The sequence below is a fragment of the Lissotriton vulgaris genome, chromosome 12 (genome assembly GCF_964263255.1).
Source record: "Lissotriton vulgaris chromosome 12, aLisVul1.2, whole genome shotgun sequence".
In the NCBI taxonomy this organism is placed as follows: domain Eukaryota; kingdom Metazoa; phylum Chordata; class Amphibia; order Caudata; family Salamandridae; genus Lissotriton; species Lissotriton vulgaris.
Genome location: NC_141700.1, coordinates 135,362,716 through 135,506,894, shown reverse-complemented (window position 1 = coordinate 135,506,894; position 144,179 = coordinate 135,362,716). Strand labels below are relative to the sequence as shown.

The window sequence follows — 144,179 nt, the reverse complement described above, 5'->3', positions numbered from 1 at the left end:
GGTTTTAATAATTTTTATTGATTTCATATAGTGTGACATTAAAACATAAGCCACCAACAACCCTAGGCAGTGAGTAAATATTAAAGCACAAAATGTATTCGCTGATGGGCTCGTGTTCTTGGGGAGTGGGTGTAGCCTAGGCTGCCGTGGTATGTTCAATAGCTGTAAGTCGCAGGATCCACAGATACTGGAGGCAGGTCAACTCGCAGAACTCGTCTGCTAAGTACTGCATGCATGGACGCCACATCTTGTCAAACCAAGGTAATTGCTGCGCGGCAGCGGGCAACAGCTTCTCCAGTCCCACTTTTCTCACACTTTATGTAGCCAGTCCTGATATGTGGGTACCTTGTCTGTTCCCCATCTGACTAAAAAGAGTTGGCTCGCCACCCCCAAAGTAAGATTAATGGCTTTGCCTTTAGGTGAGTTCAATGGGTAAGTGAGCGGGTTAGGAAGACCTAGCAATATGTAGCGAAGGAATTTGGGTAAGTCTCTGTTAAACATTATGTTCATAGTTTCTAGGACTCCTGCCCAGTATGATTCTATCTTGGGGCACTGCCATAGGAGATGCGTGAGTGTGCCCTGCTGTCTGCATTGCCGCCAACACAGCCTGCCCTCCCTCTGGTCCCATTTAGCAACTCTGGGCGTTGTGAGTTACCAGTAGTGGGCTACTTTGAGGAGCATTTCTTTGCTAGTGGTGTTGAGGGCGGATGTTCATACCTGGGGTAAGATGTCGCTCCATTCTTTATCAGAAAAGGGGCGTTCGCATTCTCTTTCTCATGTGGTCCTGGCAGAGGAAGGTAGAGGGAGTACGCCAGAAACGCTTAGATGTGGGAGAACAGCTTCTTATCTGAGGCCCTGGTAATGAGCCACTTCTAAAAGGTCAGAAGGGGTCTGCTGGCATGTGGTCGAATCCATGGTCGGGTCACCCAGTGTGCCACTGCCAGGTACTGCTGTGAGAAGTTGGCCTGATATGTAGTGTTTCCAATTCTGGAACCACTTGGTATCAGTCCAAACAAACCCCAAAGATGTCTGGTTGTAAGTCAACCTTGTTAGACAAGCTATCCTAGTGGTAGCATGGACTAAGCAGCCTTAAAGGCTTAACTTAAGAGGTCGTGTTAAGCGAGCTGTTTTACCACATACAATACTGTAATCAAATGAAAGGACACCACACAAGTATATATTATAAAAATATATGTGTTTATTTCTAAATTAATCCCCAGTACTCTTTATGAGGAAAGGGGCACAAGCGTTAAATCAAAAGCACAGTATAACATACAAAGTTGCACAATTTTGGATGAGGGCCGGTGGCCACTCAAACCATATACTAAACAAAGTGGTATAAGAGATACCAATCGAACAGTGGTTAGGCCTAGGGCCTAGAGAATCGCTGGGAGCAGTCAGGACTAGCAATGCTGAAGTCGGGAGTAGCCCACGGAATTCGGGTGTAGCACGGAAAGTGCGGCTTGCACCAATGCAATGTCAATGGTGCGTAAAAGTTACACAAAGTTAGTTTAAGGATACTTCCGCTGAACCTAGAGGAACAAAACGTAAGACACAGACCCTAGAGGTGTGTACCAGTGTAGGAACACCGGCGTTGCAATGTTACCTCACCCACAGGAAGTGGGTGCACAGGGTCGAAGTGGCGTCGGGTTTTGACACGCAGGTTCTTGGCGCTTGGAGCTGAAGATGCTGCAGGCGATGGGAAGCAGAAGTGTCCGGTGGATCCAAGGGTGGATCTGAAGTGGTGAAGACCTGAAAGCAGAGGGGACAATGTTCAAAGTCACTGACCAGTGACCACCGTGGAACCAGATTGGAACCAGGCAAAGTCGGGTGCAAACAGGTGATCAGGGGTTGCTTCTCTCTGCAGCTGCGTGGACACGAAGAGGTCAAGGACGTCCAGGAGTCGATCACGAGCTGTCCCTCGAAGGCTCTAGCTGATGGCGGTGTCGGCAACGCAATTGAAGCAAACAAGCCTTGGCTAATGCAAGCCACGGGGAAAGTGAAAAAGGCTTATTACTCGGACCAGCAAGGTCAGAGCGGGTACTCCTTTCTACAGGAGCGAGGGCAGGTCTGGAGCAACTAGACCCACAGTGTAAATTGTAGCTTTCGTTGCCAAGATGGCCGCTGACCACGTGACAAGCGGCCGGGATGGCGAGTCGAGTGGCACAAAACAAAAGGGCCCCACGCAGATCGTGGAAATGCTGGAGGGCTGATCTTTGGTGCAAATGCTGCTCGGTTGTGGGGCTTCTTAAACCCCAAAGCACAGAGTCGAGGGTGCCTCGGGTGCTGCACAGTCAGCGTCTCGGGGGTCTTTCAAGATGTCCGCTCCCACGTCTCTCGGTGCCTCCACGGGTCCCTTCTTTGCAGGGACTGTGGATCGGGCTGGGAGAAGTCTGGGAAGCTGGGTCTTGTCAGGCTCTGCACTCGGGCTCCGGCGGGAGGCGGCGGCAAAGCAGACGTCGAGGTGCTGGGTGATGACTGTGTTCACAGGGTGGCCCCTCCTAGGCCACAAGGGAGATGCTCTTCAGTCTTCTGTTCATCAGAATGTCGAAGTCCAGTCGTCTTCTTAGTTTAAAGTTGATTTCAGGATGATCTGAGTTGCATTGGCACTGCTCCCACTCTTATTCCAATCTGAGGGGTGGATCTCCTGCTAGGTCCCTCCCCTATGGGTGGGACCAGGAAGGGGGGTGGTTACACCCTCTTTCCTTTGTCCAGGTCTCACTGGAGCTGGGGCTGGGCTGCCCCAGAACCGGTTTGACCGGATTATGCAAGGGGAAGCCTTGTGCTCCCCAGGCACTGTCTGGTTTCTTTCAAACCTCCCTGCTACAATCCACTATCTCCTGTCTGGGGTGGTGTGACACCTCCCTGTGACAGGAAATCCTTTGTCCAGGCCTCCTCTGCTGAGTTTCGGTCAGCAGCAGGAGGTCAGACATGTGTCTGTGGCAGAAGCATCCATTTTGTGGATCTGAGGCTCTTTTAAAAATCAACCGCGTTTTAGCAAAAGTAACATGTCGTCCCCTCTAGAGGGGTGGAATGCTACCCCCGTCGCCAGGACTGGCGAGGGGGTAGTATTCCAATTCGTATGACACCGTACACGACATGTTTTGATAAAGCCAAACCAAAGTTGACATATAACCGCAAGGATTATAATGCACTTAATAGTATATGGTTTGGCATTATCCCGGAACAGCTAAGGGAATTGGTCCCGACAGCTGCAGACAGGCTCAGCTCATGCTAGAGCACCATCTGACATTAAACCACGCACTCTGCCTTCAGGATTGTTAAGGCCTGCCATAGGAGTGGCTCACAGGTTTATATGTGTCCAAATAGGTTTAGATATAGGCATACTATATCTAAGCAAGGGGTGATTACACCACCTTGCCCCAGCTGAGTGATCAGCCAGTTGTGTCAATTTTAGATAGCCAGCCAGGGGTGGCAAAAGATATGCTGCAGCCCCTGGTAGGCCTTGGATGCACCTATGCCCTGGGCACCTATAGTGCTCTGTACATGGGCTGATAAGGTGACCCAAGCCAATCTAGTTATGCACCTAGGGTACATGGAATCCATTTTACAGAGAGAGCAGATAGCCTGGGGCCCTGATTAGCAGGGAACCAGGCCAACTAAGTCGAAAACCAGCTAAACACAAGGCAAAAAATCTGGGGTAACCATAGTCAGGTAGCCACCTTCCTACAACTGCCATCTCGCCGAATCCGTGATTGGGTAGGATGTCGGCAGTTTGGCGAAGTCCAATGCAATTCAGATCCTGCTATATGCAGTTGCTTTAAATGGTCATGGAGACTAAAACCTTGTGTCTCCCACTTTCCAGATATATGTAGCTATGAATGTGGTATGAGTGTAGTTGAAGAGGTGTGCATGTATGGGAGTTTGTTGGAATGTTTCTTGTTGTTCCTTTACCTGGTGGTTTATGATGTTGACCCATGAAAATGTCATTATATTGTAAAGTTATGCGTGTATGTCTACAATATTAATTTGATATGTAAAATTGGCAATAGATCGTATAAAAATAATTTTGATAAAACAAAGAAAAGAAATAAATAATGTTAAGATTTATAAATATGTTTATGTTTTTGGATTTTGTTATTGTCTAACTCTATGTTTAGCCCATGTTGAATCAGATAAAAGAAATATAGGTCATGAGGGAGTACTCTTAGATTGTATGGTTGTCTTTCCCCTCTTTCCCCCGACCTTAAAAGTTTTTTCCCCAGAGGGGGTCCCCTTATTTTGCATAGCATGAGCCCATCTGAGTCATATAGATCCCCCATCCATTTGCAGTTGGCATCCTGCCGTACCTTAAATCCCAAACCTTCCAAAGCAGGGGGGGGTGGGGGGGGGGAGTTTGGGGTGCCTATCAACGGGGTCTGTGGGGTTATCAGAGTAGAGAGGTTATGTCTCCGCTGTACTTTGTCCCAGACTCCCAAAGTCAACCGCGTAACCAGTGAGATGTACACATCCACTGGCCTGTGTGGCTTGGGTAACCACAGCACTTTCCAAATGTGTGTTCCCGCTATTGCCTGGTCTATAAAGCACTAGTAGTTTTCGATGAGTGTGCAAGACCACTTTACCATTTATCACAACTGGGCTGCCTGATAGTATTTGCCGATGTTCGGGACCCCCAGTCCTCCCTCTGCCATTGTAAGAAAGGCCCGTCCTTTGGACATTCTCGCCTGCTTACTCACCCAGATAAAATTCCAGATTAGAGCCCGTAGTTTATCTAATATCCGTGTTGGGGGCTGGAGTGGCAGGGTTTGCATTATGTAAAGTAGCTTGGGGAGTAGCATCATTTTGATGACTGCCAACCACCCCAGCCATGAGAGACCCTGCGATTTCCATTTAGTGAGAACTGATCACGTCATGGTGAGTAAATTCCCATACTTAAGGGCTGTAGTAGCCTGGAGAGTGAGGAGTATTTGTAGTCCAACGTATTTGGACCCCGTCTTCTGCCCACTGAAAGGAGAACTGTTCGCGGAGTTGAATCCCCACAGGTTCCTGTGTGTCAAATCCAGGACCAGAAACTTCTGTGGGTTGTTTTTGAATCCAGAGGCTCACCCAAACTCCGAGAGCTCTGCCAAAGTGGCCGTCAAGGAAGAAGACCGGTTCATGAGGGTCAGGAGCAAGTCATCAGCATATAGCATAATCTTATGTTCCCTGCCTCCCATCCGAATCCAGGTCACCCTAACATTGCCCCTTATCCATTCGGTCAGTGGCTACACATAGAGGGCGAAAAGGAGAGAGGGGGCAGCCCTGTCTAGTTCCTCGCCCTATTGGGAAAGTTGTTAACTGTACACCGTTTAAACAGTTGTTAGCATGGGAAGCTGTGTAGAAAGCTTGCACCCTGCCCCGGAATTGAGGGCCAAGGCCTATCAGATCCAGCAACCGGTATAGATACGACCAGTGCACATGATCAAACGCTTTCTCTGCGTCTATCGGCAACACGAGTGCTGGAGTCCCAGAGCGCTGCGTTTTGTCCAGTAGGTTGCATAGCCTCCTCATATTGTCACTACATCCGCACTCTGGGATGAACACAGCCTGGTACGGGTCAACCAGTCCCTGCAAGTAGGATGCCAATCTGAGGGCTACCACACTAGTAAAAATCTTCGTGTCGACATTCAGCAATGAGATCAGGTGGTAGGAAGTTTTTGGGTTCCTTACCTGGCTTTGGAATTACTGCGATAGTGTAATTGCGCATTGATTCTGGTAGCGCACCCTGTTAGTCAATGGAATTAAATAGTCGTGTGAGTATGAGTATCGAGGCCAGGTGAGAGGTGAAGGTTTTGTATAATTCCCCACCATAGCCATTGGGGCCAGGCGCTTTGTGGGGTTGTAGCCTGTGTATATCGGTGAGAAACTCTTGTATCGTGACGTCCTTCTCCAAGGCAGTGTGCTTGGGTACTTCCAGACCCGGCACAGGTATGTCTCCACATCTACGTCCTGTAAGGGTTTGGCAGTGTAAAGGGCCTTATAGAATGATCCAAAGAAGTTTGTGATGCCCTCATCCATGCGTGACCACGGAACCATGTACCCCCAGCATCTCGGATATCCACTGTTCAATGACCTGTGCCCCGGAGGCGATGTGCTAACACGCGCCCGCCTTATGGTCTCCAGCATAATATTTCTGGTGCAGTCCCAATATTGCGTACTCTGCCCACTCCATACCTCTGGCTCGTAGCTGTTACCGTGCAGCCGTCAGCTATCAACGAGTCATCACAGCTCCTGATTGGGCGTGTGCTGTCTCCAGCATCTTAATCTGGACTTCTAGCTGACAGCGTTTATTCCGCAGCTCCCTTTTGTAGCCCGTTACAATGCCAAAGAAGTGGCCCCGAAGGACCACCTTTAGTGTCTCCCATAGTGTGACAATATTTGTCTCTGTGCTGTTATGCTCCAGAAAGGAATTTAGCGCTACCAAGGTGTCTGTGCATACCTTATCGTATGTGAGGAGTTTTGTGCTAAGGCACCAGCAGTGGAAGTTGTTGCTTGTGGTTTGGGGCGGAAGTGTAGACTAATGAGGGGAGTGACCGGAAAGGGTAGCCGCTCCTATGTCTGCAGCAATTGTGTCCCTCATTATCCCTGGTTTTGTGAGGAAGTAATCGATCCATGTGTATGCTTGATGCACCGCTGAGAAGAATGTGCAGTCTACTTCCGTGGGGTGCGTATGACGCCAGATGTCAGTTAGGCTCACTTCGTCCAGCCAGCTCTTAGCGCTCGGGTGAGACTTCTATCCTGTCCCTCTTCTCATCCATTACAACATTAAAGTCACCCCCCACCACCATCTCTTTGTCAGGGGTGGAGATCAATCGTCCCAGGGCATCCCTGAGAAAGAGCTCCTGTTTGTCGTTGGGTGCATAAACTGTGGCCATCGTGTACCCGGTGTCCTGTATTTGTACCTGTAGTGCTAGCAAACGACCTGGATATCCATGAAAACCCCCTCCACCGTCCCCGCGAAGTGTCTCGAGCAAGATGGCTACCCCCGCTTTCTTGGCAGGTCCAGAGGGGAAATACTCACGATCAAACCAGCGAGAGCGCAGTTGTCGCCAGTCTTGTTGGAGTAGATGGGTTTCTTGCAACATACAAATGTCGCTCTTTGAGACTTTAAGGTATGATAATACTGCCAGTCGTTTCGCTGGAGAGTTAAGGCCTCTGACGTTGAGGCTAAGTATAGACACCATGATCAGTGCCGGCGCACTGCATTGACCGCACATTCAAGTACCCTGTTGCCCCGCAGCTCCCCCAGATTAAAGAATTGGGACAAGCAACGTGGGCGGGAAGGGAAAATAAAGATGAAAATTAGAACACAGAGAGTAACCCAACAGGAACAATAAATCTGGCAAGGTCTCCCACCTGGGAGTCATTACAATCATGGGTTTGGGGTCCGTGTCGCAGTCGGGTGTGCAAGTTGAAGTTAAAGTGATTGTCTCAGTGAAGCTCTGCCGCAGTATTCCTGTAGCCAGGGTCTTGGCATCCAGCTTAGACCAAGTCCAGCGGCACCCGTCTGGAAGGCCAACTCAAAATCCACAGGGCTGGTGAGGACCAGATAGCTCGGGCCCTCAATGATCATCGTCGACGGACCCGTAGGCATCCTCGTGTTGTAGGTGTTGGATAGCCGCGAGCGCTCCTCACGGCGGATGGCTTCTGTAGGTTTATTCAGCGGTTTCCGTCCCCGTCTAGCAGAGTGCCTGGTTCTCAGCCCCTCGTGACCCTAGGGGGGGGTATACTGCTGCAGCTCTGGTATCTCTGGCAGCTCATGAGTGTCAGCCAAAGTGCAGACTAGCCAGACCTCCTCCTTCCATACAAATTGTAGGTGGAAAAGAAGTCCCCATCTGTACCGAATCTCCTGGGCGCAGAGAAAATCAGTTAGTGGCTTCGGGACTCTGCAGCGCTGCAATGGGGTTGGGGATAAGTTCTGATAAAGCCAAACCTTGAGGCCCTCGAATGCAATGGATCTCAGGTCTCTTGTTGCAGACATTACAGCTTCCTTCTGTTCATAGTAATGCAGACACGGGAGTCTGTCCTGGGGTTGGCCAGGTGCACCTGCCGGTCTCCCGGCCCGATGTATGCAGTCCATAACAAACTCCTGGTCTTGTAACGAGGGCATCACATGCTTGAAGTGACGGATCACAAACCCATCCAGATGGTTAGGGATGGCCCGGGCAGTTATGCCCTTGATGCGTATGTTGGAATGGCAGGACCAGTTTTCCAGATCTTCAACATGGTAGCAAAGCTCTGAGTTCTGGCCCATAGCTCCAGAAGCTTCCAGCAGTGGTTCTCCAACTCTTCCTCCCGGGCTCCCTGGTTTTGTTCAACAGACTCCAATCGTTGGTCGATGGGGTGGCGATATCTTGTCCGATTCCCTTGATATCCGAGGTAATGTCACGTTTAAGCTCTGCAAAACCTTCATGGAGGGTGCCAAACAGACGCTCCATAAATATTTGTGTGAGTGGGGACTCTTCCTTGCTACCCTCCTCGCCACTAGCTTTATCCGAGGGCACCACGTGATCCTCAGCCTCCTAGGCCACGTTTGCCTTTTTCGTGTTCAACAGGGCAAACATGACCTTTACTGAGGAGTCCTTCTTCGATTGACGATGGGTAGACATTACTGCTAGAGGGTGGCTCCTCCGCCACGCAGGTACCTCCAATAGACCCCACCCAAGTCAGTGTACCTTACGAGGCTGCAGGCCCCGGCGATAGGAAGCAGAGGCGTGTTGCTGCGTTGGGTCAGAGCGAGGCTGCACAAGCCACCCACAGCAAGTCGCAATCCAGCACCCTCGCCTCCAACTCCAGCTCTGGGGTCCTGAAGAGGTTGTCGAGAGTTCCTCTGTCAGCTGGTATCAGCTGTATCAGCTGGTAAATAAGGGGGAGGCGGCTCTCAGCAATGGCTCAGGGACCCTCCGTGCCCAGAGTCCAGGTCTCAGTCGTGGGCTGGGGAGGAAGCGGGCTCCTGCCCTGTAACGGTCAACGGGCTGCTCCCCTGCGACCCTGGTGCCTCTACTCACCGTACTCCGTATCGTCCCGGGAGGATCGTCAGTCCAACATGGCACAGCCAGGGCCCGATCACTGGGTCAGAGGGGCCAGGCGCTACTAGCCCGCACCGGACAGCCTCCAGCCCGAGGTTGCCACCAGTCAGCCCGCTCCGGCTGCTGGAATCTCATCTGTCCTCACTCCTTTGCCGCCACCAAACCCACAAAAGTGTTCTCGCCTGATATCTGCGGACAGCCGGTCACTTCCGTCAGCTCTAGACACCCCTGTCCCTCGCTGTTTCGTAGCTGGGCATAGAGATCCGGTGGTGTACGCCTTACACCGCCGCCACCTTGGCCATGCCCCCCAGCAAATACATTTTCAAGTGGTTTTTCACCTCCCTTTTTGCCGTCCCTTTCATGCATTGACCAATTTTTCTTGTAATCTGATTATAATCACGGCCTATGGAGTTTTGGCTTTCTTCTTAACCACGGCCAGTCTTGTATTTTCTCAATACAATACAATTGATCACATAAAAGCTGTTTTGTTAACTCTCCAAACTCAGACAATACAGCAAATTATTTTAGTGCAGGTACAAATTAAGTAATGATTTAGCCTGTTCTTTGTAGTCTACTGTACAATTTATGATTAACACATTTCTTATTGTGTATTTATAATCTCTGTATGTCTCATTAAATACACCTTAAATCTATACCTCTTTTATCTCTTCCTTGCTCTTGAAATTGAAAATAGTTTTTTTTTCTCTTTGCCTAGTGCCCTGATTAACAAATCCCTTTACCATTTGGGTCGAAATATCAACTATCTAAACTGCTAAATAATTTAAGGCTATATTTTTCCATTGTTGGTATCCCATGGGACTTTAAAATTGTGGGGCTATAGCCACATTGGACAAATAATGTCTACACATTTGATAGGGGATATGTTTGGTTTGAAATAGAATATAACTTAATACGAGCCTGTTTCACAATGCCACACACTTTGGCAGATAGGTATTTTTTCTTCCCCTCTATCAGTTAATATTTTTTATAAAATTGAAATTTCCAGGCAGGTAGTGTTTTGTAGCTTTATATCTATTAATATGAATGGATTCCACTCCCAACACTGCTATTAAAACAGCTGCTCTTAAGTACCTTCCACTGTTATTTACCTTCTTAAAATCTAGTCTATTAAGTGTGTTTTTAAAGGCAACCATGGACATATTCAAGCCATTTTCTACTAATGTTGATGTAAAACGCCGGCGACTCCCTTCAGGACTCGTGATTTGCAGGACCGGAGACGAAGCAGGTCAGCGTCCCCGGGCAACGACTTCGTGGCAGGCTCGAGATTTAGTAGTCTGAGAAATGGAATCCGCTCTGAAGAAGAAGATATGGAGGAGTCGGAGGGCCGTGCCTCCGGAGGAGAGGAGGAAGATACAAGGAGTGACTCGTTACACCCTCTGGCCAAAGAAATCCAGCAACTGGAGCAAGACTCTACAGGACAAGAGGGACACGTGGACACACAAGACTCGCTGTCATGAACAATGGTGCACTGGGATCGGGAAAAGATGGCGGCTCGGCGATGCGGAGCAAGCAAGTTGACACACCCCCACTACTGTTCTTTGTGTTTTTAGCACTGGTTATTGTGTACTGAGGGTGGGATGTGTGGGAGGGCGACAGGCCTTCTCCCGTGGATAGTTGGGTCCCGGAATGGGATGCGACTGGAAGGGGAGGGAGGTGGGGAGGGGGGTGCGGGGTTGGGTTGGTTTCGGTGTTGCCTCATGTTGGGGTTGTTGAGAGTACAGGGGAGAGGGAGGGGGGGTTTCGTTAAACAACAGCAGAGCTATACCAGCCCACACCGGGGGTCTATCCCACTCCGAGCTCCCGCTCGGGGGAGACGCTGTGATGAAATATGGCAAGCCCACTAGATAATCCATGTAGGAATGATACAGGGGTCACTGTGCTCACTTGGAATGTGAACGGCCTGGGGTCCAAAATTAAGAGAGGTCTTGTTACCGTCTACCTCAAGAGACTGGCGCCTGATATTATCCTCCTCCAGGAAACTCACCTAAGAGGGAACCACTGCGCTTTCATAGCGAGAGGGCGATGCACTGTACTGGCACATGCAGGTTACACTACGGACTCCAGGGGGGTTGTGATTCTCATAAACAAAGCGCTGCCGTTCACGGTTACTCGCACCTGGCTGGATCCACAGGGCACGTATGTGGGAGTTCAGGGGATCTGGAAAAGACGTAGATACACAATAATGTCAGTATACGCCCCCCCCAAGCTACAACCACGCCCACTAAAGGCAGTTACTGCCATCCTGCTAGATACGGCGGACACAACACAGGTGGTGGGAGGGGATTTTAACGATGTGATGTGCACCAAGCAAGATAGGTCCGGGTCACTACGCGCAGGGGAACACACAACAGCCTTAGCACGCCTCATGACTACCATGGGCCTCACGGACATATGGAGATGGCTTCATCCTACACAAGAAACGTATTCATTTTACTCCGGGCAACATAAGGTCTTCTCCAGGTTAGATTATGTCTTTGTGTCCCGACAGGAGGTCTCGGTGGAAGACCTAGCGGAATACAAGGCGAGAGGAATCTCTGATCACTCCCCGTTATATGTACACCTGGGGCGGGCGACGGGAGTCAGGCGGGCGCAATGGAGAGTAACGGCGTGGGACATCCAAATGCCAGAAATACTCGGGGGCGTGCGGGCGGACATACGAGTATACATGGCCGAAAATGAGGGATCAGTGGACTCCAGAGTTACCCTCTGGGAGGCGATGAAACCGGTCCTCCATGACCGCATCCAGAGTAGGCTGGGAGAGGCCAGGCGGGCACAGCAGGGTAAGATAGCGAGCGCGGAGGCGAATGTCCTAACCTTGGAAGCAGAATACCTCCAATGGAAAGAGGAGGCGCGCCTTCGAAGACTGCTTGACACGCAGAGACACTATCGGGAACTGGCCACAGATGAGGCATGCACCCAGGCATTGACGACACTACACAGGCTATATGATGTAGGCGACAAGTCCGGTAAGCTTTTAGCTTGGCTGAGCAGGAAGGAACGTGCCTCACGATGGGTAGATAAGATCAGGTGTGAAGGGGACAGAAGGGCAAGCACGGATGGTGACATAGCGGAAGCTTTTGCGACCTACTATGAGGACTTCTACAGGGCCAGGGAACTGGGCGACAGTGAGGATGCCCAATACTACCTGGGCGACATGGAGGTACCTACCCTACCCACCGACGCTAGTGTAGCCTTAGAGGCGGACTTAACGCTGGAGGAGCTCTCGGAAGCCATAGCGGCGCTGAAACCAGGGAAAACGCCGGGACCCAATGGCTTCCCGGCGGAATTTTTTAAACGAACGGCTGACTTATTACAGCGACACATGAAGGCCCTATTTACTGAATCACACCGGGCGGGGACTCTACCTCCCGACCTGAACCTGGCCATCATTGTGCCAATATACAAAGAGGGGAAACCTAGAGATGACTGCTCCTCCTACCGCCCACTCTCCCTGCTAAATATAGAGACAAAAATTCTGGCCACAGTCCTGGCTCGGCGTCTGAGACAGGTCATCACAGACCTAGTACATATGGACCAATCCGGCTTCCTTCCTGATAGGGCGACCAAGCTAAATCTCTGTTGCACCCACAACTGGCTGCAAGAGGTCTCTGGGAAAAGTGAACCCCACTGGTTCCTCTCCCTGGATGCGGAGAAGGCATTCGACGCGGTCCACTGGCCCTTCCTGATGGAGACCCTCAGGCGGTTTGGATTTGGACCTAAATACTTGCAGTGGGTTCAACTCCTCTACTCGGACCCGAGAGCGAGAGTGCGGGTTAATGGGAGGCTGTCCCGCGAATTCACCATCGGGCGTGGCACGCGACAGGGCTGCCCACTGTCCCCCTTCCTATTCACCCTTACCATCGAGATTTTAGCGATAAGGATCAGGCGGAATCAGGCAATCAGAGGCTTTACTTGGGGTGACTCCGCCGCCACACAGGAAAAAATATCCCTATATGCCGACGACGTACTGCTGTACGTGACGGACCCAGACACTACTATCCCAGCATTATTTAGGGAACTCGGCGACTTTGGGGCGCGGGCAGGACACACGATAAATTGGCACAAATCGATCCTCTACGATCCACAGGGCAAGGAACGCCTGCCAGAGTTATTAATACACTCTACGGAAGGTTTCAAATACCTAGGAATCTTTATAACATTAGACAGAGCACGTTCTTTCGATACCAATTTAGCCCGCATAATGCTGGAAGCTACGACGGAGATGGATAGATGGAGACAGCTCCCGCTCACCATACTGGGCCGTGCTGCACTATATAAAATGGTCCTCCTCCCTAAGTTTCTTTATGCACTCCAGAACGAGTATTATCCTTTGCCGAATAAGACCCTGAATAAAATCCACGCAGACCTGCGCGCCTTCCTGTGGCTGGGGAAACAGCCGAGAGTGGCGCTTTCCACCCTACAGCGCCATCAGTACAGTGGGGGGATTTCACTCCCCAACCTAGAGGCGTACTACTGGGCGTAACATCTCGCCCCGATCAATGAATGGCTGCAAGCGGCAGCTGAGCACCCTACATACGCCTTGGAAAGGTCTAAATGGTCGAGCAAGACTATACTACACTATCTCTATGGGGAAACGATGGGACGACACTTCCTCCCGGCCACCAGGATTACGTTGACGGCTTGGCATAGAGCGTCCAAAAGAATGGGGTGGGACAAAAGGCCCACTAGACAGACGCCACTGTGGTGCTGCAAATGGCTGGGAGAGTTTCATAAGCTGAAAGGCTTCAAAAGGTGGGACGACATCGGAATCTCCACAGTGGGGGACATGATAGCAAGGGGAGACCTAAAAACCTTCCAGGCACTCCAAGACGAATTTGGCCTACTCAACACCCAACACTACAAATACGTTCAACTGAAACACGCATGGAGGGCACAACACATTACACTCTCAGACCTTCCAGAATATGCTCCACTAGAGGGTAGAGTGCTACAGGAACAGATAGGGAGGGGGGCGGTATCCCTCACATATAAAACCCTGACCAACAACATGCTAGGGGATTTGCAGAGCTTACGGGTCAAATGGGAGGCAGACGTGGGTAGCATGGAGGATCTGGACTGGGAGCTCGCCCTCTTGCACCCACGGGAGGTGGCCATCAAGTCGAGGCTGCGTCTTATTCAATTTAAGGTACTGCACAGATCGTATTTTGACAGGGTGAGACTATTTAGAATGGGCAGATCACCGGACACGACATGCCTCAGATGCCGCCACCAGATTGCAGATTTCTTCCATATAATTTGGGGTTGTGCAGTCATTCAGGAATACTGGGGGATGCGTTCCTGGAACTGGGGGAGGTACTGGGGGCGGACATACCGCGAGACCCTAGGTTGGCACTGCTGGGCACGACCACTGAAGTAGACCTACCCCGTCCCCTGTGTATCTTTCTGGTGTTAGCGCTAGTAGTGGCAAAACGAGATATCGCGCGGCGCTGGGGGGCGCCTGAAAAACCAGACTTGGAGGAATGGAGACGAGGACTAGACCTGTACATGGCGGCGGAGAGGGTGACCTACAAAGCCAGGGGATGTCCCCAAAAGTTTCGGAGGGTGTGGGCTAAGTGGAGGCATTACCACGGACTAGAATGAGACATTGTGAACTGGTGACATGAGGCCTGTGAGACCCAGTTCGAGATAGACTGAACGCAGGGATGCCATGCTTGATAATTATATACTCTACTCCCCGGTTCCCACTCAAGGAACCGAGGGGCCACTTGACCGGGGAAAGGGGAGACCAGGAGGTGGGTGATGGGAGGGAGGGGGTAGAGGCCTGCTGTTTAATAGACTTTTATGATTTTTGTTTCTTTTTATGTTGCTGGTTCAAAAGCAAGAGTTCTATTGAGGGGTATTATGTTTCATAACATCAGAAAAGTTGCGTGATTGACGGCCAGAGCGGAATGTTGACGCTCTACCGTATGCAGAGACTTTGCCTTTGTGATCCTTCTAAAGCAACAATAAAAAAAAAAAGTTAAAAAAAAAAAAGGAATGGCCCCTGATGATGTACAGTCTTGTCCCTTGCCCTGTGTGCTCAAACTGCATACCTGTGGTCCTGTTTTTTTATTTTTGCTCATGCCACACAATCCTGTGTGTGAGTAGACCTTGGCCCGGTCTGATGACAATGGTAGGGTTTGAACCTAGTCCTTAATCAGGAGAGGTGCACCAAGCACAAACTTATAATGATAGGGACTACAGTCCTGGTGGGTTTTTTTTGCATAGAGCGTGGTTGTGACAGCATATCATGTTGATGAACTATAGTGACAGGCTTTTTTTACCTGCGAGACATGAATGCGTGCCAACTGGCCCATTCATCAAAAACGTTTTGTTGCTCAATAACAAACCAGATTAGGAAATGGGACATCACATGGGCTCTATGTGTACCAGAGTTAGTAATAAGAAATACTCAAGTGATACAGAGAACAAGTTGGAGGAGAGGTTGCTTTCTCCAGATAGCATATATTGTTGACATCTCCTACAAGGAAAGAGAAGCACCAGACGATATGGTTAGGAAAGAGAAGACAGGCTTTCCTTAGATGTGCCAGGGCCCTTCCTTCTACGTGAGACTGTTAATGGGGAGAGGATGTAGCCTTACGGCTAGAGCGGTCAACCTCGAAGCTGGGGAACAGGGTTTGAGTCTCAGCAACAACGCTTAGCACCTTGTGATTCTGGGCAAATCACTTAATCTCCCCAAGCCTAAAAAAAATGAATGGGTTCGTCTGAAACGATACTGGTGCTCATGTAAAGCGCTCAGAAAGTGGATATGTGCAGGTCGAGTTTGCGCTATATAAAACTCAAAAAACAAATAAATAAACATACAATGACTGACTATAGTGGCCATTAGGTAGATGGTTGAGGTACAAGTTAGGCCTCTATTTTCCAGATATTGGGAAGGAGATGTCCTAAATAGCTTGGTGTAGCCAGCTCTCATCTCTTAGTACTTCTGTGGTGGGCATTCAACCAAAACTGTCCTACTTGAGAAAGCACCCTTGCAGACAAAGGCCAGACCAGGAAGGTGGGACTGGTCAGGACACATCCTGGAATGATGTGATTTACCCTGGCATAGGGTCTGTCTGACAGAGACTTGCTGAGTAAGTGCGCCAAAAGAATCGATGTACTGCTGAGTAGGGCAGTGTAACCTGCCTCGCAGAGCCCCATCAAAGCTTCGAAGCCCTTGGATTGGTGTGCCCATATGGTGGGCATGACTTAAGATCAGATAAGCACCGGCTGGTAAACGATATGCCACGTAAGTATACTGTGTGACCTTGGCACTGCCAATTGTGCTGCTATGTCAGGACAAGTGGAACAAGTTACCTTCGTTAATGATCTTTCTGGTGGATACTCTATCTAATCACAGATTCCTCACCTTGTGAACAATTCCCAGGCATGAGAATTGATTCAGAAGCTTTAGAGCAGTTCTCCTGCATCCTGCTAGGTGGTGTCGTGTGGCTTAATGCGGATGTCCTTCGCTCCAGAAATGACAAGCGGCGTATAAGCGTCATGCATGTGAGCTGACATAAGTTACTTTCTCTGCTGTCCACACCCTAAAACGCAGAACCCATTTGGCAAATTGGTATGACCAATGTGCAGATCTCTAGATTGGGACGTTTTTAGGTGGAAAAGGGATACCACTTCACAGAACAGGGAGGCAGAAAGGTCAGTGAGGAAACGGGTTAGAGTTTCCATCAGAGACATGGTTACTGAAGGAAAGTAACTTGTCCTGACAGATACTTTTAACTGCAGATTCATCACCTTGTGAATAGATACAATAGTGAGACCCTGAAACTCAGTGCCCTTTTAGGATCCAAACGATCAAGTCTCTCTTCCTCATTAGATGGAGGAGATGAAGCTAAAAATGCCGGAGGGGTGACAGCCTGGCCGACACGAAACAGATGAACTACTTAGGGCAGAAATAAAACACAGGTTCTTAGAACCAACAGAAAAGAAGATGTTGAAAGGTAATCTGACACAAAGTCCATGAAGTTCTCTCACACGTTTGGCTAATTTTATGGTAATAAGAAAGACTATTTTTAATGTCAAAAGTCACAAATGACAAGTGTGCAGCAGGTCAAACTGGGTAAGCATCAAGAAAGGGAGGACTACATTCAAGTCTCCTCGGAGCATCATAAAAGGCTTTGGTGGAAAGAAATGTAAACCGTTCAAAACAATTGGCACAACGGGTAACTTAAATAAGGCTGAGTTGATAGCCTCAGGAAGACCGCATTAGCTAATAAGTAGTTTTTAACAGTGATCAAACCAAATCCTTGCTGGGGGAGGGCCATAACTTAATACAGAACTTGAGTCAGTTTTGCAGATAATGGGCTAACTTGTCAGGTGCTGCACCAACCCACAATAGTTGCTGATTTCATGGAGTGATGCCTCACTGCCAAGATGACATTAGCATCCTCAAGGTCCATGTCGAAGGAGATCAGCTGTCGTGGCTCAAACTTCAATTGTGGAGAGGCAAATTGTGCTGGCCCCGGTACAACACCCCACCCTGCAGCTGCGACAGAGATGCTCCAGGAACAGCCTCTTGATGGGAGGACAGATGCCCATGTCCAGGAGTTCCAGGTAACACACTCTTCTAGCTCAACTTAGAGGCACTAGGAAGATTTGGCCCTGTCCTTCATGATCTTGAGAACTCAGGGAAGAAGAGGTCGTGACACGAATTCCTGAGTTCCACTGCAGACGATAGAGATATCAGAGTGAGTGCAGCTTTGGAAACTCCAGCGTGAAGTGCGGACATTGCGCAAAATCAGCGGCAGCGAGAAGAGTGAGCTAGGGTCTGCCCCATTGCTGGATAATAGCCTGTGCCACTCCGTGTGCATCCTCAGTCACGATCCGCTGTGCATCTGCACGTCAGTTCCTCTGCTCTGGCGTTTAAAGACCCTACCTGAACCCTTGGTGGTCCAGCCACTCGCTACAGGACCCAGATCCCCATTTCTCAGCGCTTGTTGCAATACCATGTGGCAGCGAGTACCTGCACCAGCCTTTCTTTGATAGTGAGCAGTGAAGTTTTCAACTCTAAGTGAATTGCCCTGAACAAAACTGATGGAGTCGAGTGTCTGCTGGAGACCAGAGGCCCCTGATCTTCACATCTCCCAGATGCCCTCCACAACCAAGCAGTGATGGATCCAGGACCTACGTCAGCTCTGTGCGAGAGAAAGAGCGGTTCCACCACTGACCCAATCACAGTTCAGTAGCCATTACTGCAGATCTTTTGCTGTCAGCTCCGAAATCTGGATATAGTTAGACGAATTTGTCTGACATTTTGCCCATTGGGATTTGAGGGCCCACCTCAGAGCCTGTATATGCGCCTAACATGTGTCACACGCAGGATTAAAGAGGCCAATAATCCCAGCAGCCTCAGAGTCACCGGCACTGAGATCCAGGGCAGAGGCTGAAACATCGGGATCACAGCTCCAGTGTCCTGGACTTTCCATTCCGGGGAAAAGGCACAAAACTGTACTATATCAAGAACAGCTCCGATAAAAGCCAGCATCTGCGAAGGACAAAAGCAGGACTTCGGCATGTTGATAATAAACCCCAATGATGTGAGGATGATTGTAGTCGTCTGGAGGTGGTTGACGAGTGCCTGGTGTGAAGACCAGACTCTGAATCACTCTTATGGAGATCAGGAGCGACACTAGGAGGCATGTTAACACCCTCGGGCCACTCTGGAGTTGGAGAGTGGCTTGAAAGGGGCAATTATTTGTGTTTATTCTTCTACTTTCCCGAAGCTTTTGACTGAGACGATCTGCCACTCGAATGACTTCAGGAGCTGGAATGGGATCTTCCTTTCAAATTTGAGCGGTCGCTGTGTAGATCCTTATTGAGTTTGGGATCATAGGGGTTTGTCTTTACGTTTTTATATGGCTTTCTGGTTCATCTGGGAACAGAAGCTATAAACCTTTGAATCGTGGTCCAACCCCAGACACCACAAACAGACTTCATGAGGGCCTGTCCGAGACATTTGTTTACAACAATCTCTGTCCAGTTTAAACCCTGTGGTTTCATGGTATGATGTTTACCTTGCCCACAGGATGTCATTTCTTTGCAAAATCTGATTAAAGACCAGGGAGAAGTTCCAGATCAGTGTCTGAAGGTGCAGAAAGGAACAGATGTCAGTGCACATTAGAGGTACTTGTGAAGAATCAAGGTTGTCGCCTTAAGGCACTGGGTGCCAAAGACAGCTCCTGGCATTTGCGACCCTGAGGAACCACCATCTGGGGGGGAAAAACGAAGTGTTAAATTTGCAGGTAAGTAAACGGTTTTGGAGTTGAAATTTTGAACGGCAGAACCAAGGTTCCTCAAGGTTCAGGTTCGCAAGTCAAGGGGCACCACCAGCAGCACTAGGGTGGCTGGGTGCACAGGGCAGGGTGTCAATGTTAGCTAATGGGGCTAGCGGGCATCTCGGTGGGGACTGCCAAGCTCGTAGGGTTAAGGTCAGGGCAAAGGGGGGCGGGGTGGGTCCCAGATTAGAACCAAGTCCACGCCACCAGTGGGGCAGGGGCTGCCGGGTGCAGGGTGCTCATTAGGTGTCGGAAGTCCAGTGCGTTTCAATGGAGGATGTCGGCCACGAAAAAGGACTGCAGGCTGGAACGAGAACACTGGAAGAAGGGAACCAATGACTGGAGGATGAAGTTGCAGAGTTGCTGGGCATCAAGACACCATTGATAGGGCACGTCATGACACAGGAGCTGTTGATGCAGGGGTGTCCTTTCTTGTCGGGTTCTTCTCACTAGTAAAGGTCGCCATTGGGGGAACCCTTCAGGTTGAGGCTGCAGGCGTTGAGGGGCCTCCCTGGGGTGTTGGGCCACTCGGGCCGTGGGGGTTGGGTGCAGAGAGGTGAGGACTCGCAGATCTGGAGTCCTGGCTTGGGCTGGTATTGGACAAATCTGGTGTCACTGGACATACGAGTTCTTTGTGAAGGCAGGGCAGGTCTCTGTTGTTCTTGGAGGGTGCTAGCTGCAGGACATGCTGGGTCAAGCTTGCAGGGGTTCAGAGCAGGAGACAGGCTGGTAGGGCTGGGGCCAAAGCAGTTGTTGTAGTCGTCCTCTTCTGCAGCACAGCTCTGCGGTCCTTCTTGTCACATCAAATCTGAAGAGGCAAGGTTCTGGGGTACCCAAAAATACTAGATTTAGGGGAGTTACAGGGGTGTGCACATTGGGACCAATGGGTCCTTTCCCTGGAGTGTCTACACCCCCTAGTATGCCACCCTACTGTGGGAGAAGAGCGAAGCCACTTCCTGATTAGAGGGGTCCCCCATCTACAAGATGGCAGGGACTGAGATGTGAGCTTCACTTTGCCTCCCTCACCTGAAGGGTGGAGTTGGCAAAGGTGGGCACAACTCTCTTCCTGGCTAGGTTTTCCTCCCGGTTCTCACACCCAAAATGGGGGTCCGAACTGGTGGGAGCCAGTTTCTGATAGCAACAAAAGGCTGGAGGTAGCTTACAAAGATGGCATGCCTTTGACGCTCCCTTTTCGAGGACTCTTCCCATTATGGGGAGGGGTCATGAAAGCTCTGTCCAGGATGTGCGTTAATCCTGGAGAGTGGGGGGCTCCCTACCAAGGGGTCCAGAATCCAGAAACCGGACGGTGGTGGCAGATGGCTGGGAGTCAGTCAGAAACCACACCAGAGTTGGTCATTTTTCAGGGGCATCTCTAAGATGCCCTCTGTGCTCATTTTTCATTAAATCCAACAATGACATTGGTGTGGGTTTAATGTGCTAGGAATTTTGATACCAAACTTCCCAGGCTTCAGTAAAGCCTTCATGGAGCTGTGCGCTTCGCGTTCACAAACTCCCAGCCCATATATTCAAAATGGCTACACTGCACTCAAAATGCCTGTGAATGGCACAGACACTGTACGGGCATATTGCTCTTACAGCTATGCCTTCACCTGGATATGGTGCGCCTTGCCTTTAGGGCTGTAAGCCATGCTAGAGCAGTGCGCAGTGTTGGCGGGCATGACACACAGGGACTCTGCTTCGGTCTGCAACAAAACACCCAGTTAGCATTGGCAGGATGGAGATGCTAAGGTGGGGGGTATCTGAGGGTGGCACAATACATGCTGCAGCTCTGGGAGGCCCTCTCTGGTCACAAAGCCTTTGGTACCAGAAGGGCCTTTTACAAGGAACTTGCAGGTGGGCGAGAGGTATACCAATTGTGTGTACAAAGATAACGTTTTTGGAAAGAACATAGGTGCTGGGGCCTAGTTAGCAGGATTCTAGCACAGACTCAGTCAAGTTTGCATCAGGTATCTAGCAAAAAGTTAGGGTGCAACCATGCAAAAAGGTGCACTTTCCTACACTTATGTTCAGTATGCTTATTTTAATGTTGCAAGGAACAGAAAATTGAGAAAGCTGCAAGCCTTATTTTCAGGCCTTTCCATTTATTATGCAAAATGCAACCATTTGCTGCACTGCATCACTGATAAAAAGTTAATTTTGACAAATTGCAGGTTCCTGGGTGATGAGTTAAGGCACCTAAAAATGTTTCTGTAGAGCATGTGGCATTAACACAAAACAATCCAACATTGATCTTTCCAATAATGCCATTCTCTGCAGCATCCAAAATATTTTTTTTTCTGGTGTGATAGTCATCCTCTTAATTGTTTATCCCAGCCACAGTTTCTGCTATGTATTTACCATACTACATTTGATGACACCTCTTGTTTCATCACTCGCTGCCTTGTAGAGCAATCATCTAGTTCCTTCTATGAATGTGCCTATCAAATTCTTCCCAAATGAACTTCCTGGTTTAACCCACAGGTTGGTCCTTCAAATTGTGGGCACTTGCCACAGTTTTCTCTGCTGACCCATTTAGAAGTTTCTCCACCACACTTAGAGACACTCTTCACCCAAATGTAGGGACAATGTTGCTTTGTTCCTGCCAAACAAGGAATGTCATTAGCTAGTGGTGGTGAGGAGTCAACTAAATAAATGCCTGTAGTGGACAACAGCTGTACCATCAATAGCCAAGATATCAAGCTCCCATTCTAACCTACACATCGCGGGGGCAATCCAGCTGAGGATATCACAGCAACAATCCAGGCCCAGAAAGATGCCTAGAAATCGGTAAGGACCAACAAGGAACTTGAAAACATAAGATGACCCAAAAAATGGAGACAGAAACAAACCCCATCTCACTAATGAGATTGGCCACGAAGTATCTATGAGCCAAACGTACAAAGGGATTTTGCGGTCAAACAGTCCAATATTTGCAAAAGAAACAGATTTGGGAATACAAAAAATCTTTAATACAATGTGCTTAGGCCATTTTGCAAATCCAACAAGGTTGACTCAGAAAAGGGTTTTTATGACCCTTTCAAACTGCAAATAGGAGAGGACATTTAAGAGATGTCTCCCTCCTGTTTCCGAGTCTGTGACCTGAACCCATCCCCTTGTGCATCTTCATCCACCTCTGCATTCTCTGTCTCCTCAGCTTCTTTGATCTCCCACCAAGATTTTACAGCCTTCTGTAGCTCATCCTTCTTAGAGCTACTCCTCATTGGACATCCCAAATCCTTGCAAAATTGCTTGAGTTGCTCTACTCTGTAGGAATACAAATCCTCAATGCCAAACTCCAATTCTGCCTTCTCACTTGCTGCTTTACCATTTTGAGACATGATGCTTGGATGACTCGGGGATCATATCAAAAATAGAACCAAAAACTAAAACACAGTATGTGGTTGCGTAGTGGTCTGCACTAGTCCAGTGACGTACACCAATCACTGTGGGTCAAGTACAAATACAAGTTCAAATCCCACCGCTGCCACCAATGTTAGAACTAGGTGTCTCTAGTTGGCAGAGGTAGGTACCTTTGTCCAAATAGGGACCCTTGCGTCTAGTCAGGATAAGGGGGATACACACTTTAGATAACCCCTGCTCATCCCCCTGGTAGCTTGGCACGAGCAGACAGGCTTATCCCTAAGGCAATGTGTAAAGAATGTGTACCAACACTTACAGTAACACAGTTAAAACACCACAAATAGACATCACATCAGTTTAGAAAAATAAAATATCTTTAGCTACACTATAAGAGACCAAAACAACAAAAATCCAACTTAGAGATACTCAGTAGAATGTCTTTATAAAGGGATGTTTAAAAAATAAACTTGTAGATGGTAAATGCAACACTTTTCTCTCAAAGTACCTTGATGCGTAACGCAGAACAAAAAAAAGGGTCGCAGAGGAGGCGATGCATTGACTCTTCCTGCGCTCCGGTTGCAATGCGACAAGATGTCGCCTCAATGCGTTGAGACGATCCGGTGCGATAAAATGGCGTCCCTTATGCGATGCGACAACGTGGATGCAGGCATGCACGCCCGACGGACGTGCAGCGAAATCGGCGAGTTCTTGAGCCGCGAAAGGCCCTGCGACACGCTTCTCCGGTGATGCGATGGCGATCAGCGGGAGCGGCGACAAGCTTCCTTGGCAATGCAATGGCGGCTGCATCACACTTCTCTCTCGTTGCGGCGCAATTCCAGCTCCCAGCAGCAACGGCCTCACACACAATTACAGGCACTTCAGGGCAGGTCAGAACTTCCAGCAAGGAAGTCTGGGAAGCTGGGGGGTGAAGTCCTTTTGTGCCTGGGACTTCAGAAGCAAATGTCCTGCTCTTTTCGGGCCCTTGGACACTTTTCTTCAGATGGACACAGCACACAGCAAAGTCCTTCTTCAAGCAGGGCAGACCGCAAAGTCAGTTGATCCTTTCCTCAGCAGAAACAGCAAGCTGCAGGCCAGCCCCAGACACACAGCAAGGGCAGTACTTTTTCTCAATCTCTTCAGCTGTCCTCTTTGGCAACAGGTTCCTCTTGATCACGAAGTAGTATAAAGTTAAGGGGTTTCAGCTCTCATATTTATACCCCAAAAGTCTTTGTTCTCTATGTGTGATGGGTCCTGGACCCAGTCCAAACCAGTTCTGGGTGCACTCTGCCAGTCCATAACTTCTTCCTTTGTCAGTGTGGACCAGGGTCATCAGACGCACCACAGGAGGTGGAGCCAGCACTGAGGAAAGCCGGCACATCCCTATTCAGGCCCAGGTGCTACTCCTTCCACCACTACAAATGCAGATAGGTCTATTCAGCCTAGTGCTAACTCACCCAGGCTCCTGGAGGCACCCCAGCCCCTCTCAAACCAGACAGTCAATCCACAAACAGGCGGAGGCACACAGAAAAGTGAAACAAGAAAATAGCCACTTTCTAAAAGTGCTATTTTCAAACACCAATTAAAAAAACTATCCTTCTTAAAAGATGTGTAATTAAATTCAGGGATACCAGACTCCAGTTTTCCATCTCACTCCTACGGGAAGGTAAACATGTTATACAGCATTCCCCATTCTGGCCAAGATAGCCTTTCAACAGTGAAAAACGAAAATGGCAGTATTTCACTATCAGGACATGTCACCCACACTAGTACATGTCCTACCTTTTACATACACTGCACCCTGCCCAGGGGGGGTACCTTGGGCCTACCATAGGAGTGTCCTAGGTGTAAGAAAAGGGAAGTGTAAGGTCTGGCAAGTGGTTTACACTGGCCAGGTCGACATGGCAGTTAACAAACCGCGCACAGGCACTGCAGGGCTACTTATGTGGGTGGCACAATCAGTGCTGAAAGCCCACTAGTAGCATTCGAATTACCAGCCCTGGCACACTTAGTGCACTTTACTAGGGACCTACTGGTAAGACAAATATGCCAATCATGGATAGCCAATCACAATAACAATTTACACAGGGAGCACTTGCATTTTGGCACTGATCAGCAGTGGCAAAGTGCCAAAAGCATCTAAACCAGCAAAAACGAACTCCAGAACAGTGTCAAAAATACAGGAGGTAGAGGCAAAAACTCTGAAGTAACCACGCCAAGGATGCCAGGCCTAACCATTTAGAAAAGGATTTTTACAACCCTTTCAAACTGCAAATAGGAGAGGACATTTAAGAGGCGTCTCCCTCCTGTTTCTGAGTCCGCTGGGGTACCTACTCTGAGTTAGAGTGATAACGGATTCGCAAAGGGCAAGTCATCCCCTTAGGATCCCAGCACCTCTAAGAACCATGACTTCTGGCCTTAGGGAGAGAGGCAATGGCCCAGCAGTAACAGGACTGCTTTAAAATTGTTTTCTGCTAGAAATGCAGATCTGCTGCAAAATGCAGGTTTTCATTCCAGCATTCGCAAGCAATCATCCAGGGCCACAAGTGCCTGTTGTCTAATACTTATAAAGTAGGAGGCTTTTCATCCTCTGGGAATCCATAAGATGAGGCTGTTTAGTGAGACGCATAGCAAAATGAAGGCTATGTTGCAGTTTAGTCAGTGCTCAGGGACACATACTCCATTGCGTCCTTACCTGTAATCCTTTAGGCCTTTAGTTCTGTGTAGATAATTTATTCTAATATCACATCATATAAGTAGACTTAGTACTTTCTAGTTTGTTTATTATTGTCATTTGAATATTTCTTTCAAATCTTTAAATCTGTTGCCTTATTTCATTATATCCAGCTGAGTTATACATTGCGCCTTGCAGAAACGGCTTCTTGACCTTAGGAGTGTCTCAGGTAATGATAGGTCTAGAGTTCTGTTGGGAATGACTCCTGTGAAGGACATAGGAGGCAGAGGAGGAGAAACTGGCACTAGAAATATATTTACAGTTACATTCTGGAATAATTGAGACGGCCAGATGCAGGCATCAGGCTAAGAGATTAGTGTTGTGCATTTTGCATAAATGACTTTGGCCTTGTCCGACAGCTCAGCGTGTAGGGAAGCGGGGCACGCACTAGACCGGTTGTGTAAGAGAAATCAGGACAGCGCTCATTGTCATTAAGTAAGATGTCCAGATTCTGCAGAAGGCTGGTGAAGAACATGAAGAGTTCCATCCTGGCGAGCTGCTCCCCTGGGCACACCCTCTGACCTACAACAAGAGACAAGGCATGAGAAGAATCACAGATACTAAATGTGCAACCTCCGACACAAGGACACCAGGAGCATGGCATGAGTAGGAAAATAGAACAAGGTGAGTATAAGGAATAACAATGAGCAAAAGGAAACTAGAAATTGCATATTCTTTGTTTTATTGTTTTTGCTTATACAGAGTTAGGTAGCTCTGGCCTGCACTCGAATGTTAAACACATGCATAATTAAAAAAAAAATTAACAACAACACAGTTGGAAACAAGATTATGAGCAATGCACTGACAGACAAAATGTGGGGGGTGCTGGTGTGGAAACACAGACCTATAAGACGACTCGAGCGTTTTTGAACAGAGAGACACTCAAGAGGGGGAATATATGCTTTTAACTACTCATAGGTAATCAAGACTAGGGTGAACACAAAGTAATTAGGCAAATGACTGTTTTTTTGCCCAAATTAATGAAGGATAAGCAGAGGTCCATTTATTTTTAAATGTGCATGTTTTTGGCGATAGTGCATAACATTCATAACATTCAGTATGTTCAGAGTACGTGTGGCTCTAGATTCATATGCTGTGCGTACTCCTGCCATCTAATGTTGGGCTCCGATGTTTGTAGGTAAAAAAAATTTCAAGGTGTGCCGTGACTCCTCCCTTCATGGGGAATACGCAGGGCAATGACTATTGCTCTGACTCCTCCCTTAAAGGAGAACGTGTATGTACAACAACTTCATGTTAGATTGTTGTTCTTCTCCATCAGAGGGCTCGGATTTGTTTTGTCGTGTCAGATTTTGATACCAACTAGTTGGGATAACCAGTTTGCATTTCAATGACCTTCCATTGCAACTTGGTCCCAGACACCTCCGAAGACAGAGACATTCGAGGGGGATCCTTCTTTTGTTCCTCTCTTCCTTAATCCGGCACCGATGGGGCACAGAGCCAGGAACATGAGCCTTATTCCTTGTGTTCTACATTCATCCTTGATTTCTCCCACCACCACACACATGCACACCACCTCCTCTGCCTCCACAAGAGTCACCTGAGGTGTCCCCTATACACCTTCCCCAACCTGGGGAGTCCATAAATTCTCCTTGAAACATAACGAGTCCCTAGATCCAGGTCCCACTGACAATCCCTGGGTTTACTATAACATCAATCCCCCAGGCAATCCTAATTTAGACAATCGGTCAAAGCATCCCCGCCAGATAACACCATGGCCTACCACAAGGCCATATAAAGTGCTACAGCCTTCCATAAGGTAGACATGCACTTCATCCAGGAGGAAGATAGCTTCCTCCGAGAGATGCTCTCTTAGTCTGTGGGTGCAGTGCAGTTTCTGCCCTTGATAAAGGCTATGCTCAAATTTGCCAGTCAAGACACAGGTGGTAACCCATAGAAATAAAAAAAAAGTATAAACCCTCAGCCGGTAACCCTGATTATATCTAAAACATGGATCCCCTTAACAACTTGGTGGTTCACAGTACCCACAACGGGTCTTTCCCAGGTTACAGGTGATTCTCTTCCACCCGATAAAGAGAGCAAAAACATCGACTTTGTGGGCAAGCGAATAACTTGAGAGTGGACTGACCTACACTGGCGTATACTCAAAATTTAACTTCTCTCCAGATAAAGTTTCCAATGGACGGTCATGCAGAACTTATGAAACATCTACCAGAGGAGTATAGGAAAATGGGGGAAGAAACAGCGCCCACGGCAAGGCCATCTCAAATACAAGTTTTTGCTGTGTACTAGATGCCACTGGCACAGCCTCTTGAGGCATTATAACCAGAGACGCCCTCAGGCGACACGCCTGGCTCCTGGATCTCTGGGTTAAAGCCTGGGACCCAGCAGCATCTCATTAATCTCCCATATGACAGCGAGCATTTCTTTGGCCCCCAGGTTGACGAGATGCTTGGGACGATAAAGAAGGACTAATATTTCAAAATCCATGGGTGCCCTGCAAATTCCATCACTTAAAGGCTCCTTTTGGAAGCAACAGCTCAGGGGCAGAGCCAAAATCACCTCACCCAACTAGCTTTTGTCCTATCAACGTCAAGAGCAGGCTTTCCACCAGCAGGTTGGTACTGTTTACCCAAGCGGTGTCTATAGGAGCAACATCAAAGGCAAGGGCAGAGGTGGCTCCAGTAAAATAGATTACACCTCGAAGCAGTGAGTTACCCTACTTCCTCCTCCTGATCACACATTTTTGGAAAGTGACCCTTTTTGTATGGTTGCCCCCATTTTCTGCGTATATTTTGAGGTACTTTGACTAAGTGTGTCCTGGGGTCCTGCCAACCAGGTACCCAGAGCCTATGTTCTTTCTCTAAACTGTGATGTTGCAAAACCCAATTGGTAACTCTCTGGCCACCTTTAAGTTCCTTGTAAGCAGTACCATAAATACCAAGGGCACTGTGATCGGGGAAGGCTCCTACATGAGCACTGTACCCCTACAGTGCCTAAGTCAATTCTAAGTCATTGTAAGTGCAGCACTGCCATAAAGATTATATGGTATGGGAGCTTGTCATTACGAACTCCAGAGCACCATAATGGCTTTACTGAAAACTGGGGAGTTTGGTACCAAAGTCACGCTGATGCCATTGTGAGATTTAATAAAAAATGCACTCAGAGGGTATCGTGAGAGGCCCCCTGAAAAACAAGCTACCTCTAGTGTCCTGGCTGAGTGGCTGCTCGCCAGCTGCCACCACCAAACATGTTTCTGAACCCCCGGGTCGAGAGCCTGCCGCTCTCGGGGTCCTGAAACAAAGCACATCCTAGGACCAGATGCCAAGCCTCCTCCCCCAGGATGGGCAAGGTCCACAAAGGGGAAATTTCTAAGGCTTGCCCCCTTTGTGAGCTACCCCCAGCCATTTGCGGCTCATAGCAACTGGCCCTCACTGGTTCTGACCCCCACTTTGGGTAGGATAATCAATGGGGAAACCAAGTTAGGTAGAGAGGTGTGCCCACCTTTGCCAACACCACCCCTCAGGTGGGGGAGGCGAGGTGAAGCACAACTCTTAGTCCCTGCCATCTTGAAGATGGGGGACCCAGAAAACCAGAGTGATTCTTATGCTCCCATCCCACTGGAGGGTGGCATAGGAGGAAGGGAACCATTGGTCCCGACCGGTACCAACCTGAAACGCCCCTACATTTAGAATTTAGGGGCACCCCCGAACCTTGCCTCCTCAGACCAGAGCTGACAAGAAGAAATAAGAAGGAGGACCAAACAGCCGCGCTGAGAGAGGAAGAGGAGGACACCAAGTGACTTGGCCCCAGCCCACCGGCCTGTCTCGACCTCGGACTCCTCCATCAGAACCTTGGTGTGTCCTGCAGACAAGCAGCCCTCAAAAACCCAGAGAACCTGCACTGCCTTCGGAGCCACAAAGACTTTGTCTCCCGTGAGCACCGGGCTTGCTCAAAACCAACCGATCCCGACTCCGGCCGACTCCGTGAGTCCCCACAACTCAGCTCCTGGTGCCCCAAGCCGGAGTTGCCCAATACCCTAAGGATGTCCACGTGGCAATCCTAACCTGGATTCCATTGACCCCTGAACATCCAAAGGCTTCTTACTCAAGCCTGTAGCCATTATCTGAGAGGGCCCCTCCAACCGTGACCGAAGCCGACTCTCTAACTGAAGCGGTCCAAAAAGACCAATCCGCCGACTCCGTCCAAAAACACTTGCAGTCAGGTCACCAGACGTCAACTCCCAAAGAACACACTTGCCTAATCAGACACTGACCAACTCCCAGGAATCCTCGACCACATCTGCAGCATCGAACAAGACTGACAGTCGCCACTGAGAAACCTTGGGAACCCCGACAACCGCAACATATACCCAGCTGTCTCTGTGCCGCTGGCAGTGTAGTTCTTGTGTCAGCCATTGGGCCCTACGGTGCTGACTTCGACCCCAGGAGCTTTTTGTTCGACTAACCTAGTGGCCTGCTTGTCCTCTGTCCCAAACCCACAACCTTACTTAGCCCGCGGGCGAATGTATGGTCCCTGCACTCTGCATCCGGTCACCTTTGTGCCGATGCTAGTGCGATTCGAGTGCCCATTTGACCGAGCCTTGATCCCGAACACGTAACCTTATTTCTGTTTGTAATACTGCAGAACTGTAAATATACCAGCAAACTGTAATTATACTTCAAAACGCATTAACTTATTTTGCTTCCTCAGCATGGTGTCTAGAGATACTTTGCTGTGTAAGAAAAGTAACAAAGTAATTTCGACTGTCTATTTGCCAAAGTTTACAAACTGGTAAAAAAAACAAGTTAATGACAAATGTGTATTGTCTAGGAAAGTACGATTCTGCCTATGATTTTAACATAGGATGAAAATAATATTTTTATACAAAACAAATTGGTCTGAGTTCAGTCTTCCGACCTTTGGGGTTCCACTGAACTCTGTGCACACAATACCTTCATTTGGTATAGTATATACAGAGCCAGTTTCCTGCACACCTCATCTGTTGGAGGCAGAATACAAGTTATCATACCCAGTTCGGAGGAACTCCGATCATGCAGTGGGTTTTAGCTACCACCTGAAAATTCTCACTGCCCCTACAAAAATCATAGCCCATACAGATGTCCTCAGCATGACCTCCTAGAGGAGGAGCTACAAGCACTGCAGAAACAGTGCCCCCGCCTTTACTTCCTTTTCCCAAAAAGGAGTGCCCCTTCTGGCCTATTCTGAACCTCAGGCCTCTAAACAAGTACATCTTTTCAAAACATTTTCATACAACAACTCTGCAGGATGTCACTCCAGTGCTCCAACAGGATGACTACATGACAGTGCTTGATAGCATGGTATTATACTTTCATATACCCACTCACCGCTCATCACCAATATCTTCACTTTGTGTTAAGTAGACATCACTACCAAATTCAAAGTACTACATTTTGGGGTCACTGCAGCGCCAAGGGTATTTTCGAAGTACCGGACAGTGGTGTCTGCAGATTTACGAAGGGGGGCTACTCACTTCCTCCCGTACTTCAATGACTGGCTGATCAAGAGCGGTGGTAGGCAGCACTGCCAAACCCACACACAGGCAGAGATTTCCCTGCTCCACAGCTTGGAGTTCATCATAAACGCCACCTACAACCTCAATCTATCCAACCAGTCTTGGGATATGTGAACCACAGTTACAGGGAAAGCTTACTGCCAAACAACAGATTCCAGGCATTCAATAGCAGCGGACTCTTTTCTAGCCCAATCATCAACAAATGGTCTGAACTCTGAGGCACCTCCTAGGGAGAATGGCCTTGTGTATCACCACTGTACCTCATACAAGGCTCTCCCTCAAAGTCTCCTACGAGAGTGCCTTGCAGCTCAGTGGTCCCAAGCAGAGGGTCACTGTGAAGATCTAGTGTTAGTAAAGGCCAACGTTATACAACAGCTTGTATCAGGGCAGGCCTTACTCATACCCCATTCGGCGGGTGACCAACACCACAGACACCTCTCTCACAACCTCAGTGCAGGACATGACTGTACAGGGGATGTTGCTTCCTCAACAATACAACCATATCAATTATCTCAAACTGCTAACCATACAAATACCCCTAAATGACTTTTTCCAGGTCATTTGAGGGAAGGTAGTCCTCATCAAGATGGACAACATGACAGACATGTCTACAAACAGAAGTAGGGTGGCACAGACTCTCCTGTTCTCTCAGCACTAGCAAAGGGGATTTGGCTTTGTGCAATCTGCCAAGACATACTCCTAAGAGAGAACAACAACTTTTGCAGACCTTCTCAGCACGATGTATCAACCAGTCCACTAATGGGAGTTCCACCTGCATGTCCTGCAGTTACGTCCAATGCCAAGGAACCTTGTAAATAGACACCCCCAATAACACAATATGCTCAAACGTCACCTCTAAGTACTCACACCCAGAGTCCATGTGCAATGAATATGAATTCATTGGTCAGAGATATTTGCCTGCAGTTTTTAGCCTCTCCCACTCCTCTCATATGTGGTGAGAAAGAGGATACAAACATCTCTGACACTCATCCTAGTGGCTCCAGCCGGGCCAGAGAACCCTAGTACTCCTTACTTCTGGAGAGGTCCATCATCCCCCACAAGACATTTATGCTCAGAATGGATGTCCTCACACATATCCTAGGCCACATGAGATACCCAGCTCACAGGGAGCTGAACCTAGCAATCTGGCACATGAGGTCTTAGAATATGGCTATTTGTGGATTTCAAAACCATATTCAGTTATGTATCTGAAGCAAAGCCAGCAAAGGTGGCATCTTTCATCAAGATGGGTGCATAAATCAGGCAAGGGTTTGTGGAGCAAAATATACTACATTTTTTGCCACTGAACATATTTCTGAGATCTTAAAAGCTACAAATCCAAGGGTGGGCTGCAGATCCCCTGAGAAACAGACCATGCAAAAAGGACAAAAAACATTATTAATTTCAGACATTACACAAGAGGAACCAAATACAGAGCCAATGGATGAGTATAACAATAAACTAGGCCTGGGCGGAACTCTGCGAAGTGATAAAAAAAACTCAGCGATGATATCCGGAGCTATGCAAGCGGCGGAGTGCATTAGACCGCACTGTTCCTGCTGATGTGCCGGGTGTTTCCTCCGTGCTGAAAAATCAACGCGAACTGCACCATGTGCAGCACAAGAGGGCACTGCTTCTTTCTGCTCAAGCAGCAGCTTCCTCAATGCAAACAGAAGGTTTCGCAACGCGACCATCCGCGACCGCCTGCGTTGAGAAATCTCACTGGGAGGTGGGCTAGTGTTGGATTTTCTTCACTCACGCTCGCCAACTTAACGTTTTGCTGAGTGGAGTTTTTTCTGCAACTCTGCGTGCATCTCGGTGCGCAGATAACGGCAAACTCAGTGGAGTTCACAGCCCAGGCCGACAATAAACACAGTCCAAGAAAAAAGTGCACAAGTGAAACATAGAAAACCTCAGATTCTCCAATGAGGAGAACTGCCAAAATCCCCAAGATGATCTGCTGTGAGCGCATAGCATTTGAAGCAGGTCAAGTTATCAATGTATTGTGATTCTTATAAGGATCCTCCTAACTCGTAAGCCATCTCCAAATTTGTGCAGCATGGCCCACATCTTAAATGTAGACTATCCATGAACAGCATCAACCGGATAGGTTTCCTGTCCACCTAAAGTACATGAGGTCTGAGACTGTAAGACCACTAAATAAAATCCCCACCCAAATATTTGCAGCGTTGACTCACCTGCAGAAAAAGGGATCATAGATTCTGGTTTCTCAAATTTTCCTTGCTCGTTTAGGAAGTTCTGGGGGTTGAAGTGATGGGGGTCTTTCCACACCGAGGGGTCAAATAAGAGGGAGGTCAAGTTAGAGATCACTGAGGTGCCCTGAAAGAAGATAGCATGTAAGACATTAAAATAAAGTCAGTTCGAGAGGATGAAACCTTAAGAAAACTGTGGGACAAACCTAGGGTAATGTACAAAAGAAGCAGGGGATTGTAGAGAAACAGTGCAACTGAAGAACATCCAAGAGATAATGTATAAACTGGTGAGATTTAATCATTATCTGTGTAGCATTTCGCAAAATACCTCCTCTTACGGCATCACACAGTTTTTTACTTAAAATGTTGACTCTAGTGACAATGTCACTTTCAACCTATTACACTTTCTCTATCACTTTGACTCAGATGATAAACCGATAGCAAGGATGCATTGTAAGCCCAAACATTAATTAATGCGCCAGTATTCACTCCATAGTTTAAGGCATGTCTACAGTTATAGATTTCCAGAGTACAAATGGGAAAACAGACTTGTTGTTTTTGATATGGGTATAAAGGCATGCAGGGCACAAAAACTTGCTTAAATGTAAATGATCTAGCTTGTAAATCTTCATATAGTTGCAAATATTTGAGAATCCAGTGTATCTTCTTAGGACACCAAATCTGTCACCTCCTCTTTAGCTTTACCTACTCAGTTTCCCCTAAACCGGAGTTTGGCTTCAGTTATTTTCTGGGTACTCACTTTGGTCAGGTGGTACCCTCGCAAGGTGGTGTCCTTGGTAACTTCTCTGAAAACTCCAGCGGGGCTGATGTTCCCAAAGCGCAGTATTTCATTGATAGTGGCCTCCACGTAGGGCATCTGGAGCCGGTCATCCCAGGCAGGCAAGCGGTCCCAGCCCACCACTTGCTCGATCTCTTGCTGGCACCGGACTGGCATCAGAGATGTGAGGTAGAGAAGACAAGGCAAGCTTAGTGATAGCAGTGTGATCATCAACACCCCTAGTTGCCACCCACATCTGTGAAGAATACACATATGGTGAGGAGACCTATGACTGAAGTTATTGAGGCATGCTATCAATGTTCCATACTGTAGCTTCAACACTGCATTGCTAATTCAGAAGGAACACAGCTCTGCCAATGAACCAGACTCCTTACATGTAAAACAATGGGCCAACAAAGATTCTTCAGGTATATCTCAGCCCCATGCCTCAGATCCTATATAACTACACCCAGCATTTTTGTTTAATATGTATGGATAACAAAAAACTTCACGTTATGGTTGGTTTGTTACAGAATGAAGGATACCACGGAAACACCCAAACCATAGAAAGCACTCAAAAAGGATCTTTCTTCCGATCATGACCTTTTGAGTCCAGTGACAGTTTCCTTTCATGTCCAGGAAAGAAGAGGAATGGTAAATAATAACCGCATGCCATGTAATTTGCTTGGAGCACTGCGTTTCTCTGTAATCTCCCAATAAATTCATCCTTATTCTCGATAAAATATATTTTCAATTGCCTTGTATGATCTTTGGTTGCCCATATCCCGACTGCTACTACCTTTTGATTTATCCTATATTCAATTGCCTTGTATGATCTTTGGTTGCCCATATCCCGACTGCTACTACCTTTTGATTTATCCTGTATTCAGAGTTTTAACACCATGGCTTGCGCTGGGTTTTGTACCTCCAGAAACCAGCCCTGTTTTATTCCCCAATATTCTTGCTAAGCAGCTCCCGAATTCTCCCCTGCTGTTCACCGTAGGAGCCAGATCATGAGAAGGTGGCAGTCACCCATATCTTTGCATAAAAGATATTGTGCCAACTTAACTCACAGATTGTTAGTGTGTATCTAGTACTTTAGGTATTAATGTGAATAGATTGGCCTTAGTTCATCATTTTGCATCTCTTACCTTGGATTTCTGGGTAAGTGATCATGTACAGAAGCCCCCACCTGAGAGTGGTGGAAGTTGTGTCTGTCCCTGCTACAAAGAGGTCAGCGATGCAAGCTTGTAGATTTTCAGGTGAGAATGTGGAGTCTGGATTAAAGTTTTGCTACAATAAAACATATAGGAAAAGAGAAGTATAAACAAGTAAAATGGTATGTGGAACACCACTCTAGACAGCATTTTCTATAAATTGTACATGGGGTCATGTAAAATTAAAAGACCAGTTATGCATACAGGAATGTACAATTTGTCTGCATCCATGTATGCACAATCCTAAAGAAAGCATCCAAATCACTTCCTATCCTAAACAAGTCTACTTCATAACACCTCCACCATCGCAGCACGTGCGAGGAGTGGGTCAAAGCCACTGAAAGGCATTCTCCTACCAGACTTACCCAATTTGCAAAGTACTAACACAATAACACCCCGTTCGCAGCCAGGATTTGAACTTAGTTAGCTCAAACCCTGTACAACTTACAAGTCCCCCAGCCACTGATCAGAAAATGAGCTGATACTGTAAGCACCCTTCCCCACCACGTAAACCCACCCACTTGGAGCCCTCAGCTGGGACCTCAGCCTCCAAAGTCTAAGCAACACTAACTCAGTTTTATCCCCACCAACTCTCTACTTTGGATAAACGCCAATTAAACCTACAGAATTATGGCATGCTTCCTGGAACTGCACCGCATCCTAAACACTCCACATCCAATGACCATCACTGGTTTCACAAAAAAGAATGAAAACCAAGTCAAAAACAATCCTTGCAAGAATCAGACGCATCATGAACACCATATTGCAGAGACGAACACACTGACATAAGTTGAAGAAGAACACAAAAACCTAACCCTTTCAAAACAACCATTCAAAACTCATAGAAAATTGCTGGGGTAGAGAAAGGCTATGTTAGAAATGGGGGTCTCTAGTTGGCAGAGGTAGGTACCTTTGTCCAAATAGGGACCCTTGCTTCTAGTCAGGGTAAGGGGGATACTCACTTTAGATAATCCCTGCTCACCCACTTGGTCGCTTGGCACGAGCAGAAAGGTTTATCCCAAAGGCAATGTGTGAAGTATTTGTACCAACATTCACAGTAACACAGTGAAAACATCACAAATGGATAGCACACCTGTTAAAAAAATAAAATATCTTTATCTAAACTAAACAAGACCAAAACGATAAAAATCCAACATACAGATACTCAGTAAAATATCTTTAAAAAGGATGTTGCAAAAATATGCGTGTAGAAATCAAATAGCACCACAGGGCTATAATGACATCAGGACAGCACAAAATCCAAAGTGCGGCACTGCCTGCGAGGATTGCGGCATCGGGCGTGGAGTCACACAGACCCCCAAACAGTACAGTTGAAAATGAAGTCGGTAACGAAGCAAGGTGTCGAAGATGGCTGATGTCGGCTCCGGTGATGATGCAACGTCGGCAAGTTTCAAGTCACCCTCGGCGGTTATCGGCGCTGCGATAACAAGATGCAGGAGCTGGCGAAGACAGAGTCGATGCGAGCGCTGGCGTCAGTCACGGCCGATCAATGCCGGTGTTGGCGGGCGTCGGAGCAGGCCGGGCGCTGCAACGTTCACTTCACGAGCGGCTCTCCGAGCTTCAGTGTAGGTCACGGTGCCACAGCGGTGGCATCGGAAACAGATTTTCGTTGCTTCTCTTGGGTTTCTTCCAGCTCCCAACAGCAGAAACAACCTCCAGGGGACCAACTGAGTTACAGGCACTTCCTGGCAGGTCAGAACTCCCAGCAAGGAAGTTCACGTGAGCTGGGGGTGAAGTCCTTTTGTTCATGGGACAAAACAGGAGGCCAGCTCTTTTTTCTGACCTTGGAGACTTTTCTTAAGCAGGGGACACAGCACACAGCAAAGTCTTTCTTCTTTCTTTGGCAGAAACAGCAACTGCAGGCCAACCCCAGACACACAGCAAAGGGAGTACTGATCCTCAGTTTCTTCAGTTCTTCTCCTCAGCAAAGGTTCCTGATGATTCCAGCAATAGTCTAAAGTTCATGGGTTTTAGGTCTAATACTTATACCCCAAAATGTCTTTGAACCCCTTTGTGCAAGGGGCTCTGAGCCTAATCCAAACCAGTTCTGGGGCACTCTGCCAGTGCACAACAAAATCGTTTGTCAGTGTGGGCCTTGGAGTTCTGGACTTTTTGGTACTGTCCAGAGGTGTCAGGGATAACACCCGAAGACCCCTGAGTTCTACCTGTCTCGGTGCACAAATAAACAGAAACACGGGCTTCTCGATGGTGGCGTCAAAGACCCAAGGTTTATTACTGCAGGGACACAGAAGTCACAGAAACTACACACGGGCAGATTCTAGGAGCCTGTTCGAATTGTACAAAGTGGGTTGCTCCTTAAATACGAATTATTCAGCTTGGGGCAACATTCTTCACATGCTAGTACATTTCTAAACCTTCACGTCCTAAACAATAAATATTTGGCGTTACGCAAGAATCGTCAACAATATCTGATGTCAAAACATTACGAACGAGGGGTTCCCACTGTTCCATCATAATCCCATGTCAACTTTTCATTCAAGAGCCGGACCGCCTCATCGTAAATTTCGTTACCTCCCCCTCATAAAGGCCCAGAAGGAAAGGAGCAGAGCCAGGTGCAGAAGATAGAAAGGCAGGATAAGAGATGTTTGTGGGTCGTAAATGGGCAAGGCTACCAGCTTCGGCCGCCTAATCATGATCAGGCCAACGAACACGAGAACCAGTATAGCAGGACTGGCCTCAGGCCGGGGAGGCAGCTTTTGCCGAGTCATGCGGCCACAGCGTTTCTGTCCTAAGGTGCACGTGTCACTAGCAAGGTGAATCGCCGGCTAAAGCTTACGTGTCCTTAAGTGAAGTGAATTGATCAGAGGTCACTGTGTGTCCATTGACTATGTGAGGGCAAGAATACAAAATGGCTGCCATAATCTAAGATGGATGCCATGGGTGAATAAGAAATGTGTTTATAACAAGAGTGCTCTTGCTTGTAGCATGGCGAAAACACCAGGATAGGCTAAATGGATCATTTGCGGTTCACTGGTACCAAAATTATGAGTTTACGACAATGTTGAAAACACGGGTTCAAATCGTCACGGAACCTCAGACCCTCCTTTTGCCCTTACATAGGCAATTACTCAGTCTATGTCAGAGTCTATCTCGATGTTCATTAGGTCAGTGATATGTTGTTGTATCATCATCCTTTCTCGTACCTTGTCTCTAAACACAAGTTGTTTTCTGAAACAGGTTGCAGCACATAGGCTACACAAAGCGGGACCACATTGGATAATAAGGCAGCACGAGAACAGGAATACTAGGATAATACCAACGACCATCAGAACCTTCCATCCCCACGCTGATAGTAGAATCCAAAGCCATTCCATTAAGGACCAATTTCCCTTGTCTACGTGAATAGAGTCGGAAATCTTGTGTAGCTTAGAGATTGCTTCGTATACTGTCGGAGCATTATTGGGTATAAACACACAGCAGCTCGATTGGATCATTCTTCATACCCCACCTCGATCTGCAAGTATTACGTCAAGAACCATACGATTCTGCAACGTCATGAGACGATCCGCCTGGAGCTCAGCTGTTAAGTTACTAAGGGCACCAGCAGTTTCTGTAATAGTAGATTCAACTACCCGTGTTAGCTGACGTAGATTTCTACTATTGGCCTTAGGCCCCCAGAACGGAAGGAAACCTTTGAAGAAGTCTACGGCTTCCTGACCAGCGGTATCTTCTTTACTGAAAACACCTCTTGCTACTCTGGTCTTGTGATAATCTGGGGAAGCAGTGTATGTCGGAGGCAGCAGTCGAGCAATATAACATGAACCTGAAAAGTCAGCAGGCAGCCATGTATACGCCCTATCCTGACAGATGAAGTAGGTACCCTTAGCAGTTAAGAAGGCAGGGGAGGAGTTTGACGGATACACGTAAGTCTCAACACAGTCACTCCTCCCTAGCCGAGCTCTTGGATTTCTCCCATTACCTTGCAAGCAGAATTGACCTCGGTGAGGTACGACCCAGACTGGAGTTGAGCTTTTACGCTTGCTTTCACCCAAACTAATACTATACTCCGTGGTATTCCAACTCAGATAAACCCGTAGTTCATCTCTAGGGACAGATGGGGAGTTATTGACGTCTATAATCATGTCAGTTATTCCCTTTATCAAGGCTTTATTCACGGATGTATACCTAGCGGAACGTGGAGGACGCGGGGGATAGGTTTCGAGAGCATAGACAAATACAGTTTGGAAGGCCCGACATGATCCATTATAGCTAAAAGGCAAGACCAGATAAGGAATGCCTTTATCCATGGTGTGTGGTATTAATCCACATACCCAGCAGTCTGTTGTGTTAACTACCAGTTGGTGTTGATGCAAGAGTTGTACAAAGGTGTTATTTATGAATTCTGAGCGTCGAGCTTGCTCATGTTCAGGGAACGGGTGAAAAGAATGATAAGAAGCAACAGTAGAAGAAACAAGATCAAGAGGAGGTACTGTAGTTGTTATCGGTGCAAAAATTAAATGTATACCAAAGACGATTCCACCCACCAACGTTATTAAAACAATCAAAAACGTAATTGCACATTGCATCAGAAAACATTTGTTATGAAGAATCTTGTAAAGTCTATTTCTGCGAACATAAATTACATTCTCTTGGTGCAGCCCAGGAAGCTCCATCTTCTACAACCGCTCGCGACCACTGATGATATGTACGTAGTTGAAAATGCCTCTATCAGCCCTGGGAGTTCCCAGAACTAACAGAAAGAGCGACCTTGTGTCTGGCCCCCGCAGATTTTACTAGGCACAAAGCCACGACCCTACGGCTACCCAGACGGCAAGGCAATTAAAACAACAAAATATACATAGAGAAATACAAAATATCAGCAAACTTCCTGGCTGGAGGCACTGTATCAGATCAAAATGTGTAAAATAGGCAGTTTCCTGCTTTATTTGTCCTTAGAATGAGAACGGAGGTTGTATCTCAATTTTCCTGGAGTTGTTTGATCCGGAAATCTTCAGCAGGGATTACAGTGTTCGAATTCGCAGATGGCAAATGTTCGTTTGATGCAGAGGACAAGTGTTCAGTGTTCAAAGGAGCAGTTTCAGAAGGGGAGTCCGAGTTCGGTGAGTCAGTAATCAGTTCTGCATCGCTGAAAGGAACGTATCTAGGAACTGGTTCGGTTACAGAGGCACCAATTCCTTTTCTCACCCAGTTATCATAAGGAAGTGGAAGGGGTACACGCTTTGCATGTGTCGCGTGGACCCAATTCTTTCTGCCAGCCACACGTATAGCAGTCCTTGTCGCCAAAAGAACTTGAAATGGTCCGACGAACTTGGGTTGGAGATTTCTGGTCCGTCCAAAGTTCCTAATGACGACTTGGTCGCCGGGCTTCAGCTGATGACCTGGACTTTCCGGTGGCTTTGGCAATGCATCGAAAACCTGTTGGTGAATGAGACTCAATTTAGCAGTCAAGTCAAAAAGGTATTCAATTAGCATTGGGTATTCCAGTTGCTTGAACTCCCTCGGTCTAGGTACCCCCCAAACATTTGCAGGCCGACCGAACACAATCTCATAGGGGCTAAGCCCTACTCGAGAATGTACAGTCGCTCTTGTGGATAACAGGGCCAAAGGTAGTGCATCTGGCCAGGACAAGCCCGTGGAGGCTTGTATCTTGGCCAGTTTCAGCTTGAGGGTGCCATTGTAGCCCTCAACTAAACCTGCAGACTGGGGGTGATTTGCACTGTGAAATTTCTGTTTAATATTTAAACCTGCACACACACTCTGCATAACTTTCCCTACAAATTCACTTCCGTTATCTGACCATACAATCCGTGGCATACCATACCTGGGGAAATTCACACTCTCCACTGTATCCTCACACATTCCTGAGTCAGTAATCCATCTTGCAGACGTCGCAACATACATTCTACTCATCGTATTCCTAGCTGTCTGTTTAGCGGTCTCATCAGCAAAAGCATTTCCACGACCAACATCATCCGTGATTGCTCGATGAGCACTGCACTTCACAATCGCAACTTCAGTCGGTAAGGTTAGAGATTCCAACAAGTCATTGACTAGCTGACCATGCTGGATCTTAGTCCCGTGGGACGTAATGAAACCTCTTTCCTTCCACAAACGGCCAAAACTATGCGCTACGCCGAACGCGTACTGACTATCTGTGAACACATTCACTCTCTTTCCCTTAGCTAAAACACATGCTCTCGTCAATGCAATTAATTCTGCAGCTTGGGCAGAATTCTGACTCACTCTTGCAGTCTCCAGAATCGTACTCAAAGTCGTTACTGCGTAAGCAGCTGTTACATCACCATTCTCCAATTTAAAACAAGACCCGTCAACATACAACGTGCCATCTGGATCTGATAATGGAGTGTCTTTAAGATCAATCCGTCCTTTTGTCTCTTCCTCGGTTCTGAAACAACAGTCATGTGGTTCGGAATCACTCGACTCCTGAGTAGTCGGCAACAATGTTGCTGGATTCAATACATTGCATCTTTTAATCTGAATATGACTTGCTAGCAGTGTCAGCTCATAGCCTGATAATCTAGCACTGGTAAGGTGCTGCGTCTTGGTTCGGTTCATGAGCGTGTCCACGGCGTGAGGAACCATGACCACTAGCATGTTGTTCATGACCAAACCAGCAGATTGTCGAATGGACGCTGCAGCTGCTGCTGTAGCTCTCAAGCAACTAGGCAACGCTCTGGCTACCGGATCTAATGTTGATGAAAAATACGCACAAGGGCGTTGTTTATCACCAAATCGTTGCGTCAGAACACTCAACGCGCAACCTTCTCTCTCATGAACATAGAGTGTAAATGGCTTACTGTAGTCGGGTGTACCCAATACAGGAGCTGAACACAATGCATTTCGTAACTCAGAAAAACTTTGCTGACATTCAGCAGACCATGGCACCGGACTCGGAACACCTTTTCCAGTCAAAGCCACCAATGGTTTTGCCAAAAGAGAAACATTTGGGATCCATTGCCTACAGTATGAGGTAATACCTAAAAACGCACGCACTTCTCTCTGTGTGCTAGGAACATTCATCTGCGTAATTGCTTTTATTCTCTCCGGGGTCAACCTTCTTCCCTCCTTTGACAAGAGATGACCTAGGTAGGTCACTTCTTGACAACAGTATTGCATTTTTGAAGGTGACACCTTGTGATTTAAATTAGACAAATGATGCAATAAGGAAATTGTAGCTGTTTTGCAAGTTTCCTTGTCATCGGCAGCCACTAGAAGATCCTCGACATATTGCACTAAAGCAGAACCAAGAGGAAGCACAAAGGAATCTAGCTGACTTTTTAATGCCTGGCTGTAGATGGATGGGCTCTCACAATAGCCTTGTGGAGCACGTTTAAACCTAAAGCTTCGGCCTCCTAGAGAGAAGCCGAAAATATCTCTGCTTTCCTCGGCTATCGGAATGCTGAAAAAGGCATTCTTTAAGTCGATAACTGAAAACCACGTGGCTGTAGCAGGAATCAACGTTAACAATGCAGTAATGTCTGGAACCACAGGAAACTGTGGAATCACAATTTTGTTAACCTCTCTAAGGTCGATTACAAATCTATAGACTGGAGGCTTTGAAGGATCAGTGCGTTTTAAAATAGGTAGTACAGGACTGTTACAGACATTTCCTCTAGTTTCCTCTATTACGTCTTTCTTGATCAGATCCTGCACGATCAATAAGAGCGCCCGTTCACCTTCACTAGAGATCTTGTATTGTGGGATTCGTGGAAATTTGACATTTGCTTTCAAAGTGACTACATATGGTGGAATTTCCAAAAGACCAACGTCGTTAGGACCAGTCGCCCAAAGAGTATCAGGGAGAGAACGCAGCTCCAGTGGGAGCGCATCCATTGATAAGTAAATCGGGGAGATGATTCTCTTACCCAACGTAAGCTGTACTCCTGACGGAGAACAGTACAAAGTCGCGTACAGGCGTTTTAACAAGTCTAAACCAAGCAGATTTTCATTACAACCAGTCGTCAAGATTAGGGGTGCTTTCAATTGACGAGGTCCAACAGAAATAGACAAAGGACCAGATACGGGGTTGTGAACAGGGGCGCCTGAAAAACCTACTGAAACATTTGTTAAGCCAGACAAAGGTGCGCCAGGGAGTTTCGCATGTATGATAGAACTTTTTGCTGCACCAGTATCCAACAGAAACGGTTCGACTACACCTGATGTTGCTACTGCGACATAAGGCCCACTCTGATCTACTGGAACTGATACTACTCCCTCTCTTTGTCCATGGCTGTCCTAGTACTCATTTTGCTGAAATTCCTCACTAGCTTCACAGTAGTCCTCAACGTGATACTGTCGAGATCTATTAGGCTGGGCAGACTGTCCGTTTCGCTGATCAAAATAATTAGAAGGGCGATCATTCATTTGTGGAGGCATAGCACCTCGTCCTCGACCGCGTAGAACCACCACGACCTCTCAGAGCTGCTGCAGCATTATTTTGTGCTAGTACTGGACACTCATTCTTGTAATGACCTTCCTTTTTGCAGTAAGCACACTGATTCCATTGATATTGCGGTCTCTGAGAACCACAGTCGGTCCTCTGATATGGCCCTTGTTGTGTATTTGTCTGATTCGTGCGAGGCGGATATGCCTGCTGCAAAAGGACTTTAGTTTTTAAATCTTTTGTTTTCTTTTCTGATTTTTCTTTCTCCTCTTATCTCTATTTTCATAATACTGAGCAGTTGCAAGTATTTGCGCAGTCGTAGAGACAGCCCACGCACTTTCAGAATCTTTTAATTTATTACTGAGCTCTGGTAACAGATTGTGCACAAATTTATCAACAAATAGTCTCTGTCCTCCTTCTGTGCTCATATCCTGACCACTGTGATCTACAAAAGTCTCTTCAAACCTTGTGAAAAAGTCGGAGACACTTTCGTCCTTCTTCTGCTTGCATGCAGACAATTTGTCCCAGTTAACGCGCAATGCTGGCATCAGAGTTTTCATTAAATCTATTATTCTACCAGGCAAATCAGCAATTAAAGGTTCGGGTTTAGAACCACCAGTTTGTTGACCATCTGCCGCTATTATAGCTGCCCAGTCACCACCTAGGGCAACCGGATGATTTTCTTTACGAATTTTAGCCCAAATTGGCTGTGGTACTACATTGCCAAATAACATATCAATGTCCGCTAAATTCATTACACAAGCTTCAACCGTTTGCGCCAACTCTTTGTAATATCCAGCTGGATTTTTACGCGGATCTGGCAAGGCCTGTTTCACTGCTAACACTTCTGCTCGTTTCCACGGAATGTGTATCCACACTCTCTGGAATTGGGCCGGAGCGGCTGCAATACCATGGGCCGCGTCAGCTTGTACAGCTTCGCGCCATATTGGAGGAACTTCTCTCATAGGATATTGACGACCTTGTTTCGTACTACGTTTGTCTAAATCTCTTGGGGAGCGGAGGGAAGGATCGAATCTAAAATCTAAAATTAATTCCATTGCTTCCTTTATTTCCTGACCAACTATCATACCTGCAGCAAATTTTTGTTGAACTTGGATTAATTCATCCGGTACTTGTTCAGATTCGCTCTCTTCCCATTCTTCACGTAAAAGAGAACACATGACATCAAACACATAGCGCTGTGTCGGTTCCTTCCATTGCATGAATGTATCTAATACATCTCGTACATTATACCTTCCAACTTTCGAAATCCACCTAAGGGCAGTAGAATCTAATATTCCACGTTCTTCACTACTAGGAAGCTGACTACGTCTCTGAACGGAGTCAGAGACAGGACTCCTAATCAAAGTTTTGTAAAAGGGAGATAGAATATTAGTGACAGAATCAGTGATTCTCCGACGAACAGAAAGCGGAGTCATATAGCTTGCAGAAGTTTGGAGGAGAGTAGTAGTCGGGACAGAAGAAACAGCAACAGTAGGGGTAGCAGGCAAAGTAGCTTGTGAAACAACAGGTATCAGTGGTACAGGCATAGGCAGAGGAGCTGGCAACCCTGGAAGAGGGGGTGCCGGAGGAACATTAATATTGACTACAGGAAGTACAGGAGCTTGATTCAGGGGAGCAGGAGCAGGTATACCAGGCTGTCCAGCAGCCGGTAATTGAACATTCGGTAAAGGTGGAGCCGTAGCACCCTGTGCATACGGTGGGGGTGATCTCAACAAGTAAGACAACAGGGGATCCTTTTCAGGGTCCTCTACTGTCTTAGTTGTACTCGATGGCAAGGCAGGATAGCACTTGTCCATCGCTAAATTACGCTCTCTATTGGCCACCTCCATCGCTTTCTCAGATTCATTGAGTTGCAGCTGCTTGGCAGACTGCTCTAAAGTCAATTCTTGCTCTTTTTGTTCTTTCTTTAACTTTTTAGTTTCTCTCTGTTTGGATTATTTTCGCCAACAACGGAAAGAATCAAACATTGCCGGCCGGGCTTTCTTCTTAAACAATTTCATTTCTAAATTATCAAGAATTTCGGGTTCAAAACTACCATGCAGTGGCCAACTAAGGACACCATCTTTCTCCGTGTATCGGATCCATACCTCATTATAAGATATAGGACCCACACCGTGCTTACAGTACAGATCATAAAGAGGAGTTCCAATCGGAGGAACCAGACATGAGTCCTCCAACCGGGAATCCCTGTTGCAACCAAAACACGACAACATACAATTTTTCCGACTTACCATTTTAAAAACCGGAAACACAGAACAAACAAACACAAACACAGGTGCGCACTCGAACCAAGAACTTAGGCCTACCAAAGTGAACAAATGTATCGATACCCAAACTAAACCAAAAGATTATCGTAACTAGAACAACCAGTGATAATCTTACGAAACCAAACCAAACCAAGAACTAAAAGGATTATCCAAACAGGAGTAAACCCTTACGAAGTAACCAAACAACTAGCAACCACTTAATACTTAACTGAGGTACTGAAGACGTCACCAAGGAGAAACCCGTCTCGTCTCGCCGTACTAAGGTCTGCACCTCGGGTCCAAGACAGGGCGACAGTGAAGGCAGCGGACCACTGCAGCCGTCCGAACGGGAACCCTCGTGGAAGAGAACGTCGGGCCACTTTTGCGATATGCCGGGATCGATGAAGTGGGGCGCCTCCCTCTGGAATCTTCACACGAAGCTTCTCGAACTCTTCAGGCTTTTGGACCGGTACCGAATGACGTCGCCCTACGTTGGGCGCCAATTGGAGTTCTGGACTTTTTGGTACTGTCCAGAGGTGTCAGGGATAACACCCGAAGACCCCTGAGTTCTACCTGTCTCGGTGCACAAATAAACAGAAACACGGGCTTCTCGATGGTGGCGTCAAAGACCAAAGGTTTAGTACTGCAGGGACACAGAAGTCACAGAAACTACACACGGGCAGATTCTAGGAGCCTGTTCGAATTGTACAAAGTGGGTTGCTCCTTAAATAGGAATTATTCAGCTTGGGGCAACATTCTTCACATGCTAGTACATTTCTAAACCTTCATGTCCTAAACAATAAATATTTGGCGTTACGCAAGAATCGTCAACAATATCTGATGTCAAAACATTACGAACGAGGGGTTCCCACTGTTCCATCATAATCCCATGTCAACTTTTCATTCAAGAGCCGGACCGCCTCATCGTAAATTTCGTTACCTCCCCCTCATAAAGGCCCAGAAGGAAAGGAGCAGAGCCAGGTGCAGAAGATAGAAAGGCAGGATAAGAGATGTTTTTGGGTCGTAAATGGGCAAGGCTACCAGCTTCGGCCGCCTAATCATGATCAGGCCAACGAACACGAGAACCAGTATAGCAGGACTGGCCTCAGGCCGGGGAGGCAGCTTTTGCCGAGTCATGCGGCCACAGCGTTTCTGTCCTAAGGTGCACGTGTCACTAGCAAGGTGAATCGCCGGCTAAAGCTTACGTGTCCTTAAGTGAAGTGAATTGATCAGAGGTCACTGTGTGTCCATTGACTATGTGAGGGCAAGAATACAAAATGGCTGCCATAATCTAAGATGGATGCCATGGGTGAATAAGAAATGTGTTTATAACAAGAGTGCTCTTGCTTGTAGCATGGCGAAAACACCAGGATAGGCTAAATGGATCATTTGCGGTTCACTGGTACCAAAATTATGAGTTTACGACAATGTTGAAAACACAGGTTCAAATCGTCATGGAACCTCAGCCTTGGCTTCAGACGCACCTCAGGGGGGCGAAGCCAGCATTGTGGCACGCAGGTACAGCCCTATTCAGGCACACATGCTACTCCTCCCACCACTCCAAATGCAGATCAGGCCTATTCAGCCTAGGGCTGACTCATCCAGACTCCTGTAGCCACTGCAACTCCCCAGCCCCTGTCACTCCAAAGCCAGATAGTCAATCCACCAACAGGCAGAGGCACACAGAAAGGTTAAACAAGAAAATAGTCACTTTCTAAAAGTGCTATTTTCAAACACAGAATTTAAAAACCATCCTAACTAAAACATGTGTTATTAAATTCTGAGTTCAGGGACACCAGACTTCAATTTTCTATCTTACTCCTATGAGAAGATCTGCTTGTTTAAAATGTTACAGAGCATTCCCCATTCTGTCCTATGGGCAAGATAGCCTTTCAATAGTGAAACACAAAATTGGCAGTATTACACTATCAGGACATGTTACACACACCAGTACATTACCTTCCTTTCACATACCCTGCACCCTGCCCGGGGGGGGTACCTTGGGCCTTCTGTAGGGGTGTATTATGTGCAAGGAAAGGGAAGGGCCTGGCAAGTGGGTGCACTTGCCAGGTCGATATGGCAGTTAAACTGCGCACAGGCACTGCGGCGGCAGGCCCGAGACCTCTTTTAGATCTACTCAAGTAGGTGGCACAATCAATGCTGCAAGCCCACTAGTAGCATTTGATTTACCAGCCCTAGCACACTCCGTGCACTTTACTAGGGACCTACTGGTAAAACAAAAATGCCAATCAGGGAGAACCAATCACAATATCAATTTACACAGGGAGCACTTGCACTCTGCGTTAGTGCTAAGTAAATCAGTTTTGACAGTGTGTGTAGTGAAGCTAAGTAGAGCAAATTTTATGCTAGCTATTTAAGGCTTTGTCCTGGATATAATCGTCAAGATATTTGAGTAGAATAAGTGAAAAATACTTCGTTTTGGTATGCAAATTATGACTGTTCAGAATTTATACTGCAGGGGCAGAAACAATTGTTGCAAGCCTACAAACTGTCTGTTTGTTCCTCTTTGGCCCTTCAGCTTTTTAAAAGCTATTCAATTTCCTAAACGTTGGTGGAAGTGGAGTGCGTGATTTATGTTCATGCCCCATTTCTCTGCATTCTGCATTTTTTTTTCTATTTTGGGTTTCCAGAATTCTTTTTCACATCGAATTCTAGTTTTTCCTTTGCTTTGTAATCCGATGTGGTGACTTACAAGTTATTACAGCTGCATATTGCTCTCTTATCTCCAACACTTGATAGTGTCAACTGCCACCCCCCTCAACTAGATGGAACTTGCATCAGTATCCTGTTATATGCCAACAACCTGGTGCTCATAAGTCATACAAAAGTATGCCTACAGAGGCTACTTGTCGAGCTGCTTCCCTATACCACAAGAAATTCTTTGGAGTTGAACTTGTCAAAAACAATTTCCTTTGGGAAGCAAAAGAGGTCACGTGGAGGGTGGTATTTCAATAATGTAAAGCTTGAATCAACAGCCCACTACAAATATTTGGGAATCTTCCTCGACACTAGATGTTCATTCCTTAAGCAGAAAGTACTAAGTACTAAGGTCTAAAGCTTCGTCACTCGAGACCGCTGCTGCAAACCTGTCTAAACAATTACTTGGTACAAGCCTAACCACTATGCTGAAGGTGATGAAGGCGAAGATAACCAATTCCCTGTCAAATGGGCATGAGATCATGAAGGCTACAACAAGCATTTCACTAAATAATCTAACTATCAAAATGTTTTAAGAGTGTGTTCCGCTTGCCAAGATCAGCTTCAACAGCCCAAGTTCAACTCCCAACTTGGCCTACAAGACCACCACAGCGTAGAGGCTGGTGCGTTCATAAAGCTTTGCAGCAGATTGCGCCATGCCCGGTTGGGCTCACTGGGGGCTAGACTTTGGCAGGAACTATTGAAAAGCCACACCAGCCATAAATATGGGCATCACCTGGATTACAGCCTACAACTACAGGGAGTCAAAGAATTCTGGGGAACAAATCCCTCACAGCCGGCGCTAAAGGCAGTCATCAAGAAGAGCGTTCAGCTGTGGTCCTTTCACTCAGACAGGGCAACACTGTCAAAAAGGAAACATGCTTGGCAGTGATTTCTGATTTTAAACCAGGCGCTGAGTCACCCTATTTATCAAGAACATTTGCACTTTATGGGAAACAAAGGTTTATTGCTCTGAGGATGGATGAATGGCCTTTTTTAAAGAACCGCCCTGAATGGCGCCGACCCAGCATTGTTAATAAATGTAGGATGTGCGGCTATCATTCTGAAGCAATGGAGCACATAGTCTGTGTATGCCCCGCAATGCTAACAGCTAGATGGTATTTATTGCAGGTAGAATGGAACAGGTTAGGAGTACCATCATGCCGCCAAGCCATAATAGCCGCCTTAAACCCAGACAACACAAAGCTGAATATTGTCAATATAGCATCAAAACTGTTGGGAGACACTAGCACCACAAATCTCGCCCAACCCCAGCAGTGCAGCAAACTGTTCATAGGCTCAACCACAGAATCCCTGCTTGCTAACAACTGCTGATTAGAGCCTGGCTTTCTAGCTGAACATCAACAGTATTCAGGGGTGAAGAGAGATTAAAGAAAACAAATCTGTTTTGCAGGTCTTTTAAATAATTGCTTTTTTTATATGAATGAATTGAATGTGTTTTACATTGTAATGGTTTTAAGTAATCCAACAATAAAGTCTTATTATTATTATTAGTATGGGAGACTATATTCATGTGTGCTCGCTGCAGACAATATTTGTGCTAATAACAGGGAAATAGACAGTAAAAGACTGCCCACCAGGCCATAAAAGAGACCCACAAGACACCAAAAAAGCAGCCTACACTTGAACCTTTACGACCAGCCTTTCTGATATTGCCAGATTGCCCTATAAGCCAGTCCAACCCTGGATGTGTATTTTTACAATGCATGCATTTTTCCTGCCAGCATAACCGAGAGCTTTAACATACAAGCTTCTCAGTGAACTGCCCAGCATTACAAAAAATATACTTACAATTCAAAGATCATTTCTTGAATTAATCTTAGTAAGGCACATGGCCAAGGAGAGTTGTTCCTGTGGCTGCCTCGAAACGTCGGAAGTAGGAGGCACGGTAAGTTCACTGCCACTCCTTGCTTGCTTGATTCCTGGGTGAGAGTCAGGCATATAATGCATATTCAAAAAACCAGCACAGCAAATGAAACAAACTCTGCTTCTGACATGTACGCCTGATTTTCAAACTCTTTGTCCTTACTTGGGGGATATGGTGCTCCACACGTCTCTCTGATAGGTCATATCTCAGCTGTGCCTCATTTTCCAGGCTTGCTATGAGCAGTGTTTTTCATTTAGAAGAACGTTCCTTACCAGGCTGAATATATGTATCTTATAAAACAGAAAGCGGCTGACCGGAGTAATTACAGATATTAAAGAGTTCATCAGCATTCGGTTTGCCTTGTGTTCTAGCCTTATCAACCTGCCTGCTGTCACACGAGGCAAGTCAAGGGTTGGAACTGTGACCCCCCACACTCACCACCCCCACCGGCGACCCCTTAATGAAGTCCATGGTTTCAAGGTAAAATGGCATCAAAGTAACTAAAACTTTTCACCAATCTCTATCATATCTGTTTTTTTTCAGAGAATTTCTGTCGTTTTTTATATCCCATTTCTGAACTAGAACGTCCTTGTAACCTTTGGTTTTTACAGTGAATACGTTATAGTTAGGAAATAATATTTAAAGAAATGTAGAAATTCAATTTAAAAAACAAAGGTTACAGAGACGTTATAGTTAGGAAATGAAATACAAAACCCTTAGAAATTCACTGAAAAAAAATCAAAGGTCACAGAGGTTATAGTTAGGCTCAGGTTTCACTCGTACAAAACCAGTGAAATTCATCAGTTATAGTCGGCTGAGCTTACTATAACTTGCGAACACCGCAATGCACTGCTTATGGCCTCACAAATTAAATCACACATGACATGGTCAGTGACATCACTGATGACATCACTCATGACATCTCAAATGACATCACTCATAACATCATCCAGTGACTTGGTGTTTTAAAAAGTTTTTGAGTGTTAAATATATATACTAACAATCAACAAAAGAGTGACAACTATTTCTTAAGGTAACCAAGAAAAAACAAGGAGTGGGGCAATTGCGTAGGAAAAACCTATTTTTTTAAAGAACCCTCACTCACCAACCTAGTTGGTGACATGCTTCATCATCGGGTTCCCACCAGGGAGACCGAGTGCCTCCCTGGTGGATGAATGAGTGGTCGACATGTTTCTGCTTATAATTGCTAATTTAGCTAAGCTTTCATCAGGACCAAAAACTCCCTGGCGGTATAAGTGCGCTAAGGCATACCCTAACCTGAGTGAGGAGTGGGTGTGTGTAGTAAAACTCACAGTTTGACCAACGATAGCTTCTGGGATTTCCAAAAGGCCCTATTCTGAAAGAAAAACAAACAAGAGACATAACATCAAAGCATACATCGCTATAAATATTTTATTTTCAACATTGTCCTCTTATCGTTAGTGAGGTGTGTTTTCTTCTATGATCCCGTGTTGAGGATCATCAAATGCCCCCACCAGTGCTCGTAATTCCCAGGCACTAGTGAAAAAACTTCTGTTAATTGGTCATGACAGAGGTAAGCCAACACCGTGATCTCGGTAAGAGTAATCAAATTTTGCACGTGTGAAGGCTAGACAATTGCGAGAGCAGAGACTATATTTGTGCTCCACTCTAGTAGTTGGTGCTCGTTTGTGGTAATACCTCTGATAAAAAAAGGCATAGCTGAGTAGCGTTGCCACATTTATACACACTCAAAACAAGGTGTGTGCCGAAGCATGGAAAATCTCGGAAAATCATAAGCTTACGTGAAGATTGAAATGGCTTCAAGTCATGGGTTCTGCGGCAGTTTTTTTTTGCCATATAAAATCTTTGAACAAGGAAAGTGACAGAGACTTAGATAATACGGCAAAACCCGTCAGCTCAAGTCACGGTATAAACTCCCTCACAACCACACACACACTCTCCTGACCTGCATTACGATCGTCTGCGTCCCGAATGTTACCGTGCTAACGCCGATCAGGTTAGAAATGCCGGCTGGGGGTCTCGTGGTTACTACGCGTAAGCGTGAGAACGTGACCCGTCATAGGGATGATTTTCAAACACTAGACTGCGTTAATAGAGTGGTGCGGCTCTGAAATAACCTTCTTGATACCTGATGAGCGAACAAAGTATGTGAAGGGTAGCGCAAAAAGCGTGTAGTCTGGAAGGGGTCCAACAATAACTTTACTGAGACCTTGCGTATGGACAAAGTACAGAACAGATAGTGCACAAAGTGTGGCCTATATTTAGGTCAAGTGCAATGGATAGTGATGGAAATCCAAATTTAAAACTCTGAGTGGGTAGAGGTGTGAACATACAAAGCGTCACAGTTCGTTGCCCAGACTATTTTGGACCCTCACTCAATAGTCATTACAGAGTGGATCATAAAGCGGTTATATGTTCAAAGGTCCATCTAATGCACTGTTCAGAAACAACGTTTTAATCAATAAGTACAGGCACGGGCCCTGACCAACAAACTGCAGAAACGAGGGTATCCCGAGCGAATACTTAACAAAAGTTGCAAGAAAGCCAGGACCCAGCACAGAGACACCCTTCTGGAAGATACCCACAAAACTGGTATGGAAAACGTACCACTTATAATACAGCATCCAATGCTGTAAGTCGATCTATCAAGAAACATTGGAGAATATTGGAAAGCAACAATCACAACTGGGAAAAACCATTGTTCTCTTACAAACGTGCAAAGAGTTTAAAGGACTCCTTAGTTCATACCCGCCCAAAAAAAACACGAGAGAGGAGGACCAAACTGTACTCAACGCCTGGGTGCTTCCCCAGTTACAGGCCACTTCCCTTGTGGCGGATGTAGCGTGTGCCATTTGACTACCCCTACCAAATTTCTGACATTAGAACCTGGAAAACAATGGCTGCAACTTACCCACACTAACTGTAATTCGACTAATGTTATAAACCTGATAAACTGCCCGTGCGGTCTCAGGTATGTGGGCATGACATCTCGCAAGATAAAACAGCGAATTTGCGAGCACCGCAGCAACATCAGGTGTCGCAAAGACACCACTAAACTGACAGAACATTTTTTGCAACTGAAGCACACCCCTAATGATCTAAGGTGGACAATCATTGAACAACTCCAACTTAGGCCTAGGGCACAACATGTGCTCTTTGAGAAAGAGCAACAATGGATTTATAGGTTATCCACTCACCACACCAGGCTAAATGATAACATACCATGGGGATCTGTGATGAGGCACTAACTTATTGATTAAAACTGTTTCTGAACGGTGCATTAGATAGACCTTTGAACAAATAACCGCTTTATGATCCACTCTGTAATGACTATTGAGTGAGAGTCCAAAATAGACTAGGCAACGAACTGCGATGCTTTGTATGTTCACATCTCTACCCACTCGGAGTTTTAAATTTGGATTTCCATCAGTATCCATTGCACTTGACCTAAATATAGTACACACTTTGTGCACTATCTGTTCTGTACTTTATCCATACACAAGGTCTCAGTAAAGTTATTGTTGGACCCCTTCCAGACTGTGCGCTTTATGCGCTACCCTTCACATACCTTGTTCGCCCATCAGGTCTCAAGAAAGTTATTTCAGAGCCGAAACCCACTCGGAATTTTAATTTTGGATTCCCATCAATATCCATTGCAAATATGGTACACACTTGGTGCACTGTTCCGTACACAGTCCATACACAAGGTCTCAGTAAAGTTATTGTTGGACCCCTTCCAGACTATACGCTTTTTGCGCTACCCTTCACATACTTTGTTCGCCCATCAGGTCTCAGGAAAGTTATTTCAGAGCTGTACCACTCTTAACACAGTCTAGTGTTTGAAAATCATCTGCATGACGCGCCAAGTTCTCACGCTTACGCGTAGTAACCACGTGACCCCCGGCCGGCATTTCTAGCATGATTGGCGTTAGCACGGCAACATTCGAGCTGTGGACGATCATAATGCAGGTCAGGAGAGGGAAAACTCCATAATACTAGTAAGTGTGTGTGTGGTTGTGAGGGCGTTTATACCGTGACTTGAACTGATGGTTTTTGCCTTATTAACCAAGTCTCTGTCACTTTCCTTGTTCAAGGATTTTATATGGCAAAAGAAAAACCCGCCGCGGAACCCATGACATGAAGCCATTTCAATCTTCAAGTAATCCTATGATTTTCCGAGATTTTCCATGCTTCGGCACAAACCTTGTTTTGAGTGTGTATAAATGTCGCAACGCTATTCAGCTATGCCTTTTTTATCAGAGGGATTACCACAAACGAGCACCAACTACTAGAGTGGAGCACAAATATAGTCTCTGCTCTCCCAATTGTCTAGCCTTCACACGTGCAAAATCGGATTACTCTTACCGAGATCACGGTGTTGGCTTACCTCTGGCATGACCAATTAACAGAGGTTTTTTCACTAGTGCCTGGGAATTACAAGCACTGGTGGGGGCATTTGATGATCCTCTACACGGGACCATAGAAGAAAACACACCTCACTAACGATAAGAGGACAATGTTGAAAATTAAAATATTTATAGCGATGTATGTTTTGATGTTAGGTCTCTTGTTTGTTTTTCTTTCAGAATAGGGCCTTTTGGAAATCCCAGAAGCTCTTGTTGGCAAAACCGTGAGTTTTACTACACACACCCACTCCTCAGGTTAGGGTATGCCTTACCTCGTGTATACCGCCGGGGAGTTTTTGGTCCTGATGAAAGCTTAGCTAAATTAGCCATTATAAGCAGAAACAGATCGACCACTCATTCACTTTAAATCGGATATAGCTGGCTCACTCTAATAGCCAGCACACGTCCATTTCCCCTGTTCTTAATGATTGTAGGCTTCCCTGTTATTAAAATTAATTTTGGGATAAGCCTGCCATCTTTTAAGTTTGCACTACTCCTTGCACTGAAACACTGTCCAACAAAATCCTGCTCCGCTGTAGTTCAGACGTCGTAGCACACCAGGGAGGCACTCTGTCTCCCTGGTGGGAACCCGATGATGAAGTATGTCACCAACTAGGTTTATTGAGAGACGGTTCTTTTAAAAACTAGAGGTTTTTCCTATGCACTTGTCCCACTCCTTGTTTTTTCTTGTTATTACTTGGTTACCTTAAGAAATAGTTGTCACTCTTTTGTTGATTGTTAGTATTCTTATCCAGGGGAAGAAGAGTGACCTTCTCTCCATTTCTCTCCTGTTTGTTACATGTTCAATATATATATACCAAGGTGTATTGGGGGAATCAGTGGATGTATGAGTGCCTGTATGGATGATTTAGTGAGAGTGTGACTGACTGTATTACTGAGTGATTAGGTGTCTCAATGAATGTATGGGTGAGTGACTGGTAGTGTGAATGTTTGTATCAGTCGGTCAGTTGGTCTCTAAGTGGCTGCATGGGTGATTGGTTGTCGGAGTACCTGTATGAGTGTCTGCCTGTATGGATGAGCGAGTGGGTGAGTCAGTGGCTGTATGGGTTAGTGACTGTGTGAGGAGCTGTATGGGTTAGTGTTTGCTTGTGTCAGTGACTTTATAGGAGAGTATATATTAGTGTCTGTATGAGTTAGTGAGTGTGTGTAACTGTGTGGGTAAGTGGCTGTGTGATTGACTGTATGAGTGAGTGGCTGTGTGAATGACTGCATGGGTGAGTGAGTAGGTGTGTGTGGGTGTAGCTCTATGGGTGACTCGCTCAGTGTGTGAGTGGCTGTATGAGTGGATATGTCAATGACCGTATTAGTGAATGGCAGTGCTTAATTTGAGCCAGTGGTTTCCGGTGCTCGGCACCGGCACCTAATTGCCAGCACCGGGGCTCTTGACAGTCTACCACATGGTGGTGCGGTCTGGCTAATTTATGCATGAGCACAACAACGGCTGTTTATTAGTTCAATTTATATTTACAGTAACTAATACCTGCCTTCCAAGCCATTCTTGTAGCTTTGGGGGCATGGAATAGTATGAATCGTCAAACTTGTAAGAGTGTGATGATGGTTAGTAGCTGTGTTTGTACTGTCATTGGCAGCTGGCAGGAGCAATGTGTTGTGTCAAGCTGCAGTGGACTCCCAACGAGAGCCCCAGCCCTTAATCTTTAATAAATTAAGCACTGGTGAGTGGGTGTATGAGTGGCTGTATGGGTGAGCGAGTGGATGGGTGTGTAGATCTATGAATCAGTCAGTAGCTGTGTAGGTACTGGTATGGGTCTGTGAATGGGTTTGAGAATGGTTGAGTGGGTGTCTGAAATGTTATATGGGGGTTTGAGTTGGTGTCAGTGATTCTGTGGATGATGTCATCAGAGATGTCATTTAGGATGTCAGTGATGTCACTAACCATGTCATGAGTGATGTAATATGTGAGGTCATAAGCAGGTTTTTTAAATGCTAATTCCTAATTACAGTGTCCTTGTAACCTTTTTTCAGTGAATTTCTATGTTTTTTTTTAAGTAGTAATGGTGTTTGCAGAGTGGTGGAGAAAGGGGGCGGGCCTCTGACCAGCTCTCAGCAATCCCGCTATGTAGGACTTACAGAAAGAACCAGGAGGGCTTCTTGGCCCTCAAGGTCCCTCAGCATCCAGACTTTATACCCCAACCAGTAATGCGCCAGGAGATGAATTTGCAGAGTGGTAGGGAAAGGGGGAGGGCCACGAAGACCTCTCAGCAAACCAGCAGTGTGGGACTTACTGAATGTAACAGGAGGGGTAGTTAGCCCACACAAACGTCCTTTGGGGCCAACAACTGCTCCTGTTACCTTCAGTAACTCTGCAAATGTGCCTCCTGGCTCACTGATGGTTGAGGGATGAAATCCCCTTGGCTCCAGAGTGTCCTTGGGGGCCAACTCTTTTCTCAGCCCCAGGTTGACGGATCACCCCGAAACCTTCAACACAGCAGCTGAACCAAAATGGGGATGTTTTGTAAAAATTTCGTGCTAACACAAAAATACTTTTCCATTGAAACTTTAATCCTAACTATAACTACCTACTGGTGACGTCCAGTAGGATATATATATATATATATATATATATATATATATATCATTCAGCAAGATTGTTTCAATATGAAAAGAAACACGCCGCACACTACTCCATAGGTTAGATTCTTTGGTTTATTTTCTGTAGGATCCCCACCTACGCGTTTCGGACAACAATCTGTCCCTGGTCACGGTACAAACATTAGTCCATCATTACTTTCCACATTATATATCTGAATCACCACTTGGCATTTAAGGTGCATTGTGGGAACAGTAGTTTTTATGGATTAATTTACTTCCATGTCATGCATTGTAAAAACCGGATCCCAGCATTTTCACGACACAATTTGTGCTCACTTAAGTGTTGGATGATGCATTGCCATGGCGCAAATTAGGGTCCTAAGACTAATATGATGTGGCATGTTTGCTCACATCTGTAAAGCGCCAATTGTATATGCATATCAGGATTAGATAGGGGACTGAGTGTCCTTATTCTTAGTAATGGCTGAGTGCCTTGGTGAGTGTTCATTGAGTCGCTACATGCTGAAGGATCAACAGTGATCACAATGCATGTATAATTAAAATCCAAATCTTTTACTTCTTGTCACAAAAACTGAATTTAAGTTACTAGGCTAGATATACACAGAAACTCATTATTGCTGTAATCTTGCTTTTCCTACTATCTCATGAGAATTTTGGACTGCAGAGCTTTGTCAAAAAAGGTTAATGATACATGCAAAACAACTTATAAATGTACATAAAGTTCCTCATCGGCGTTGAGACCCCAGGGGCTGCGTGTTTTGAATCTAATTATTAACTTAGACTCAAGCCTCCTTAAGTTGGTTAGTCTGTCACCACCTCTTTCATTCTCACAAACCAATGCTATTCCTGAATATTTCATGTCTTTCCAAGTTTTTCCAGGATGTGAGTTCAGATGTTTCGCTGTTGCATAGGTTTGGTCATTGTTCTGGATCGCTCTATTATGTTCTAGGATTCTCTTTTTTAAAGGGCAAATTGTCGAACCAATATATCTCTTACCACAAAAACATTGAATCAGATACACTACAAATTGTGAGTCACACGTGATTTTACTCCGAATATCGAAAGTTCTGCCCCTGGGATCTGTGAGTGATTTTAAGTTTCGCCCAATCTTGCAGGCCTTGCGTGTCATGCATTTGCTGAAACCCAATTGTCTCTTTTCCAACCAACTTTGAGTTCTAATTTGTTTAAAGTGGCTGTTGACTAGAGTGTCTCGAATTGATGGTGCTTTGCGATAAGTTACTAGTGGATTATCGCCGATTAGGCCGCCTATCTCATTGTCTTTCTTCAACACGTTCCAGTATTTTTGTAGGATTCGCTTGATGTTGTAGCTTTCTTTCGAGTATGTTAGTATTAGTCGTGGTAGATCATTTTCTTCATCGTGTTCCATTGGACTAGTCCACATATGAAGATACATTTTCACACAAACTTTTTAACAATTCTACATCCAATAATGCCGACGATATATTTTCTCCCAAAGATACATAAGACTTTAGTAAAACCACCTGCCCGCCCGATAATATCAAGTTGTGGCTCTCTGTGTGAAAATGTATCTTCATATGTGGACTACTTTCTGGCACCCCTTGTTCCCACTCTAAATTCCTACATCAAAGACACTGGGGATTTCCTGAGAATCATCATGGGAGTGAACTGGCAACCTGATTATTGGCTAGCAACAATAGATGTTGTCTCACTATACACATCTATCCAGCGGGACATTGGATTGACAGCAACTAAGTACTTTTTGGGCCAGAGACCAATATCAGAATTACGGCATACCAACATGGTAATTGATATGATGACCTTCTGCCTAGACAACAACGTTTTCACTTTTGATAAAAAAACATACAGACAAACCTGCGGTTGTGCCATGGGTGTTTCCTTCTCTCCGAGCTATGCCAATCTCACCATGGGATGGTGGGAGAAACACATAGCTTGGAGAGAAGAGAACGAGCCATATACCACGGATGTGGTTATATGGCTAAGATTCATAGATGATCTTTTCCTCCTCTGGAAGGGATCCAAACAGAAACTGGTGGAATACATTGCAATCCTGAATGAGAATGAAGTAGGACTGCAGTTCACGTCAAACATACAGAAAGAAGAAATAGATTTTCTTGATACTAAAGTCTATGTAAGAAATAACAGACTTGAAACGACTGTATTTAGAAAAGCAACCTCAACAAACAGCGTTTTACATGGAAGTAGTTTCCATCCCACCTCATTAAAAAAGAGCATCCCTTATGGGGAGTTTATCAGAATGAAAAGGAACTGCTCAGAAGAAACCGAAATGGAGAACAAATTCAAAGAGACAAAAAATCGATTCTCCCAGCGTGGATACAAACATGCAGACATAGCCAAAGGAGAACTAAAAGCAAGAGCCAAGACCAGAGCAGAAACACTGATCACTAAACAAAGTCCAATGGAACACGATGAAGAAAATGATCTACCACGACTAATACTAACATACTCGAAAGAAAGCTACAACATCAAGCGAATCCTACAAAAATACTGGAACGTGTTGAAGAAAGACAATGAGATAGGCGGCCTAATCGGCGATAATCCACTAGTAACTTATCGCAAAGCACCATCAATTCGAGACACTCTAGTCAACAGCCACTTTAAACAAATTAGAACTCAAAGTTGGTTGGAAAAGAGACAATTGGGTTTCAGCAAATGCATGACATGCAAGGCCTGCAAGATTGGGCGAAACTTAAAATCACTCACAGATCCCAGGGGCAGAACTTTCGATATTCGGAGTAAAATCACGTGTGACTCACAATTTGTAGTGTATCTGATTCAATGTTTTTGTGGTAAGAGATATATTGGTTCGACAATTTGCCCTTTAAAAAAGAGAATCCTAGAACATACTAGAGCGATCCAGAACAATGACCAAACCTATGCAACAGCGAAACATCTGAACTCACATCCTGGAAAAACTTGGAAAGACATGAAATATTCAGGAATAGCATTGGTTTGTGAGAATGAAAGAGGTGGTGACAGACTAACCAACTTAAGGAGGCTTGAGTCTAAGTTAATAATTAGATTCAAAACACGCAGCCCCTGGGGTCTCAACGCCGATGAGGAACTTTATGTACATTTATAAGTTGTTTTGCATGTATCATTAACCTTTTTTGACAAAGCTCTGCAGTCCAAAATTCTCATGAGATAGTAGGAAAAGCAAGATTACAGCAATAATGAGTTTCTGTGTATATCTAGCCTAGTAACTTAAATTCAGTTTTTGTGACAAGAAGTAAAAGATTTGGATTTTAATTATACATGCATTGTGATCACTGTTGATCCTTCAGCATGTAGCGACTCAATGAACACTCACCAAGGCACTCAGCCATTACTAAGAATAAGGACACTCAGTCCCCTATCTAATCCTGATATGTATATACAATTGGCGCTTTACAGATGTGAGCAAACATGCCACATCATATTAGTCTTAGGACCCTAATTTGCGCCATGGCAATGCATCATCCAACACTTAAGTGAGCACAAATTGTGTCGTGAAAATGCTGGGATCCGGTTTTTACAATGCATGACATGGAAGTAAATTAATCCATAAAAACTACTGTTCCCACAATGCACCTTAAATGCCAAGTGGTGATTCAGATATATAATGTGGAAAGTAATGATGGACTAATGTTTGTACCGTGACCAGGGACAGATTGTTGTCCGAAACGCGTAGGTGGGGATCCTACAGAAAATAAACCAAAGAATCTAACCTATGGAGTAGTGTGCGGCGTGTTTCTTTTCATATTGAAACAATCTTGCTGAATGGTATTTTGCGAGGGTGTCCTGAACCTCGCCGCCGGCACCAGCTACAGAGCTCCTCTCATCATTGGGACATTTGCTCATACATATATATATATATATATATATATATATATATATATATATATATATATATATATTCACTGAAAAAACCATAGGTTTCACACCAGTTATAGTTAGCTGGAAATTTTACTGACATAAAACCAATGAAATTCCCACGTTATAGTTAGTTGGACTCACTATAACTTGCGCGTGTAATGCACTCCTGATGACCTCACATATTACATCACTCATGACATGGCTGTAAAATGACGGTTATATCAAATCCACAATAACATTAATTTTAGCGATATTGTAGAACATCTGCGTAACTGAAATTCAACTTACGATCTAACCCTCCGGTGGGAAAGCTCTGAACTACATTTTGCTCTATTTCTAATAAATCAAGCCCTCCAGTGGGCAATACTCATATTACTTGTCTCAAATTATAACATTTTTTATATCAATTATAGATGCTATCCCAGATCCATACAATAATCCTCACACTGTGATCTAATCAAAATACTATTCTACATCGCATAGACCAAACAATTCATAAAACAAATTATAAATAAACTGAACAAATAAACTATCTTTTCAAAGATTCTCCTAAAAAAGCCTTGGGATGGGTATTTGGGACAGTTATTTATTTTGACACATTTAATTCACACCATATTTACAATCACTGAATTGTTAGCCCACAATTTCAAGATGTGGTGTCTACTATATATTGCGACAGTAAGTTTATCCAGACATTGGATACTTATATGATATTTATAAGTGAGAATGTAATTCTTCATCCTGATTTAGCCCCATCGGGGTCAGAGTTCTAAAATGTAAGATATGCTTTGATTCTTTCAGTCTCAGAGTTCTCTCGCGGTCTCAACCTCTCACATTTAGTGGTACTTGTTCCACTGCATAAAATTTCAAATCTTGCCATTTGCTAGAATGAAATTGTTCCATATGTTTTGCAATGGCATTGCTTCTATCATTGTTTGTGGTTGCTCGAACATGTTCTAGGATGCGCTTTTGTAATTCACAGATCGTGCTGCCCACGTACTTAAGCGCACATGGGCATTCCACGATATAGATCACAAATTGGCTCTTGCAATTAGTTGATTGCTGAAGTTTCCATATTTTCTTATTAGCCATCACTATCTCTGTGATGTTTTTTGCGATCGCGCAAACCTTGCATTTCGAACATTTCTTGAAGCCCACTGATTTCAGCCAATTCTTAGATTTTGTATTGGTGAAATGACTGCACCAATTGATCTTTTAAATTGGTTGCACGTCGATATGTGATTTTGGGTGCATCTCCAACGATTTCTGCCACTGTTGGGTCCAGGCATAGAATGTTCCACAATTTGTGGAGAAGTGTGGCTCAGGGGTTAGAGGCGGCAGACCCGGAAGCTGAGATCGGCCCTGGACCAGGGTTCAATTCCCCGCCTCGGCGGGTCTTGGGCTCAAAAATTCCACGGACTCGATAATTCTCACTCCGGTGCCTACTCGACTCACGGGTTCACACTCTGAGACTCTGGGCAATAGCTTGCTTAATCTCCACTACGGCCCCTGGCGGCCCCTGGCTTTCACCTTGTGGATACCCTGCCGGGGAATACCAGGACGGGTTCCCTAAGCAAGCGCTTAGATACCGGGTCGATGATTTGCGCTATATAAATGCATGTACCATTACATTTACATTTGTTCAGGATTGTTTTGATCTGTTTGTTTTCAGTTGAAAACATGGTTATTAGACAAATTTCCTTATCATCTGATGTGTTTTTAGTTTTTACCTCAAGTAAATCTGATCTCATTTTTTCAACTTTATGATGGCTTGAGGTTATCACTTTATTATCATATTGGCGTCTCTTGAATCTTGCACACATCGCTCTGCTATTTTTCTGCCATTCAGTTTCCTCTGAGCATATACGTCGTACTCTAAGTAATTCCCCATAGGGGATGCTCTTGATCGTACTCTGCTGAAGAAAACTGTTAGCATGCAAGACAGCATTTGTTGCAGTACATTTCCGATGTAAAGTTGAATTAACCTGATTTTGGTGCACATAAATCTCTGTGTCTAAAAAGATAATTCTTTCCTCACCGATTGTGTATGTAAATTGTAAATTTACTTCTGTATTATTTAGGATTTTGAAATACTCAGCGAAGTCCTCACTGCTTCCGTCCCAGATGATAAGTATTCGTCTATATAACGAAGCCACATAACAATCTTGCTAACATTTTGGTCGTTGTTTAAATTCCAGGCATAGTTGGTCTCCCACCATCCCATAGTTTAGCATGCATAATTGGGACTATGAGCAAAACCCACTGCAGTTCCGCTCACTTGTTTATATACTTGATCTCCAAATAAAAAGACATTCTCTCTTGTACAAATATTACTCATTTCCAATAGCAATTTATTGTGATTGGAGAATTGAATATTTCAGTATTTCAGGTAAACTTCACAAGCTTTCAATCCCATTTCATTGTTAATATTGGTGTACAAGTACACCACATCCATAGAGATCAATTTATATGAATTCGCCCACGGGAGATATACTATATGCCGCAATAAATCTCCTGCATAAATTATGCAAAAAAGAAGGAGAGAACTCTGGGAAGTTCCCAAGTTTAGGTGAAAGGCAGCTCCTGTATAGAGCACCCTCAACACCAGCGGCACTCTACATTTGCTCACCTCAAATGTCTGCTTTTCTATCAAAGTTTTTAAGCATAGGATTAGCACAGTGCTATACACGACGAGCTGTAACACGACAAAAGCCATTTATCACTCCCTTGTATACACTAGGACCAATTTCACCAAAACCACCCGGATATTACTAAGTGGTATGCAAATTAAGAATTTTTATTATGATACTTAAGATTTCTTTTAAAACCGGTCAATGTTGTAATAAATATGTGCAAAATAAAAATGTGAACAAAGTTATATTGCTCAAATCATAAATACTTCTATAAAAAAATGCATGTCCACAAAACAATTTTTTTCCTGTTACCAATTCATCAAGGTAAACTTTTACAACATAAAAACATTTACTACATTTATCAATGACCTAATCACAACAGGATGAAAACAATTTTGCTAGAAGGGAGAACACATTAGACATTCATACTTGTCATTAGAGATACATGAATCATAAACCAAATCTTTGATCAAGATGCACTATAGCATATTAGATTTTCTTATTTCCATCAATGTTAAAGTCGATTTAGTGTCACAAAGACTGCTTCAATGCGTTTCGGTGGGTTTTATTCCTAAACTACCAAGCAACTGAGTCAGACTAGCCCTCGTGTGGGAATTGGGAATCACGCCAGAACAGTGCCAGAAACAGCCTAAACCTTCAGCACCTCACACTTCAGATGTTGTGTTGGCACTCTTGAAAGCTCCACCCAAGTGCACCAAAGTTCACCATTCTATACCTCCCGTCTGGCTCCAGAAAGCCTCACTCGGTATCAAAATCACCTCCATGGAGGCAAGAAGCCACCAAAAACTTAAAGCCGAAGCTGATGTCTAAGACCTCCCCATAACCGGCAACAAACTTGGTGCCGAAGATACCTCGACACCAAGGTTAGATATATCAGAGGAGTCAGTCTACGAAATCCTGGCAGATGCCATGGACAAAACAGAAAAAAAGATCTTCATATACCCGGATACAGGCAGGATTGTTCCCAAATCACAGGCTCAAAAACTTATCCTTATACCAAATAAGCAACTGCTTATATTCGAGGAGGAAATGGAGCTTCTGCCTTCTACACCCTTAAGCCCCAAAAGGGTCTGAGACTCAGCGACCGATCCTATGCCATTCCCCCACTACCATCCACACTTCCTCCTCCACCACCCCTACTCCACCACACTATACTCACCTTAGTCATATAGTACTGGCTGAAAGGTAGGTAGTCCATTGACCCCAGGACCCCTACGATGAACCCTTTAGGCTATAGAAGGTGGTAACCCATGGAAGGATTATGCAGTAGACCCACAGGATTAAGCAAACCAAGAGTCATACACTGACAAGCTATCCCCACAGGATGACACTTCTACTTACCATGCAGTAATTCAGAAGGTCATGCAGCACCACCACATAAAGCTTCACATAGTGGATGACATTCTGATCAAAATCTTGTTCAAACCGAATGCAAGGAATCATTTTTTTTACCAGTGCTTAAGGGGATGCGGACGTCAGCCTGTGACAACTTGAAGGAGCCAGTAAAAGCCAGGTTTGCCACCCCACAAGTTGAAATGGTCTGGCTTCAACTGAGAGTCAAGTAGTTCCATTTTCCTTGTTAGTGCATTCTGCCTGTAAAAAGATCTCTGCACAGGTCACAGGAGAGACTCCTCTGCCTGACAAGAAGTCAAAGAAGAATCAACGCTGCCTGTAAACAGATAGCGCTTGAGGTAACCACTCACATTGGTGCAGTGCCAACTTAGGTGACCTCCTCTCCAGGTACGATTGCTATCACTGGGAGCAGATGGAGCAGCTAGTGAAGCACCTACCAAAGGATCACTGAAAACGGGGACAGAAGCTGGTCACGGAGGGAAAAAGTGTTATCAGCTTTAATATTAGGTGTGCCCATTATACCGCAGGCACAGAGGCTAGGGGAATCAACATTAGTATCCTCATACACAGGCACACTTGGCTTAAGTTGCCAGAGTTTAAGTCTAATGTGTAATAGCACCTCTTAAAAGGTACCTCTGTTATTGCGACCATCTTTTCAGGCCTCAGGCTGACCAGAAGCTTAAAAAAATTAAAATAAAGGATATAAACATAGCCAAGTCTAGGGGTGCCCTGAAGTCCCTCAGTCTCAACTCTGCTTTTTGCAAGTAACAAACTGAAGGTGGTCCTAAATCTGGATGTTCAAATGAGAGACCCTCTTAACAATACCAGCAGCAGTTTCAGGACCACCAAACAGCCCAAATTATTCCACAGAGGGACCTATTCATGCAATGGGCATGGAAAATGCAGAGGTTGTGCCACAAAGAGGTCCTCTGCTTCAAAGCAGTGAGTCCCATTGCTTCTCATCACAACAGCATGCCAATTTGAGGATCATCTCAGATCAATGGGTACTTTCCATTGTATGGAAAGGTTACTACCTCAAATGTTAGACCAACTCTCCCAATACCCCAGCCTACCACCCTGTTCAGATCACCTTTACTTTCTGGAGGAAAGTACTATTAAAGACAGACAACATGAAAGCCAGGTTCTACATCCAGAATCAGAGTGGCACCCAATCTCCCCAGCTTACTGCGCATGCCCAACAGATTCGGCACAGGGCAATTTGCTACAACATTCACCTGTTGGTGGAACATCTGTCTGAAGACGAGAATGTCTTTTGCAGGGTGTGCTTAGCAGGATGCATCAGCAAGTAATCAAGTGGGAATTCCACCCACAAGTCCTTCACAAGTACTTCCAACGGTGGAGAACTCCAACAATAGACCAGTTTGCTGCTCCCGGAAATGAAAGTTGCCAAAATGTTGCCTCCAGCTACCTGTCATCATTGGGCAATGCACTAATGATGAACTGGTCATGGATATTTGCCTATGCATTTCGGTCTCTCCCTCTTATCCTGTACATGGTGAGGAAGATGAGGCAGGTATCCATGACACACATCCAAAGGTGCAAGAACTTTGGTATTCCATGCACCTGGAGGGGTCACTCAACCTTCATGAGAAGCTCCTGCATACACCAGACCATATCAATCAGCATCAGGGTCAGCTCTGGTACCCAGAGCCCACACAGATGAACTTTGCAATTTGACTCCTGAGTTCCTAGAGTTTGGTAATCTCCATCTCCTAGAGGAATGCATGGTTATCCTGTGGGAAGCGCAAAAACCTTTTACTCAAGCTTGTTTTATGCTGCAAAGTGGAAAATATTCATGCATTACTGCATCTTAAAACAGTTAGATTCCTTTCAAGCTTCTGTGCAGGAGATTGTTTCTTGCCTCATACACTTAAACAAGACAGGCCTTGCCTACACTTCTATATGCTTACACTGAACTGCAGTTGCAGCGTACCTTCAAAATATACAACACTCTTCCCTGCTTAGAATAACAGACATTAAGCCCTTCATGCACGATCTAAAGAGGGGTGATACCTACAAAGACACCAACAGCACCCATTAGGAACCTCAATTTGCTTCCTACACAACTCAAAGGTCCTCTCTTGGAACCCCTAGAACCATGTCAACTTCAGTTCTTTTCTTGGAAGGTGGCTTTCTTAATTGCAATCACCTCCCTTGGATGCCTTTGGAAGATTCACGGTTTTGCAGCCTTAGAGCCATTTACTCAGGTTCACAAAGATAGGCAATTGTTGCACCAACCCCAAATTCCTACCCAAAGTTGTTTCTCGTTTCCACATGAAGCAGACCATTGAGCTGTCTGCCGGTCTAACTCTCAGAAGTTAGTCTAGTGGCTTAGTGAACTAATGCATTCACTGTAGGGGCCTGTGGTGAACCTCTTGGTCATAGGTACAAATCTCGGCGGGTCCACTTGGCCTTTCATCCTCCCAAGGTCGATAAAATGAGTACCACTGAGTTGGGTAACAATAAACATCTGTTATTCAGTACCAAGATATCTGTAGTGTTCAGTAGTTTCGTGCCTGGCTGTCCCAGCACCCGTAGATAGAACTTGCATGCCTTAATTGTTCTACGTTCCTTTTAGATTGTTAAGGTTCGGGAGTTGACAGTTGATTCCTGACTCCGTTACCCTCCTGTCTCCTGCCGTGTATCTCTTGAGAGCAAATAAATCTCAACTTTAAATCAACCATGTTTGAAGTACTTACTACATTTATGATGGCGACGATGCTCAAGAGATACTGAAGAACCCATGGAGCACCTCGTGTAGAAGGAGAAAGGAGCTGATACGGAAAAAGGAAAAGCGGCAGAAGTCAGAACTCAAGGGTGAAGGATCGCTTGTAATTATCACGTCGAAAATCACTTCCAAAGAGATAAGTGATTGCAGAGCGAAAAGAGCGGAGTTGTTAACAGAGTCTGTATGCGCTGAACTTGTGCTGAAGAAGCGTCAGTTACGCGATCGTCACAGCGTGGTTGGCAGGGCGAGCTAGAGCGTTCAGACACTATGTTTAAAGCGTGTCAGCCATTTTAAGATGGTTGGCAGAATCCTAAGCAACGTAAAAAAGTATTTTGAGATGATTGGCACATCTTTCATTTACTAACGAAGCAAGCAACAAAGCGACACGTTATTACGCAATATATTGTAACAGGAATATTTGCGTGGTTGGCAAGTCAGGATCGAGGTAACAAGCTGCGAGATACCTGCAATTTTAAAGCTGGTTGGCGAATATTGTGGGCAAGTTGGATTAAGACAGTGTTATTCAAACAGAGCCATTTCATGTTGGTTGGCAAATCGGCAATCATGGTTGGCAAAATGGCAATCGTGGTTGGCAAAACGGCAATCGTGGTTGGCAAAACGGCAATCGTGGTTGGCAAATCGGCAATCGTGGTTGGCAAATCGGCAATCGTGGTTGGCAAATCGGCAATCATGGTTGGTAAATCAGCCACGATTGTGGATGAAGAAAATTCTGATGTAGTTGGGGTGAAACTTAAGCATGAGCGAATTTTGCGGATCTCGCGTTCGCGAATTTTGCGGATTTGCGGATTCGCAATCCGCAAAATCCGCGAATTCCCGCGAATTTTTTTTTTTTTGTGTTCGCCCGTGTTTCTGCCAGTTCGCGAGGGTTTTGTACACTTTCGCAAATTGCGAACTTACCTGTCGGGTCGCAAGTTTCGGGAACTTGTTGTTTCTACGTGTCCAGCCTGTTTGGGACACTCTTCTTCATCACTGCCACTCTCTGTCACCACTGCCACTCTCTGACTACTCATGCCACCCTCTGGCCCACCCATGCCACCCTCTGTTTCATCACCACACCCTCTGGTTGTCCAGTGTACATTATTTTCGGCAAAGCAAAGCACACCTTCCCTGCCTCAAGTGACCTGAATTAATTTGGGGCTGATTAATGTGTCACAGAATATTTTTTTAGCTGGCACCTGCTTCCTTAGTGCGCCCTGATTAGTGATCTTTTGCACTTGCTAAGTGCTTTCATTGTTGCAAAATTAGTTACAACACCTGCCCTGCCCCAACTGACAATAATGAATTAGGGGCTGATTAATGGATTTTAACTTCCAGCCTGGCTCCTGCTTGTCTCCCTTAGCTGTAATTCAGGACCTTTGTGGCATATGTGTAACTATTCTGAGGTTCAGAGCAGGGTCACATAATAGTTTCAACTGGCAACTGAACTCTGGAGGGGCCCCTCAGGAAGCACTACAGGAAATGGCTACTAATGATGAGCCTGAACTTTTGAACCTGGTAAGTAGTTACTTTCAGTTTTGCTAAAATCGTATTCCTGCAATTTTGCACTTATTCGCGGGGCGCGAACTCACGCGAACTCACGCGAACAGTGCGAGCAGTGCGAGCAAAATCCGCTGCTCGCGGATTTGCGGATTTTGCGGGAGATTCGCAAATCTCGCGGATTGCGGATTTCCCGAAAATCCGCAAAATCCGCGAGCGGAACGGATTTTCCGCCCATGCCTAGTGAAACTGTTATGTTTTGACTGTACTGGCAATCAGTTAATATTGTGACTATTAATAACTAGTTACAGATGTGCAAAAAGATATACTTTTAGAATACAGTTTTCATTTTAAAAGTTATAATAACAGTTTCTCACAGGTTTAAAGTATGCAGTCTGTTTCTGCACCACCACCGTTTTTAGAAACACCTGGAAATCCGCTGATACAATGGAAAAAATGGTTTGACCCTTTTGAGACTTATCTGGGAGCGATAGGTGCATCTAGATACCACTCAGAAAGGAAGAAATACTTACTTTTACACTCTTTAGGGTTTGAGGGTAGGTCCATCTACAAACATTTACCTCCCTTGGTCAGAGACAATGCAGAAGAAGACATTGATGAGTATATGGAGACTGTAAGGAAACTGGAGTTGCGTTTCGATGTACAACCAAGTCTGGTTGTAATTCGACATACATTTTTCAAAAGAGAACAGTTGCCGGGAGTAGATGTTGAAACTTATGTATCTGCACTCAGACAATTTAGTGCAGAATGTCAATTTGAAGCGTTCAGGGAACAGCTGATCAGAGACCAGTACATTTGTAAATGCACAGATAAGTCTATCCAACAAAAGTTACTCTCAATGGGTAATCCTACTTTGGATGAAACTATTCGCACAGCTAAAAGTATCGAACTGTCTAAAATTTCAGTAAAGGAACTTGAAAAGAAATCTGAGGAGGCCGTTGCGGCAGTCAGGGCTAAAGAGAATAAAACCACACCAATGCAATGCACAGAAAGGAATGCACAGAAAGGAATATTTTCTTAAAACCAAATATTTGTTATAGATGTGGGAATATGTCTCACAATAAAGGGAACAAGTTCTGCCCTGCAAGGAATTCTACGTGCAGAATTTGCGGAAAATATGGACACTTTGCTAAAATTTGTCAAAGTTCAAAACAATCGTATTCTGGAATGCAAAATAAAAGTATTCAAGATGATCTAAAGGAAATGATTATGGTTGTACATGACGACAAAATTATTACTGGAGATTCATCAGAATGCATTGATCCTTATGTCGAATTAGGTGTGGGTAGTACAAGGCTTATGTTGCTAGTTGGTTCAGGTGCAAGGATAACTATGATTACACAAGAGTTATTTGAGGAAACCTGACCTGAAAGATTATTAGATCCCCCTGACAGGGCACCTGTTTCTTATGAGGGGCGGAAAATAGATTTAGCTGGGTATTTTGAGGACGTTTTACAGTTCAAAGGAAGAAGAATACTAGGGAAAATGTATGTTGCAATAAAAGGTCTAAACATTTTGGGGTGGTTCCACCAGGGTTTGTTTCAAATGGTTCTCAGGCCAGGTACAAAAGTGTAGTTGATTCTTCAGACTACACAGAGAAATTGAGTCATGCATTCCCTAAAGTTTTCGGAAAGGGCCTTGGAATGATCAAGGGTTTTATGCATGAAATAAGAGTAAAAGATGGGGCAATTCCTGTAAAACACAAGGTCAGGAGTGTACCTTTTAGTATTAGGGATAAATTGGAAAAAGAGCTAAATGAATTATGCACAAAGGGCATCATTGAGCCTATAGAGTCATCTCTGTGGCTATCTCCGCTTGTAGTGGCACGTAAAAGGAATGGTGACCTGCGTGTTTGTGTGGATTTGCGTAGTTTAAACAGAAACATCTGGATTGACTCATCCCTTACCTAAGATCACTGAACTGTTAGCACTTACCAAAGGGGCAAAGTGGTTTACTAAATTGGATTTGGCATCGGCATACCATCAGGTGGTGTTAGATCCCTCTTCAAGACATCTGACTGCATTTGTCTCCCCTTTTGGTACCTATCAATATTGCAGAATGCCGTTGGGCTTGCGTCGGCGGCTTTTCAGAGGTTGATGAGTCAAATGTTTAAACACATTCCTGGCATGGTCGTTTTCCAGGACGATGTTTTAATATTTGGTGAAACAAGAGAAAATCATGACAGTTCACTCAATCAGGGGTTTGAGATTATGCAGGACAAAGGGGTTGTACTCAAAAGTGAGAAATGTGTGGTCCTCAAGGAAAAAGTGGAATTTCTTCGTCATGTTGTTTCGCATGATGGTGTTGAACCCCGTCTGGGGTCGGTGAAGGATATCGTTGACGCAAATCCACCTTGTGATACAGCAGGATTGAAGTCTTTCATTGGACTTACTGAATTCTACTCTAGATTCACTAAAGACTATGCTTCAATGGTTCAGCCTTTGACTAACATGTTGAAGAAAAGCGTCCCTTTCAATTGGGACAAGAATTGTCAGGAAGTTTTTGATTGGATAAAATTGCAGTTGGTTAGTGACAGGATATTGAAACCGTTTGATCCGAACAAGAAATGCACTAGAACTGTGGATGCAAGTGGATTTGGACTGGGTGCGGTCCTCACTCAGGATAATGGGCACACAGACGATACTATAGGTTACGCTTCAAGAGTTCTGAGAGGAGCAGTGTAATTTCTCAGTCATCAAGAAAGAATTGTTGGCCTGTTGGTGGGCTATCAGTAAGTTTAATCCTTTTATTTGGGGGAAGTCATTTTGTTTTGAGGACAGATCATAGTCCATTAGTCTCTATATTGTCCGGAGAAAAAAATCAAAGAGCACACACCCAGAAGTGCCAGATTGTCTTCAAAATTGCTGCAATACAATTTTGAAGTTGCTTACTTACCTGGTCCAAGGAATGTACGAGCTGATTACCTTTCCCGTTTTCCGGTTTCAGTGAATGATTCTGTTCTTGATAAAGAAGATGATCAAGATGACTGTTTTGTGGCTGCACTTGATGTAGAAGGGATGTGTGCCGTGAGTGAATCTGAGTGGAGAAGAGAGGTGATGAAGGATGAGGTTCTCGTTCAAGTAATGAACTATGTCAAGAAAGGATGGCCAAAGGAAAAAAATGTGTCTTTTCAATTTCAAATTAAACGTGCACGTTACAACCAGAGGCTCTAGCAGAAAGGTCCCTTAACACTCTGGATATCAGGAGAATGCTTATTTACTACCATGATAGAACTAAGCCTTTAGAAAGCCTACTCAACTTTTTTGTACACTTCGCCAAACCACTTGTGCCATCTCTAGAGTTGCCATTGCCATGTGGATAGTTAAGTGCCTCCAAATTTGCTATGCTAGGACTATTTACACACTTCCCATGCCACCTAAAGCCCACTCTACATGCAAAAGGATACATGACCTTTTTTGCGTAACATCCCTTTATTGGATACCCACAGGGCTGCTACTTGGTCAAAGCTCTATACTTCATCAAGCATTATGGAGTTGATGTTCTTGCAATTCAAGAGACTTTGGTTGACCAAGCAACCTTAAGTACACATTTTCAAACATCTGCATCACCTGCTCGCTAGTCCCTTATTTGGCAAGGGACTGCTCTGTATTCTATAAAGAGCATGTGTATATACACACAGCACAACGTGCTACAAACTTAAAATGTTACTGGTCATGTCATGCTGTAGATTCACATCCCCCTTTCCTCTCCAAAAGCAAGCTATAATTACAGATATTTTCCAAGTCCTATAACTCCATTTACTATGCACACCACACTGTCTCTTTGACACTGCACTCCACTTACGCTACTCACTCACTGAGAGGAAAATAATGTAAGATGGAATCAGTATGGTGGTGGACAAAAGATGGAGTCACAGATCCAAAACTAAGAAGGAAGGGTCTGCCCTATATGTTTCAATTTAGAGGCTCATCAGGAGTCCTTCAATAATAACATGCACAACTTAGAGCTCACAGATCACAGACTGCACATTCAATTTTTCCACAACGCTTTAGAATAAATATATATTTTTTTTATTTTCATTTTTCAAACTATACATCCGATGAAAACAGTGTGCAAAAATCTCATCATTTAAAAATATATACACAATACAGTAACAAAATCACAATCTAAGAAGATATATAACCCCTAGGCACCCTCTCATCATTCATTCAAATAGACAGACTCATTCCACTCCACACAGACCTCATATTTGGTCCATTCATTCACATTTATACAATCCAATCAACTTTAACATCCTTCAAATACAGATACACTGATGTTGTTCTGCGATGTCCTCTCAGCAACTTGCTGGGGGAGATATGGTGTTATTCGCAGAACAGATGTTCACTATGCCAACGCGTGTTTCGGTGCCACGCCTGATCTACGGCGGCCCCTTCATCAGGGCATGTACACGAGGGGGGGGCACAACGGGGGCAACACAATTTTGCAGCCGTGGACACTATTCAGGCGGCGCAGGCTGAGTGCCCTTCACACTTCTTGTGATACCTTCGTGAATTTCGCCAAACGAAAAAAATATAGGCTCGGGGGAGACAATCTAAGGGTCCTTCTTGAGGAACCTTCCGTCTGCATGTATCTATTTTCTTACATGACCGATGACTAGTACCACATCAAGGTAAAAACTGTTCAATGCTGTTTCAAACTCCGACGTTTTAATTCTTTCCTGCGCTAATCGTCGCGCATACAGTCCAAAAAGACAGGCCAGACAGGAACGGCCTCCTCGTTCCGACTCGATACTCTTTAAACAGTCCTTTTCATATCAGATATTCCGTCTCCAGCTGTGGCGGACCGGGCGTTCGCAGCTGTCCCGTCAAGATGGAGTCACAACAGGTCTTGTCATGAAGAAAAACAAGTTGCGAACATCCGACCCTAGCACTAGATGGCGAAGTATGCAGAGATTATTATGAACACACACACACACACACACTTTACATTTCCTCTCATTTGACAATGGGCTTTGTGTATTCTGTGCTTTTAATGACATTGTTATGGACTCTTATCCTGATGACTCATTCCACAGAGTTAAAATAAGTCATCTGTGCCTACCAGTGTTAACATAAGGTCTAACTCCTAGTCCTAGATAACTATTTTAAATATTATACTTCCACAATTAATGTATTTGAAAATTAAGGTCGATTAACCCGTCTAACATCTATTTTGTTGCACTCCTCACGACTAAAGTAAAACAAGTCTTTTGCCAAAAATGTTTTTTCGATCATACCTCCAAAGGACATCTTGCATTGGTCACATTACCAGCAGTCTTTTTTACTGCAATCATTTCATATGAAACACTAAGGATGATGTGTGCCAGAATATCCAAAATATCACCATTATGCTCAACTGAAGTTGTTTGTATGAATGCATTAAGTTGGGGAAAGACCATGGGTACCACAGGTCAGACAACAGCCGGAAAACAGCTGTCGGAATGTCTAGAAGGGAAATGCAGGCTGCAAGATTCGTAGGTCGAGAGTGAAATACTATGCTCAGTTTGGAATTAGGAGGCACACAACCCAAATTGACTTTCCGACTTGCACCCTTTTCACCAACCTATAGGAACCCCGACCTTTCTCCTTTGGTGTGTGGAAAGACATTTCCCAATTTGAGATAATGCGAGTGTAGGAGGATAAGGTAATTGTATGACAAGGTCAAAATAAAGTCATCCAAAATGTATAAAATTGACTTTAGGCTCCAGGAGAGCAAGAAATGACAATGTTCAGGGTTTATGTCCTGGGTGATATATGTTGAAGCGAAGCAAGCAGCAATATGGTCACAAACAGAATCAGACTTCTACTTCAAATTAGAACATTGGATTGTTGAGAGCTCCATTGAAGGCAGTGGAGTGGCTCTGGGCTATAATGGCTGGTATAAGCCTTCTGCTCCAACATTCTAATGTTTGTTTTTCTCTTTCTCCCTTTTTAATTTCAAACATGTTACCATCAGAGGGTGGAATGTTCTAATAGCCTTATAGCCTTCTGCCTCAGGGTATACCTGTTGGTATGGGCTCACCCTCATTATAGGCCCGAACTGCACTCCGGCTCAGGGCCTTTGACAACCAGTATAGGCCTAGGCAGCAAGCTTTAGGACTATAGTATTAAGCATCACAGACGTCTGAACGACAGAATGTGTGAAAAATTATAATAGAAATGGGGGAGAGGGGGAGCGGGTTGGAGACGAAATCTACACCAGAATTCACACCTCAACAATAGGTCTATTCACTGAAGGATATGCATGTGTGTTATACAGTTTGATAAAAATTTAATTATACTCACCTGATAAACTAGTCGTACATTGGAAGATTTACAAGACACAATGTTACAGATATGTTGGGAATGTTTCTGGATAAAAATTAAAAATAATTGATATAGGTTTTAGTGGAGGGATTTGGATGGTCTCAGCTCAACTGTCCACCGATATCCGCTAGTAGTTAATAGGCACAACATAACTCCCAACTGCTATGCTAATGGTTGCAGCCCTCTGGGGCTCAGACAGGGAGGCCACAGTAGAAAAGGATATTCACCCTTACAAAGCCTTTGCTGCAAAAAGAAAAAAGCTTTGAGAGCGCGAAAAAACAAATCACAGTAATTTTGCAGCTCACTATGTTACTACTGTGGTCCCCGGTTTCCTGCAATGTGCGAAAAAAGAATTGCACAGAGGCATTCTTCAAATCCATACAGATTGCAAGAATATTTCTTAATGCGCTGTCACTCGTAGTTGCTAAGCATTAAAAAGGTTACCATGTAACCTTTACTTTCAGTAACCACTGGCACAGTATAAGCACCCCATGAGAGACAGCTTACACTTTGAAAATGACAGATCTGTACTTTACAGGGGGCGGAAATTAGTGCTATGGCTTGCAAGATGTATGCCCTGATGTCCTTTTTGCAAACTGCCTAATTTTTAGGATCGAGTCTTGCTTGCGAGACACTACTGTTTACTGAAAGGGCTCGGAGCATTGCTCACCATTCTTTGGCTTCAGTGTGACATATCCTTTGCTGGCTCCTAATTGAACAGGGCAGGCCAGGTGTCGCTTCATGTTTCTTCTCTGTCCCATGGAACAAGCAGAGATTGATTCCTCTTGATTAGTGTCCTTCTAATGCTCGCACTTTGATTGAGGTTCTCTTTTTATTATTATTACTTTTTCTTCCCATAAGAAAAAAGCGCTATGTTGAGGCAAGAGTTGGCTGCGTAAAAGAGCTTTTTCCTACTGCATCTTATTGCTTAAAGTTGTATGCGTAGTGCCAAGGTTATGGCTGTTCTTGAACTGGTGCACCAGCGGGACCCGATCAGCTGCCTAGGTCATACCGACCATATCGCCCTCGACAAACAGTCGGCAGGGTAGTAGCAGAGTATGATCGGATCCATGAGGCATAACTAGCTGAGAGTCAAAGTACTCCAAACAGAGGATTTGTAAGTAAACAATCCACTACACTCACAGCACATTTTAGGGTGTGTGCTGATACTATCACCACTGTGAACCCAGTTTTTGGGTCACACACACCTTTTTGGTCCTGAAGAAAGCCTTATGATCCAACCTAAAGCCTTATGATCCAACCTAAAGGCTGAAACTAGTAGACCTATATTTTAACTAGGATACTGAGGTACAATAAAAAACCTCAAGAGGATCCCAGGAATGTTTTTAAACCTTGTCCTAGGGCCCGGTCATTAAAACTTTTAGAGGGTTATACCTAGAGACAATTTTTAACACATCACTTCTCTTCCCTCAGCACTTCACTTTCCTTACACAAACAACCTGCTCCGCTGTAACTCCGGCGTTAAAGCACAGCTAGATTGCGCTAGGTAATCCAGCTGGGCCCCGATGATGAAGCATGCCAGCTACTAGGTAGGTGGGTGAGGGGTTTCCTAAAAACTACTTGGAGTTGTTTGCGCTCTTTTCTTTAAAGGTTTTTGTCAGAAACAGACTTGAAAACCAGAAGAAGGACTTGTCCAATTTTGTTTATGAATACATTTTCTAGGGAAGAGGACAAGTCATTTGTTTCCTTACTCTCTATTTCTTTCTATATGTTCTTGAATTCATAAAACATTTTTGTGACTACACTCTGAGGGGCAGTAACATGTGTCAGGGCATCCAGCACAGAGATAATATACACCGTTTGGATGCCACTGAATTTCGTTGGGCATAGAGACTGACGCCAGCAAAAGTTGACGTCAGTGCTTCCCAGCTTGGTGTGATCCTAGGCACCCCTCTCTAATAGAATACATTCCAATCCACGCCACTACAATATAATTCATTCCAATCCACGCCACTCAAATCTAATCCATTCCAATCCATGCCTCTCCAATCAAATTCACTCTAATCCAATTTAATCTACGCCAGTCCATTCTAACACAATCTAATGCAATTTAATATATGTTGTCCACTCTTATCCAATCTAATTCGCGCCACTCCACTCTAATCCTAACCTATCCAACCTAATTAAATCTAAATTCTGCCAATGGTATCCAATCTAGTCTATACCATTCCAATAAAATCTAATCTATGTCAATCTAGTCTACGGCAATCCAATCTAGTCTACGGCAATCCAATCCAAGCCAATCCAATCCAATCTACTCCACAACACTCCAGTCTACGCCACTAACTTTTAGCCATGTTAAACAGCACCGAAACTGCTATACAACATGGTTAAAACACAACAGCACTTGCACCTGTGAAACCCATTAGCTTTGCCAATGCTTGTTTGGCATTGCTATCCTTGTCCCAATATTTGTACTTTGTGAAAGCAGAGATAAAGGGCTGCTGTGTCATTCCAGAATATCTCTGTGTTCTGAAATCACAGGGATCCAAAAAATCAATCCTGACTCCCAAATGTGAAGGCCCAAACTTTGTATTCGAAGGACAATAGAAATAGAACCCACTCGATGCAAACACAGCACCAAAACTAAAAATTCCTCTTCCAGAAAAAATGAAAAAAATTAATTCTCACTAGTCCCTTCTCCTTCACTGATGGAGGGATAGGAGCGTTTTATATATGCAGAGTTGCACTCTACACCTGTCATCACCAAGCCCCAACTAACACCTAACCTAATGTGAAGCATTACAAGTAAATAGCATATGGATAGATTATACAAAGAACTGTATAATATGAGTCTAGGTTAAAAGGGCAGATGAAAGTTGCATGGTCAAGCCAGCCCTAAAAATCTATGGAGGTTATTGACTGCCCTCCTCTCATTTCTGCTATTGCAAGAGAACAAAAAACACATAAATGATCTAGTTATCTAAGACACTTTAATAGCAATCCAATGTCATGTGTGCAACCCTGTAAGTTCTGGCTTAGGCAGCTGGATAAATAACAAAATAATCACATCTGCGTGGATGGCAAGCACTATTTTTGTGGACACATGCAACGTCTGCTGGATCAAAACATGTACTGCTGGCTCCCAAATTATGGGCAGAGCCGAAGACAATTTCTAGCAATGTTCACATAATTGTCTGGTGACAGCTGTGCTCGCTAGCAAGACTATAAAAACTCCTTAATTAAATTAATTTGAATTCTTAACTCAAGCCTTAAAACTGCTCACCAGGAGGCTCTGTCCATTTGACTTTGTCTCACCCAGTCACTGCCAGCCACTGCATTCTCAGAAGAAACAAGAGGCATATTGAATACTAAACTAAAATCTCCACTTATATCATGATAATTAAATGTGCTGTGGATTTCTACTGTTTCATCATGACTAACAACCCTTATACACTTCAATCTCATCTGCAGTTTGTCTCCGTGAGACCACAGGCTCAGAATGAAGCCATACGGAGGAAAGATCGCAAGTCAGACTCAAACCACAATGCCCAAAAACCAAGTGGGTCACTCATGGAGTTAAGGCTCCTTACCTTATCCATTTCCAGCAAGTAGGCATCAATGTAGTCACGTGGATTCTCAGCATCAAGTGTTTGTCTGTGCTCCTGGGTGGCCTTGTCTATGAACTGGAAGATTTCACAAGAATTCTCCAAGATTTTCTGATGTGTCCCAGGAAAGTGTCTTAAAAAAGGGCATATATTTACCATCTGAAAGAACAAGACACAAGGCGAAAGGAGTACAATGATGTCCTAAACTTGCAGCTTTCTAAATCCTCATACACCCTCCTCAATATCTGTTGCCTGTCTGTGGGCTCTTCCAAACACAAGTCACTCTTAGGTGGCCTGTAGTAAAGAACCTTTCCTTATGGATAATCGACACTCTTCGATGCTGTATATTTTCACCCACTCTATCAAAGACTCCATTCTGGGGTAAAAAACCCCAGCTAACAGGCTGCAAAGGGGTACCTACTGTGCATATGATAGGAACAATTTCAACAGACATATTCCTTCATCTCTCTGACGTGGTGTTAGCCATCTTAGACCTACCTTTTTACAAACCTGTGTAATTTGGTGTATTAGTTTAAGTGGCTCACATAAAACAAAACAAGAATACAACTGGTGAAAGGGTGACATAATCCTGTGTCCCAGCTAAAATGGTGTTAAAGGGACACCTCAAGAGAACATCTCGCCTACTGCACATGACTGGAAATAGTTTGTTAAATTTTTATGTAATACTTGCTGTGAAATAAAGATACTTTGGTAGAAGCCTGTCTGTGGAAGAAACAAATCACTGTAGTTCTTGGCCATACCTGAGCAGCCAATCCACCAGCCAAGCGAACATTGTTGCTAACCAGATGAAGAAGGTATTGGAATTTGACATCGCTGTACTCAAACCGATTTCCAAAGACGAGTGAGCAAATTATGTTGGAGACAGCATTGGTTACTTTAAACTGAGGATCAAATGGCTGACCTGAGGACAAAGGATTGGAAAGCAGGGTTCAACTCTGTGAAGTTAAAGAGCCTCTATCCTACATAAAGGATTACTTTGAAGTTCACTCATACAGATAGTGCACCATGAAGAAGCACTTCAAGCCCAGGAATTGGTGTGTATGAGCCCCCCAACACCAGCACAAAGCACCTGATACCAGCAAAAAGACACTGAAACCAACAAGGAGACCACAGTAACCCTTAGAAACAGCAAATAACCCCAATATCACGGGCAAAAAGAGATATCACCATCAACAAAGAGAACCCACCACCATCTAAGAGCATCCAGCACCACTATATGACCCAGTACTACTACCGACAAAGAGACCCCACTACAGAAAATAGCTGTTGTTGTCAGCAATGAGCTCCTGTAATAAGTAATGTCCACCAACTACTTCACAAGCTAAGAGATTATGCTCCCAGTAGAGTGTCTAACCAAAACAATATACCTGCCCCTCAAAAAAACCTTCAGCAAAGCTTCCTCGACACCAGAAAAAACACATACCAAATCAGACAAGAACCCCTTTCACCACCGGTTGGCCCGATGGCCAGCAGAAAGACCCAGAAACTAGAAGTTAGGCCTAATCTCCTGCATATGTTGGGCCAATCACCATTTGATAGGCTGCAGAGGGCACTGGACACCAACAGAACGTTAAAGTCATTTACAGACGGCCCTTGGACCACTAAAACAGTACCTGAAAAAAGGCAAAATTCTCCAACCTTTTGGCTCTTGAAAGGCCCTGATCAGGAATGTTGATTCCTCAGCTATCCGTGCTTCTATGCTTTTCTTCCCCAAGCCGAAATTTCTTAGAGTCGTCAGAGCAAATCGCCGTTGTTGTTTCCAAGAAGGTCCATATGGGGCAGTCAGTATCCCTGAAATGAAAAAAACATAGTTTTCAGCATTCATAGGTTTTTAAATGAAATAATTTTGAATATTGTTCTTCTTCATTTTTTGTTTTAAAGTCGGTTTGTTTCATTGCCAGGGAAGGCTAGTACTTTAACAATATTTGTGTTGAATAGTAGTGCATTACATGGTGTGGTTGTGCAATCTCACAGTGTAATACACTTACCAACCTCTTTATATCTGAAGGTTTCGGTAGAAAACCTTCGGCTCAACCCTGGGTATCGGTTGCTCTGAGTAGCAAAGCTTACTCAAAGAACAGTGTAAACCATTTAAAAATCCCCAAAACAACTGAAGAAGAAACCAACAAGAAATCCAATACCAATTTATAAAAATAGACTGTATTTTTAGATATCACAATGAAAAAGACTCACCAGACGTTTCAGGAGATATAGAATTTACAAGGTACAGTAAATCAAAGCATTGCGCTCATCTTACACAAAGTAGGTTTCTCTTGTAAGCTTTAAAATAAAAAAAATTATTCCCAATATGTTGATCCCTAGTTTGAACATGTATATAAATATTTTCCAGTACAAAATGTTTGAGTACTGTTTTTAAGATTTATGGGCACCATAAGCAATATTGCAGGTGTCTTCAGCATCAGGCATTTTTATTTAAGTATATCTTGGCCATGTAAAAATTGTGTTTACTTGTACATCCAATTTCCTAAAAAGTAACCCTTTTTATCAACTGAAACTTAAGCTCATAATGATAGTCACAACATGGGTGTTTCATAGAGAGAAGCCCATATCTAAATAAAGAACAAAAGAATTGTGTTTGACGGATGCCTTTTTAAGAGATCAATTTGAGGGAGTTAGGTATTTATCCATGTGGCCACAGGCAGATTTTCCATGTTGCCTTGATGTCCTAATAAGATTTCATTTTGTTAATATGAATTTCAGATTGGTGAGGGTACAGAGGCATGTTTTTATGGTATTATAAACACAACAGTGAATAACAATGTAATTACTGTCAGATGTTTTATCTATTAAGTTCTCAAGAGACATAGTAAGTATTTTATATGACTGAGAAATGTCGATATGAAATGAACTTCATATCTAATGAAGACTGACATCTTCTGCTAGATAAAGAATTTCTGAAGTTGTCCCTGGTAATTGTAACCATTAATCACAGGCACCAGTTCGGACATAAAAAATGTGTTTTTAATGGTCAGAAACCATTAAGTATTTGTTTATAATAGTATGAACTGAATGAGCCATACTGTAAAAAAAGAAAGAAAATAGTTTATATGTTGGACTTCGATTACTTGGTTTTAAAAGCCAAATATTTTTAAAAAGATTACCAAAGTTAATATTTAGAAGTTGTGACTATATCAAAATCCTCTTATATTAGTGTGAAACATTACATGGTACTAGTAGTGTTGAGAGGTTCATTTAAGAGCGAACAGTAACATTTTGGAGACAATAATACTGTCCAGCCAGTTATAATCTCTGAATGGTTGGCCCATATTGTACTGGTGTATAAAACAAATGGCCAAATTGTGTGCTGATGTTCTCAATCTAAATTTAAACAAATGCTTGAAGAACATCCTCTGTCCTCTCTCTAAATTTACTAATTTGGAAAATCACATACTGGCGCAGTTGTCTGATAAGGATGAACATAATAGGTTTATTCCAAAACAAAATTCAGCATTGCTGTGGAGTATTTAGACCATCTGATATTAAAAAAAAGAGCATCAAGCCAGAAATGAAATTAGCAGAGCAACAGAAAAACTATCCAGACTGGGAAATATGGGACAGTTCCAGCAACTCGTGTGTGGGCTGGATCTTATGAATAATCGAACCACTTCCCAGAATCAACTAGAACATTAAAGGAATTTAGGATGAAAGGGCTGGAATTTGTTTAGATGGACAGCTGTGATAGCTTTTGAAAGAAGAGTTTACCTGGAGTTTTATTGTTGATGCTGTATCACACAAGGAGATAGGACTATATTCTTAACCAATGGGCAAGTCTATAGTTTAGGCAGGCAGCACTTTACCATAAAAAGATAGTGAAAAACTGGCTCCTTCTTAGTGACTGAATAACTTGCCTCCCTCGGTATACCAAAGGTAAAGGAAACCGCAAATTTTAAAACCAAACAACGATGACAGATACTTATTTAGATAGTGTATAAAGTGCAGTGATAATTCACATGCACTACATATTTATTTGCACAAACACATTTTGTAAGAAACATTAGAGAACCACGCACTACGCTAATAAGTGAGTGTACAAGGGATCCTTTCGGTCCTGAAGAAGAAGCCAGGGAAGGGCTTTGAAACATGTTGACTGACATAGGAGGCACAGCTCATTGAGGCAATATACCTCCTTCCCCATATTTTTGAAAATACCAGCTCAAATGTATATTAAAGTTTTTTTGACCAAAGAGCCAGAAGTTTTTTTAACTTCACCTTTCCATTCACTCCTGACCCTTCCACTCACACTCACACAACACATGTTTGTTGTCTCACAACTGTGCTCCTGCATAACCGTAGGTCATAGCACGCCCAGTCCCCTAGAGGGGTGGAAAGATCATGACACCAAGGGCCCTTTTGGTTTGTGAGGCGTATTTAAACAAACTGTATGTTTTCCCCACCATTGTACGAAGCATACTTAATCTGGGAGGACATGGCTTTTGAATCTATCTGAGGGTGGATCTTTTTGTTTAGTATCTATAGACTGAAGGAGGGCGTATCCACCTCCACTGCTCTTATCGAGAAGTACCTCTTTGCTCCCCCCTTAGTTTTTGTTGGTTCATTGTGGCATGTCATCAATGAAAAGGCTGACCAGGATTGATATTTAGTGGCCTGAGATAGACATAAAGACTGCATTTTATGTATGTTTCATGATAGTATAAAGGCTGACCAGGATTGATATTTAGTGGCCCGTGATGGACATAAAGACTGCATTTTATGTATGTTTCATGATAGAATACAAGTGCTTAAAGAATAGTTTTTGTTGCCTTCAGACTTCCCCCTTGGATTAAAACAAAAGGTGAAGTTGGAGAGTGCAGAATCATAGAGTTTGGGTAGAGAGGGGTATCCAAACAGATTTTGGTAGTGACTAAATCACAGAATAGCATCAAACGAAATTTGTAAGAGTGATACAAATTTCAGGTTTCATCACATTTGGATTACTATTTCTATGCAACAATATTGTCCAAAGTGGTGGTAGTGAGCAGCAATTCTCTGTTTTTATCAGTTGAAATGGGCACGTTTCGCAGTAAAGGGTGGAATCAAGTATCACAATGACCTTGTATCATACCATAGCCGATGAAGGAGTTAGATGATTTAACTGTGTTGTAAAATTATGTATAAAATATTCTTCTAGATTGTAAGGAAGAAGGTGATGTTGTGGAATTATTGCACAAAAGACCCGTTTATCTGTGGAAGAGACTGCTTTGTTATATAGCTTGGTAGGATAGTATGTTATAAAGTGTGCCCACCCTCCACCCTGGACAGAAAGATGTGGAACAAGACTGGTGCAAGTGATGACTTAGCAAGTAGACAGAATGTTGAACAAGCATTTACAATGCAATGGTTTCGCCTTTTGAAAAGTTTGAGCTATTGGCACTGTAAATGACAAAATTTGTATTTAGGTGTGGGTCTTCAAAACAGATAAATAAATGGCATTGTCATTTACAATGCCAATAGTTTAATCTCTGGCAAATGCCACACAAAAACACACATACAGACACACACAGACCCACACACACCAACAGAGCCCCCCCCCCACACACACACACACAGAGCCACACACAAACACACAGACCCACACACACAGACCCACACACAGAGAGAGCCACACACGGAGCCACACACAGAGAGAGCCACACACGGAGCCACACGCAGAGCCACACACAGAGCCACACACACACCCAGAGCCACACACGCACACACACACACACCCACCCAGAGCCACACACACACACCCAGAGCCACACACACCCACCCAGAGCCACACACACCCACCCAGAGCCACACACACCCACTCAGAGCCACACACACCCACCCAGAGCCACACACACCCACCCAGAGCCACACACACCCAGGAGAGCAAGCACAGCGAGGGGGCAGGGAAGCAAGCACAGCGAGGGGGCAGGTAAGCAAGCACAGCGAGGGGGCAGGTAAGCAAGCACAGCGAGGGGGCAGGTAAGCAAGCACAGCGAGGGGGCAGGGGAGCAAGCACAGCCAGGGGGCAGGGAAGCAAGCACAGCCCGGGGGCAGGGAAGCAAGCACAGCCAGGGGGGCAGGGAAGCAAGCACAGCCAGGGGGCAGGGAAGCAAGCACAGCCAGGGGGCAGGGAAGCAAGCACAGCCAGGGGGCAGGGAAGCAAGCACAGCCAGGGGGCAGGGAAGCAAGCACAGCAAGGGGAATGGGAAGCAAGCACGGGCAGGGAAACAAGCACAGCCAGGGGTCAGGGAAGCAAGCACAGCCAGGGGGCAGCGAAGCAAGCACAGCCAGGGGGCAGCGAAGCAAGCACAGCCAGGGGGCAGGGAAGCAATCACATCCAGGGGGCAGGGAAACAATCTTTTGGAGAGGCTAGATATTAAATTATAAATTACGCTATAGTTTGCTGTGTACAGTGCGCTCATTTATTCTTGGGAAGATACAACAGTGTTGTCAATATCCCCAATCCCCCTTTTAAGATGAGTGCTGTTAACCTGGTCCCTAAAAGGTGCCCACAACCTCTCCTTGTGGTGGACCCAAATGGCAGCTTTGCTTTCGGTTATCACCATCACCCACTGTAGAGAACCCTACATCTCCACTCGTGTTTGAGCCCCCCCCTGAGGGGGCACTGTGAAGGGAATCTAGCGAAGTGCGATGAGTCAATTGAGCGGGAAGAGCGGACCAGTCAGGTGCCGTGGTGCTCAGTGTCCAGGCTGCAGTATCTCTCTGCTCCGTTCCCGCGTGCACCCCCTCCCCCCTCCTTCACTTGTCTCCTCCAGCAGAGCTCGGGCTCTCACAGGCGCTGAGGCTGCAGTCTCTCACAGGTGCCTCTTCGTCCTATGGTGGCCGCTCCTCCCAGAGACTACCGGAAGCTGCCCCTCCTCTACCTGCAGCTAAGCGCCCCGGACCACGGGCCTCTCTGCTGAGAGCTCCTGCAGAAGGTGGCCGAGCCGGACTGCCTCTCAGAGGCACCTCCGAGACAGGTAACCCTGCCTTCATATTTGAGGCTCAGAAACTTGCTGGGTAGTTTATTTGACTTTATTCCCCCTCCCAAAACGCACTGTATACTATGCTGTGCTATTTCGGAATTGCCCTTGAAATAGGCATGTTGTATAAAGATCTTTATGGCAAGGGCACTAGACCATTGAGGGCTTTTATGTGCTTGGAACCTGTGACAGGAGGGTTAAATGCATATGTCAGGTGCAGGCACAATGACCGTTTCAGCTACCTTCCTGTGTCGGGAACCGTTAACCTGAGTGTTACACACACATACATTCATACATCTCAGTAGTAGGCACTCCGACCCTATGTGCTATTTTCTAGTGTTTGGAACTTGTGGCCCGAGGGTTGCACATACATCTGGTCAATACTTCAGCTGTGTTGCTGTTATTGAGCGCGTGACCGAGAGCTAGACACATACCTCAGCAGTAGGCACGTGCACCCCCTGAGCTATCGTGCTGGGGGAAGGCCAGGGGCCCATAATGGACGACATCGACAACCGAAGCCCTACAACTCAACAGTCTCTCATTTGGAGTGCCGAATCCTGGATCTCACTCGGATGTTCCCTGCTCATAAGTGACAACCTTTCAGTTTTGACTGTCGGGTGTTCTCAAGTAGAGGTCAGACTGGGTCAGCATCTTCTTTATGCCCAAGAATACGTCAGCATGGATCTGGGGTTCCACAACTCGAGAATAACGTGGACGCAGAGAGTGATAGGGGAGGTGATCTGGTCTAAGAGCGAAAGTTACCCGCTTTAGGTCTGCTCCAATCTCAGCTCCGCACTTGGGCTAAAACGACGCGATTTATTCGTGGCGAATCCCTTAAACTCCATATGTTTAAATCTTTAAAATGTGATGAATCTCCGCATATTAACAGTGCTTGTCTAATTCAAATGAGACGATGAACACGACCTGGTATGCCCTCAGAACGGCTCCTTAATATTACAGGCAGACATTGTGGCAGAGGCGTCACCATATGGCCATCTTCAGCTTGCAGTGTTTACGGCATCGGGACCGGCTGCGGCTCGGGAGGCGGGGATCTGCTGTGGGAGGGGAGAGGGAGGCGGGGAGAGTGGAGGAGCAGATACTGATCGGAAAACTCATTTAACACAAATATTTTTCTGTTTGCTAATTGCTTTGCTAATAATTGCTGCTTTGCTAATTGTAAATCCATTAAAAAAGATTAGCACAAGAGCAGCAGCCGGGAGCCCGGCCGGAGACGAGGGAGGCGGGGATCTGCTGTGGGAGGGGAGGCGGGGAGAGCGGAGGAGCGGAGGCCGTGTTAGATAAATAAAACGAGGCTTGAAACGCATGAGGGTAAGCTACCGATTAAGGCAGGGTAAAATATGGGGCGGGAACGGGCACAGGACGGGGGGGGGTGGTTGGCAACGGCGCACGGACAGCGGGGGTGGGGGGGGCGGAACGGCACAGACGACATGAGACGCAGCAAGCACTTACCAGAGGAAGACTTCTTCCGGCGGCGGTCGGCCTCGGAATGACAAAAGCAAACACGGACGACAAAAAAAAAGAAACCCCGCCCACCGCCCGATGACTACACAGAGGGATCGCCCATGGAACAAATCTCGGGAACGCCCCCGAATCTGGTCCGTGAATGACAGATCTCTGTTCCAATGGCTAGCCTCCATTTATGGAGCTAGCCAATGGAACAGAGGGCCGTATTCAAGTGTCCTTACTGAAATCTAGAGATTTCTCCTGGGGGCGGAGCTAACGCTCCGTGCCCCAGGCGAAACCTAAAAAGGGGCGATAACAAACCAGGTGTGAGGGATAGTATGTTTTTGTTGTGTGTGCGTGTAGGCATGTTAAAAGAAAGCCAAAAAGAATGAGCCTCGTTTTTTTTACCCAAACATTTATTCAGGCCCCCCTCACACATTTGCATTACTGTGTTAAGGTTTTATATAGAATACCTACAAAATAGAGAAGGAACGTTTTCCCTTATCCATACCTACAACACTCTTAAAGGTCAACATGAGGATTCATGTCACTCAAGGAAGAATGAATGATCCATTCAAACCAACCCCATCCAGGAATCAAGCTTTTGAGAGCAACAATGTTGAGTAGATGAAACACACTAGACGAACATCAGTTCCTCATCCCAGATCATCGAGCAAGTGAGACCACATGAGCAGCCAAACCATGAAGTCGTGCCTGCCTCCCCCATAAAAAGATGCTAAGGTACCAAAGGAAGTAAAAAAGCTGTTCATATGTAGGAAAGATGGAAAATACTGATGTAAGCAAAGAATTGACTGAGTCAAAGGCAAAAAAAGGGATGCCTAAAACCCAGAGAATGGATGAGAAGTTCCTTTACCAACCTTCAAGCTGTTGACTAGAATGCAGGAGAAATCTGGCTAAGACCGTCGGTTCTTGAGGAGTCGGAAAACGGAAGCAGGATGTGATGAACCAGACATCAAAAGGGGGGAGGGAATAGACAATGGCTGAACTCCAAATAGAAACCCTTCAGAGAAAACCCACTACAGGGGTCCATAAAGCATGGACATAAGAGTCTGAAAGGCCAAATGCATGGTGCCAGAAGCTGTGGGCCAAAGGCCACTCAACCACCTCCCGCTACTCCTTTAAAGAAACAATGGAAACCCGTCCCATCCTTAAGATTAGAAGCCCCGTCAGCCACGTAGGAATCACAAGGGCATTCCTGAACATAGAAGTATTCCTAAAAGGCCAAACAAATGCACAGAGTAAAACCACCAAAGCATGCAAATTGTAAAGTGCATTAACATCACTCAGGGATGTACAGAAACTCTATAGATTGTGGAGGTATATTATTATATACACAGGCATCTTTCACACTGACTTCAAAAGGTATTATATGAAACCTACTGACCAGAGAAATCAAAAAGGAGATGTCTGAAACCCATTATGATCAAATAGAGTCCAATGCCCCTCTTGCCTTTAACGAATATCTGGAACGCAGACAGTTGCAAGAAAGTAATAAATACTTAGAGATCATGATTCATTCTACCAAAATGGGTCATGGGGAACAATCATACTGCCCTTAGAAAGGAGGTTGACTGACCTATGTACATCCTGAGTGGAACTTGCAAATAACAGGGACCCCCTGGTAATGGATCAGATTCCTGGGTCAGGGTAAAACAAATTGTGCAGGTAACAAGCCCAGGCAAGGCGAAGAGAGCGGCAATGTGTGCAACCAAGAAAAGCAATTATGCACTTAAAATTGCAAAATAAGTCAGATTTATTAAATTTCATAAAATTATGATATAAAAATTCATGATGTATTTATTTATTGGATAAAAAAAATTGGGAAATGTCTCTATACATAGAAATAAAACAATATGATCAACATAATTCATAGAATACAAATCAATATAAAGAGGAGATGGTTTTCTTCGACGCGTTTCGACACAGGAGTGTCTTCATCAGGAAAGTACGATCTACGATAATGAATCTAGAAATTAAGTGAACAATATTTATAAAAACTGATACGATAAAATAAAAAGTGCATATAAAGCATACTGCTCATTGCAACAAACATTGTCTAATACATGGTAGCAGAGATAAAAACATGGTAGTAGAGATAAAAACATGAGAGGAACTAAATGGTTTCCATCCCAAAGGGTCATCTTCAGAGATGCGGACTCCTGCAGATTACCATATCTGTTATTACTCTTGTTACCACTCTAAGCTCCAAGATGGCTCAGGCAGGACACCATGGAAAATCGAGAATCTGGGTAGGAAAATGAACAAATCCTACTACTGCAGGGGCTCCCTCAAGATCCAGGAGTGCACTTCCAAGCTTGCAAATTCAGCAGTGGAGCTTAAAGAGGGTCCTGCTAGCAACTGATATCCGCGGATATAGGTTGAGAGAATATTGACCTGAACACGTGTTGGAGAGGAAAATCATGTTTACCATTAAGGACAAGAGAAACCGAACATGACACTTTGAGAGAAAAATGTATAAAAGTGCATCAAATACTCGTTCTAGAAAAGATGACGAAAACAAAAAATTGTAGTTTCTGCATTGCAAAAGTTTGCAGAAAAAGAGTTATATAAATGATATCATTCGTATAAGTAAAATAAGTTGTGATATACTAAAGAAAAATAACTATATTAATGTTAGAAAAACGTGCATATGATGAACTCCTACATTATAAATGCTTACCTCTAATTGTTTCTGAACATCATTTATATAAAAGAATACATTTATGAAATGTATAAAATAGTACGATTAATGCGGAATTTTACTAAAATCTACTTCTTTGAGTGTGTAAGCTTGTGCACCAAGAAATACAAAAGAAAAGTAGGTGCTACACATTTCTATTTGATGATGCTTCCGTGAAACTTATAGAGAATGTACTTCACCTATATAACAAACATATTTGTTTGAAACAACATTAAAAATGTATGATTTGAAATGTATTTACATGCTGGCACATACAAAAAGTTATAAGTACCCTATATTCACACATATTATTTCTAATTCTACTAAATGTTCCAAAGTGCATCAGAAGTTATACAAACACCCTGACATCTTTATGTTCTGTTATGAATGTTTGGTTATAATTCTGTATACTGCGTTATATTGGCCTAAATTAATATAGGACTGAATACATTCAAGGTTTTCTGCCTTGCTAAGCTTTGAGAAATTTCTTCAGTATAACAATTTATGTGCAACAGTGTATTTCCCTACTGAGTTCACATTTATTGAGCGAAAGATTGTGCTGCAATTATGTTACCATTCCAGGACATCTGCTTGGGAAACTGTCCTCTTGAACTTTCTCCTATGTTCTAGCTAAAGGAGCATTGTTCTAACATTTCTCATAATGGATGGCTTAAGGACTGTGTAATTGTCCCACTTATTTCTCTGCATTTTGTGTTTTCTTTATGTCGCCTGACACACACTCCATACGAACTAACCAATGGACTGAGTGGTCTGACCAGGTGAGGGGACTCCAGGAGGGGTCACCCCTGGAAACGCTAAAAATATAATATTGTATGAACCAACATATAGCTCTCTCTCATTTTTATTAACATGGTGATGGACGATTTGTTGTACTACCCTGCGTGCTGATTACGAACCAGTAAAGGAGATTTGCAGAATGTACCTGGCAAATTAACTTGCCTGATGTGGACTCATCTGGCTTCTTTCTCGAACTGACGCATATGTTATATGCGCTTGTGGTCCCTTCCTTCGGGGACTACTTGAACAATTGTTCCTTTCCTGAACTCGAGGTTGTGGTACTTATTTTTTACCTTTCTTTATCTTATTACCCGATGCAATCTATTGATGCACTTATTTTGATAAAATGTGATCAACTAAATTTACTACTTTGATTGAGCTGTCATGATTTACCCTTATACAAGTGAGTGTGCATTTCCAATTTGGGTTTACTAATGACTAGGGGAGAGCCTATTCGAGAGATCTGAGATAATCAAATTCTTATGTTGTTATTCTGCATAACTTTAGTTGAACTTTTGGTATGTATGATTTTGGCTCGCCTACATTTCTTCAGGAGATTTGGGCTTGCAGTGATAATTATTTACCTTTATAATATTGTCTTGAGAGTAAACGACATGATTTTGATAACAACTTTATAATTCAGTTGTCCAGTTCCTGGTCCTCATTGGATGACTGTTGGAAACATTTATATCCAACCCTTCTCGGCACCCAGCAAGGTCCATCGGAGGACCAAAAGAGTGGTAAATTCATCCTTGAAATTCCTGTCCGTTAAGTATTGGGGTCCAGTAAATATGACAGCACATGTGAAACAAGCATTTACAATGCAACAGTTTCGCCTTTGGAAAAGTTTGAGCTATGAGCATTGTGAATGACAAACTTTTTATTTATGTGTTGGTTTTGAAAACAGATAAATAAATGGCATTGTCATTTACAATGGCAATAGCTTAATCTCTCGCAAATGCGATTTGTATTGCAACTATTTCAGTTATCATTTTGCAATACGATGAAAACTGGCTTGTGCATTTACTCCTGCAGAAGAGTATCAAGAGGAGAGTCAGCAGGCGTCCCTGTAGGACTGTGCAATACAATACATGCTCCCTTCCCAACTCACTTGGTCTCGAACGCCCAGTCATACACTGCACCACCATACATTGGGACACAAATCTGGACATACATTAAAACGAAAAACCGCCTGTTTGTCTATAGTTGATTGTACTCGGTGGCCTTGAGAGAGGAGGCAGAACTGTGGTGAAACTGCTGGGTTTGTGTGTACGAGGTAGGAGAGGAGTCGTATTTGTGACAGAACTTCTGGGTGTGTTTCGACATGCTGCTGGCAGGGGTCACTCTAGGCAAAGCACACACCCCCAAATATTTCAGCCTATACTTTTATATTTTGAATTTGGACGAATTGCCTCTAGCTGTGACGTTTCTAGTGTGATACAAAACGGAATGATGACGTTGTGGCACAATGCACCGAGCCAGTAACAAGTACAGTATTTTCTAAAAAAAAATCCGAAAAATATTGTAAGGAGTTCGTAAAATGCTTTCAAGATAATATATGCAGCTTTTGCAAGTTGCTTACTGAGTGGCGTGTGCCTTATGCAAATCTAAAACGAAACGATTTCTCAAAATGCCAGTCGCATATTACTCTGCTTTCGTGGCATCAAGCCAATTACACCTGCGGATATTGCACTTAAGCACCAGTTCCGTGGAGATGGCTGTATAATTAGAAACAGAAATCACTTTGAAATTTCGGGCATTTCGAGAGAGTTTATTTAATCAATGGGAACATTATGGGCGAGATGGCCAGCCACCGGCACACATATTGTAATTTATGAAACGTACAAAACTGTTTCTCAGTAATATTACACAGGGTGTAAAACCTGGACATGGCTTCTACTTTCTTTTCAATAGGATTTAGAAATCCCTTACCAAAAAGCAGTACTTCATTAACATAATGTAGGCCGTTTCCAAAATGTAGTTCAATTTTCAACTTTGATGGAATGCATGGCCTTTGACAGGGCAGTGTGGCACAATGATTTGGAGATCTCCGCGAGAATTACATTTACAATTTTACTGCCAGGATTTTGTGGGAAGCAATTTAGAATTTTAATACAAATAATAAAAATGTATGAAGTGAGGATTATACTTGAACCGTGACTGGAATGAGACCAATCATTTAATGTTATTGCCTTTCTATTACAGGCCTTTTTTCTCGTGCATGTAATCCTTCCTACCTACATGGATTTATTTTCAGCTGTTTGCTTTTGGGTGCAATTGTTCTTTTGCTGTTGCTTGCGCCAACATCAGCAAAACAAGCAGCCATTTTGAGCATGGCTCAGTGGCAGGCTGCCACTCTCAGCTTAATTTATGTGTAAGGTCAGGCAACTTGCAGAGGACAGGTTCCCTGCAGTATGAATGAATAATACTATATTGACTCCAATGCGAAAATCTCACTGATGGAGTCCTCGTGCTATAGTTAACCGGAAGTAAACGATAGAGCACAAGTGTGTTCTACACGTGATTGATAAGCATCCGTGGTAACATAGCAATAATCCACTCTGGTACCAGGGTAAAAAAAAATTCATGGTCTCATTAACAGCCTCTCTATCCCTTTTCTCTCTGTACCTCACTCTCCAATCTCGTTGTTTCATTTATTTGTCTCCCAGTGTTTTCTCTCTTATTCCCTCTGTCTGTGACTGTTTCTCCATGAAATGGTCGTGGAACTGTCAAGTGACACTTCCATGGCCCTAATAGACGTCCGGCGGCACTGGCCAGTTTTGAAACCTTTCGGTTCCTCCAGAGACCACTCATTCGTTGTTTACATTGCGTGGCATCCACCACAGTTCTGCTCACTGAAGGACAATCTCACTCGCCTTCTCGTGCCCCTTCCTCTCCCTTCCTCTGCTCGCCGTTTCCTCCCCCACCCCCTTTTAGCACTGCACGCTTCCTGGTAAAAATCACCAAGGTCAATATTAACAAATTACTTCCAGCACATGTGAGAATCGTTATCGAACCAATGGTTTAGGTAGTGGTGAGTAGTACATTTTCTTTTTACGTATATAGGGTTTGAAGGGGGCAGCAGGGATGAAGATTATCAGCGACCTTTACGTGCCTGGTTTCCTCTCGATAAGGTTCTGTGCACCATTCCATCTCTGGAATGCGAGTCACCGGAGAGCCCAGACAGGGGGAGCGGACGCGGTCCCTACAGTGTAATAAAAAGCGTGCCTTTGTCTTGCGCCAGATTACATTCACGGGGCCTACGAACGTTATTAAAAGATCACAGATTGCGCCGAGGGAGTTAAAGGTCACCTCTCCTAGGCTCACTTGTCTAAACGCACATCTACCTCACAGACAGCCGACACTTTGTCCTTCTCTTATCTCGTAGTTTCACTCCTGAAATTCAGAAGATGGGGGATTTCGATGTTCAACAAGCCTCATAAATGAGTGCATTTACAACAAGCCCCTTCGTTGCCGGGGTGTTTTGAAAGCATCTACTACACGGGGTAACTCTCAGAGCTGGCGCCAATCCCAGCTCAGCTTGGTGCTGACGTCAACGGAGTCTGGGCCCGGTGAAGGCAAAACAAAGTGCTCTTGCGGCTCCCCGGCTGGCGGCGGTGATCGGGGGCACACAGCGCACGTTCAAAGTGATATGCGCGACTAAAGATCTGCATTTCAAAGCCACTCTATAACACGGCCCCGGAAGTCTCCCTCGCATGTCACTGCTGTACAAACCATAAGGAGCTCGCTTCTCCTTATTTTCATGATGACAAAAAAAAAAACAAGAAACAACGGCACAAACAGGGGGGCAGAGGCTTACCTCATGGCCTCGGTAGACGCTGCTCGGAAAGCACAGCGTCCTGTAGGGATTCGGGGGCGTGCTCTCCCCTTCCCATTGGCTGGAAGGTAAAATTCCAGCCAATGGGAAGAGGAGAGGGCGGGACTTAAAAAAAGACCCAGAAACGCCCCCGAATCGCGTCAAGGCGGGCCCTGAACTGAGTGACGCTCCTCTCCTCCAATGGCTGGCCAGCATTTACGAGGCCAGCCAATGAGGAAGAGGGGCGTTTTCAGGCCCCCATACTACACACATAAGATTTCGGCTCCGCCCACTGCTTACGCAGTGGGACTGTAGCCGAAACCTAAAAAGGAGTAAAAGTCTAAACTGTTAAAGTTAGGATCAACATTGTCTATCAACTTTGCAAGACAGAAAAAACAAAGCGTGGTGCTCCTGATCCTTTTGCATGGCAGACAAGAAGTGATGGAGCTATAACTACATATTAGGGGGATGTGCTTTTTTTCCCCAATTTTAAAAGGGCTAGACTTGGGAAATCCTGTCTATGGTAAGAAGGGATACCTGTTTGTAAGGACAGGGACGAGGAAGTTATACTAGGAGGTAATGCAAGCACAAAATTGAGGAGTCAAAATCACTTACATTTTGCATAAAATCATTGTAGATTAAATAAGATCAGTGGAACATTCTTATATGAAGAAACTATTAGGAGCTATTTTGGTTGAGGCGAAAATTTACATAGATTAGGAGTATGATATCCTACGTGAAACGAACCAGTGAACAATTCCATTCGGATGATCGAGGGGTATGTGGTAGTAATTATGCTATTTTCCCTCTTACCCAGATGACAACATACAAGAGAAAAGAAATGTGTTTCATCATAAATAATTTTAAAACACCGTTCAAAGCATATGGGAGGAAAATCTACAAATGAGTGCTCTGCAATGATACTTATAACATAGCCACAATAAAATGGGTTCCAGAGTAGTGTAAGATATAAAGTAGCCTGATTTATTTTGATACAAGGTGCAAATACAAAGTTACGTTTCTGATCCGAGTACTGGCCTGGAAGTTTGCACTTGATTGTCCTTAAAGCCAACATTATCACTAGTTCAATGTCTTCTCCAGCATGGGCTTTTTTTCTTATAAGGATGTCAAGATAAATGACAACTGTACATCTGGTTTAAGAATAATTATCCAAACAAAATGGGGTCCTCGTTGAAAAAAATCCTAATTATATTTTCTGAAGCAAACCAGATTTCAAAGTTAGGTGTCTGGAATCGGGAAATTAAGAAGAAACTGAAGTTGTTTTATTTCAAGGTGGACTTAAAATTGGACTTGCCATAATGTTGAGAGAAAAATGTATTCAGCTTGGATTACACGTGTCATTCTCGCGCCAAATTTTAGACAACAAGCTTACCATGTCTGAACACATAAAAAAAACTGTGGGAAGCAGTTATGGCCAGATGCGTAGCCTGAGGAAGATCTTTAAATGGATCCCACTCTCAGCACGCATGCCCCTAGTCCAGGGACTCATTGTTAACAGGATGGACTATGGGAATGCCCTTTTCTCAGCCATCAACCTAACACTACTGAACGGATTGCAGGTCCTCCAAAACACAGCTGCTAGGCTGGTACTAGATCTATCTCCTCGCACCCCCTCAGCAGCCTGCCTTAGATCACTACACTGGCTCCCCGTACAAAAGCGTATAAAGTTCAAGCTCTGCTGCCTAGTCCATAAGGCAGTAAATGGACATGGACCTGCTTATCTTGAACAGAAACTCAAAGCTCACGTCCCAAGCAGGACACTACGCTCCTCCAGTAAAGCCTTTCTCTCCGTTCCCAGAGTCCGAACAGTTAGAAACGGAGATAGAGCTTTCAGCAAAACCGCCCCAGAAGTATGGAACTCCCTCCCCATCCAACTGAGAGCAGAGCCAGATCATATGAAATCCCGAAAACAACTAAAAACCTGGCTCTTTTAATTTTTAGCTACTGAGCCCCCCGACCTCCTGAATCTGTTGGTTTAAGGATCCTTGTCAGCTGCCAGCGCTGTGAGACCTTCGGGTGATTTACGCGCTATACAAATGAAATAAAATGGAAATGGAAATTTAACCCAGGATTACTACGATACCAGATAGGCAACAAAACAACCAAGATAGTATATTAATAAAACTGCTAATCAATGATTCTTTTTACATTGAATGCTGAACACCAGTAGTGCTTGACAGCCCAAGTCACAAAATCACAGATTAAAACCCCAGAGCACTACCCAGGAATTTTAGATGATCAGTTATGTGATGGACTTTGACAGCACAATGAAGGACAAGGAAGCTTACGCTAATTTTCATCCATTAACATCTCATGCTAGTGATGTTTAAGCCGCAGAACAGTAGATTTAACTGTACATTTTCATATGCTGAGAGTTTTACAAAGCAATCATCCATTTTCTTTGTGCATTGAGAGGCCAAGTAGAACATTATCAAATATTATTCTTACAGGCTGTGATATGACTGCAGAGTGGTGCAATACTTCCACTGTATAATATAAATATATATATATATATATATATATATATATATATATATATATATATATATATATATATATAGAGAGAGAGAGAGAGAGAGAGAGAGAGAGAGAGAGAGAGAGAGCGAGAGAGAGAGAGAGCGAGAGAGAGAGAGAGAGAGAGAGATCATGTATTTTTTCTGTTCACCTAAGACATATTAAAAAGTGCTAAATATTGCTTTAGTAATGCTTGAAGGACATTGGGAAATGGAATATTATACAATCCGAAACCAAATTAGCATGTTCACACTACTCTAATTTCTTTAGCACATTTAACAAAAACTTCGGTCCCTACATCTAGCAAGTCAGTAGAAAGTTGCATTAGGTTTTTGGGTTTTTACCTTAGTGAATGGGACCAGTGGCGTAACAAACCATGAAGGGTCCCCGCTGCAAGATGTGCTGAAGGGCCCCATCACACATCAATAGGGGCTGAGGGGGCCCCCTCCAGTATGGGTAAGCCTGGGGGCTGCAGGGGCCTTTGTTACGTCCCTGAATGTGACTATTATTTGTGACCATAAGTGTCCTACTGGAAAAGTGCAATACTACAGCTGTGATACTTTCTGAGTTATTGCAGATTTCTGGCGTTTGCCACTAAATATGCTGTCTAAACTACAGATTTCAACAACCTAAAGGTTATTTCTAGCTCACATTCATTAAAGGGTATTAAAATCTTTATGCATAGATTACTGTGAACTTCTCAACACTTTACAAAACTTAACTGATACCTTTCCTACACTTGAATGCTTTATTCAGAAAAAGTGTGGAGAACTTTGACCATATTAATATTCAAAACTGATCGACTTGCGGAGGATTTTAATGGAAACAGGAAAAAAAACTTTGATTTTTAAATGTAACTGAAACATGATTGAAATAGTAAACCTTCTGTGTCATAGAAACTTCTATTTACATATTCATACAACTCCAAGTCGCCCTCTGACTTCAGAGGAAGCACAAAACACAAAGTCCCTGGGTCTACATGAAAAAATAAAGAAATGTGAGTGCTGGAGTGTCCCTTTTACAGGATGGTTTCGCACACCCACCCATAGCCCATAGGTGGCATGCGCCATCATAGGGAAACGTCCTCGCATTGCAAACCTGGTCGCAATGCGGGCTTCAATCCCCTCTTTAAGAGAGAGGATCTCAGGGATGTTTTCACTGTTGCGGAAAGAGGTCTCCTAAAATCAATAGATAAGCAGGGTGTGGTGAGGAAGAAAAAGGAGGATAGGTGTATATGCGACAGAACTAACTCTAGGGCACACAAACATTATTTATTGGTCTGTCCCTAACTGGGAGCTATGATAGGAGAGGATTCAACCTATCCTAGATAAGTGATGGTCAACATGTTTCTGCTCAGTAACCTCCAAAGAGATGCGGCGACTTTTATCAGTACCAGTGTGAAAGAAATAAAAATAAGGGTAGGTCGGTATGAGTGCGTCGCAACAAATCAACCAAATGGTGAAATACTAAACTAGTGGTTGGAGTGAGGTGTCACTCAAACAGCTGTCCACTGGTAGCTGTGTAAACCCGAAATGTCAGGTAAACAATACCACCTCAGCCTCAGCGCAAACTCAAGGGTGCATCAATATCCTTAAGGGGGGTGGTGCCATGGGCGCTCATTCGCTCATTGCACCTAGAGAGGACCAAAGAAGAAGCCCACCATTTTCATCTCTTCTTAAGGTATTATGCATAAAATCTTAAAGTGCCTTCTGGTGAGACAGCAACATAAACAGTATGAAATGGACGAAATAAATATGAATTGTGAAATACTGGTATATATTTGCTCTTGATTCCATTATTTAGTCCTTGGTTAGGTTAAGAACGACAAGGCACATTGTGTCAAACTATGCACAATTTGTGCAGTCTATGTAATGCACAGGGGGTGGAAATGGTTCTTAGTATCACACAGGTAGTAATGGATGCTAAACTAGTGACACTGGAGTAAATGGTTTTCAGAATTATTAATACAGCGCTATAGAGAATTCAGCAGGAACATGTGTTAGTTCATCATTCCTCTTTAACCCCTTTGCTGCGGCGGCTATTCCGCCGCAGCGCTAAGGGGGAGGCGGGGCCGCGCGGCGCGGCGCTCCTGTACTCGTGATGGAACCGCTCCCTCACGCCCGCAGGTGAGCTGTGCTTGTGACGGAACGCTTCCGTCACGGCCCCGCCCGCTCTTTAGAACGTCAGCGCAGGCACGGAATTTGCGCCGCGCAGGCACGGCGAGCGGGCTGTGACGGAACCGTTCCGTCACCAGCACAGCCCACCCGAGGCTCGTGACGGAACGGTTCCGTCACGAGCATGGGAGGGGTTAATATAAGAGCTAATAGAGGTTTAGAACGCACCTCGACCATGAAGAATCCAGTCCAGAATGGGCATAACTGGTCGGCCTGCGAACTCCACAGAAGATTGCACCAACGCCTCCTTGACCACCTGGTAACCGCTGAGTACCACAACTGGGGTGCGACCCAAAAAGATGGTGCACATGTCACCATATTTTCGATGAATCTGAAAAACACACATAACCAACAACAATCCAAGTTTAGTCAAAAGCATCTGTAATATTACCATCAATATTCACCATTTCCACAGAAAGATTTTCTACACATCATAAGATCTATTTTCTAAGTAAACTTCCTCTCCCAGAACTCCAGAAGTGTCATAGTTCTATGTGCTGCTATATCAGTATGAACCTGTGTGTTTATAATGGCTGTCAAGTTGTTTCTGTTTATTTATTTCTTCCAAAGTGCACGGTGTAGGAAGCTGGGTTTCTGTTGCAGTAACCCCCCCCCCCAAACACTTTTGCCAGACTACTGATGCACTTTGACTTGATGTGCCCTGGGTCCCTGCCAATCAGGTTCCCAGGGCCTGTGTTCTTTCCTAAAACTGTACCTTGTACCCCATATAGACACCTGTCTGGCCATGTCTGTCCCTTGTAAAAAGGTACCATGGGCACTGTGGCTAGGGAAGGCCTCTAAGAGCTGCAGCACTTCTTGTGCCACCCTTAGAGGCCCTGTACCTTTACACACACACCCATTTCAGGCTGCGTGTTTTGGTGCAGAACAAAGTGAAGAGCCAACATGCCTACAACCCACTGCCCTGGCATAGGTCAGCCACCCCTCTAGCTAGGTGCCCTATACCAGTGGTGAGGGTACAGGTGCATGAGCCCAGTACCCCTACAATGTCTAGACCAATTCTTAGACATTGTAAAGTACAGCAGTGCCATTAAGAATATATGGTGCTGGGAGTTTGTCATTACGAACTCCCAACACCATAATTGCTTTACTGAAAACTGGGAAGCTCGGTATCAAACTTCTCAGCACAATAACCCCACACTGATGCCAGTGTGGGTTTAATGAAAAATGCACTCAGAGGGAATCTTAGAGATGCCACCTGAAAAACGACCAGCCTCTGGTGGGTTCCCTGACTGGTACACACCAGCCTGCAACTGAGAAACATGTTTCTCGACCCCTGGGGTGGGAGCCTTCACTCCCTGAGCCCAGAAACAAAGCTTTTCCTGAGCAAAGGTGGTCACACATCCCCCAGGGGAGCTTCAAAGGCATTGCCACCTTTGTAATGCAACCCCCAGCCTCTCCCACTATCAGGAGCAGGCCCACTTCATGTCTCCCCTCCTTTTCAATGGGAAAAATTAGCACAGCCCAGAAGATGTGCCCAACTCTGCCAACCCCATCCCTCAAGTGGGGGAGGCAAGGTGAAGCCCACTTACTCTCCAGTGTCCACCATCTTGCAGATAGCAAAAGCAAAAAGAACAATTGATGGACAGAATGCAGAACAATGTCATACATTCACCGCAGTACAGAGATCTGGGCCTAAATCCATCGTTTTTTTTGCTCACCATGCCATTCCAGTTTGGACCCAGCCATATGCAAATCGGTCTTGACTATGCGCCCAATGGGAATAGTCCAGCCTGAACTGCCAGGCCAGGTCCTCCCTGGACTGGAAGCAAGCATCCTAGGACTGGTTTCGGGCATTTCAGCCCTCATCAGCCAGGATAGCTTGACTCCAGTGGCATGGACAGCACAGGATCCACGTCTGGGCATACCCGTCCCACTCAGGGTGATAAATGTAAAAAGAACAATTTGATGCATGCAAGCTACATAGCCTGAATCATTCATTCAGGGGGAAGATGGCGGCCGGGTAGGACGCCCGGTCGGAGAGCTCCGCGACTCCAGCTTGAGGACCACGAGAAAACTGCGCTAGACTACACCGCCACCATCAAGAAAATGAGTACAGTAGACTGTAGGAATGTAAACCTATCAGAGGTCCAGGCCGAATAAGAAACATGTATATCGGCATATTTTCCGACATATTTTCCGAGGAGTACGGTACAACGATATAAAAGAAGATGGTTGTTTACCTGGTCCCCGACAGACTCCCGCCACTGAGGGAGTTTGATATCCCCTATACGCGGAGTGTGAAGAGCGGCACGGCTGATTACACGGGAGTCTGGGCAGCAGCAGGTAGAGCTAGAGCGAGCTGCAGGAAAGCTTCCGGGAGGCTCGGCTTTCAGTTCCGGGGCATAAGCGGCAGAGACAAGCCGGAGTTGGTTTCGCTTTCGCGCGAGGAGCACAAGAAAGGGAGTGCAAGCTGGGAGGCTCCAGCTTCGAATTCAAACAGCGCAACTAGCACAAGTAAGCGTATTGCTGACCCCCTTGTCACCTACTTTGCAAAACTAGGTGCAGCGCTGACAAAAGACCAAAACAACGAGGAAGATTACATTTTGTCACAACACATGAGCGAGGTACTGGGAGTGAGAGAGGAGGGGGGTGAAGAAGGGGGGGCCAGAGAAAGCAGAGAAGCAGTGCAGGATAAGGATACAACTACTGGGCACAAGAGCTTGGGGGTTCCAATAACAGGAAATCAAAGAGGCGCAGAAGGAAAAAGGAGACCGCTGAACGTAGTATCCAGCTATACCCTCAGAAACAGAAGCTTTCTCAAACAGGAGCAGTATCCAAAGAACATTACTCCAAGGGAAGTTGATAAAAGAAAAACTAAAAAGACGCCCCAAGAAACCACCAAAAATAACATTGACAGTGGGAAACAAATTGCTGGAGATAAAATTGACTCAGCCTTGAAAAGTAAGCTCAAGATTACCCCCTCTCTGAGAACTTTTTTTAAAGTTAAAAAAGAACAGCAGTTACACACGGTGAGGGACAAGGCGAATCAGCTTGAACCATTATCAGAAAGCCCTGAGCTTGTACTAACACAGTTACAAAATAACCAATTCCCCACAATAGCAACTGTTCTTACATTTCAAAACGAGAGCCCTAAAATACTTCAGAAGGCGCCAAACACCAACAGAGCAGAGCCTAAGAAGACGGAGGATAAAAGTCATACTCATACGCAGCTCATAGAGAAATCAGTAACTATCCCTGTACCTCAAGACATGGCGGAGGCAGCCACAGCAAAAAGTACTCGGGACAAAAATAACGAAGAAATGGAGATGAACGAGGAAATCGGGACTGTGGTCGTGCAGAAGACACGAGAGGCTGAAAAAGCAAGTTCTAAAAATCAAACAGATGAGTTTCTGGAGAGAATATGGACTGAGATGAGGGACAAGTTTACCATATCAGAGGCCAAACAAGACAAAATTCAAGAAGTATGTGAGAAGTTGGACTGTAAACTAAATGCACTAGGAGTGAGAGTGACAGCTGTGGAAGGAGAAGTAAGCGTCTTGAACAAAAGGGTGGAAAGCAACCGGAAAGAGTTAAGCACATTAAAACAGGAGGGGAAATATATGAGTGAGAAGCTGGAATCGCTTGAAAATCAAGCCAGGAAAAACAACATACGAATCCTAAATGTGCCAGAGAATGAAGAAGGGACCGACATCAAGAAATTTATCGTAGAACTCCTGGTGGAACATTTTCCCTGGATTGATGCAGAGCAGTTAGAGGAAGATATGCAAAGAGTTCACAGAGACCCATTCGGAAAAAATAAAGAAAGGAAAACACCTAGGAAAATACTCATTAACTTTAAAACTTACACATTAAAAGAGAAGATTCTCTGTGAGGCCGTGAAAAAAGGTAACTTCAGTAAAGGTTCATGGTCCTTCAGGATCAGGTCCGATATGTCCAAAGCATCACAAGATAGGCAATGGGAGTTGGGGAAACTCATGCCAGAACTACAATCATTGGGTGCCACAGTACAAATGAAGTTTCCACCCTCGTTAAGAATCATGTGGCGCAATAAAATGAGGAACATTAGAGATCCTGAAGAGGTGAAAAGTCTTCTTGGGCTAATGCGAGATAATATTCGGATGGAAGATCCCACAAGCTAAAAATGATTTCAAGATGGAACTAAAAACTAAAAAAAAAAAAAAACGCATACAAGAATACATAGAATAAGTCGGTGTGGGGCGCGATAAGCAAAAACACCACACACAAGTCAAGTCAAGAGTCAAGAAGCTACAAAGGGGTTAAGATGAAAACCCCAAGAAAAGAAGAAGAGGCTTCCCCAGGGAGGGTAAGGACAAAGTACAAGAACGAAAAAACAAAAAAAAACTCAGAAAACAAAAAAATGGGTGGGGAGCAAAATGGGGGAAAAACTAAAAAAATAATCCTCAAATATTGGAAAAAATTGAAGGAACGGAAAGTCGAAGCCCCTGCCAAAATATCTGGAATCTGCAATAAAATGCACTAACAACAAACATGACAGTTGGGAGAAATTAGTAAAAGAATTAAAATACTCTGCTGGAACGTAAATGGCATGAGGACAAAAAACAGGAGGAATAAAATCCTAGAATACCTCAAGACAGCTGAAAGCGAGATCATTATTTTACAAGAGACGCATCTCCTAAAGGAGGAATGGGATCAGGCAGTGAAAACCCTAAGATGGGTCGATACGTACGTCTGTACAAACCAAGGGTGCAATATCAAAGGAGTAGCCATTATCATTAAAAAATCACTAAAAGCAACTATGGAATCCTCGGAAGTCGATAGTAAGGGTAGGTGGGCACTAGCTAGAATAAAAATGGGAAACACCTCATACACAATAACAGGCTACTACGGCCCCAATCTTGATGACCCCGAGCCCCTTCAAAATCTATACACACACCTGTTATTAGCCACTACCCCGGTAATCCTGGGAGGAGACTTCAACCTCATATTAGATCCTAGAATAGACAGGTCCCCCCCAGGAAGGCAACCAAATTTACCGAAAATGAGGGAGTGGATTGGAATATATAGAAGGGACTTAGATCTGATAGATGTGTGGAGGGAAAAAGGAGACAAGAGTCAGCCTTACACACTACATAACAAAAAGCTAGGACACAGGTCAAGAATAGACTACTTCTTGATAGATAGAAGCCTACTGGAAAGCGTAACAAATTTAATCCACATACCAGCCCACCTATCAGACCATTCCGCTGTACAGCTAACTGTTCAAATAAATGCAGTCCAAACGCAAAAGAGATTTACAGTAGAAAGGGCTATGTTATTAGACCAGCAAATCATACAGGAACTTAGAGCAGAAACAGAAAACTTTTTTGAAAACAATAAAATAGGTACAACAAAACAGGTTACCTGGGATACATACAAGGCCGTGATAAGGGGCAAGTTACTTAGCCTAGGAACATATAAATCTAAGATGAGGCAAGAGATAACAGATCTGGAAAAAAGTATAAACACCCTAGACACCCAAATATTAGCGAAAGAGAACTAGATAAGAAAGAAAACCTACAAAAGGACAGACAAAAACAGAAAGACTCCCTAAGCAATATTCTTGAGGATAGAGTACGAATAAAATGGGAAGCAAGCAAGATGGCAAATCACGAGTATGGAGAAGGCTGCGGAAAATGGCTTGCATGGAAATTAAAGACCGACATGGCAAGAAATAAAGTAAGGGGCCTAAAGCAACATAATCAACCAAGTTTGACCACAGAGGAAGAGGCAATCAGAAGAGAATTTGCGACTTTTTTCTCTGAACTATACACCGAGGACATCAGCCCATCTGAGGAACAGATAGAGGATTACTTAGGAGACATGTCGTTTTTAGCCTTATCTGAAGATGAGAAAGGTGAGTTAAATAAAGAAAACACAATCACCGAGGTAAAGGACGTAATAAGAACCCTGAAGAAAGGTAAAGCCGCAGGTCCAGGTGCTTTGCCAAATGAGCTTTACATGACTTTAATGGAAACTCTATCCCCATATATAACGGAGCTGGTAAATCTGTCTTTCAAACAACATGACAAGCTGCCTGATTCTTGGAACGACGCGGTAATACCTATCATTTTAAAACCAGGGAAAGACCCTTCAAAATGCGAATCCTACCGCCAGATATCTCTGCTCAACGCAGACTATAAAATATTTACAAAGATAATGGCAGCTAGACTGGGAAGACTCATGCCCCAGCTTATACACCCAGACCAGAAAGGCTTTACAAAAGGAAGACAACTACATGAACTTACACACGAACTTCTGAGTGCCATAGATATTGCCATACTAAAGAAGATCCCTCTTACGATACTGACTGTCGATGCCGCTAAGGCATTTGACAGAGTAAACTGGGCATTTCTGAATAAAATTATGACCAAAAATAATCTAGGTAACTCCTTTTTACATGCCGTAGGAGAAATTTATAAAACTCCAAGATCCAAAATTCTGGTTAATGGCAATCTTACAAATGACATCAGAATAGAAAGAGGCACCAGACAGGGATGCCCCCTTTCTCCCCTGCTTTTTAATCTATACATCGAGCCATTAGCAAACAAACTTAGAAACAGCAAGGAAATAACCCCCTTTAAACATCAGGGATGGGAAAAAAAGATTGCACTTTACGCAGATGACCTGATGCTATTCACAGATAACTATGCCAGCTCTAAGCTAGCCATAGAAAACATCTTAAGCAACTTTGGAGAGGTCTCAGGATATTTAGTTAACCACACCAAAACGGAAATCATGACATGGAACACACACTTCAACAGCCCAAACTTCAGGCAAGAGATAAAATACCTGGGTATTTTAGTGAGTCAGGACCTAGACAAAATTCCACAGAATAATCTAAATAGAGTGGCACGCGAGGTAAGGAAACTACTCAAAGTGTGGTCCAGCCTACCCTTAAGCTTTTTAGGGAGGTCTAACATCATAAAAATGACTGTGCTACCTAAATATACATACCTCTTTAACACCATTCCGCTAGAATTTAAAAAAGCCACACTAAAAAAATTGCAGGGGAAATCACTAGCTTCATATGGGCCTCTAAAGGAACAAGAATATCATGGAAAAAACTCAGGAGGAAAAAAGAGAACGGAGGGATAGCAGGCCCAGACCTGGCGGAATATCACAGGGCATTTCACTTTAAAAATATGCGAACCCTTTTAAAAATTCATCAATATTACCCGGAACACTTACAGGCAATGACAGAAGCTGAGGATAATTTTCTTTTCAAGTTTGGACACCAAAAGTACTTCAAAAAAATCAAACTAAAGATACTAAAGGAGGCAGCCAAATGATGGCTCCAAAATAGAACAATCCTAAATATTCCCTATTACAGTTCAATGGCACCGGTATGGGACTCACCAGGAACCCCGGATTGCCTAAAAGACGCTATGGCTAACCCTCTGAAACAAGCTTACATTAAACACTGGGGCCAACTTCTAAACGGATCAACACTAATCTCCTGGGAAGAACTGTACACGATTTCCAACGGGACAGTCTCCAAATTTGAGTTCTATCAACTAAACAGTTGGGCAAAAACAATTCCGGCATATGACAAAGACAGTAAAAATCTTGAAAAAGAAATGATAAAAATTTTACCCATAAATAAGGAAATTGCAAAGTGGTACTGGACCTTTATAATGGCAGGAGACGAAAGTATTCAGACTGAAGATCAAATCTGGGGGAGAGACCTGCCTATGGTAGACCTAGGCAGAATATGGGAAGAGTCTCTAAAGAAATGTTGGTCAACATTAAAATCAGCAGCCTTGAAAAGAAATCATCTTTACACACTACACAGGGCATACTGGACACCGAAAAGACTATCAGAATTTAAAAATGCAGGAGTGAAAAAGTGCCCTAAATGTGGAGAAGAGAGGGCAGACGATGTCCACATGTTCTGGAATTGCCCATCCCTGGAAAAGTTTTGGGAAGAAGTTGATAAGACTCTAAGCTCGATTTTCCAAAGACAACTAAACGTAAGTACAAGTCTTATTATCTTTGGGATCGCTAACACAGCAGAAGGGCATAAATTAACAGTAAGTGAGGCAAATCTACCCTTCGTATTAATGGTGATAGCAAGGAGGGAGATTTGTATTAAGTGGATCGGGCCATCGCCTCCAACACATGGAGAGTGGATGAATTCAGCCTTCAAGATAAACAGACTAGATAGAAGAGGGAAAGCTAGCAAGAGATATAAATACTGGGAAATCATGGAAAACCACCTGACCTCCAATGTAAGGGCAGAACACACGGTCCCATGATTAATGCGAAAGCATCATCTGGCTGATGAGTACAATACTCATAGAGTAGCCAAGGTGGCTAGCTCCCCTCCTCCCGACAGCAGAAATGTTAATATGTAAATGGCTTAAAGGGACTCCTCTGATACAGTGAAATAAGGGAAACTCCCCAACTAAGAGAGACCAAGGCTGTGAAAGGCAAGATGGCCGCCGGACAAGAGCTCTAGGGAAGAGCTCTGGGGTTAGGGATTTCCAAAAAACGGATTAAATCCCTGAATAACCCTGAATGCGACCCAGAAACTCCAAAGATTATATGGCAAGAACAGAGCAGTGGACAGCGAGTTTCAACAGAAAGATCGGAAAGTAAAATAACAGAAGACAACATACGTGGCCAGTAGACAACAAGGCTGACCCTGCTTACCGGACGCCACAGACGTCGGACCTCGGAGGACAAGTCTTGCAGATTGGGCATTCGGAGGGGGAGCGGCGGACATTGGAAGCCATCCGACGTCGGTCCGAGCCACTCGGCGCTGGTGGAGAGGGGGCTTCCGCGACCATGCCTCCAGCGCTGGACACCAGGCGGATATGAGACGGCACTTCGAGGACTGCGGGCACAATTCCGGCCACGGCGCCGAGAGGGAGCGGAACACGGCACCGAGAAGGAGCGGAGCAACATTCAGAAAACGACAGGCAAGATACCGCCCGATCGCGCGCCCCCCACCCTTTTTCAATACAATCATAGAAATAACCCGGGGGAACTAAGAGGAGAATGAGAAAGCGGAACGCCTGACTATAAAATGGCGGCCACTTAAGACAAGTCATTTTCTCACACGATCCGCGCGCTACTTCCTAGTATCACTGACTAGAGACACAGCCTGGATAGAACAGCGGAGGGGGCATGACATTAAAGCACATGTGTAGAGCAAAAACTGACCACGCGTAATTAGGAGAAAGAAATGATCCAACTTACTGATACATAGCCAGCTAAGAACAACAACACAGGGGCATAGACATTGAAAGGGGACTACGTACCCATCGCTCCCAACACAGGAGCACTGAAACTGAAAGTGGTCTGTGTACCCATCGCCAGCAAAACATCTACATGTGCTACCTGAGATAGATTATTTATAATTAGACCACGGGATAGATCAATACATCACTGAAAGGGGGCTGGATATATTACAAAATGAAAGTGGTCTTATTGCAGAAGTGAAAACTTAGATATTGCCCTCCCCCACAGAACAACAATAGATACTAACACGACGGACATCCTGTAAGGGCTAGTCCCACACAAGACTGCTCTTAACTCTTTAAGGGATAGTGAAACTAATTCCTTCGACATGGTAACGGAACTAGAAAGGTATAATTGAAGTTCAACAGAGGATCTGCACCCTCCACGAAATTTTGAAATTTGGTACGTGATCTATCTGCCAATACTGGGATTACCAATTGTTCACTGACAAGGGATCAACTCTGATCAACTCAGATCAAGTCTTCATAGTCTGACAACAGCAATTGTAATGGATGTAAGAAGCCGAATGACAATAGGCCCTAAAACACAGAGTATAAAATATCCTCCGACTCTATCCAAAAATGCTGCTAAAAAGTTCAAACATAACACACTGAGAAAAAACCCGGACATATTGTTCGCCGACCCATACTTTGATATGGTTAAAGGCACCTTAATGAATGACTTGATTTTTCACACAAATAAAACAGCGAAATGGCGCAATGCACTCACAGAAATGCTGGTCATAATAGATATGAAAAACATCCCTCATGGCACAAAAATCTTGACTTCCCCATCAAGAAGCTGCAATGCTGAACTATGCATCACGTTATATAAAACAGGAATAGTGTTGATACAAGCAGCCAATAGGGACCTTGAGGAATTTGAGAAGACTTTCCTAATAATAAAAGAATCTCTGGAGAGACCAAGATACCAACTACCCATGACCCAGCATGAAGTCACGCGGGACAACAGTGTCAATTCAACTAGGGACACCTTCCAACCAGGGGGCAACAACTCTCAAACTCCCAACCTTGGAGATATAGCGGAAATTGAGAAGGTAACCTTGGAGAATAGGACTGAAAGAACAGGGAGGTCTTCCAATCCGGCTAATGAAGAGCAGAGCCTGACCCACAAGGATGAAATGATGCAAGTAACCAACAGAGAACTCGAGAACTCTGAGCTAACCTTCCAAAACTTGAAGGACTACTCAGAAGGACCAAACTTTCAACAATACGTGACACAACCAGATATCACACTTGAAAACATCGACTCCAATACTAGAGACACCAATCCATCAGATGGCCAGAACAACCAAACCGCTAACACTGAAGATTTAACCGTAAATGCGATGATAACACCAGAGACTGAGAGAGAAAGGATAACGATGGCCACCAACCTTGGAAACAAAGTGAAGAATCCGGTCCCAAGGAAAGAACGGGTGCCGCTAATGCATGACACCACTGCGCTGGAAGGGTATACCCCAGCTCCAAGCGAATCCCTCTATGAAGCCAAGGAAATGAACAAAGTGGATGATACCGACCTTCCCGTTCCTCCCTCGGATTCGAAACCGGAACCCTACAGATCCCTATCCACAAAAACACCCCTTACCAAGGAAAGATTTGTGGGAATGAGATCATATCAGTTGCAGAGAAGAGCAAACTACAATACTCATCCAGCCAGATTTACCTCACACAAGAACTCATCCCGAACACAGAAAGAAATCAAGGAGTTACAGAAACTCGTAGATAACCTGGCGCATAACTCGATGAAAGTCTCACAGACAATTGGAAAAATTTGGGAGATGACGATAAGCACGCACACCAAGGTTTCACACATTCAGAATCTGGTATTTAGACACAACAGACCTAACAGGACAAAGCCCTTGTCGAATGAAGAAACTCGGGCCTTACTCAGGTCCTACGAACAACCTGCACGTAGTATGGAGGAAAATATCAAAACTGTACCTATTGACTCTAGTAGAACGGCCAGAAAGAATGATAGGAAAGCAATCCACCAAAATCTACAACATATTCAACTTATTGCATCCGAATCGGATAATGGAAAACTCGTTAAAGCACAGAAACCCCTGAACTGCCTCCTACTTAATTGTCGTTCGGCTAATAAACATGCAGCAGACATAGCCACCCTCATCATCAATAAGGAAATTGACCTGGCCATCCTCACGGAAACATGGCTCAATGAATCATCATCTCCTACCATGGATCTCTTAGTACCACCACAATATAACATCGTCAGGCTAGACAGACCAAGGAATGTGGGAGGAGGCATAGCTTGCATTCACCGGTCGGAGATCGAGGTCTGCCATTTCCAATCTGACCCCTTAGAATCCTGTGAATACCTTGGTCTTAATGTGAGAACACCTAAGAATCAAAGCTGCAAACTGCATACATTCTACCATCCACCAGGAGAGAACGCTAAGTTCACAGAACAACTGATGGAGATCATAACGACCAATTCTAACTCGGACGCCAATAACATATTCCTAGGTGACTTTAACCTCCATTGGAATGATGGCGGTGATAATCTGGTCAACTCACTTAAAGACTTCCTCAATGAGCTAAAGCTTGTACAAGCTTGCAACCAACCCACTCATTCACTAGGAGCGACATTAGACTGGATTATCTCAAGAAAGGATGAGACATCTATCCTTGCTATAGACCCGTGCGACTGGTCTGACCATCACATCACAACATTCACGATACCCACAATGACAAAGGGTAGGACCGTGCAACCACGCAAGCTCAAGAAGCTGATTCGTGACACAAAGGAGGCTAACACTGAACTACTGGTTAAAAGGTGTGAGAGAGACCTGAAGCCACCCAACAATAAGCAAAAGGTCAATGAGTTGACGGATCACTACATAACCTCAATCGGTAATATCGTCAACGACACCATGCCTCAAAAACTGAAAAAGGTATCAGAGAAACCAAAAAATCCTTGGTTTAATGAATCATTGAATGAGGACCGGCGCAACCTGAGAATGGCCGAAAGGAGGTCGAGACAACATCCCTCCTCCCCTGAGCTGAAAGCACTCAGAAAAACAAGAAAAGAATACAACAAAAAAATAATCAACTCCAAAAAAGAATTTATCAGGGATGAATTGGACAGTGCCAGAAACAGACCACGAAAACTCTTCGAGATTCTAAAACAACAGTCTAATAAACTAGCCAAAACGGTTTTAGAGAATACAATAACTCCCATAAGCTGCGAGGAATTCTCCTCATTTTTCACGGAAAAATCTAAATTGCTTGAAGATGACCTCACAATTGCAGCAACTAACCTTAAGGCATTGCCTCCATCCAGTAACGAGTCCAATTTCTCACCAGAGAGCCTCCAAACTAAAAATAAGGCAAAATGGGACACATTTGAACTATACGACCAGGAAAAGATCGCCAGAACGCTAGCGGAACTTAGACCGAACAACCACTTTCAAGACCCATTACCAGGAAAGTGTGTAAGAGAAATCAGCCACACTCTAGTTCCGATCTGGACCGAGATAATAAACGCCTCACTTACACAAGGAACCCTCCCTGACTGTCTCAAAACAGGGCAGGTGATGCCCATCCTCAAAAAACCGACAGCTGATGCTAAAGACCCGAACAACTATCGACCAGTGACCAACATCCCTCTACTGGCTAAACTCATTGAGAAATGCGTGCAGGGCCAACTAAGTCAACACATCGCTAAATTTTCGTTACTGGATGATTGCCAATCAGGATTCAGGACAGGGCACAGTACCGAAACTGCGATCCTGCACATTGTCGATGACGCCCTACAAGCCCTAGACCGAAATCAATCTTGCCTACTGATCCTCCTAGACCCATCATCAGCATTTGATACGGTGAAGCACGAAGTGCTTATGACTAGACTACAAGACAGGATGGGTTTGTCTGGAAACGTGCTGAAATGGTTCAATTCTTTCCTACAGAACAGGACTCAGCGATTCCTAGTCAACCAAGCAATCTCTTCCCCGAGCCCCAACGCAATAGGGGTTCCACAAGGCTCCACGCTATCCCCAGATCTATTCAATTTATATGTAGAACCTCTCACGGAGATCCTTCAAAAATCACAGGTATCCTATCATATGTATGCGGACGACACGCAATTATACATAAAGATCGCCTCCCTTGAGGATATTGACTTAATGAACAAGACACTAAAGAGTGCTTTGCGATGGTTAACAATGAACCATCTGAAACTAAATGCCCAGAAAACTGAATTCCTGCTAATCTCACCGACAAGGAGCCAATCTGAAGTCATAGAGTGGACTAAATTGGTGACAGCGCTTGACTGCACCCCGACTCTAGTTAACTCTGCCAAATCACTAGGAATTACACTAGATAAGAACCTCGACATGAAAAACCACATTAACTCAATGGCCAAGAGCGCCCGCTTCCACCTGAATTACTTAAGAAAACTGAAACCCTTTATCACCGAGACAGACCTAAAACTGGCTATACAATCACTAGTCATCTCGAGGATCGAATACGGCTGCACCACATTAGCGGGCCTGCCAAAAACATCAACAGCACCTCTAAAAGCCTGCCTCAACGCAGCGGCGAGACTCATTACGGGAACGAAGAAATTCGATCACATATCGCCTCACTTGAAAACACTAAACTGGCTACCTTACGAGGCCAGAATTCAAATGAAGATGGCCTGTATTACACACAAAGCAGTTCACTACAACACACCCAGATACCTAGCCAAGAAACTTATGATCTCAGGAGGTAACAGAACAACTAGAAGCGCAGGAGATTTGCTATTACGACCAGCCTTTTTCCACAAGAAAAAGACTTACAACCGAGCATTCTCCGGAGCCGCCCCCAGAATCTGGAACTCACTCCCCCCTAACATCAGGAAGATTCAAAATACAGTAACATTCAAACGAGAACTGAAGAGCCACTTGATGAGTAAATACCCTACTTAGAGAAACTTAAGGATCACTGGAATGGATCAACTACGATAACTGAGAGCCGCCCACTTCATGGAAAATGGGAAGATCTTCATCGGACAATGAACTATTGCCGTGCGCAAGCCGAGGCTTGACACATCACTGCTACCTCATATATGTGTGAACTTTAACTATATCTCACAGTCATACTATATAACGTCTATCTCACTTGATTTATTTATCCATATATGTGGAACCTTAACTATCTATCACAATTATTATATATAACTTCTACCACACTTGATTTATTTATACTTATTATCATGGATATGCACTGGAATGCCTTATAACCCTACCTCAACGGGCATGGTTAGTTACCATGACACAAACCAATCCGTGCCCGCCATATAATGTTAATTTGCACAGTCAATATGAATATATATATTTTTATTCTTGACCATACAGTATATTGCCTTCTACCTCACTATTCTCTTGTTGTTAGTACTGCTTTTATTATCTATATATGTAATTCTTTCCTTGTTAAGCGCTCTGATACCCACGGGTCTTGTCCGCGCTATATAAAACATTATAAATAAATAAATAAATAAACAAGGGGCAGTGACGGTACAAAAGTTCAGAGGCAGAGACCTGAAATTCCATACACATAGAATTTTCGCAATATGAGGACAAAAAAAATTTTTTAAAAGAACAATTTGATTTAACCCAGATCCTTGTGACTGGGGGTGAATGTTTACATTGTCCGGCATTCCGTCTAGATGGCAGGCACTCTCCAATCAGGATTAGGGATTGTGCCCACTCCCAAACGTGGAGTGAGCACACAAAGGGTGTAGCCACCCTAAGGTCAGTAGCTCATTGGCTACTGACCTCGAGGCCCCTAAAACCCCCCCTAAATACAGTATTTAGGGGGCAGCCCAGAACCAAGAAGGCAGATTCATGCAACCTAAGAAGAAGGACGAAAGAAGATGCCCAGCAGAGGAGACTACAGAGAAGAACTGAGTTGGCCCCAGCCCTACCGGCCCGTCTGCAGTTTCCAGAGATCCTGCACCGAAAGTCACCTTGTCCTGCAGCCAGCGAACTCTAGAACCCTGAGAGGACAGACTGCCTTCAACAATGACCGGATCTCCTGTGAACAGCAGCTCTGTTCAAAAGAAACTCCTAAGACAGACTCCGAGACTGTTGAGGACAAAGAAACACAGCACCTGGAAACACCACTGCACCCGTCGCCTACGGCCCGAGTTCGAGTGGCTCACCAGTCCCAGCGTGGTCCCCCAGCACCTCAGAGTCAGAGTCCACCATGTGTTTAACCCCTCCAGGACTCACAGATGTTGCCTGCAGCCTCTGCACGGAGACCCCCCAAACCCCAGTGGACTGGTAAGTTTAAATCCGACCACAAAGGAAACCCCTGCATCCAGCCGCCCTGTGCCCTGAAGAATATAAACCGAGGTGCTCCTACATCCCTGATCCCTCCAACTTACCTGCCCAGCTGTTGGTTCCTCCCAGAAGTCTTCCTGGGCCAACCCTGCAGCCAAAAAGCAAAACCGGCAACTACCATTGAAAATAACAGGGCATCCATGCCAAAACAGCACTCTGCACTCAGCTGCCCCTGCGCCACTGCAGGTGTACTTTGGATGCTAACTCGGGTAACCCTGAACCTAACTCCAGGAGTTTGGCTCACACAACCTGGGGCCAGCTCGTGAGCAGCCACCACCCGGAGGCCTCCTATCCCCCATTGGATCACATTTGGCCTCAGCACTCTGCACCCGGCCACCCTAGTGCCGCTGAGGGTGCTTTGAGAGTGCAACCTTGACCCTGGGGGAACCCTGGTTCTTACCCCAGAATACCATCTCCCATAAATAACTACTTCCTTGTAAACCAATAACTCAGTTTCCTTCCATAGGATTGCATTGACTGTTTTTCTTGAAATAAATTCGAAGTGTGGAGTTGGTTTTGTATGAGAACTTGAAAAACTACAAATGAATAAAAACTGCTTACTTACCTTTTCTCCAGGTATATCCCACTGAATAGAAAAAGTAACCCAGAAAAGTATTTGTATAGTAATCAAATAGTAATTTCCACTGTATTAAAAACATTTACAAATATGTAAAAGTCATATTCATTCAGCTTGCTTGTATTGTTCAACCTGCCTTGAAAATTATCATATACACTTACCTGTGCCAGGCTTGCTTGGTTCTAGGAAATAAATACAACTACATAATATTTTCATACAAATCAAATTGGTCTGAGTTCAGTCTTTGAGTGTGTGACATCATTTGCTGACTGAGTGTGTACAACAAATGCTTAACACTACCGTCTGATAAAGCCTTACTCCTCGTGCACACCACCACGAATAGAGAGTGAGGTGCTATCCTTTTAGCTCCGCATACCTTTGGGGTTCCACCGGACTCCGTGCACACTATGCCTCATTTTGGTACAGTATATACAGAGCCAGCTTCCAACACAAGGTCACAGTATGCATCATTGCACAAAACATAAATAAATAAAAGCTAAAGACAACCAACCTGTCACCAAGGACCCAACAAAAGCAGACAAACAAAAACAAAAGACACCAGAGTAAGTACAGTATATAAGCCCACAAAAAAACTTCAATGCTTTACAAAATACATCATGCTTCAATGTTACGTGCAAGTGATAGGGAAGAGCATTCTAGAGTTTGGCCCCAATACTGTGAAGGCTCTTCTGTGGCATTATACTTTCTTGAACTGAAGGATCTGCAGAGGAGAGTAAGATCCAGATGTTATTGTGCTGGACGGGACAAACTGGACCGCTAGAAGGAAAGACACTTTGGCCTAGTCAGAAACACTGCACTATGTGATGGACCCTTTGCATAATCAGTAGTAAATGTAGAGACAGGCGAGATTCTGAGACATGTCTATACTTTCATAGGTCCTGTGCTAAGTGGACGCTGTGATTTGAAGACACTGTCATTTACTTTGTTGTTTTCTGGAGAGTACAAGGTAAACGTTGTCCCCACAGTCCAAGTGGGATAGAATTAGCAGTCCTATGACCAAGGCTCATTTCACTTTGGGGGGGAAAAGGAAGGATTTTCCTTAACGTTTGCAAGAAGAGTCTTTTAATTGACTCTGAAAAGCCTGCTTCCCTGCCTTTTGTTGATCTTCTAGCAAGCCACTAGATGGCATAGTTAGTTTTTTTAATTAACCTCAGTAATGTGACAATCACATGTGTTCACTAGGGGGTCCCTCTGTTTACATGCTAGTAATCACAGAGCTTAGTGCGGAGGTTGAAGAGACGCGCAAAGTGCATCCCGCTTTTACAGTGTAGCTACTTCGCTGTCTACACAGGCTGTAGAAGAATGACAGTGGCAGCAGCATTAACCTATAGTCTGAGGTACTGCTAGCCCCAGATTCATCCTGTGCAGCCTCTCTTAGGGGTCTGTTGGCCTCTTACGTCTTGGATGTGTGTTGAGATTGATTGCCTTCACTGGGTGAGAATGGATTGGTGAGCCATTGCTATTAGGGTAAATTGAGCTGGTATCTCTTCAACTGGACATTCTAGTTCCATTGTGACCCCGCCCCCCCCCCCCTGGCCTTGTAGGAGCTCAGCAAGCTGGGGTGAAAATACACCTTTTCTGCCTTTAGCTCAGACTTCCTGATGACCCTCACCTGGATGCTGGTAATCTCCTGAGCCAGGGACCAGTTGTCTGAAGCTGATTAACATTCCATACAGGGTATAGTGGGTACAGGTACCATAGACATAGGAAGAGGACAGTACTCCCTCCCCTATACAGTGATCATGAAGTAGACATTCAGGAAAACATGCATCCAGGACTTGAGGTGAAGCAGAAATTCACAAGTGATTTGATCAGCTTGTTCCTCACAAAATGGTGAAAGACTGGCCTTGTTGGCTACTGGGTCTTTCAACATTTCACTTGTTTTCTAAGGTGTGCTACACAACAGGGAGATTAGGGAAGTAGACATCTTGGTGTGGAATCCTCTGTGGATTGACATGCACCATGCCACACTTGGGAACATGGACTGGGTTTGAGAAGGTGTTTGTGACGGATGTGCTTGTGGAAGTGAATTTGCCAGTGAGGAAAGGTGAAGGACTTCAGCTCACGATATGCAAAGGAATTTACAGAAGCCCAGCACAAAACAGCTCTCAGTGAGGACTTGTGAGAGTCGCCTGTGGAAAGACAACCACTCTGAAGCCAAGGAGACTCAGCTGCTGCTTGAGATAAAGAAAACTGTTGCGCATAAATATCGAGGGAAGCTCCTTACAGTCAATTAAGGTGAAACTGCTTCGTCTTTGACCCCTCCAATCTGTGCTCGGAACCTTTGAGGGCCTTCTAGTTACAGTCTGTGGCAGGATCGGAATGCCATATTGAAGAATATGCCATTTGAACCCCTGGTCACAGACCCAGGGCTTGCATAGGCTCCACCTTTGCCCTTTCTTGTCATGCATCAGTAGCACCTTCCCTTTAGGTGGCCTGCCACTAGAAACTCTGGACAGTGGGCTCTGAGGTCCAGGCTCCTACCCCCTTCCGAGACATATCAGAGTGAGCTGGCATCTTCACCAGCAACTACCCTCCTATCGCTACACCAGTGGCTTCTGGACTGGTGGGATTCCAGTTGTTGTGCCCAGACACTTGCCACCAATCATCGAACACCTTGAGAGCAGTGTCCTCTCTAAGGATCAGTGGGAAGACTCTTGCTTTTGGTGGTTGGAGTGAGTGCAGACAAGAATATATGGGTTCATATCAACTACTGAAGCCAAGCATCAGTGCTATTGCGTTACCTTTGAAGGGTAAACATGAGCAACACCACCTGTATAGTCCAATGTTAACTGGTCTTATAGTGCTTAATATCTTGGTGCTATAGTGCTGTTAAGCAATACTGGCCCAGAGGGTCGTAGCGACTTCTGGTCTTCACTGTGAAGTTTTATGTGTGGTATGTTTTTCGTGTGTTTATTAAAGTGCTTTCCTTAATAAAACTAAGCAGTGACGGACATTGATTTTAGTAGCTCATATTAGTGGGTAAGCTGTACTTTGAGGTGTGTGACCAACCTTGCCTCCTTGAGGAAGCTTCCAACTGCTGTCACGCTACCCTGAGAGAGTTGGGAGCTTGAGAGAAGTACTTGGTAATCTAGTTTGGGGTCCAGAAGTACTGTGGTCCCAGGACACCAGTTGTAAATGAGTACAAAAGATGCCTTCGGAACCCAGTAAGCTCTGAATGCCCTAGTGCTCCAAGAACCAGGTCGTCACAAGGAGGATGTAAGATGATCAGATTTTCTGAAATTGAATTGATGTCAAAATGTACATTTTTACGCAATCAAGCCCCTAGATATGGGACATGTAAGGTTGGGAGTTGCGGAAAGACCACAGTCTTTTGGAACAGAAGGACAGGTCTATAACAACAGGATTTCAGTCTTACTGCCCCTCACTTTGAGAGATTACCTGTCAAGGTCCTGGGAGGGAGGATTGGCAGCAGTTGGCTGTCATGGGCCTAGGACAGAATTTTAAACCTGAAGCTATGGATCAGTACCCCCAAGAGGTTGCACATAAATAATGAACAAGATGGAAGATAGTCAATGTTAGAACTGGCTATTTCTGGTAGGCTAAGGCTGACGCCAAAGCCAGGCAGAAACCACCATTCTAGTCAGGGCAAGGGAGTCACACGCCAAGATAACCCCTGCTCACCCCCTGGTAGCTTGGCACGAGCAGTAAGGCTAAACTCGGAGGCAATGTGTAAAGCATTTGCGCCAGCACCCAACAGCAACAACATCCTAGGCACACCACAAAAGGAACTCCACACAAGATTATTATAAAATAACTTTTGTATTGTAAAAACACATCAGATAGAAGTCACACATGTACATTGTGCCAACTGGCACGGGCAATATTCACAAGGGATTATTTACAGGACAGGGCCACATGGGCCACTGTCAGAATCAACACTTTTAGAAATAGAATAAGTATAGCACAAGATAACAGTTAGAAATCACATCCACTAACTACTGGGAACTGGTAAGTACCACCTACGCAACCCTAAACACCTTAGGAGAATGTCACGCAGGGAACCAGGATCTCACTAGGACCACCTGTATTAGAAAGAACAACCACCTAAGCATAAAATACATTTAGGGGTATAAACAAGAACACATTACCCATGATGCATGAAACACATTCAGAGGAGTAGTAAAGGAAAACACATGATGCCTAAAAACATTCAGAGGTGTACGTTCAACCACCTAAGTATCACACAGCGTTTAGGGGTCTAGGAAAGAACACATTACCCATGATGCATAAATATACATTCAGAGGAATAGTAAAGGGAAACACATGATGCAAAAACCTACATATTCAGCGGTGTTAAGAACAAGGCACATGATGCATCACAAACACATTCAGAGGTGCAGCGCTAGGAGACACGACGCCTAAAACATTAAGAGGTGCAGCGCAGGGAAAGAAAGACACATGATGCATAAAAACATTCAGAGGTGTAAAATCAAGGAAGACACATGATGCATAAAAACATTCAGAGGTGCCAGAACATAACTCAATAGCGCAAAAACACCTTAGCAATTACTATTAAAAACATAGAAATCACATTGCGAAGAAATAAAATCACATACTAGCCCCCATCCAATAAAGGGACTAAAGAGCCCTGTGTCCAGAATGTCAGGGCGCGCTGCCAATGCAGCGCCAGTCAGGGATGCACCACTGGCGCAAAACCTAAACGTTGCAGGTGCCCACTACTTGCTGGGCACCTGAGAACATCCCAAGACCTAAACGGTGCAGCTGCCCACTAATTGCTGGGCAGCTGAGAGTCCAAACTGCGACAGGGTCCTCACTGACCCTTAGGCGCAAACTGCGCCCACTGCTGGAGCCACACAGGCTCTGGGCCTATCACATGCCCCAAACGTTGGAGTCCCCCCTCCTGGGGACTCGGAATCTCACACATTCCCCCAGAGCCTTCTAGGCCCTAACAAGACATATATGCCGCCTCACGATGATGGAGCCCCTCACACAGGGACTCAGAAACAACTGGGAGCCTCTCGGGGCTCTTGACTACGAAGAACTGCCCCCTCGAGCCTCGGCCGGCTCTTAAATAATAATGCTCCATCGTTGGAGCGGCCCACTAAGCACATGGGGCTGCTCTGACTCTGAGCCTGCCCTGGCACAGCCACCACTTGGCCTCACGGAGCCCCTCCTGCCCTTTCTACTCACCGGGCTTTCTTCAGTGGGGCTCCTCTGCAGAGGCAGCAGGCGGGGCTTGGCGCTGGTCTCCCTCTCCTCACGGGAGACCAGCCAGGTGCGGCCCACAAAGGACGGCTTCTTCCCTTGGTGCGGGGCTCTCCCAACTTCACGGGAGACCCGCGCCATCTCTGCCGCACTTCTCCTTTTCCCGGGGCTCCCTCAGCACACGGGAGCCCCGCAACAGCCCGCACTTCCTCAACCGGGCAGTTTCTCCCTCGCGACTGGCTCACGAGCGCTGGACCAATCCCAGCGCGGGGCTAACAACGAGCCCCCGACCACGTGACTCTTCCCTTGGCCGAGCCCCAATCGGTGCGCGGCTCCTCTGTTGAGCCCTCTGTGATGCACCAATCACAGCGCGGCTCGCTGAGGGGGGCTCGTCTCTCTGAGCCAATCAGGGCTCAACTCCTTCGGTTTCTTCTCTCCGCGGCCATTAAACACAGCTCGGGCCGCGGCGGTGAACAAAGGGGTATAACGAGGGGTGGGCACCCTCGGTCACAAAAATAAACATAGAAACGGGGTGAGCACCCGTTAGGCACTTAAATAAATGGGGTGGCACCCATCAATAAAAATAATTAAAACACGGGCAATAGGCAACAACAGTGCCCGGCGCTGTAAGAGTTAAACAGTGCTCCCCAGCAAGGAAAATAAAGCGCTCTCAAGCGCTAAAGACAAAATAAAAGCACCACCATGCGCTAGGGGTAAAAGCAAAGCACTCCCAGTGCTAGGGACAAGTAAAGGTCCACAAGTCCAGCAAGGTCCTTAAGCAAAGTGAAGCAAAAGGGGACCCAGTAAAAGGTCCCCAGAGTCCAGGACATCAGCAGTCCATCAGGTGTCCAGGGGCTGGGCAGGGTCCAGGGATTCCCCTGGGCCCAAGCAGCAGCACGCCCCTGGTAGGATTCAAGTCAGAAACAAGAACATTTTTAGAGTGTCACAGCACCCTTTTTATACCCAAAATCCTTTGTCTAAAGGGTGCAGGCCGTGTGAGAACCAGCTAGAACTGGTTATAGGGAATTCCTTTCACTGGCCAGGCTAGGGACATCAGACGCACCCCAGGGGGTTGGGCCAGCATTGTGTGGGGAAAACCCAGACCCATTCAGGACCCTCAAACCAGACGGTCAATCCACAAACAGGCCCAGGCTCACTCCTCCCCTCACATCAGCATGCTAAACACTCCATTAACCACCGGGGCAGACCCTCCCAGACTCTTGGAGCCAGGCTCACCAGCCAGCCTCAGCCAATCGCACGCCAGACACAAATTACACAAATATGCCAACTTCTAAAAGTGGCACTTCTGCACTAGACACATTCATGCCGCATATATCATTACGCAGCATTCAATCTCACGAGTTCGCACATACCAAACTCGACCCTGCACTCCCCACACATCAGGAACTACCATGGGCATACATATTCCCCATTCATTCCTATGGGAGGGCAGGTCACTCACCACACATACACAGAAAGCTCAAGCACTTTACACTGTACCACAGTGAAAAAGTGCGCAGAGGCCTAAAATCACCAACACCAGGTCACAGAAACAGGCTAGGAAAAAGCAAAAAGTTTCGGGGTGAACCTGCCAAAAGGGCCGGGTCCAACAGTCAATATTAAATTCTGCTGAAAGGAAGAGAGACAGCAACACAACTTGCATCCAGCCCATCAATCAGCGGTGGTAGCGGCCAGTCGCACACCTTTCGGGCAATCCAACAAGATGGAATGATCAACTGTTTTGAAGGCAGTTGACAGATTGAAAAGCACCAGGAAAGCAGAGAGTTCTTGATCTTAAATGGATTGAATTTCATCAAGCACAGCGACCAACACTGACTTGTATTGTGTCTCAATGGGAAGCCCCCCTTGGATCAAATCGATGGTGTTAATACAATAAAAAATGCAAGATTACTATTCAGGCAGATTCTGTTCCATGGCTTCAGAGACAATTGGTGCATAATAGGCCTATACTTTTTGGGGTCACTGGGATCCAAATCGGATTTCTTTGGAAGAGGAATTACAACGCCCTTCTTGCATATGTTGGAAACCATCCTTTCACTAAAAGTGTAATTAATAACATGGCACAGTATCGGCAGGATGCCAGGCACTAATGACTAAATTATGGGAACTGGGTATGGGTCATCCAGTGAACTTGAGATTCATGAGGATTTTCCAAACATCCTCCGGCGACACCTCTTGCAAAACTGTTCCTGGACCTATTTATGAGTAGCAGGATAAGGGATCAGACGAGGTATTAAAAACGGAAAGTGCGGCTGACCAAGGTTAAGCACTTCAATTTCACAGTAACAACTGTAAGTCCATGGTTTGTGCAAGACACATCCGGAGCTCGCCGCACTAATGCTCCACTGCAACACAGATACAAGAGTTTATAGAGAAATGGATGGTGCACCAAAAGGTAAAGTACAAGAAGGCTTCGGATTTATCCACAATTCCTTTATTCTTTTCAATCTTTAAAATCTCAGCCAACGCGTTTCGTTCACTTGGAACTACGTCAGGGCTTATACGGAACTAATGAGTTCGGAAAGAAATTTTGGATGAAGAGATCTGGAATATGCCTCGTTCTTATCTTGTCAATCCTATTATGAAATTTGTGGAGAGCTAGAATTCACCAATTTGTTGATAGTAGTCATAGTCGATCAGGAAATGGCCAATAAGCCAAGAATCTGTTAGGTATAAGTCATTGGGCGCTGTCAATTCCTCACTTGTGCGTCCCGATAGGCAAACAGGGGTAGCTACGGTCTATCCTAATATATGTCTGAATAAATATATACTTTAGGGGACCAAGAAAGGTAATGCCAGGACCGCCGACCAGAGTAGCAGCTGCACGTCCTGTTTGTATCGCCAATTCATGCGTGTAAACGGTCCAAAAAAAAAAATGATCAGACCATCCTTTCGGGGAAAATGAGATAATTTCTTCATAACTAGGAGTGACTTAATCTTAGAAGGTAGCCAGCTTGTCACAAAGAGCTTGGGAGCAGACACTGTCTTGGGAACAACATTCCAGCAACATGAATGACTGCGCCACAGAAATAAGCTCACAAGAGGACAATACATTTTATTCCAAAAATAAACGAGGCTTAGTTGTACATGATAATGCTTTATATGGACTGGGTAATGCTTTAGGCATATTCCAGGACTGTTCAGAGTAGTCTTGTCTCCATTTACATATCAATTTCCTATTCAAAAGCTGTTTAGCTCCAAGTTTTGGGATATACCAGTTGTTTGATTATCTGTTGTAATAACACAGGCACAAGGTGAGGAACACAGTGTGTTTATTGTAATTCAAATTGCATCTTGCCACAGAATGCCAAAACCACTGTGTACCAACCAGCAGACCCTGTCAACATTCTAAAATAACGCAAGAGGCCCTCAGGCGCACAAACACATGAGAAAATTAGCATACTGGCAATGTACAATCCACTGTATGACTAGACTACCTTTACCATCTGACTATAAGTCAGCACTACATCTTCTCCCTTCCTTCGGAGGATATCAGTCCAAAAAAAAGTCACTTAATCGGAGAGGCGTTCCCACATTATGTGAAGGCATCATCATCCTCTACCCTCTTGAGATTGGCACAACTGCAATGTCTCTGCCAGTGGTGATAGAGTAATGGCACCAGAACCAGAAGATTGGCCAGTCTCCCTGAAAGTGTCCCTTGTAAGCATCAAGAGGATGGTCCCAGATTGTGTCAATGATGTCTGATGATCAGGTTCAACCTTCACGGCATGTGGCACAGTTCACAAACCCCCATTGCTGAGCATTGTTGCAGAAACTGAAGTTCTGATCACCTTCATCGATTTCTTAAACTTGTCACCATTTAATTTGCTGAAGGAGCATCTAATCCTTACAATATCCCCAAAATATATTTTACTGGGACTAGCAGATTTTCTTAGTTCATAATAGTACTTTATCTTAGTTTGGTGCCTTTCAACTCTTTCTCACAGTTACATCACACCAAACATGAGTGGTAACATCAATGGGTACATTTTGAATCTTTTTTTAACCAATGGGACTGGAGCTCGGTCGATGCAAGTCTGCCTTTCATTACCTGGTCTGGTAAGCTTAGCCCGGAGGTGGACAGTTAATCTACCCAATAGGGCCAATTGTATCTTCTCCTTGATAATGCGGTTGGTCCGCTCAACTTGGCCGTTACTTTGTTAATCATAAACGGATGCTTGTAGTGAGTTATTCCACATGAACACATTAATTTGGATATTTCTACAGAAATTAATTGGGAAACATTTATCACTTACTAGTTCTAAGGGAAACCCTTCCCTGAAAAGCCTTTTTTAGGAATTCAAGAACATTGCCAGTAGTGGAAGAGTCCAAAAATGTGATCTGCTGTAACAATCTACTAAAACAACAGCGTAACTAACGCACGGTTTCAGGTAACTCATACATGGGTCCGATTAAATTGACCCCTACCTTTTGCCAAGGTCCCACTTAGAGTGGAACAGGGGAAAAAGAAATGTATTCCAAGTTTTATCCTCTTCTCTGCACAACTGACATTCTTGAACAAACCATTCCACATCATAGTCCATAGGCAACCACCATTAACACATGCTTAGCTTTTCTTTTGTACCAGGAAAGTCAAGAAGTCATTCATAGGAAAAGCAACGAGACAGGGTCTTAATTGAATAAGGACCACCAAAATGAAATTTCTCAAAACAACTTTACCTTCAATTGACAACTAATCATGAACCTTCCTCTAAGGTCTGAGGTTTACATCTAACCTCTTTTCATTGGGCAGCCTTTCACAATGAGTGTACATACTTCAGAATACCATAAAACATATGATCACACTGTTTTGGATAAGGGGAATGAGAGGCAAATCAGAGCTGGGCTGGCCTCATCTGCTCCCTTTCTAATCACATTCGGTATCACCAATAGAACAGACGAGACTTATCTGTCAAGACCAATATTGGACTTTTTATCCCACTGTTTTGGGGAACCTAAGAGTCGTGTATGCTTACCGATATGTACATACAAAGGGATTCATACAAAAATGTATGGCAGGGCCTCACATACCACTGAGAGTCATGCTGAATCATTGGACTGCCACACTGGCAAGAGAATACGTAACTCAAGAATACACTAGTAGAGAGTGGACTTCCTGTATTACCACATATTGGGTTAGAGGAGTGTGTGATCCATTGCATAGGTATAAAAAATGTCTGACACCTTCCCAGTTAATTTAAAATAGGTCAAACTGACATAACAGGACATAAAACATGCATATTTTGGAATTGTGCCACTACACTCGTTACACGTCTGGGAAAACACTGCGAATCATATTGTGGGTGTGGTTCGTATCGTGTACAACAAGAACATGCTGTATCCATTCGTTTTGTCTTATCCTAAACTAATTAGAAGAGGTGCCCGATGAATGAGTTCAAGGGAAAGAGCCGCGCTGTTCAACTCTGATGAGAGAGGTACTCCGATTATAAAGAGTCATGTGTATGCCAAAGGTTAGATCCTCGTGTGGGGTAATGCATTCAAGAACGCCGGCACATACTACATCATCTACAGTCAGATCTGGAGTTTCCTTCATTGATTAAAAAACACTTGTAGGGCGCACAAGTGTTAGCATGAATCTAACCGAAAAACACTGCAGTTGACCCAATTGTGCATGCAAACATTTTAGTTAATTCCCACTGTCCATCCCCACAGGTTCCTGAAAAAATATGAATATACTAAGAAAGCTACTCTGGGGGTAAGTACAGTTTTGCAAACATATACCTTTTCGGGCAGACAGATACTTTTTGGGCAGCATATATGTTAACATATTTATTCTTGGAGCCTGTGTGGCACTGTCTTTACTTTCACATGCTACCGCATAAGTAACTTCCTTACAAGTGACTATGACCAATATGCAGATTGGTATCAGTTTATTTAACGGATATATTATGCCGAGCGGTCACTATGTCGACCAAGTTTCCACTTCATTCTAGTGCTTGAAGGCATTAAGTTATGGATTGGTCTAGTAAAACTACAAGTACCATAATGCAACGTGATGTGCGCTGACCAGTCATAGATGGCTAGCCACTAGCCGTACTATGCAATTTGAATTTGTACTAACTGGTTTTAATAGCTTTGAAGTGTCGCAGTAAAACACAATGCTGTTAACCACTACCGTGCTCGGCGGGTTTCTAAATAGTACTTGTACTATCAACATTGGACCGTAACTGTCCTTCCAGGATTAAAACGTGTTGCCTGTAGGTTGCATAAGTACAAGACCTCTGCAGCCAGTGCACTAGCCCACCGACCAGCCTTACGCAGTGTCTAAAGTAGTGCGTCTGTATTTACTTGCCTTTGCAAAGGCCTTCACGGGGTCACTCGGGTTCAGCTGGAGCACGTTTCCCAGGAAGGGCAGCGGGACGGGCCCTGGGGGTCGCCGGTGCGAGGGATACCACAGCCTCTGGAGCTCCAGCAGCAGCAGAAGGACGGCTCCGCCCAGCAGCACCGATACCCAGGTTGAACACTCCATGCTCCCAACGAGAGAAGTCACCCCGAGTTCTGGCGGAAGAACCTCCAGTGCGCAGGCGCGCCACAGCCTGCCGTTCGAAGTTTAGAACCTAGCCCTGCCAGGAATGCGGACGTGGGCGAAATGTAAATATCGCAGCGCGAGGCAAGCAGGTCACTTCGCGAAGTCGGAAGAAATAGCAGGAAATAGAGTCTGGATTGCTGACTGCAGGCGGTCAAGGAGGTATAGCTGCCAAGGTTTAAGATTGCTTATGTGTGACATTTTCAGAATTTCACTGTAATAATGAGTGACATTCAGCGACTATGAGTGACACTTTCTCGCAAGCAAAATCAAGCTATGAGGACAAGGAAAACATATAAATATCAGATATTACACATATTAGAGCAATGAGAAACTTTAAGAAGATCTTAAAACTGCTGCAAAACTAAGCTAGTGGCCTTATAAAAGCGTGTTGACTGGAAGCATTTTCTCACTGCAGCCAAGCCTCAGGTTCAGGTTTTTTTTTAAAAATAGAAGGGAGAGGTGTGAAAAGGCTACTTACATGGGGGTGCTACCTGGAGGCTGTTTGTTGCTGCAGCCAAGCCTCAGATTCAGGGGATCTGAGGGAATCAGAGGGGTGTGGCAGTGGTACCTATGCTCTAATCTTATTCTCCAAGAATTACACACAAAGCATTAGCATGCGATATCAGAAAGATACTCTCTGATGATCATATTGTTCAGAGTGAAACTGGGACAAATCCCAGCTTCTTGGTGTCATCAAATTGTGTGATCCTAAACTGTTTATTTTACAACCTTGTGTATGTTCATTATCACATGTAATTTATTTATTTATTTATGTATGCGAGTTTATATAGCGCAAACTTTACCCGAAGGTATCAGAGCGCTTTACATAAGAACCAGTTGAGAAACATAAGGACTTTGGATTACATGCGTTACATAAAGGATACAAACAGAAAAAATTGCAAATGTGCAAATTGTGATGGTTACAACTAATTGTGCAATAAAGTGCCTTCATATATTTGAGTTTGACTGTGCTTTGTACATGTATAACATTTTGCGGATATTGTAGAAATGAATCAGAAGAAGGGAAAGTATTCTGGGATTACTAAGTATTTTCTAAATGACACCCTGGCTAAAATATTATCAGTAAATGACCACCGCACAAAATAAATGACATAAATTGTTTTTTGAGGTGCAAACTAGACTCCTGTTCGTTGCTTTTTGTTGCAGTTTTTATATAGCTGCATTGGAGCACTTTACATGAGCACCAGTTATATTAGTGAAGGTCAGATTTTGTTTTAGCACCAGGAAGATTAAGTCACTTGTGAATATTTACACGATGTTGAGCCAATGCTCAATCTTGAACCTGGTTCCTAATTTCCAAAGTCCGCAGCTCTAGTGGTAACACCACTCGTCAGAAGCGGTCGCTCCTCTTCACGCTGCCTCCCCGACCTCAGTGCGGTATTGTGACCTGCCTTGAGCTGCTTTGAACTCAGAACCACATCTCCTTCAGAAAAGAACTCAAAACCTGGCTATTCGACAAATAATGAACCCCCTACCCAAGCGAATTGAGACCCTCTGGGTGAGCAGTGCGCTATACAAATACCCGAACTTGAACTTCCATCTCTTGCGTTTGATTTAATGGCCTACAATGTTACTCCAGCTGTAACAGGAATGTTGTTTGCATATAGGTACACGAGAACTGACTTACCGGTCCTCCCATCTCACAGCCAGTAGAACACGCCATCCAGATTAAAAACAGCGCTCCCAGTCCCATGAAGTAAATGCTTCTTTCCTCGTGTTCCCTTTTTAGGTCTCGCGACCTATCGATGTGCGCAAGTGCATCGAGCGGAGCGAGAATTCAAGTGGCGAAAACATCGTCAAACTAAGGGCTTTCAGCCCCGCGGGTTTCATGCAGTTCACGTGAACCACGTGATTAAACATGCATGCGCATCGGCAGCATTTCTCCTGCAGGCTCGCAAAAGTCATCAATCACCCTCCCACAGGCACGCCCCCCCACCAGGCTCTCCCGCCCCCATCAGGCTTCCCTACTAATCTGCCTGCCTCCCCTCGTGCATTCACGCCCCCCCACCAGGCTCTCCCGCCCCCATCCGGCTTCCCTCCTAATCCGCCTCCCCTCGCTCGCATTCCCGTAAGGTAAGCGCTGACAGGCACGCCCCCCCACCAGGCTCTCCCGCCCCCATCAGGCTTCCCTCCTAATCCGCCTGCCTCCCCTCGCGCATTCACGCCCCCCCACCAGGCTCCCTGCCCCCATCCGGCTTCCCTCCTAATCCGCCTCCCCTCGCTCGCAATACCCGTAAGGTAAGCGCTGCATTTACATCTCGCGCGATGGCTGTAAAATGCTGAAGTCAGCCTTACTACAGAGCTGCGGACGCATACAATAAAAGAAATAAATAGCCGTCATTCCGAACTAGGGTCAACCTCGCTACACCTCGCCCTCTAAATAACTTACTATAGCTGTCCCTCTCGCCTATATAGAACTACTAGCCGTTAGGACAAGATAGATCATCACCACACAAAATCATCACCCCACCAGGCTCTCCTGCCCCCATCCGGATCCCCTCCGGCCATTTGCCACACTCCTTGCCTCTGTCTTGCCTCCCCCTCCATTCTCTTCCCCTCGCATTCCCGCCCCCCCACCAGGCTCTCCCGCCCCCATCCGGCCATTTGCCACACTCCTTGCCTCTGTCTTCTTAACAGGAGCTTTCCCTCCCCTATCAGACTTTACCACTTCCATAGCAGTCGGCTTATTGTATTGCTTGTTTTTTAATGCAGCACACATTGTACTCCAAATTTCACAGAATGCTGAATCGGAGTGGTTTTGTTGTTTTCTTTAATTGTAGATTTTAACCCAGATTTGGAAAATGGCCACTGACACCTAGCAACGTGAGCATTTGGTGTTGCTTGTTGACTATGCGGCAGTATCAAACCAGAAAGGATAGCCAGCCCAGAAGGAGTGGCCTCGGTATCAAGGCGCCCTACACCCCGTGAGAGAGGGGGACCCCTACCATGAGCTGCCCGGGGTTCGAACCTGAAGCCACAGGGTGACTCCTCCCAGCCAGGCACAGAGACCGACACTGGGGGTCAGTCCTCTGCAAGCCCACACAGGCTGCACCCTCCGGTGCAAATTCTTATTAACCCCAGCACCTTCAGCTTTTCCACACAACCGAGTGCATATTATGTTGGCTTTTATCGGGGAAAGGGAGCGCCCCTGTTATGGCTGGATTTTCTGAGTAGGTGGGATCAGCCCCCAGGGGCCCCTCCAACCCAGCCAGAACGTACTCACCTTCCCTCCTCAGGACTCCTCTATCCAGGCACCTGGTACCTACCTGAGGATGGGGAACTCGCAATATACAAGCTCATATTATTAAGAACACCACTAAATCTATAGGGATACTAAGAATACTCACTGATTACTAGGGATATCCATACCCTACACCACACTTATTCACATCAGTTGGTCTCGCGGCCACCCTGACCCAGACCGTTCTACCCTAGGGCAGATATGACACACAATCCGGTGCGTCTACACACGGGCCTGCAGAACCCAATGCTCCCTTTTCCAAACTGTTCGCAATCCTGCGAAACTACACACTAGTTCGACCTCCTAGTGTTCTCACTTATTCAAGCCACAATCCAGTGGGTATTAACACTGGTCTCCCACCCAGTGCTGTCACTAACGCCGCATATCAACGACGACCACATTCCTATGAACACCTATACATATATATATATATATTGGGAAGTCTCTTCACTAAGGGTCTGCTACTATAATATTAGGAGTTAGCCAATTAATATCGTGTGCTCCCTATTCTCGGCATCATAGGTCCACTCACTCCCTATTTATGTGATCACCACTTACCTGATTGGGATTACTCATCCATTCACGTACCTAGCAAATACCTAGGAGCTTTGTTCACCTGGATTGAACAAGAATACAAGGGGACACGTGCCAGTTTTCTACAAACTGGGGGTTGTTTTATTACAACAATATAAACATTTACACAAATCTGACAGAGACTATAGGTAGAACACACCGCTTGAAAGAGAAGGATTACACATAACAGGAACACTCCGCTGAAAGGGAAAAGATTAGACATAAAGTGTAAGTGTAGCTAATGTGATGAAAACAATATCACCTGATTAGTGTGAAGTCTTGTTCTAGCTGTCATCTGGGTTCCTCTCTCGTCTGTGCCTTGGCTCATCTCAGACTCTCTCTCTCTCCTGCACTCTTGGGTACACCTCTGCGCTGATCACTCTGTCTCTGGACTCCTCTCCCCCACACGAACTATCTCCACCTTCCGTCTTCAATCTTAATGGTTCCTGCCGCTCTGATCACCGTTCATTCCACTAGCTTATTCACTCTGTCTCTGCGCCAATGTCCAATTAACTCCATCTGCTCCCATAGGTTAGTCCACGATCTCTCCTCTATCTCTTCTAAAAGGCATTACTTCAGACTCCAGCTATTCACACCTCCTCCTGATAAGCAACTGCTTCTGACTGCTTCTGACTGCTTCCTTCAGTTCCAGCTCACTATTCAACTCAGCTCTTCTCCAGCTTGAACCCTCTCTCTCTCTCTGCCAACTCCACTCCACTGCTCGACTCTCTGCTGGACTGACCCTCTGCTTGACTCTCTCCTCGACTGACTAACTCCGCCTCTGCACTTCACAAATATAGAATGCTGTTTCCTCATGGAAAGTTCCAGCCATCAGCCCGCCGCCCACCAGGCCTCTGCATCACCTCGCATCAAGGACACACACCCAGCCGGCCGGCCTTTTGTTGTGTCTTCTACACAGAGAATAATACAGCCTACCGATAAGGGCTGGCCCAGACCGGTTCTCTCCAAGTGAAAAACAGCCTTAACTATAAACTTTGCCTTTGCCCTGAAAAGCCTCTCAGCTTCATCAAGATGGAGTCCCTCTAGCTCTAGGCCTGTAGGCCTGAAAAGGGTGAAATGCTCCTTAGCTCTGTCAGAATACCTACATAAACCATACCAAAGTGTCTAATATGTCAAAGCCAATAGGCAATAGACAGGTTAAAGTCAAGAATAAAGGCATATTAAGCAGCTATCCTCTTCTAGATCTGGAAAAAAGGGCTTAAAAGGGCCAACACAGGCTAAGAATACCTATACTAGATGCGAGCAAGACTAATGATCTATATCACTGCTAAATAAAGCCAAAAACTCTGCCATAACATTGCACCCCTAGATCCTTATCTTGCGAGCATCAGTAAACAACAACAACCATCTAAATAAACATCAACATAATCTATCCAACATAGGCTAAGAATACCTATCCTAGATGTGAGCAAGATTAAGATCTATATCACTGCTAAATATCTCTGCCATCCACCCTTAGATCCTTATCTTGCGAACATCTTATAAACAATAACATCTAGATAAACAAACATCAACACAATCTATCAACAAATCAAAACCTAAAAAACTCCCTAAAAACAATGACAACTCAAGGAAAATTCCACCTGAAACTCAATTGTAGGGAATAGAAACCTAAAAACAAATCAAAGCACCCTTGACTTGAATGCTGAAACATATCTGATAACAACAGAAACTAACCAAAGCATCCTCAAACTAAATGTGCCTCAACTTCTAATGATAACTGGTGAAATCTAGTGATGTAGGGACTTATGTGTTGAATGAAAACAGCAAGGGGCCTAAATGGGGCCTACTTCGGACAACTTAAGGCTAAATGAGGCCTACCTACTATTGTCAACTTAAGAACTAAATGTGTTTCAACTCCTAATGAGAAAACAAGAAAGGGCCTAAATGAGCCCTACGTACTATAGGCAACTTAAGCTAATGATGACTCATGAAACTATTGATGTAGGGGCTTGTTTGTGGGTGAAAAGAACAATAGGCCTAAATGAGGCCTACCTGCTGACATTTGTCAATTTAAAGTGAAATCAGAGAAGTACTGTTTCAAGGTCTGGGCAAACATTAATACATAATCATACTAAAAGACACACCACCCAGAACAATCCAAATTTTAAGGTAACCACCCTTTGATCAATCAAGGTGAAAATGTAAGAACAGTTAGACAACCCCATTTCTACAAGATAGCTGGTGTAACATTAAGAACACATGTGGGCACCGCCATTCAAAAAAAAAGTCCTTCATTGAAATCACGCAAAAACTGTTTTGAAGAAAACAGAAAAAACTATAATAGGTGACATATTTTTTGCTTTAAAAGTGGGGCCTGCTTGTCCAAGGAATTATTCATCAAATCCTTTTAAAATTCTGTAACAAATAAAACATGTTCGTGGTGTTATTGTTTTTTTAAGTGGGGCCTGCTCGTAGTGATGTCAACAAAAAAAAAAATGCAGGCTAAGGAATTAAATAACTTAGTCCAAAAGTCTTCAGTGTAGGCCACCACCCTGCATCCTCGGTATCCGGACACTTCCTCCAATGCGGCCATCCATCACCCGGTCTGGTCTGGTCTGGTTCCATCATCCAAAAATAATAAACTAAAATAAAAACATGAAAGTAAAAAAACAAAATAATAAAGGGAGTGGGAGGGGGGTGGGCCGACGCACGCACCAACACCACAACCCAGCAACCTAGGAACAAGAGAACAAGTATCATTATTCTTGTAAAATAAAATTTTCCATTTAAAAAGCACCCCGGGTGCCTTTCATTATTGAAAAGAAAATATCCTAATTAATTAAAAACATTCAAAATTTAACTTTTAATAATAATTAGCAGGGCCTAACATACCCTAATCCTCACTAAGCCAGCCCCTCCCTTCGGAGCAGGAGCCAGGCTACAGTATGAAGTAATTTGGATTCCCGCCAAATGATGAGCTCACAGCATCAGCAGGGCACTGCAAGCCTCCCATTTCCCTGGTCAGAGAAGCCCGCCCAGGCCCATCACGACTAACTAACTCCAAGGGAAGAGCCAGGTCACCCCGCCCTTAAGTAAACAAGCCGTTTGCGGAAGAAAATTGGATTGTAGCCAATCATAACGAACAGGGACGTGATCGAAACTTGCAGAATGAAGGAAAAAAAAACTCGTCTGCACAAACCAGCTGGTCTGCCAAGGTCGAAAAACAAATTTCTCATGCCTTATTTTCTAACTAACGGAAGCTAGAATTAAAAAAAAAAACAATTCTGTTACAGTGTACTGCCAATTAAAAAAGCTCCAGTTTTTAAAAAGACTTTAGTCCAACTAATTCAGCTAAAGGCAAGACACTTAAAATATGGGCACTTATTTAGAAAGGGGCAACTACCTTTTGCACACAAGATTATACATTCAGCATTTGGTAAAAAAGAACGAATTAACAAGGTCCATTTGTCAGCTGCTGAAAAGAGAAATAATTTGTAAAACAACATAAAATGCAGATACATTTCAACATTGTATTTAATTTAAGGTTTTGCTGACACATTTATAAAAGCATACATTTTAATTTACATTTGGGAAAATAATAATGTTACATTTTAACATTTTTTCTTTCAAAGGCACATGGTTGCCTTTCACTAATTAAAAGCACATGTCACCATGCACAGTCGGGCAAGATTTATTATTCTCAAACCAGCACATTCCTGTCTAGATGGAAACCCCTCACAGAAATAATTAATGAAAACAGCTCGTAGCATGCATTCTAACGGGCCATCTTTTTAACATTTCACTCATTTTAAAAGAACACAGCTTTCTCCGTAATCCTACTGGTTGATTTATAACCACATCAGTTCCAAGGCAAACCCACACAAATTCGTAGACGCATTTCAAAAAGAATGTGAAATGAACAGAACCCTTCTCAAAACACAAGATGTTACCTTCCCGTCAAGAAACTGACAAAACACATAGGCAGACCAAGGAATCAAAAAAAAAGTCAAAATCAAACCATCAAATAATCCTTAAAATAATCCACTGACTTTTATAGTCAGGTCAGATAACCATGCATGTTGACAGCATGTAAAAAATAAAGACTGCCATCTCAACTCAAGATATTAACCCTTTGGCAGCTCAAGCAGAATCATTTCCCAACGTCCATTTATACATGGGAAAATCATTAGCACATTTCTTCACGTTTACAGATGACACGTACACATATTTTCAAAAACGTTATCCCCAAGCACCCGAGAGAGATCCAGCTCCCTCCTGCCAAACGTAATGATAACATGCCCGGTCCAAGCCATGACCACATGGCGCTATTCACAAGCCATATTTACAAGACAAGCCTTTCACAAACAACATTTCCAAGGCGCAATGCACAAGGAACACAGCAGATCAACATGAGAACATGCACCTCACAAGCCACATTAATATGGCGCTATTCACAAGCCATATTTACAAGACAAGCTTTTCACAAACAATGTATCCAAGGCGCAATGCACAAGGAACACAATAGATCAACATGAAAACATGCACCTCACAAGCCACAATAATATGGCGCTATTCACAAGTCATATTTACAAGGAGCTATATTCAAAGAACTCCACAGATCATATTACAATGAACACATTTCACATTGCACAGCATAAGCAGATGCAGCAAGCAATTTAATGGGCAATTTAAAAGCATTTTTTACACACATTTATACAATTGGACCATCACAAAGATGTAACTGGCTTCCTCATGTAATGCCATCCTTCAACCCTGACAGTTTAAACACCAAGATGAAAACCATTCTTTCCACCCTGAATAAGCCAAATGCCATGATGTAATGCAATCTTCTCACGCTGCAACTGTTCAAGCCCATAGGTCTAACAGGCTACATAAACTGCAACATTACGCCAGATGGAACCAGCGTTCAGGGCACTCCCTCAGAACACATGGGAAACTCTCTAAGCACATGGCCAGGACACACAGGATAGGTAAACAGTTCGTGACGCCAGATGTTATGGCTGGATTTTCTGAGTAGGTGGGATCAGCCCCCAGGGGCCCCTCCAACCCAGCCAGAACGTACTCACCTTCCCTCCTCAGGACTCCTCTTTCCAGGCACCTGGTACCTACCTGAGGATGGGGAACTCGCAATATACAAGCTCATATTATTAAGAACACCACTAAATCTATAGGGATACTAAGAATACTCACTGATTACTAGGGATATCCATACCCTACACCACACTTATTCACATCAGTTGGTCTCGTGGCCACCCTGACCCAGACCGTTCTACCCTAGGGCAGATATGACACACAATCCGGTGCGTCTACACACGGGCCTGCAGAACCCAATGCTCCCTTTTCCAAACTGTTCGCAATCCTGTGAAACTACACACTAGTTCGACCTCCTAGTGTTCTCACTTATTCAAGCCACAATCCAGTGGGTATTAACACTGGTCTCCCACCCAGTGCTGTCACTAACGCCGCATATCAACGGCGACCACATTCCTATGAACACCTATACATATATATATATATATTGGGAAGTCTCTTCACTAAGGGTCTGCTACTATAATATTAGGAGTTAGCCAATTAATATCGTGTGCTCCCTATTCTCGGCATCATAGGTCCACTCACTCCCTATTTATGTGATCACCACTTACCTGATTGGGATTACTCATCCATTCACGTACCTAGCAAATACCTAGGAGCTTTGTTCACCTGGATTGAACAAGAATACAAGGGGACACGTGCCAGTTTTCTACAAACTGGGGGTTGTTTTATTACAACAATATAAACATTTACACAAATCTGACAGAGACTATAGGTAGAACACACCGCTTGAAAGAGAAGGATTACACATAACAGGAACACTCCGCTGAAAGGGAAAAGATTAGACATAAAGTGTAAGTGTAGCTAATGTGATGAAAACAATATCACCTGATTAGTGTGAAGTCTTGTTCTAGCTGTCATCTGGGTTCCTCTCTCGTCTGTGCCTTGGCTCATCTCAGACTCTCTCTCTCTCCTGCACTCTTGGGTACACCTCTGCGCTGATCACTCTGTCTCTGGACTCCTCTCCCCCACACGAACTATCTCCACCTTCCGTCTTCAATCTTAATGGTTCCTGCCGCTCTGATCACCGTTCATTCCACTAGCTTATTCACTCTGTCTCTGCGCCAATGTCCAATTAACTCCATCTGCTCCCATAGGTTAGTCCACGATCTCTCCTCTATCTCTTCTAAAAGGCATTACTTCAGACTCCAGCTATTCACACCTCCTCCTGATAAGCAACTGCTTCTGACTGCTTCTGACTGCTTCCTTCAGTTCCAGCTCACTATTCAACTCAGCTCTTCTCCAGCTTGAACCCTCTCTCTCTCTCTGCCAACTCCACTCCACTGCTCGACTCTCTGCTGGACTGACCCTCTGCTTGACTCTCTCCTCGACTGACTAACTCCGCCTCTGCACTTCACAAATATAGAATGCTGTTTCCTCATGGAAAGTTCCAGCCATCAGCCCGCCGCCCACCAGGCCTCTGCATCACCTCGCATCAAGGACACACACCCAGCCGGCCGGCCTTTTGTTGTGTCTTCTACACAGAGAATAATACAGCCTACCGATAAGGGCTGGCCCAGACCGGTTCTCTCCAAGTGAAAAACAGCCTTAACTATAAACTTTGCCTTTGCCCTGAAAAGCCTCTCAGCTTCATCAAGATGGAGTCCCTCTAGCTCTAGGCCTGTAGGCCTGAAAAGGGTGAAATGCTCCTTAGCTCTGTCAGAATACCTACATAAACCATACCAAAGTGTCTAATATGTCAAAGCCAATAGGCAATAGACAGGTTAAAGTCAAGAATAAAGGCATATTAAGCAGCTATCCTCTTCTAGATCTGGAAAAAAGGGCTTAAAAGGGCCAACACAGGCTAAGAATACCTATACTAGATGCGAGCAAGACTAATGATCTATATCACTGCTAAATAAAGCCAAAAACTCTGCCATAACATTGCACCCCTAGATCCTTATCTTGCGAGCATCAGTAAACAACAACAACCATCTAAATAAACATCAACATAATCTATCCAACATAGGCTAAGAATACCTATCCTAGATGTGAGCAAGATTAAGATCTATATCACTGCTAAATATCTCTGCCATCCACCCTTAGATCCTTATCTTGCGAACATCTTATAAACAATAACATCTAGATAAACAAACATCAACACAATCTATCAACAAATCAAAACCTAAAAAACTCCCTAAAAACAATGACAACTCAAGGAAAATTCCACCTGAAACTCAATTGTAGGGAATAGAAACCTAAAAACAAATCAAAGCACCCTTGACTTGAATGCTGAAACATATCTGATAACAACAGAAACTAACCAAAGCATCCTCAAACTAAATGTGCCTCAACTTCTAATGATAACTGGTGAAATCTAGTGATGTAGGGACTTATGTGTTGAATGAAAACAGCAAGGGGCCTAAATGGGGCCTACTTCGGACAACTTAAGGCTAAATGAGGCCTACCTACTATTGTCAACTTAAGAACTAAATGTGTTTCAACTCCTAATGAGAAAACAAGAAAGGGCCTAAATGAGCCCTACGTACTATAGGCAACTTAAGCTAATGATGACTCATGAAACTATTGATGTAGGGGCTTGTTTGTGGGTGAAAAGAACAATAGGCCTAAATGAGGCCTACCTGCTGACATTTGTCAATTTAAAGTGAAATCAGAGAAGTACTGTTTCAAGGTCTGGGCAAACATTAATACATAATCATACTAAAAGACACACCACCCAGAACAATCCAAATTTTAAGGTAACCACCCTTTGATCAATCAAGGTGAAAATGTAAGAACAGTTAGACAACCCCATTTCTACAAGATAGCTGGTGTAACATTAAGAACACATGTGGGCACCGCCATTCAAAAAAAAAGTCCTTCATTGAAATCACGCAAAAACTGTTTTGAAGAAAACAGAAAAAACTATAATAGGTGACATATTTTTTGCTTTAAAAGTGGGGCCTGCTTGTCCAAGGAATTATTCATCAAATCCTTTTAAAATTCTGTAACAAATAAAACATGTTCGTGGTGTTATTGTTTTTTTAAGTGGGGCCTGCTCGTAGTGATGTCAACAAAAAAAAAAATGCAGGCTAAGGAATTAAATAACTTAGTCCAAAAGTCTTCAGTGTAGGCCACCACCCTGCATCCTCGGTATCCGGACACTTCCTCCAATGCGGCCATCCATCACCCGGTCTGGTCTGGTCTGGTTCCATCATCCAAAAATAATAAACTAAAATAAAAACATGAAAGTAAAAAAACAAAATAATAAAGGGAGTGGGAGGGGGGTGGGCCGACGCACGCACCAACACCACAACCCAGCAACCTAGGAACAAGAGAACAAGTATCATTATTCTTGTAAAATAAAATTTTCCATTTAAAAAGCACCCCGGGTGCCTTTCATTATTGAAAAGAAAATATCCTAATTAATTAAAAACATTCAAAATTTAACTTTTAATAATAATTAGCAGGGCCTAACATACCCTAATCCTCACTAAGCCAGCCCCTCCCTTCGGAGCAGGAGCCAGGCTACAGTATGAAGTAATTTGGATTCCCGCCAAATGATGAGCTCACAGCATCAGCAGGGCACTGCAAGCCTCCCATTTCCCTGGTCAGAGAAGCCCGCCCAGGCCCATCACGACTAACTAACTCCAAGGGAAGAGCCAGGTCACCCCGCCCTTAAGTAAACAAGCCGTTTGCGGAAGAAAATTGGATTGTAGCCAATCATAACGAACAGGGACGTGATCGAAACTTGCAGAATGAAGGAAAAAAAAACTCGTCTGCACAAACCAGCTGGTCTGCCAAGGTCGAAAAACAAATTTCTCATGCCTTATTTTCTAACTAACGGAAGCTAGAATTAAAAAAAAAAACAATTCTGTTACAGTGTACTGCCAATTAAAAAAGCTCCAGTTTTTAAAAAGACTTTAGTCCAACTAATTCAGCTAAAGGCAAGACACTTAAAATATGGGCACTTATTTAGAAAGGGGCAACTACCTTTTGCACACAAGATTATACATTCAGCATTTGGTAAAAAAGAACGAATTAACAAGGTCCATTTGTCAGCTGCTGAAAAGAGAAATAATTTGTAAAACAACATAAAATGCAGATACATTTCAACATTGTATTTAATTTAAGGTTTTGCTGACACATTTATAAAAGCATACATTTTAATTTACATTTGGGAAAATAATAATGTTACATTTTAACATTTTTTCTTTCAAAGGCACATGGTTGCCTTTCACTAATTAAAAGCACATGTCACCATGCACAGTCGGGCAAGATTTATTATTCTCAAACCAGCACATTCCTGTCTAGATGGAAACCCCTCACAGAAATAATTAATGAAAACAGCTCGTAGCATGCATTCTAACGGGCCATCTTTTTAACATTTCACTCATTTTAAAAGAACACAGCTTTCTCCGTAATCCTACTGGTTGATTTATAACCACATCAGTTCCAAGGCAAACCCACACAAATTCGTAGACGCATTTCAAAAAGAATGTGAAATGAACAGAACCCTTCTCAAAACACAAGATGTTACCTTCCCGTCAAGAAACTGACAAAACACATAGGCAGACCAAGGAATCAAAAAAAAAGTCAAAATCAAACCATCAAATAATCCTTAAAATAATCCACTGACTTTTATAGTCAGGTCAGATAACCATGCATGTTGACAGCATGTAAAAAATAAAGACTGCCATCTCAACTCAAGATATTAACCCTTTGGCAGCTCAAGCAGAATCATTTCCCAACGTCCATTTATACATGGGAAAATCATTAGCACATTTCTTCACGTTTACAGATGACACGTACACATATTTTCAAAAACGTTATCCCCAAGCACCCGAGAGAGATCCAGCTCCCTCCTGCCAAACGTAATGATAACATGCCCGGTCCAAGCCATGACCACATGGCGCTATTCACAAGCCATATTTACAAGACAAGCCTTTCACAAACAACATTTCCAAGGCGCAATGCACAAGGAACACAGCAGATCAACATGAGAACATGCACCTCACAAGCCACATTAATATGGCGCTATTCACAAGCCATATTTACAAGACAAGCTTTTCACAAACAATGTATCCAAGGCGCAATGCACAAGGAACACAATAGATCAACATGAAAACATGCACCTCACAAGCCACAATAATATGGCGCTATTCACAAGTCATATTTACAAGGAGCTATATTCAAAGAACTCCACAGATCATATTACAATGAACACATTTCACATTGCACAGCATAAGCAGATGCAGCAAGCAATTTAATGGGCAATTTAAAAGCATTTTTTACACACATTTATACAATTGGACCATCACAAAGATGTAACTGGCTTCCTCATGTAATGCCATCCTTCAACCCTGACAGTTTAAACACCAAGATGAAAACCATTCTTTCCACCCTGAATAAGCCAAATGCCATGATGTAATGCAATCTTCTCACGCTGCAACTGTTCAAGCCCATAGGTCTAACAGGCTACATAAACTGCAACATTACGCCAGATGGAACCAGCGTTCAGGGCACTCCCTCAGAACACATGGGAAACTCTCTAAGCACATGGCCAGGACACACAGGATAGGTAAACAGTTCGTGACGCCAGATGTTATGGCTGGATTTTCTGAGTAGGTGGGATCAGCCCCCAGGGGCCCCTCCAACCCAGCCAGAACGTACTCACCTTCCCTCCTCAGGACTCCTCTTTCCAGGCACCTGGTACCTACCTGAGGATGGGGAACTCGCAATATACAAGCTCATATTATTAAGAACACCACTAAATCTATAGGGATACTAAGAATACTCACTGATTACTAGGGATATCCATACCCTACACCACACTTATTCACATCAGTTGGTCTCGTGGCCACCCTGACCCAGACCGTTCTACCCTAGGGCAGATATGACACACAATCCGGTGCGTCTACACACGGGCCTGCAGAACCCAATGCTCCCTTTTCCAAACTGTTCGCAATCCTGTGAAACTACACACTAGTTCGACCTCCTAGTGTTCTCACTTATTCAAGCCACAATCCAGTGGGTATTAACACTGGTCTCCCACCCAGTGCTGTCACTAACGCCGCATATCAACGGCGACCACATTCCTATGAACACCTATACATATATATATATATATTGGGAAGTCTCTTCACTAAGGGTCTGCTACTATAATATTAGGAGTTAGCCAATTAATATCGTGTGCTCCCTATTCTCGGCATCATAGGTCCACTCACTCCCTATTTATGTGATCACCACTTACCTGATTGGGATTACTCATCCATTCACGTACCTAGCAAATACCTAGGAGCTTTGTTCACCTGGATTGAACAAGAATACAAGGGGACACGTGCCAGTTTTCTACAAACTGGGGGTTGTTTTGTTACAACAATATAAACATTTACACAAATCTGACAGAGACTATAGGTAGAACACACCGCTTGAAAGAGAAGGATTACACATAACAGGAACACTCCGCTGAAAGGGAAAAGATTAGACATAAAGTGTAAGTGTAGCTAATGTGATGAAAACAATATCACCTGATTAGTGTGAAGTCTTGTTCTAGCTGTCATCTGGGTTCCTCTCTCGTCTGTGCCTTGGCTCATCTCAGACTCTCTCTCTCTCCTGCACTCTTGGGTACACCTCTGCGCTGATCACTCTGTCTCTGGACTCCTCTCCCCCACACGAACTATCTCCACCTTCCGTCTTCAATCTTAATGGTTCCTGCCGCTCTGATCACCGTTCATTCCACTAGCTTATTCACTCTGTCTCTGCGCCAATGTCCAATTAACTCCATCTGCTCCCATAGGTTAGTCCACGATCTCTCCTCTATCTCTTCTAAAAGGCATTACTTCAGACTCCAGCTATTCACACCTCCTCCTGATAAGCAACTGCTTCTGACTGCTTCCTTCAGTTCCAGCTCACTATTCAACTCAGCTCTTCTCCAGCTTGAACCCTCTCTCTCTCTCTGCCAACTCCACTCCACTGCTCGACTCTCTGCTGGACTGACCCTCTGCTTGACTCTCTCCTCGACTGACTGACTCCGCCTCTGCACTTCACAAATATAGAATGCTGTTTCCTCATGGAAAGTTCCAGCCATCAGCCCGCCGCCCACCAGGCCTCTGCATCACCTCGCATCAAGGACACACACCCAGCCGGCCGGCCTTTTGTTGTGTCTTCTACACAGAGAATAATACAGCCTACCGATAAGGGCTGGCCCAGACCGGTTCTCTCCAAGTGAAAAACAGCCTTAACTATAAACTTTGCCTTTGCCCTGAAAAGCCTCTCAGCTTCATCAAGATGGAGTCCCTCTAGCTCTAGGCCTGTAGGCCTGAAAAGGGTGAAACGCTCCTTAGCTCTGTCAGAATACCTACATAAACCATACCAA

At 44.6% G+C, this 144,179-nt stretch overlaps 1 protein-coding gene across 1 annotated transcript; it reads right to left on the bottom strand.

The window, feature by feature from the left end:
- Positions 1–25,471: 25,471 nt before the first annotated feature.
- LOC147673663 (cytochrome P450 2B4-like) lies at positions 25,472–127,989 on the bottom strand. The gene is made up of 9 exons (XM_086947589.1): positions 127,714–127,989; positions 100,147–100,309; positions 81,154–81,306; positions 80,256–80,416; positions 79,480–79,653; positions 35,118–35,259; positions 33,949–34,136; positions 33,174–33,315; positions 25,472–25,961 (listed from the first exon to the last, which is right to left on the bottom strand). Exons 1-9 carry the CDS (start codon positions 127,888–127,890, stop codon positions 25,753–25,755), a joined length of 1,509 nt encoding a protein of 502 aa, XP_086803715.1. The 5' UTR covers positions 127,891–127,989; the 3' UTR covers positions 25,472–25,752.
- Positions 127,990–144,179: the final 16,190 nt, after the last annotated feature.

Coding starts and splice junctions, on each gene's coding strand:
- LOC147673663 (XM_086947589.1), bottom strand. CDS start 127,890: ATGGAGTGTTCAACCTGGGTATCGGTGCTGCTGGGCGGAGCCGTCCTT. Junction 80,417..81,153: donor GGCCTTTCAAGAGCCAAAAG/GTTGGAGAATTT, acceptor CTTTGTCCTCAG/GTCAGCCATTTGATCCTCAG. Junction 34,137..35,117: donor CACTTACCCAGAAATCCAAG/GTAAGAGATGCA, acceptor CTCTGATGCCAG/TCCGGTGCCAGCAAGAGATC.